We start from the raw sequence: 126,461 nt of genomic DNA on the forward strand, positions 1-126,461 counted from the left end.
AACCAAATAAGCCAGATTGTTTCCATGGGTGAATTTTTAAGGAGCCTTATCTGTTGTCCATCGTATTAAAAGACAATTAAATTACACAAAGTATTTTAAAAGTTATCTTCTATTCGTAGGGGGGCCCTCTAAGGAAAATTTTTATAGGGACTTGTCATGTTATTTTAATGTCCCCTATATAGATCCGAGAGATTGCCCACATATTCTGTATTTCTAATTGTTAATAGGAGAATAACACCCTGTATATGTTTACATCTTAAAAATACACTTTGTTAAAACAAGCAAAATTATTTTTTCGTAAAATGAAAAATAAAAGTTATATTTTCAGTTCCATAGAGGACACTGTACAAGATAATCCAAATTCAACACTTTTGAAGAATTTCTCCTATTTCCTGAAAAGAACTCTTTTAAACAGTTTTGTACATAGTATCCAGCAGTGTACACGACATTTTTCTATAACGTCAGAGTTTTCAGCTATAAACAAACTTCTGCATAACTTGACAACCCCGCACTAAAATGTTACACTGTTTATATTGCTATATATAGAAATTTGGCGCGTCCCGTTTTTACTCATCACCCTGTATGTATCGTATTAATTTTCTAGTTTAGGTTTTTTGATTCTGTACAACTTTTATATAAACTTTTTTTCTGTATTATGAATAACAAGGGAGTTATTTTACTTTCTCACACTAATGGCCCACCCTGTATTTTTCAGTTTTTGAAATCTGCATAAAATTTCTTTTCAAATGAGGTGTATCATACATGATATTTACACAAATTACTTCAAAGAGTAGGCACCAAAAATTATTTTTTTTATTATTGAACTATTTCATAAAAAAATTTGGAAAGAAAATTTTGCACAAATTTTAAATATTCAAAAATATGTTTCATTAAAAAAAATATAAATTCATGTTATAACTGAAAAACCAGAATAGTATCACCTGCGTTACTAGATGCTACGCAAAAAACTGTAAATAAACTGCAAAAATCATATTTTCATAACAGAAAAGTTTATCATTGAAAACAACCAAAAAGAGAAAAATGATCTTTATCTTTTAAAGGAATCAAGAAACTGAAATTCCATTTTTGCCATTTAATTTTTCTCGAAAATCTAGATCAAACTTCTTTACTACATTTTTTCTATTGTTTTTGAAAATAGGGGACAGCCACCAAAATTGTGGAATTTGGCCCATCCTGTACATACACTGACCCTAAAAAATATAATAGATTAATTCCGCGTTATACAAGAATGCTCTTTTTATACAGGGTGTCCCGATATTCATGCAACAAAATATGGTCACAGATTCTTAAGACAAATTTAGGGGAACCTTATTTTTTATTTTTGTCAAGTGGGCCCTTCTTTCGGAGTTACAGCCCCATGAATCCATCCCTAAAAATAGTCTTTTTTTTATATCTCAGAACCCTGTTGTAAGAGAATTATTAAATTTGGTATACAGGGGTTTCATCACATGTGGAATCTGATGTGCTATGCTTTTTGGCGGGAATGGCGGGGAATCCCCTTAAGACAATTTTTTGTGGGTCCTCTTACCTTTGGAGCAAAAATAATTTGGTCGCATATTTTAATTAAAAATTATTAGAAAGCCATGTCAAATGTCAAAATGTGATCGAATGCATATCGTGATTCAACATTTTTCTCAAAAACATTACGTTTTACGAAAGAAATATCAAGCGATGAAAAAGTTTCTAAATGCAATGGTTTTCTTGGGAACAAATAATTTTTAAGAAATTCAAATATACGACCAAATTTTTTTGGTTCCAAAAACAAGGGGGCTCACGAAAAAGTGTCTTATGGGGGTTCCCCACCAAAAAAACGCAGCACTATCAATTCCACGTCATAAAAACACTGTAACAAATTTGGTGTTTCGCGTACAACAGAGTTCTGAGATATAAAAAAAGATTATTCTGAGGGGCGGACTTCAGGGGGCCACTTGGTAACAATAAAAAATACGGGTCCCCTAAATTTGTCTTAAGAATCTATGACCAAATTTTGTTGCATTAATTTTGGGACACCCTGTATTTTAAATAGACACCCTCATAAAATTATTATCAAGTTCCATAAGCATTTCAAGTGTTCCCTTCTCCAAAAGGTAACCATACCCATCTTAAAATAATACCAAGACAAAGAAATTATACTTTATTGACAGCATTTTATTCATATAGGTACATATAGAATGATTCAAAATCTACTCACTTTACAAACATTTTATTTTTCAAACAATTGAAGCCTAACAATTAGATAATTACTGGAATAATTTAATAAACGACATTACTCAACGACAGTAATGTGGCACCTCCACCTTCTGCTTCTTCCGGGCATTCATTCCCTCAAAGAACTCCCTGATGTCCTCCTCCCTCACGATTTTTTTATTCTCAGCGAACTTCTTCAAGTACTCCCCAAGATGCTGTTTCAAATCGTTGTAACCAGCAATGCAATCGACAAGTTGGACGCGGTTCAGAGAATTAATGAAATTCCTGTCGTGGTTTTCAACGATCTCCTTCGCTTTGGCTTTGCCCTTTTCTTCGTACAAATGTACAGGGTCCTCGGGATCCAACAGAAAGGCCACATCTTCATTCTCGTACATCCTTAAACAGTTGTCGCAGGTGCAAAGCTCTTTGCGCCAATTAATCTGAAAATCAAGATAGAATGATTTTTGTCAAACTGAATTAAAAAGTAGGTACCTACATCTGACCAAAATTTGGCACATAACTTCTCCGACTTCTCTTTTGGTTTCTTGCAATAGTTGACGTCTTTTTCACCAGATGCTTCTTCCTGACTGAGAGGATCAATTTCTTCCTCTTGATCTTCCTTCTGGGACTTCATAATAAGCTCATCATAATGTAGCACGAATTGGTGTTTTTTCACACATGCTTCACAGATCATTTCTGAGGAAATTTAAATTTTTATAGAAATGAGCATTTAAATGGGTTTTTTAACATTATTTCACATTAAGCTATTAAAACAAATTAAATGTTCTTTGGTTCAAGGTCTATACAGGGTGTCTCATAATTAGCTGCCAATCCTGAACAGGCCGATTCTATGATTAAAACTAAGTAAAAAAGTTCATATGAACATGGGTCCGGAAATGCTTCCTAAGGGCACAGGGACCCATTGAAGAGGGAGGAATGGAAATCATTTTTTTGCAATATCTCTCAATCGCGTTGTGAAAAATGAATGAAATTTGGTATACACAGCTAGATTTTGATGAGCAATTTGATGGACTAATCCATTTATTTCCACAAGGTCCATTGGGGTGGGTACGGGGGGGCCCTTGGTACTTTGCGTGTGTAACTTTTTCATCTTTGACTTTTTAACAAATTGGACAGCAAATTCCGTTTTCCCGAACTGTTTTACGTTAAAAAGGTACTCTTGTTTCAAATCGTTATCTTTAACGGTTTCTGAGAAAATCGCTCTTGAATTAATCCCACTTTGGTCAATTTCATAGTAATTTAAACAAAAAATAATAATAATAATTTTCCTTTCCTCTCTTTTCCATTTAAAGGATTAATTTTTATTTAATTTAATTTTTTATTATTATTTTTTTATTAAAATTAGATTAAATTTAAACAAAAAAATTTTTTTTGTTTAAATTACTATGAAATTGACCAAAGTGGGATTAATTCAAGAGCGATTTTCTCAGAAACCGTTAAAGATAACGATTTGAAACAAGAGTACCTTTTTAACGTAAAACAGTTCGGGAAAACGGAATTTGCTGTCCAATTTGTTAAAAAGTCAAAGATGAAAAAGTTACACACGCAAAGTACCAAGGGCCCCCCCGTACCCACCCCAATGGACCTTGTGGAAATAAATGGATTAGTCCATCAAATTGCTCATCAAAATTTAGCTGTGTATACCAAATTTCATTCATTTATCACAACGCGATTGAGAGATATTGCAAAAAAATGATTTCCATTCCTCCCTCTTCAGTGGGTCCCTGTGCCCTTAGGAAGCATTTCCGGACCCATGTTCATATGAACTTTTTTACTTAGTTTTGATCATAGAATCGGCCTGTTCAAGGTTGGCAGCTAATTATGAGACACCCTGTATAAAAGATACCTATCTAAGTCCAGACAAGATTCCTAACTGCTGCTATTGTGGGAAACAACTACTCTCTGTGGGCTATGTGCCCCAACTAGCATTGAATTATACCCCTAATAACCACTAAACAGCTAATAATAAATAAAAATGATATGTCTAAGTATAAATAATACAAAAACACATACCTGGTATATTGAAATTGTTAAATAATGTTTCTCTTTTACATTTAGTAACGGTTTTTATAAAATACTTCTTTGAAAGATTACTCAACATTTAAAAATTTCGATATAGACAAGGGAATTCGATCCCGAGCCTTATTTCTAATCCCGGGATTATACTTAGTCAAACCCGGGATCCTGGGCTTGTTTCGGTATTGAGAGTTGCAAATAAAAAAGAAGAAATCAGCTCTTTCATCAACAAATCAAAATTTAGGCAAAAGTCAACTTAATCAAAAGAGTGACCCAAAAAAACCCTATTTTTCGCCCATTTTGTCGACCTCAAGAATTCAATTCAAAATTGGTCTAAATGATAGCTTATAGTGATAGTTTAATGTAGACGAAATTTCAAGTTGAGCATATATTAAATTTTTAGGATATGGCAAGTTAAACTTGCAATTTGATTCATCCACGCCAAGACGAATTCGACATTCTCGGTGACCTCTTGCTTTATCTTAAAATACAATCAGTAACATTTATAACATATTTTCCGTTCTTTTCGAATATCTCATTATATTTTACCAAAAATATAGTACAAGAGCGTTATAAAAGATTTTTGTAAAAAATAATTTGCAAATATCTGATTCAACGATATTTTTATACTGAAAACATCGATCTTGCATAGCAAACACTTAAAGAAGTCACTCGGTTTGGCGAGCAATCAGTTTTGGCGAATTCGGGTACTACTGAGCCGACGTAAGAGACTTCTCTTAAGAAAATAGTTGCGTTATTATTTTACATGATCTGCATGATGAAAATGTAAACTCATTGGTTGCAAAAGGCATAGTCTCTCACAACATGGTGTTTTCTTAAAGAAAATCTAACATTATCCTAACTGTTGTAAGGATACATAATTGTATCACTAGAATCAATTTTAAAATATCGCTAATATACACTTTGATTACTCAATTATTGCCATTCATAATATGTTTAGGTTGTAACGAGCAAAAACGCTCAAAAAATGATAAGTTTTATGGAATAAATCATTTGGAAAATCCATTATTGACAATTAATTTTTTACGACAAACTATGCTAAGAAACGAAACTAGAGGTAATATGTGATAAGCCACAAAATGGTTAGCTTTATAAAAGTTGTTATGAAATATCCAAAAAAAAATTGAAAATAACAAAAAAATTAAAAAATAATAAAAATAACAAAACAAGAAAAAAACACAAACCTCTTCCTGGATTAGTACCGTGACGTGAAGAGGCTTACATATTACTGAAATACATTTCAATAATATAACCAAACCTAATCTTACATCCAAATTATCCTAGTTCAAAGTGCTTCGGATACAAGGTTTACAGTATATATCGAGATTTTGTAAGTCTCCAATATAAAAATACCGATTAATTGAATATTTTCAGCAAAAATCCTGATTTTTTTTGTAAAATCGGCATTACCTCATTAAAACAAAGTTTTTGGTAAAATCTAATGGTAGATTCATAAAGAACGAAAGATTTTATATAGGAAATAGTACACTTTGTATATTTGAGAATCTTGAACACAATGAACGAGTGTGCCGAGAATGTTGGGGTGAATCTTGGGGTGAACAAGTCAACTAACAGGTTAGACTTGTCATATCTCCAAAACAAAAACTATGCTAAACTTAAAATTTTGCCTACTCTAAAGTATCACCACAAGCTATTATTTATACCACTTTTGAATCGAATTCATGAGGTCGACGAAATGGGTAAAATTTTGGGTCACTCTTTAGACAAAAATCAACGTAATCAAAATTTAAACAAGAATCAATATATTTTATGGTATATACCAAGGTAATCTAATCAGTCAGACTTAGAATCAAACTAACCAGACTTAAAATCACCTAGCCCTTATGTTCAAGGTACCTATTCTCTTTCAAGAATCAGTGAGATAGAGCTCTTTTTAACTTACATAAATTGGTCAAACTATGCAAATAAGCTTTGAAAATTAACAAAAATCTGTCTTGACAGCGACTAAATAGACGATTTTCATGTAACAACCTAGTAAGTAGATAGTAAAGTAAGTTTCCTAGCAAAATGTATTTAAAAATAATATTCAAAATTCAAAAATATAAAAATGACCAAGTAACCCAGTGAAAATTGCTTGCCGATCATTTTAGTTTAAAATACAAGTAAGCAGCCCAAGTCCGCTGGGTTAATTTGTGCTGCTTGCTGGGAATAAAACTTTTTGTATTTTATATTAAAATGATAGGCAAGCAATTCTGTTTCGAGCACTGGCACTAAGCATTTCACTTCACGCAGTCTATTTTGCAACTTTTTTAAAATGATGTTGATCTCGAAAATCGCAGTATCAGGAAAACTTAATTCCGAAAATTTCGGGACTGAAAAGCAGTCATGATCCCGGAATCCCGATTGTCGGGATCAAATCCTCTAATATAGACATACCATTTTTAATTCTTATTTTGGGTAATTATTTATACTAAGTAGCTGTTTACTGATTATTGAGGGTATGATTCAATGCTAGCATATAGATATAGAATAATTACTTCCTACAATAACAGCATTTAATTTAGAAATTTCGTATGTGGGGTTAGATATCTTTCGCATACCTAGATTCACTTCACTTGATGAGATTTTTTAGAAAAAATTTTTTAATTTGAATTGGAAGTTTTTTTAATTTAAATTGATTTTAGGAATCGTAAAATATTTCCAAAAAAATAAATGGTGTAAATTTTATATAGAATATATAAAATTATTTTTTCAATATAATTTTTGATCTAATAAAATTTTCACATCTCGTGTTCATGGTACCTATTCTATTGTTACGACAAAAATTATGTTACAATAAATTGACCAATTTATTGGTAATACTTAAGTCTACTACTAAATATGTTAAGTACACATTTGTTAAATTTTAAATTTTGACCCAATAAAATGTTGAAGCAATTGATCAAGAAATTTGGCACAGTTCGTTTGAATTGTGTACTTAAGTAAATATACCAATCTATCAATTTGGGCAAATTTCAAACTACCAAGTTTTAGAGTACAATTATGATATAAAAGCAAACCACAAATCATAAATAGACTTAAAACATCAGACTAACGTAACAGCAATATTTAAATATTTAAAATAAAAAAAAGTACCAAAATTGTAGAAGGTACAGTTGTGCAGCTCTTGAAATTGAAAGTTCAAAATCAATCTTTCCTTACAACTATTTTGTTTTTCTTTAAATTTGGATAATTTTTGGGTAAAAGTTATTATTTGAAGCATGGTAATGTATTCAATTGCAGAAGGTTGTCTACCCCTAGACCTCTAAAATAGTTATCAGCACAGTATACAACAAAGTTATAAGGAAAAATTGATTTTCAACTTTCAACTTCAAGAGCTAAGAACTCTACAGAATGAACCAGGATAAAACAAAATATATAAACTTGTGACATCATTTTTGCAAGATCTACCCAAATCCAAAATATTGCTCATCAGTTCCGGGATATCCTGTAGATACCAATATAATTCGGGCAAGATTCTTGATCAATACTTATATCTTAATAATAAAAATATTTATGATTATGATTTTTGCATCAACTATAAACTTACTTATTTACTTCTTTCCTACCAATAGGTATATTTATCTAATTATCCGTAGAGATAAGATCGTAACAACATTCAAAAGATCTAAGAGACTTACCTCTAAAAACTTGAAGCTTACCAGCAAAATTGTTGGACGGTATTTCTGTTCCCAAATGCCTTGTATGGTACCAATCCTCACAGATAATACACTGAATCATCTCATCAGGAACTGGGTCTTCAGCATCAGGATAAGGACGATGACATACACAGTAGAACCCTGAGAAATTCTGGTTGTAACTATTCAAATCGTTGACTTCATTCTTTTCACTGAATAAATTGCATTCTAGATTGGGGAACTTGCTATTTCCACAATCACATCTGAAATTTCGCTTGGTGTAGAGCTCGACAAGATCATGACCATCATGGCAATGGTAACTGCATGCCAAGCATATTCCAGCACCCTTTTCTGGATCATCTTTGGCTTCTGGTATGCAAGTTAAGCATGAGTATAAAGCTTGCCTTTTTAGGTACCCCTATTCAAGCAAAATAAATTTTGTGAATCATTTTTAACAACTGCAAACACCTATTTTAAAGTGTGTTCTTATAAGAAGTCAGCTCGTACTCTGCTTGTGTTTTATTACAAACAAAATAATTTATATCAAGCTAGGGAAAAAATTTGTTAAATTATAATGTTGTATCAATGTAAATGCACAAAGCATACAACATACAAAAGTTAATAACAGGATATAATGGTGTTTATAAAATATCATTCCATATGGAAAATTAAGACATGATGCAATTTACATATTTAAAATGCAAAATTTTAAAACTTATGGAATATGAAAGTAAAAAGGTAGTCCTCAAGATACAATTTGGAAATCAAAATATCATCATTATTAGCCAATTAAAACAAAAACTAAAGTCGCCTTCACGTCTCAATCTTAAATTTAAAAGTATTTGTATGCAAAAAATATTCTCAATCAATAAAGTAGAATTAGGAACTTACCTCTACATAGGAGCATGTTTTATCATTTGCAGCCCCAAGAACAGCTGCTGTATTTTCTATTAGTTCATCTTCCAATTCCAAAACCTCGTTTAAAGTTAATGTTACCGTATCAGAATCATCTATATTATCCATATTATTTTCCTCTACGTTATTATCTTCAGACATCGTTTTATAGTTTACTGTCTTCAAGGATATCCACTACAATAATTTTAAGAAAATATCACAAAAATTAAAAATATGTCAACCCAAATCTCCGGTTGTCAATGTTGGGGAAACGGAAGATTAATACGAGAACGCAAAACATTACTAAAATGGCGCGAAAATCTAGGAACTTTTTCTGGGCTAAGTTTGTATCCGATAAATTTTCAACAGGGCCGCACTAGGTGCATACTTAAATCATTTTTTTTTAAATAGAGTAATTTTTTTTTAACTAGAGTACATGACTTTGGAAAGTGGAATCGTATTAATTCTCTTAATAGAGTAATTTCTTTCATAAGCTACGCTATGAGGTAGATAGTTATGCATGGTTCGTGAATGTTTCGATTTTTATAATCGAACCATTTCGATTTTCGATTCACATGCCAGGATTTGTTAATGATTATTTTTTATTAATACGAACGAAGCCATTCGCCAATGGAGTGTTTGCATCATAAAAATGTATAGCGTTTTGTCACTCAATACTATGACAAACGAAAGTTAATGCTAACTGGGCAAACAGTTTCGCTAATAACTCATTACATATATTTTTTTATTCTAAAAATTTTTTTTCAAATCCCACGCCATTGTTATCAGCCTTGTGATTTACTAAACTATGAACATGTTATTGCAGAAAACTTCTTATTTAAGTTACTCCTCCCGATTTCTCTGTTGCTAAATAAAATAAAGAGAAAGAAAATGATATGTGATTTTAATTGAACTTTCCATTATAGATTACGCAATTAGAACACAGTCGTTTAATTTCGTATTTTATTTAATTTCCAGTTAAATAATAGCTTTGTTGGAAGAACGATTGGCCACGAAACCATCAGGCGCATACGTGTTTTCGAGTAACAGCAAATTACCAACGCTGACAACAAATTTGATGTTCGTAAAAAGCAAGACTACTTTTCAATTAGTTTTAAATGATCAGAATAATTCCCAACAGTTTTGTACAGTAGAACTTATAACACTTTTTGATCTTGTCAACCTATAATTTTATGGCTATGTTTAGACACTTTAATAACCATGCTATGCATTGTTTTAATTTAATTTAACTTAAATATACATATTGTATTTATATAAATATATAAATATTTCATAAATATTATTAATACCCAATTTCTATTTGTTACGTAAATACCTGAAATAATAAACGATAGAATATAAAATGCAAAAATACAATTTGTTTATTTTTTTATAATGTTCTATAATAATAATAATAATAATTTAAGTATGCGTTCCTAGAAGATTTCATACCAATCTGATTTAAAGTCAGTTATGGACAAAACATGAGCATTTAGTATCAAACTCAAACCGTTGCAAAATTCGTTCGTCGAACAAAAGTAATGATTTAATACAAAAAAAAATACAAGTCATATTTCTGCCACATTACATAATTTTTTGTTAGAATCTGAAAAGGTCTCAAACACCCCAGAAATAAATAAAAGAGTATTTGTGAATTTCACGAAATGGGCGACATCTGTTAGTGTATAGCGGGTAGTTGTGTATTTTGTGTTAATTTCTTTCTCTTTAAAATTGACAATTTTTTTAATACGCCTCTGAAGAACAAATTTTGTTTTATTATTTTGCAATTGGTTGGACTGAAATTGGTGATGTTTCTTCGTTCTCTTATTAATTAGAGGTTAGTGGTGAAGTGTGGAGGTTATGTAACAAATATTTATTTATATCTATGTATGTGGTTAATATAAAGAAATATTATTCACTCCCTTTATGTTTAATATAAGTTTTTTCGTAGTTATTGTTTTTGTAAATGATATTATTTCGGAAAAAGATATCTACGACCTACAAACCGTAATGGTAAGATTCAAATGAATAACTTATTTTAACAGCATTTATTAATTAATGGTAAAAAAGGGACAAAGCATAAAAGGAAGATCCATGCTTTTTTTACCATGACCAAAATATATAAAACCGTGTTTAGGATTGCGCAAATAATGATAAAATATAAATCCTGGCCAGTAGAGAGATTTCAATATAACCATGTCTTCTGCTGGTGTTATCTGTATCATCCAACAGCCTTCTGGAATATCAAGATCTAAGGGATCCAAAAAATCTATTGCATAATTATAATCATGCCTTGTAAGCAGATTAGTATTTATTTTTTGAGTTGGGACTCGCACATGTTGAAATGATTTTATTTCTCTGGCATCTAAAGTTGAAAGGCCCTCAAAACTTATATTGTCTACAATTACACCATCAGGTCTTTTAAATAAAGCTCCTCTTGGTACAACTGAGACTTCGTTCATGATGAAATGAACTGTAGACGCAAGTCGATCCTCTTCTTTTAGTTTTTTAACTTCAGGTTGCTTCCTTTTAGAAGGTATTAAGGTCTCATCTTTTTCTATTAAAATATCTATGACCATAGTCGGGTCACCTATAAAAAAATATTTGTGAGTAAATTTATTTCAAGTTCAAGCTTTTGATGTGTAAGTTGTGATAAATAAATTTAATTATACACTGATAATTAACTAAATGATATATTTCTTTATGATTAATAATTATGCTTTTATATTCTAGTAAATGTTTTATGTTCAAATTTATATAGATGCAATTATACATCTTTTTACCTATAAATTTGGTTGAAGCTAGTGGTGTCAGTTGCATCCCATTTTTTGTCGGTTGTGGTAACAAACCCCAAGTTTTACAATTCATGCTATAATAATATATCCTTCCAAGCATTGCATCTTTCGTGTACCCAAAGGCTATATAATAATCTTTTTCACAGCCGAAGATTTTACCCCAAAAATAGATTTTTCTAAAATGGTTCTCGTTCTGTAGTATCAGTAAAGAGTTATACAGCACTTGACTCTCTTCAATACTTAATATGTGGCCAAAATGACCCGATGTTTCTAAACTACTTAGTAAAGATTCTATCTCCATTTCACGAGTCAAACTGACATTAACGTGACAGTTCTACTATTTTAATAACAGGATCTCAGTTTTTTTTTCATGAGCTAACAATCAACTTTCCAATTAATAAATTGTATACTTTTAAACTCTGTCTTCTTTAATAAAGTAATACATGAAAATAATCATACTCAGAAATATGTAGAGATATGTATGTATGTACATATGTAATCATAGTGAATGTGCTGTTCATTTATATTTATATTTATTGATAAGCCTATGGCTATTCAAAAAATGTCACTGTTTTTCTTCAAATGCATGAAAGTCCTTTTTATACGTTTTTAATTGGATACAGAAATTAACCTCCAAATACTTACAAAATTTTATCTTTGAGCTATTGAATAATACTTAGATCATTTCTAATTTTTACAAATTGGTTGATATTGTACATATTAATAGTATTTTATTCTAATTATATTTGTAATTTAGGTACATTTATTTAAATTTATTGCTTAATATGATATTTTCTAGTCATTCTACGTAGAAATTTTAAGCGTCCCGCGAAGATAATGTCAAAAATAACTTCACGTAAGAGGTCGCTTCACGGGTTCGCTGCGTGAGCGTGACATTTTGCAAAGTGCAAAGCGCAACGTAGGTGAATGTGAAAATATTTTTATCGTTCTTTGTAATTTTGTTGATTTTCTTCAATTATATTATTATATAAAATATATTGAACATTTTAAATATGGATATGTGAAGAGTAGAAACAAGGTGAGGTATTACACAGTGATTAGTGATGTCAAATATCGCCACAAATTTTTCCAGTTATTTGCGTAGAAAAAGTGTGCACAAATTCTTTGTCAGCATGAATGTCATTATTTCCTACATATTAAAATAATTTTTTTGATTCTGTCGTGCATGTTTCGTAGCGTCTTAACAATTTGATGAAAAATCGCGAGTGGGTGGTTATCTCAAATACACCGTTACTATTGATTGAGTTGACGGAAGAAAGAAAAATATGTTAAAAAATAACCATTTGTGTGTAACAACAGTTTTTTTCCAATTATAGGAACTTTGGGGCTGGAAATCGACGGGCATTGCCATCGTGAGCTTGTAAAGGTCACACACAAAGGTAAGTTTTTTTGTTTATTGTTGACCTCAGTAGATTAGCATCTGCCATGTCCCAATTTATACATTTCAGTATTCATCATTTTGTGAAATATACATTTCCGAATCATACACATGATTCTATATTAAACAAAGGTTAATTGGTTTATTATTCCTTATTCTTTGTGTCTATAAGCACTTGTATATCTAAAAGATGGTTACTACACCTATATGAAAGGCAAACATTCCTTACACTCAATTAGCAATAAAAATAGGTTTGTTGATATTGGGTTGGTAACATTTCATTGAAATCCAGATATTTTATTGTAGTTACTGTTAATATTGATTAAAGTAACATGATTCCTAACTGAAGTTTTTCCTTTTTTTAGTTTGGGTTTTTCTGTATAAAAAACGCATGTTTATTTATAAAAGAATAAATGATTGCTTTTAATGAAAATCTGATGTTTGAGAGTATATACCCTCTCTTATCGGAAAACTTTTTTGTCTACATCTGTACCGACTACTTAGTTAGTACTTGATATTTTTTTCACTCGTTTTTACAGTTAACTCTCAAGATGCTCACAACACCACATTATTTTGTCATTAAATCAGTACTGAAGACGAGACAAATAAATAACTTTATTTAAGAATTAATTTAGTTTTATAGTTCAGTACTCTTACCAAATTACCTTCCAAGTTATATTATTTCAAAACTTGCAACTCTCAATTTAAGTACCATACCTAAATGGATTTTGAAAATGAAACTAGCAAGCAAAAGTTTTTTAAAACTCGTTAAATCTATTCATAGGTGCCATGTTAAATAGAATGAACACTGCGTTATTTATTTGCTCATTTTATTGTAAAATGTATTTTTCTATAGTCAATTTTTGCATTGTTAAATGTGTGGGCATAAATCGACAAATTCGTGAAAGTTACACTAATTATTTCCCACGATATTACATAATGTTCAAGCGCATTTCAAGTGCCAATATAATTAGTTGTCTTCTGAATGGTCAAGTGAGTTTTTTTGTTACACTTTACCAGTGCAATGTCACTGTTTTAATATGTGAAAGCTAAAAAAAAATATACGTATGTAGTTATAATTATACACCTGTATATAGTATCAAATTTTATTAAATAGGTATCTATCTTATTTCCAAAATTATGTTTATCTTGCCCTTGCCTATTGTGTGTACTCTATGTTCACTTATTTTCTACTTTAAGTGCCTGTAATGTATTGCACGCTATTTATTATGTTAACGGAAAACAATGAAAATATAACTTTAATATTCGATATTTTAAATGACCGATATGAAACTGTTGACAATTCAGTACATATTATTATTGATTACTAAGCTTGACGTATTTTACAGCGTTTTCTTTTCTTTATTCTGCAAATAAATTTAATATAGAGTACATTATTATTGGGTTATATACAAGGTCGGAAAGTCCCCATGTTTCATCGGCCGTTACGTGAAAGCCATAAAGTAAGTCGTAGAAATCCGTGCGATAGAGAAAGATGGCTATAATGAAGGCGTCTAATAGTCACCGCCCATTTCGCCCTTCCACAAATAAGAAGTGGATCTTATTTGTGGAAGGGCGATATGGGCGGTGACTATTAGACGCCTTCATTATAGCCATCTTTCTCTATCGCACGGATTTCTATGACTTACTTTATCGCTCTCACGTAACGGCCGATGAACCATGGGGACTTTCCGACCCTGTATACTATGTGTCTCAAACTCATGGCGTCTTCTGTAATTTCTTGAGTTGGTGAAAGGGATATTTAGCGAAGATAGAATATCCATCCATACCATTTTTACCCACTTATTGCTTATCAAAATTTGTACAGATAATTTTTTTCCAAACTTTTTTCAATAATTGGGAATGTGAGACAAACGGTATTCACGTTTATATGCTCGTTTGTGTATTATTACGAATATAAAATATGATTCAAATAAGCCATTATACATTTACAGTGAATATTTTTTAGAGTACGTGATTGCGTTTTCAGCGCACTTTATTTACAAAATTTTATTACTTATTTGTAAAGCAATCCGTATTGTATGTATTGAACTATCCATTTTCATTACCATTACCATTCGTCATTCCGGTGGGCAAATGATATATTTACTTATTCAGTTGTACAGAAAATTCTATTTAAAACGCTGTATTGTGAAATTTGAGATGAAGAAACTTGAAACAAATGCTTAATTCTCGGTATGAACATTATGAACATCGAAGTCCGAAATTGACGAAATATGATACCTGGTGATGACTTCAGTTAAAACTAAGAAGTTCGATCTATTTTTAATTGTAAATCAGACATTCGATGTTGCGGAACAATAAATTAATTGATGTTTTTTTTTGCGGTATTTTAACAATGAAACAATTTCGCAAAAAAAATATTGCACGCAATTTTTGATGTGCCTATCTATATTCAAGGGGCCAGTAAATTCAGTTATCAAAGTTTTATGTATTTATATATTATGCATTGTTTTTTACAATTGTTTACTAGCTTTGGTTTCGATATACATATTGTAAACATTACTGTTAGCATTGTTTGTTTAAATTAAACAAGTATAAAACTAAAGCTGTCCGTCTTAATGTTATTTGAATTTATCGCTTTTATTGAAAGCAGTATTAGCTAGCTACAAGAAAATGGATTTTATTTTATGAAATCATTTCTAGTGTGCATTGAAATTTGAATTAAGTGCAGTAAATTGCATAATATGCCCTTGATACATCATTTAGCCAAATTTACTTAACCCAGAAACCTCTACCGTCGAATTCTCATGTTTGTTTTGTAGTGTTAACCTAGTGATACGTTAACAGTTATATTTTATTGCTCATATTCCGATATTCTACTTCTCATCTGCCTCTAAAACTGTGCATAGGTTTGAATTTGGGACAAACGAATAATTTGTAGCGTTGTACGAGTCGTCTCGATTAGCACCATTTTTTGCGCAGACAATATTTTCAGTGTGAGGACAAATTTAATTTATTAAAGAATTCGAAAATGACCACGAAATATAAACCAGAAATGTATTTTTTAAAATAATTCGTTGTAAAATATAACTGTTACTCTTCGTTTTATATATATATTTTTTTGTGGTAGGACAAAAATTATACTCTTCTCTTGAGAGGTGCAGAAGTGTCACATTTTTTATTAAGAAAAAATTACTATTTCCCCGAATTTATTACATCTTTTACAGTATTTATTTTAGTGTCACTTGGACAGAAACTCACTTTCGTTTAGAGCATGGTGAACTACATCACTGCATCAAAAAGAAATTTAAAAATTTCTCCGGGGTATGTCTGTCAAATTAATAAATGTATTAAACCTTCTCCAGATTTACGCTGTGATGGAACAGCAATAAAATATCGTGTTTGTGAAACTTTTTGTTCCTATCAGTGTAAGAACCATATTGAAAGTCATATGCATAAAAGAAATCGGCTCTTACAGCTGCCGAACAGGGTGGTTATATTTTTTTTGTTCGCGGTGTATAACATTCCGATGTACTACGATTTCGATTATTTTGGTAGAAATGTTTACCTAAATGACCATTACTGCAAAGTTGTCAACTGTATAAAATCGGAAAACTAAACGAAACTAGAGATAAGAAAAATATTAAAATATGGCATAAGTACATATTTTCTAACGCCTGATAAAGCAACATATGTTGCATTTCTTCAGTGATACCGCTACAAAAACCATTTTAATGATAGAGATAATGCTAAAGTCTACCTTTCACTTGCAACAAAATGAGAAGCTAGCAAGTTTATTTTAATATGTTTAACACGCAAATTTCGAACTCTTGTTATTATAGGTCACAGAAAAAAAAAGTACATTGTATATATTTGTACACCAAGGAAAGGAAGTTATAGGGGTTATAATGTCCATAAGAAGTAAAAATATGTTTTATTTCCTTATTTTGAATGTATTTTCAGCTTATAAGCTATCTTATATCTTGACGGGAAGTAGTTCAATAGACTGCTATAAATTTACTGAAAATTAATAAAACAGTTTTTATAAAGGGTGTTTTTTGGAAGGTTAAGGGATGATCTTACAAAAATTACCGTGGACGATATAAAAGACCAAGGTAAATGTTTATTAGTTAAAATATGAAGGTAACTACAGAACTAGGTAACTAGCTTCAAAAGAATTCAGATAAAAGATAAAATTTTGAAACTGTTCAGGAAATATATTTCATTGGGACCAAAAGAAATAAAAGATTTTTCTTTACTTTTTTATGAAAAACTTTTCATCAACCCTTTTGGTTGAGGTTAGTTCGAGGAAAATGCATCGGAATAGGAGAAGTACATCTGTGACAGAAATATATACGTTTAGAATAGTGTCCATTATTAATTTAGATTCGATTACATTAGCTGAATCCTCTGGATTGTCAAAGTACTAGTGGTCATGTTCGGAAAATCTCCGATCATATATTTCAGCATTGTGCTTTTAATTTTACTAAAGAATATTAAAAAATTGTGTACCTATGTCCTATAAATTATTTAAATTGAATAACTATTTTTTTTTTCATTCTGACATTTAAAAATTTAAATAATTAGCGGGCTTTATAAGCTATAACACCCGATTATTCTGCCCAAGGGCATTTTGTGTATGTTTATGGTAACCAAGGCGAAACAAACAAATAATAGAGAAGTGAAAATAAGATTTTAGCTCTCGGTATTTATTTTAGTCCCCCTACGCTCATTAACATGGTTTTGTAAATGCTGGAATATTATACTTTGTGAACGCGTTTTTGAAATATTAAAAATGTTTTCTTATTTTTACCTGAAGAACGTTCTCTAAAGTTAACGCTCCTCGAGGTGCACTCCCTAGTGAGGCACTTCGTATTTTGCCACTTTGTAGAGCTGCTAAATATCATTGGTTGTTTATAAAATGTTTCTTCTTCTAATTTTCGTTTGCATATGTCGCAAAACATATTTGCTTTATTTTGGTTCTTAACAATCAATTCTGATTGAGAAGAATAAGTAAATACTCAATTATTTTTAGTTCAATGGGGCTGTTTATTATTAATTAAGAGTTATTTGTGTGTTGTCATGTTTCACAACGTATGTTGTTGTTACATTACTTTGCAATTTTGTGTTATCTAGTAAAGATTCATTATTTTTTTTATACATACGCACAATAGGCTGTCCGGCTTTAGTGACAAATCGCTAAAGCATGTGATGATACCATTAGATAGTACCTATAACTTAATAACTTGCACTCTAGATTTTTTTCTGGAAAGTGCGCATCACCAAAAATGTTTGTTGCTTTCATGTGATTGCCTGATTAAATTAAATTTCGTCTGATGATAACATTAAGTTGGAAAACGAACAAGAGTATTGCTGATAACAAATACACTTCCAAAGATTAGCAGTCTCGTCAAAATAACGGTATCTTATCAGTAAAAATCCTTCACTTGCCGTCGACCTTTTAGGTTAGGCTAAATTTTCAGTGAATTAGGTATTTAGTTATTTTTTACTCTACCGGAGAAGCAACCCGTATCGATTCCCATCAGACACTAAAGAAATATGAATTTTGTACCTTACACAAATAATTAATAAGTCAAGGTCAACCCATTTGGAGCGGGTCCAAAAGTTAAATGAAGATTGATATATCGTCGGGGAGCGCGTTTTGGGTTTTGCAGTTTTATTTTAATTTTTGGCATAGCCGTATCTGCGTCTTGGCAGTGCGCGTATAGCGGCTTAAAAAGATGAAGCAAGAGAATCGAAGCCTTCATGTGGGGTTAACATTTTCACAGTAAAGTAATATAGCCAAAGCGGTATTTCTTGGGATTCTTGTAAAGTGTACAGAGTGAGGCAAAATTACTTGACCACGTTTTAAAATCAGTCGACGGCCAGATTGTCCAAGAAACTAAGAACGCTCAACCAGATTGTTAAATATTTAACCCTCAACTGGTATCAGTATATGTACTTGAAATCACATAACTGATATTGTGGGATATCTTAGTACCCCAAAACAAATATGCATATTTTTCGCTATAGAAAAAAAAAATTAAAAATATAATTTGGCTGATCATATAAGTAACGGAAGATACAAAAAAACTTGTAATATTTATTTATTTAGAAAAAAAAAACATACTATTAAACACAAGCGGAAGCTTGAACATGGAAAATATCAAATTTTTAAAAATCTGAATACTGAAATTGCACTCCAAAAGAAAATTTCAATCAGAAATCTCTTTATTAAGGATTGCCACTAATTCCTGCAACAATAATCATTTATTGGATTGGATGAATACAATTTTTGACAAGCAAATATCTACTTTTCTAAAAATAATTATGCTTTTTTACATAATTTTATTTTTACCTTTCGAAACATTCTTGACAAACTACTTTAACATTAGAATGATCTTTGCAGATGAATTTTTGGCATATGTTATAAAAGATTTTTTTTCCTTGAACAAAAGTGGCATTGACTGTTTTCGGTCTGTTCCCCTGGGCTCAAAGTTCTTTTATCTCCTTGAATAACTCGTCATTTTAAAATTTGGTCTAAAAAATTTGTCCTCTTAACTGATATTGTTCTATTCTAATTTTCTGGTAAAATATTTTACTAAAAAATGTCCACTTTTAACCACTTATTTTACATCAGTCAACGAAAGATTACCTGGAGCAACAGAAAAAAAAATGCATTATTTCTAGGTTTACATAGCAAAACATTTATGCTGGGGCATCGAAACCAGTTCTCATGGTTAAAATCATCAATGTTAATATTCTGGCTGATTTTCAACCATTTTATAAAACATCCAACTTAAGTGCCGCCAGACTATAATAGGTAGAACGTGTTTGAATCATTTGTTGTTTATCTAATTTGATTGATTGAACTGGTTTTATTTACTCGTTTAGCCGTTACCGATTTTAATTATATTGTTTTATAACTGTTTATTCATTGTTTAAATTTAACTTTTCATGAGATCATATTAGGTATGCTTACTTAAAAAAAAACAAGATTTTCGAAAAGAAACGTATTTAATGTTTTTGGACATTTCATCCGTAGGTGCAGTTGTTAGTAATAATATAAGTGGTAAATATGAAATAGTAACTTTTGTTACAATAGATAGATATAGCAAAATAGAAACCAAAATACTAATAATAAAAAAAATACTTGAGGTTAAAATTATTAATGAATAAATTAATGAATTTTGACTTATATTCCAATATGGTGGGTAAGGGAATTAAAAATTTAAAAAAATTCCCTGAAAAACTAAGAAGTTTCTTCGAAAATTAATACCTTTGTAGTAATTGTTCCAAAACATTACTGCACGGAATAATTTCGAGAATAATTTATTTTCTACATTCTCGCAATGAGAGTTTGCATAGTCTTACCTCGGTTACTTTCTCCTGAAATAATCGGACGATTAGCAGCTGTGCATTTGATGACTGAAACCGTCCTCTGCAGTATTTCGTTCGCCTTTAATGCTCTATGCAATTTCATGAAATATGTTTACTATTTCCGTTATTTTTGGCAGGCCGAGGTTCTGGTGAATAATCGGGACCCCGTTAGAGCACTCGGTTCAGGATTCGCAGTGCATGACATGCAAATGTCTCAAAATAATATAATTAGCTAAAAATAGACTTCGAATAAATAGAGAAAATCGAGGATAAAATGTAGGCCCTTGGGTTTGAAAACCGACTAAGTATAAATAGTTCGTTAATCCAAAGGTATTGTACCTATTTACTGGTTAATTTTAACTTAGGTCCATGTTATATATACCTTTTAAAATTACAAGAATTAATTCCTCATTGAAAAAAATAGTATCTTTGCTCTACAGGGTGCTAGTGAATTACACTTTAATGGTGGAATCGGAAATCAATTCCCTAAACAAAATAATGGATTTCGAACTTTAAAAAAAGCGAGATAATTTCTGAACAGTGGATATGCCCCCAAAATAATAATAAGTACCTAACGTATTTGGTAGGTTTTGGACAATACAATATAAGTTTTGTATTATTTTCCTGAACAAATGTAGTAGCTTACTTTTTTAACATATAGCACGCTTCTTTTGCATGACTGGTTAAAATGATGGAACAAAATTCTACCAATTAAAAGACTCCTCTACAGCGTATTAAATTTTAATTTCAAAATTCTGAGTTCGTAAGATATTCTTCACTTCGTTCAAAACTTAAACGTTATGTGCCTTGAAAATGAAGCCTTTTGAGACAAAAGTTTATAGAGTATATTTATTTTTTAAATAACGAATCCATCTCTGCAAGTTCAGAAAATCAAATGAGCATACACTACTTCACATAAAAACTAACGCTCCGTTAATAATTAGCCTCAATTTCAAAGTTGATTTCCTTTTGAACAGCTGATCTGAGCTTAATTTTTAATTTTACATTCATGTATTTCGTTTAATAACGTCAGAAAGAACATGAACTTCGAAATTGAGGTCAGTTTTTAGAGGGGTGCTAATTTTGATGTGCAATGTATTTTTCAATTTATAAGATATACTCTGATAATTTACATAGGAAGTAGTAAAATAATGAGGCAGGTTTAAAAAACAACATCTGTATGTTTCTAGATGTTTTATTTCTTTATAAAAGCGGAGCAAATCGCATTAAAACTTGAATGAATTACAAAGGAAACCTTCAAACGTGTACATTCAAGTAAGTGAGTGATTTAAGCCGTGCGGCCTTATAAGGGATACGGTCAAACACTTTTATTTTTTCTTGACGGTTCAGTGCACCTTTTCGTACGATCGTCACCCACTACCGTCTTTGGTCATGCTTCCAATGACAATTTACCAGTCGATAATTATATTTGTTTTATGCTCCAATCCTAAGCAACAATTAGTAATAGATATTTGCCAAATGGAGTAAGCATCCTGCACTACAGCTCTCTCTTCCGTTTTTTTTAATGGTTATAGTAAAGAGGAACTAAGAGATAAGGTACTTAGTACATCGGTTTTTATACCGTGAAATTCTAAAGTAGATTTTAAAATCTTGTGTCAGTTAATACGGTTTTTGTTGAAAACCATAGTTTTTTAAAATTTAACGAGTCGGTTCTTATGCGGGACACCCTGTATACAGGGTAGTCTCGCGAGAAACTACACAAAATGTATATTTTTTATGTTAATTTAGGGATCAGGACGAACTGTTTCCTATTTTTTTTTGTGTTACATGATCAGTAATGAACAGTTCTGAGATTATCTTTTGATATTTGCATCACTAATTGTAAGTAGATAAAAAATATTTTAATTATATAGAATGTTTTCTAAATCTATTTCATAACTTTCGGCGGGTTTTTCCAGATATAGGGTGTTAAAATTAAAACAACATATAACATTTACTTAAGATGATGAAACGTGAACTAACAAATACCGCATCATACGGATTGTGTTCTGGTAGTAGTTGTAGTCGCTCATGTGCATCCAGTGTACGAAGTGATACGTCAAATACTAACCTGGCGAGCTTGGTCGTAAATCAGAGATCGCCTCCAAGAAACAAGTAAACAACAGTGGCGCGTACAGAGGTAAAATATAGTACATACGTGGAATTTAAAAACAAATTACATTTAAAATAAATAGTTTGAGAATAAAGGAGTTTTTGTAGGAACAAGGGTTCATCCCTTCGTAATGCATAAAAAAATTATTCAATTTCTAAACCCCTTAAAACCGTATTGCACTGAATCGCTTGAGAGGCAATGATTTATTACTTTGCATCAAATATGATCCTACTATAGGCAATAGAGTTACCTGATCTAAAATTAAGGTGAATTTAATTTAAATAGCATATTTTCGGAAAATTGTAACTTATCGGGTTATTAACCCGAAACTATAATAGTGTCATTAACGCAAATCTTTAAAGGTAAAGTAAATACATACCAACATCCAAATATTCATGCTTCAGAACCTATACAGTTGGTGGCAGTTGGTTCAGAAAGTACGGTTAAAGTATAGATTTTTTTGAATAAATCGCAACGCGTCGAATGTGCACATGGATATTTCAATTGAAGAAATCCTTGTAAGTAAAATAACTAAGTTAAATGATGGTGATTTGATTATATACAAAACAAAAACGTGAACATTATTTGGGAGGCTACAATTAAGTATAAAAATGATTTCAATTATGACTTCAGAATCCACATTAGTGTAGAACCAAATAATTACTTCCTTAATTATAAAATGACTTAATTATCCAGAATCACATTGTTTTAATCCAATTAAGTGAATTCTTCGCTCATTGATTTCAACAATAAAAAAACAGGATGAGAAACTTTTTATACGTCAAATCGCCACAGGTAGGTATATATTTATTACAAGTCCATAAAAGGCTAATTGTTCTTTCCGGAGTACTTATATTGTGATTTTCTTCTGATTAAATTAATTGGCAGCAATAAATAATAAACATGTAGGTGCTCATGAATTTGTTTATATTTTCAACTTTTAAGAATCTTTACTCTGGAATTTTTTTTTTAATTAACAGCCGGTTTCACTTTAAATTTTCGCGAGCCGACACTGACTAATGATTTTGCTTATTTATTAACACAAATATTTTCAATGTTCAATCATCGATGTTATTGACCGTTTAAGTGATAAACGAACTTCAAGTTTGTTTTTTTATAACAGGTGGATTTCCGTTTGTATTTCAATAGCTTGATTTAGAGGTATTTGTTTGACAAATATATTGGGTTGATTTAGTTCAGATGGTAATCAGATAAGTTTTGTGTTTGTTGTGAAATAACCAAATGTAATATTAAAGTCACTGGAAAATGTAACGTCAATCAACAATGTGTGCTAAATCAGGGGAATAAGGAGGTTATTGGAATTCCAACTAGTTTTGCATGTTTTGAGCATAACGAGGAAACGTATTATTGTGGATAAGCAAGACCTTTGTCGGTAATAAACTGTCTCCGTCTTGAAAAAATTTAAATCAAGGAAAAGGCCTCTGACTGCCGCGTATTTGCACACGCACTGCATCAAGGATGGTCACAAGTAAATGCTGCTTTGTTACAATAAATATAGATCAAAATGATTTCAGTTATCTGATTAAATTCTCTAATTTTAATCAACCAATATTTAAAGACATAATTTTAAATAACAAAAACAGATTAAAACAGTTACAACTATATTATATTTTTGGAATTTGTTAAAAAGAAATAGTAAGTAAACCTGATTGATCATTGTGGCGAAAAGTCATAGATTTCCGGAAAAATTAGGTGTCGGAACCAAACCGGTTTTTTTTTAGGAAAAAATAAGCTTGTTAAAACGTAGGATATATAAGGTTCTAGACGCAGTTTTTGCTAATACAAATAATATATTATTACTGAAAAAATAACCTTTAGAAATTATTTTATTAACAAAATCACTAGACTATTTCTGCCATTAGAAAAAGTTGATAAATATTCTGAATATGTTCAGAACGACCAAAAGTAAACAGCGTTTTCTTTCAATTTTTACCGTAGCGAGGGTTTTTTCTTTTTTTGTAGTAGTAGTTGTAATTATTGGTATAGGTTTGACAAGTATAGTTGGTATAGTAGGTTTATTTTAATAAAATACGTTTTTGAGACAATAAAAGAGAAACAACTACAAAAATTTATTAGTACAGTAGCCAGATTATTACGTTTTGTTTCTCTTTTATCTGTAGATGGCTGATCCAGATCCAGAGACCCTACTGGAATGGCTGAACAGCGGCCTGGGTGATGAGAGGGACATGCAGCTCATCGCATTGGAGCAGCTCTGCATGCTGCTCCTTATGTCAGACAACGTAGACCGTTGTTTTGAAAGTTGTCCACCCCGCACTTTCCTACCTGCCCTCTGTCGCATATTTCTAGATGAACAGGCACCCGAAAATGTTCTGGAAGTCACTGCACGCGCCATCACCTATTACTTGGACGTGTCCGCAGAGTGCACCAGGAGAATCGTCGCAATAGATGGCGCCGTTAAAGCTATATGTAACCGTCTCGTAGTAGCTGAACTATCGTCTAGGACTAGTAAAGATTTAGCTGAGCAGTGTGTTAAGGTAAGTTGTAAAAACACTAGTTATAAGAAGGCACTCGATATTTTAAAGAAAATAATTAATAAGAATTTATATTCTAAACAACTTACAGTTCATAAGGCGAAGGTGTCTGTGGTTTTCCAAAAAGGATACAAAGTAATTAGTTTATATGTAGTATGTAGTCAATATGCAGATGGAGACACGTTTTATTAATTTAAAAATCAATAGAAAAGCTTCGTATAGTCATAATTAATATGGACTACATGAAGTTGCTAACTTGACTTCCTAATGGGAAATTTCAGAACTACATATGACATTTTATTAGGTTGTTCCACTCTCAAGCATTTTTAGATGGACAATAGTCCATTTGTCATATATTCATAGGAACTGACAACCTTCTACATCATTAATGAAGCAGTAAGTGAATTTAGAGACTCTTATTTTTGCAGGTATTAGAATTAATATGCACTAGAGAAGCGGGCGCCGTTTTCGATGCTGGCGGTCTAAGCTGCATCCTGCCCTTTATCCGGGACAACGGTCAACGTGTACACAAAGACACTCTCCATTCAGCCATGGCGGTCGTGTCCAGGCTATGCACCAAGCTGGAGCCGGCCGACGCCGAGCTACCTACTTGCGTTTCTGCACTTAGCACTCTGTTGCGGCACGAAGACTCCCACGTCGCGGATGGAGCTCTGAGGTGTTTCGCCTCCGTGGCAGATAGGTTCACCAGGAGGGGAGTCGACCCCGCACCTTTAGCACAACATGGTAAATACTTTGTTAGGAATTTTAGTGTGTTTTATAAAATGTGGTCATCTTTCAGGATTAGTTAATGAATTGCTGAGTAGATTATCAAACGCTGCCGGACCGTCAACGGCAAGCGGCACCCAGAACACACCGGGAAAAGCTTCCTCTACCAATAACGCCGCTGCGGCAGCTCCAGATTCCAAAGCCAACGCCGCTTCCGTTTCGACAATTATCAGCCTTTTGTCGACGCTTTGTAGAGGTTCACCTACAATTACACACGTAAGAACTTCAATAATATTCCCTTGACCAACTTTTGACGTTATTGTTTTCAGGATTTATTAAGATCGGAACTGTTGGATGCTATAGAGAAGTCATTGAAGGGAGACGAGCGTTGCGCTCTAGACTCAATGCGATTAGTGGATTTGCTATTGGTGCTATTATTCGAAGGGCGTAGGGCTTTAGGTAAATCGGGGGGATCTTCCGGACAGCTCATGTCTAGGATAAGACGTATGGATTCGGCGGCTGAGAAATCGCACAGGCAACTCATAGACTGCATCAGATCGAAGGACACCGACGCTTTGATAGAGGCTATCGAAAACGGAGGAGTAGAGGTAAGTTCAATGATCAATGAACATGTTTGTTTATAAATTTATATACTGTTTGTTTTCTAAAATAATTTATCTTATTTTTTATGTTTGTCTGGTGCTTATATTTCGATATGTTTATTTTTTTGTTTTCGAACAGTTAAAATATTGACTTGATTTATCAAAATTTTATATTTGATATTACCTTTCTAAAACTTGATAGATTTTTGTATGAGAAAGTGAAATATTAATATTTTTACGTATTCTACTGCATATTTTCCTTTTTCTCAATTGACTTCATACGGACCCTGTATATTAGGTGAATTTCATGGACGACGTAGGCCAAACCCTTCTCAACTGGGCATCGGCCTTTGGCACCCAAGAAATGGTCGAGTATCTGTGCGAAAAAGGCGCAGACGTCAACAAGGGCCAGCGCAGCTCTTCCTTGCATTACGCCGCTTGCTTTGGTCGTCCTGCGATAGCCAAAGTTCTGCTCCGTCACGGTGCTAATCCCGATTTAAGAGATGAGGACGGCAAAACACCTTTAGATAAGGCGAGGGAAAGGGCGGACGAAGGGCACAGAGAAGTCGCCGCGATATTACAATCGCCCGGCGAATGGATGATACCCGTAGATAAAGACAGAGCTAGAAAATCGGAATCTGACAGTGAGGACTCCATCGAACCACGTGGAGACCCTGAGATGGCCCCCGTCTATCTGCAGCGACTCCTGCCCGTATTCTGCACCACGTTTCAGTCGACGATGTTGCCCAGCGTCAGAAAAGCGAGCTTGGGGCTCATCAGGAAGATGATACATTACATCCAGCCGAATCTGCTGGAGGAACTGTGCTCGTTGGAGTCCAGCCCCAATTTCGGCACCCAAGTCGTGGAGGTCATCGCCACGGTGTTGGATAACGAGGTAGGTTACATACTATTGTTGTGAATAAGGGAACAGGAAAAATTTCCTAGTTTGCAAATGAATTTCTCGCCTGCTTTAAACGAATACAGTTTGTCAGTATGTTTTTACTTTTTATTATTGTAATAATGTTTATCATATTGTGCATTATTTGGTGCATACTTTCAGGTTTCAAATTTTATTCTGATTTATCAGCTAAATACCTAACAATTTTAAAAACAAAACATCAATGCCTTCTGTTGTAACCACTTCCTGTTTTAAATTTATTGGTATAAGTACAAAAAATATTTTGCTTATTTGGATAATATTACTAAGATAATATCTATAAACAAGGACAATAGGACCAGTTCCATCACAGCACGTAAATGAGCAGTTTCATCTCTTATACCGCGCTTAGACCTCATTCAGCTGTTTTCAGTGCTCTTGGATGGAGATGCGCTGATCAGGGCCTCAATAAAAAAATTTCACTTGTGCAGGAAGAAGTAACCTAAAATATTTTTTTTTGTGGAAGAAAAGTAAGAGGATGATATTATTCAGACTTTATTAACCATGTTTTTAAGTGTTCAAGAAATATGTTTACTTGTTTCACGAGGTATGTTGAATTTGAGACGATCTTCTGCTTGTAGTGTAATTGACCCAAATTTTAATGTGGAAAAAACTGGAAAATTTTCTCTTAATCTACATGAGTATTAGACCAGGGCGGATCTGTTTCGAGGTGGATGTAAGAGGAGGCAAGCAATTTTTTTCTGGACTACCTTCAATACAACTCACATAATAAATATATAGATCCTTAGAACTGGGCGAGGTCTGGAACATTTTCAAAATTACAAAAATGTTTAAAAATTTTCAAAAATACCTATTTTATCGGAGTTTTTTATTTATATCTTGGAACCTATGCATTTTGGAAGAATTTTGCACAATATTGTAAGTTAAAAATGTTTAAATTTATTACCGATGTTACAAAATAGCAATAATTGATGAAAGAAAAGCAAAATAATCAAGTTTTTTGGATAATTTTTTTAAATATTTTAATTGCTTTGAGGGCATTCTAATTTTGGTAAAAAAAAACTCTAGAGTATAATGTAACAACACACCAAATTTAATTAAAATCAGTTAGATAGTTTTCATAAAATATATTTTTTTAATTTTGAAAAAATTTTTTCGAATTTTCAAAATGTTGCACAGCCTCAAATAAAGCATCTAGATACTTGAAAAATGTTTCACATAGAAAAGACCGCCCCAACCTTTCAAATGGTTTTTGAAAAATTTAAATGGGTTGATTAGCACGGCCACAGTAAATTTTTAAAGTTTACACTTTTTTTAATTTTTAAACAATTAGATTACATTTATCAATTTTCAACTTAGTTTTTTTCAAAAATTATAATTTTAAAGTACTGTTTTTTCTTAATTTTATCTGTATTTAACAAAAAAATTAATTTCCAAATAAAATTTTTTTTCTTAATTTGTTTAAACAAAAATTATTTAAATGATTGTAATAATAAAAACTAATTTGCAAATTGATAAATGTAATCTAATTATTTAAAATTAAAAAAAAGTGTTAACTTTAAAAATTTACTGTGGCCGTCCTAATCAACCAATTTCAATATTTCAAATACCATTTGAAAGGATGAGTGGTCTTTTCTATGTAAAAAAATTTTCAAGTATCTAGATGCTTTATTCGAGTCTTTGCAACATTTTGAAAATTCGAAAATTGTTTTACAAAATTTTTTTTAAGATTATTTTTCCAAACTGTCGCTTTCAATAATTAATTTAAAACATTAAAACGTCTTCGATAAAGGAATGTGCAATGGAATGGAATGGAGTGTGTAACGGGAAAAATTTAAAAAAAATAAAGAACGATTTTATTGTCTTAAGTTTTCTATCGAACAAAAATTAAAAATGTTTTTCAGTAAGTCTAAAAATGATGTTTTTTTTTATTTGTCTATTAGTTGCCAAGAATCATATTTTGCTGAATGTAGACTAATAATTTAAGGTCATATATATTTTTTAAAATATTTGTTTAAAGCAGGCGAGCGTAAGGAGTATTTTTTGCTGTTTTGGGACTTGTTCAGTAGGCCTTTGTAAGACAGCATTGCTTGCCTGATAATGGCAAAATTTTACAGATGAGTTATTGCTGGCCCGTCACTTCTCGTAGCGTCGCCGTCTCACCCTTAAGTTTATTTGTTCGCTCGATACGTGCTTACGTGCATGATAGACGTGTTATTCCATATCACTCTCTGGTCAGTTTAACTGCTTGTCGCTATGCCCTTTTTTAAGTCGTTTCCTCAGCTTAGAAAACTTTTTACATGTTGCATCTCTGTTATTTTAGAATTCCGTAGTATATCTGAAGTGTTCTCAAATTAATTTGCCTTTATAGTTGAATCGTAAAGTACATGTTTGAAGTCATATTATTTTTTGTTGATTTAAAAATCAAATAAATTTTTTATTATTTCGTTATTACAATTTTTTTTATGTACAGATGTACAATCCAGTAATAAAATTCAAGATTCTTTTTTATTTTAAAGGAAAAGTTCCTATGAACATGTGTTAACAGGCTTAGTTTCCGAGAGACAACAAATTGAAAATAGCGCTTAAAAGTATTTGTTCCACAAAAAAAAATAAATAAGAATACAAAAAAAGTGTATTAGTTTATTTGCAAGTACAATTTTGATAAAGATATTTTGTATTAGGAAAAAAACATTTTAGAATAACACCTTAAAAAATAAATCTTTACCAAAAGAAAAGAGGCCGATTTGATATTAATCTAAGACTTGGGAGAATAGGACATCAGTCTACATTTTTTTTAATGTACTATCGGTGACTTCATTAATTTATTTTGCGATTACATGGATTTGCTATGGCACGTCACTGATACCAGTCTGGTTTCATTAATCTCATTTAGGATATTTCGAAATATTTGCCTAAATGCGATGTTTTTCAGAAGTTTTAATATCTTCTATCTCAAAAACTAATTCTTTTAAAACCTCTGTTAATAGAAACTTTTCTCTCTCTCCCACCCCCCCCCCCCCCCAAAAAAAAAAAAAAGTAAGGAATTGCGTATTTTTTTTTATTGCAAGCCGAGACATTTTTTTAACAAATTGCAAAATAATGACGCTGGAAAATTTACCGATATAATTGCTTCTATTATGGTTCTGGTATGTTTACAAAAATCTCATAGAACACCAAAAAATTAGATTTTTCCTATAGACTATGGGCCTGTTGTCTTTTGTTTTTTAGATACAAGGCGACAAATGATATTTCCAAATAAAATTTTAGTTGCTTCTTTAAAAAAAAAAATGGGGACAGTATACAGACAGAACTGCAGATAAGTTTCTGAAAGTGCTAAACTTGACCTAAACCTATTTATTTTCATGCAAGGAAGGTGCCTCTGAAGTATGGCTCATTAGTTTCCAAACAGTTGGAATAGAAACTGGTTTAACATAAGAGTTAATTTCATTTTCTCAAAAAGCGTTTCATCACTCAAAAATTTATCTGCACTAAACTACATTATTAAAACAAAAACAATTGATTTAAAAAATTCATATTTGAACCCTGTCTCAAACACAAAAGACGATGGACCTCTATGGTCCATACAAAAAGATCTTTTTATTTTTTGATGTTCCACCTGAATTTATGCTACTTTTTTCCAAAACACCCTGTATTAGTGATTTTCCATAAATACTCTTTTTCGAGATGTCTCATTAAAAAAAATTAAATCATTCTGTATCATTATTAATTTTTTAAATAATTAATCATATTCATCATCTAGTTTATTTTTTGTTTTTTCTTTTTGTATGTCATACATTTTTATATTACCAAACAAAATTTGAATTAACTTGGGTATAAACTATACCATTTTTGTTTGTACTTATACATAGTTTTATCTTAATAACAGATATGCAATTATTTATTAATTTTGAAATATTTTTTAAAGCTTTGCTGTGGTTTTATTTTTCACAATTCTTTTTTTTTGCAACTTCTAAATTGGTAAAAGATATTTGAAAATTTTAACTATTAAATTTCACTATTTTATAATTCTAAATATACGTTTTGTTTTGGTTTTTTTTTCGCTACTTGAAAGTTTGCAGTACACAGTCACCTTTTTTACGCTTTCATACACTGTCCTAGAGAAGCCTGTTGCTTTTACTTTTCCCAAAGAAGATTATCTTATAACCGTAATGCGTCTATATCCTTGCTCTAGGAGGACGAGGATGGCCATTCTATCGTCTTGTCTATCATACAAGATCTTATGACAAAATCGCAGGACATATTCTTAGATCATTTTGCGAGATTGGGAATTTTCACTAAAGTTCAAGGCTTAGCCGGTCCGCCGGAAGCACAAGACAACGATGAGAACGAGCCAGTCGTAGAAGGTATGTGAAAATTCGTAACAACGTTTCCGAAGTCGTGAAAGTATGCATTAACGTTTTACAGAAACGAGTGAAACAAGTCAAATCGAGGATGCGAAGGAGATCTTGCCCGGCAAGGCCTACCATTGGAGGGACTGGTCGGTGTGCCGCGGCAGGGACTGCCTCTACATCTGGTCGGATGCCGCCGCCCTAGAATTATCAAACGGATCAAACGGCTGGTTCAGATTCATACTGGATGGCAAACTTGCAACGATGTACTCCAGCGGGTCTCCGGAAGGCGGAGCTGACACTTCGGGTAAGTCGCTCGAGTTCACCTGCAGAGATGCATGGTTATTTTTTTTTTGTTTTGCATAGTAAAACGCCTAGTACATATATTTTTTTTGGCTTCCACACTTCTCATCTAAGCAATCTTGATTTGCTTCTGATGTCTATAGATGTTCAATCCATAGGGATTATATGGTAAATTAGCAATTCAGCCCTTTAGTTGTGTAAGTCGTTAGAGTAGGAGAGTTGTGTGTTTTTTTCTTTTCACGTTGTCACATACGTTTTACCATGTAACTTACTATGGAAAAAAGTTAACCCCTAATCCTAGTGGAGTGATTTGCGAGTGATAAGAAATGAATTTGTGCATAATTTAGTTTTTGTATTTTTTTGGTTTTTGTAACTTTAAAATTAGTAAAGTATAAATTTAGGAAATTTTTGTTTTTCCATCAAACGTTTAAAGTAATTTGGAAACTTTTAGACTGGTTTATTTTAACAAATAAATTGTGATTATTTATATATAATTTTTTTTAGTCAAAATTTTGCACAAATTCGTATGATGATATTAATAACTAATATTTCCTTTCATATTTTACTTAGAGAAAGGATAATTGTGTATTTTAATGACTAATCTTTTGCGGTATTCGTAAATAAAACGAATTATTTCACTTGTGCGGAATATATTTGCTACTAGAACTTAATGTACAGTGTGAGCCAATTCCGATATCTTTTGGGGGAATTTCTTTTTTTTCTTGAAATGGACAAAAAGTAGGTGAGATGTCTTGGGCTCAGTGTTCCAGAAAAATTGAATAGTAAAGACCAAATTCTGATATCTTCAGTCGTTTTTCATTTTAGATCTTTTATTCGTGATTTTTTATTTCTGTAAATTTTTTGTAAAATTTTGTGACCTGTAGCATTGTAAGGCTCTGAGATTCCACATGATTGAACATTTCAAAGGATCCTTCTAAAATTTCAGTTTTAGAAACTAAAAACAAAAAAAAATAATTTGAGGAAAAAACTTCATTCATTTTATACGAATTCTTAAAGCTTAAGTGGTTACAAGTGATAATTTCAAATATTTTTGAAATTTTATGCAAAATTTTTTATTTCAACAATATATAAATTTTGTGAAATTTAATAAAATTGGTTACATGTGAGATATTTTTCTGTAACTTATGGATTTTCAGTTATAAGTTAAACTTGTGTTTCTTTAAATGGGACATCATATATACACAGTGTACCTAAAAGTCAAGGTCAAGCTAGCAGGAGATGATAGGCCGTCCAATAACTGGCCAGAATAACTAAATTCAGGCTTAGCAAAGTTATTTGACATAATAGAAGAAAATCAGTAATGTAAAACCCTATATCTCTTAAAGGAATCAAGATATGAAAATGTAATTTTCCGTTATTTTTTTTTTTTTTTTTCGAAAATAGGGATTTTGCCAGCTCGAGAAATTCTAGAAACTTCCAAGAAGTGTTAAAGTTGGCCTACTTTGTACACAATCTAATCACTTACTTATTTTTATCATAGCTTTTAATTAGCTTGACTTTGAACATTTATTTGAAATATTCAATTTACAAATTAAGGAACACAAAATTCTTGTGCTTCGGAAGGATTACATAATGCTGAAGAGTGTTGCGGTTTAACTAATAACTGATCAAATTTTTAATGTAGAATATAAACAGCCTGTTATTTTTTATAAAGTGTAGCTGAAATGTGTTCCATACTCCTGGGGTACTTTGGTTAAACTGTTTCTTGTAAAAGTTATACATTTCAAACCCCATTTTTTTGTGTTGTTTTTTCGTTATGTTTGCTGTGTGCAACCGTCATGTTGATTTGTCTGTCTCGAATTTAGGCAAGAGCCGGGCCGCGGACAGCCTCACCACCGAAGGTAAGACCGCTTTTTGTATTTATTTAAACTATTCCCGCAACACTTAGTCGCTAAACTGCTTCTACCCTTAGTTACTTGGCTTCGGATTTTACCCTTATTTGCCCAATTACGAATGACCCCGGTGCTTCTAATGATCCTGCTTGCAATAGGGGCTCCTTGAATTTTGACGTGTTCGGTGGATACAAATACACAGTTTTCTTAGAATTTTGTGATTTTATGCGATAGAGGATTGGAAATCAGATTGATTCAAATTTAGCAAATGTGTACAACACAACGATCTTTTTCCATTAGAAACCTGTGTATTTTAGGCCTCAGATTTAGTTAAATGAGAAATATTGTAGAAATTACATTTTTTGTTTTAACAATAGTAATTTTAATGTATTTGTTAACAAAAAAATACTACAACTCAATGATTCGGGTTGGCAAAGCCCTGACAACTATATATTCGAACATCAGTAACTTAAAAAAAAATAATATATATATTGTTTCAGGTTTATATTTTTAAACAATACCAGAGCAATAAACTTAATATATATGCTTAAACAGCTCTAAACTTGGAATACCACAATATCAAAAATATACCAGTATTTTGCCAGCAATTAATAGGTATTTGACACTATCATAATATTACCTTTTTCTCTGAAAAATTGCTTAAAGTTTCAGTTTAGTGTGTAAACATGTCAATGTTCTTTGCGGTTTTTTCTAGAATTGGGCAAAGGAAACGTTTTGCTTCTGGAAAATTCCATTTTTGAAAAATTTTTGGGAAGAAATGTTGAAAGCTTTGTGAAACTTTGAATATTCATAGTAACTTTCCCAACAAAGTTTCCGGTATGTAAGTCCAGTAACCAGTACTGGAAGTGATAACTTCGTTGGAGGGTGACAAACCAAGTTTGGGTCACAGAACTATAAAGAATATGGAAAATGTGGCATAGTTATTTTCGAAACAAGAAAATAATCATCCTGCTTAAATTGCTGCTTATTTTCTCGATCCTGTACAATTCCAAAACGGAACATATTTCAATAATGAGATTACCCGTTATTACTAATTACGCTATGGAAAAATATATGGATGACATTTTACTCATTTTAGTCAATTTGTTTTGTCAACAAATATAATAAAATGTAGTGGTTAAAGGCTTGTGTTACCTTTTGACGTGATTATGTCTATAAAATTGTTACATATACAACAGAATGTCGCAAAAAGGTATAAATCCCCCAATAACTTTCCAGGATTGAATCGTATAAAAAAAGTTTCAGATGAAAGTTGTGGGATGAAAAAGAACCAGTATGCTGACCTTGAATTTGAATTTGATCTTAAGTTTTAAAGTCGAGCCATGGTCAACTTGAAAATATCAAAATGGAACACCATATTTTTCCGTTGTGTCCTTGCAGGTCATTTGGAGATCAACCTAATTTTTCTCTGAATTACTCGATAAAAATGTTTCAAGCAAAATTTGTAAAATTTTGAAATGGTGACCTTGGATTTGATCTAACTGATTAGATATCAGCTCCCAAAATAGCTTCTCATCAAAGGACCCCGCAACTATCCTTATGAAAAATTTCTCAATTTCAAGTTGACCTTTGTTTGACCTTGAAACTTAAGGTCAAATACAAGGTTACTAATATTGGTTTCTTGATATCCTACAATTTTTATCTGCAATAGTAGAAGTAAAAGCTGCGTATCTAACTGAAATTGATGGTGTAATTAAACGTTAGTTGGAGCATATAGTAGAGTAGTTTCCTGCAATATAATCACTTTTTTATATAGAATTCAGTCCTGACAAGTTATTAGGGATTCGATTCTTTTTGGCACACCCTATTTATTGAACCAATCTTTCTACTAAAACCTTTTGACCATATAAACTATCTGAGGCTGGCCAAGTACCATGAGGGACTTCAAAAATGACTCAAAGTCAATCCATTAATGATCTTTAGTGACCTATCTTGGTAATAAGAAATAATAGGAGATGAATGAGGCTGCATTAGATGTCTTGAGGAAGCAAATCTGACATATTAAGTCCCAACGTCAAAACAACCAAGATATAGCTTAAAATTTGTAAAAATTTTAGACTCGATTTCGGAAAAGTGGCAATGAATCTAATTTGAGTAGCCCCTCACAAACAATAAGACAAACTTTACAGTAAAAGCTATTTTAAAAACTACATGCATACATCTACGTACATGAGACATGCAGAGGACAGTGAAGTATTATATTAGTGTTTAAATTAAAATGTTTCACAAGAACTTGTTATTACTCAATAATTGAGACGTATCTAGGTCTTTTTCCTCTATCCTCCGCAGTCGTCTTGATGGAACACAACTCGCAAAGTTTTTTTTAAACAAAATAAATCGTATAATATATTGAATAATGTAATTTATTGTTCTTCATATGATACAAAAAAGTAAGCTACCAAAGTCAGACATAATTCACGTTAGTTTAACAAAGTTATAAAATGATTTTATAAAGAAAAACAATTCAAATTTAATTTTTTGTCTAACAAATATGCGCTAGAAATATCTGACTGGTCAGCTTACTTTCTTAAAGCTCTGCTTATTAGACTTATTTAACAGAAAACCGTGGAGAATTCTTGGAAAAACTGCAAAGGGCTCGAGCCGCCGTCCGGTGTACTAACAATTCCATACCAATACTTTCAAAACCGGGCTTGACCCGATTGGTAGTCGGCAACTGGTCCCTGACATCCAGAAAGGAGGCTGAGATTCACATACACAATTGTGATGGCCAACAACAGACAACAATCTTACGGGAGGACTTGCCTGGCTTTATCTTTGAGTCGAATAGGGGCACAAAGCATTCATTTATCGCTGAAACTAGTTTAGGTAAGTGGATACTTAGGGATGTAATAGTAAAATTTTAAAGAGTTGTCTTACTGTGTAATAGTATTATATTAGGGAACTCAATGTTTTGGAATCGAGATTGCATCTCGGGATTTTCGGACAAAAATTTGGGACTCATCCTGAAATGTAACTTAAAAAACCTTAAAATTTATTTGTTGTTTGGCACGTACATTAATTAATAAAAGAATAAATAAATACCGCTATTTTTAGAAAAGAAAAATGTATAATGTGCTTTTTTAGGTCCAGAATTCTCCGCTGGTTGGACGACCAAAAAAGGCAAACGCCTACGCTCCAAGCTGGAAGCTACGAAGATGAAAGTGAAGTATCTCGCACACCAAATCTACGAGCAGTACTTCAGAGCTGCTCAGGCACAACCGAGAGGCATCGTGGCCAAGCTCGGAAACATCGTTGCACAAATAGAACGTGCCTGCCAGAAGCAATGCTCCTACGGCAATAACCGCGAAGGCAACAATTCCTGGAGGGAAATCCTACACAACGCGTTGGACGATTTAACTCAGATACTTAAGGAAGATGGTGTGGTCTCTGCTTATGAGCTGCACAGTTCGGGATTAGTGCAAGCTTTGCTCTCTCTGCTGTCGACCAGCTATTGGGATCAAGGCCTAAAGTCGAGCAAGATGAACAAGTACCAAAAGCAAAGGGTGCAGGTTTTCAAGCAGTGTTTCAAGAATAGGTTAAACGACGATAATAATTCTATATCCATTCTAGTCCATAAACTTATAGCGGTGCTCGAAAGCATCGAAAAATTACCTGTTTACCTTTACGATAACCCGGGATCCGGATATGGTCTGCAGATTTTGACAAGACGCTTGCGGTTCAGACTGGAGAAAGCTTCAGGAGAAAGCACTTTGATTGACCGCACCGGTAGAAGTCTGAAAATGGAGCCGCTCGCGACTGTCGCGCAGTTGGAAAGATATCTCTTGAAAATGGTAGCTAAGCAATGGTATGATTATGATCGCAGCTCGTTTCAGTTTTTAAAGAAGCTGCGAGACCCCAAATATCAGACGTTCAAGCATTCTCATGACTTCGACGAAAATGGATTGATCTACTTCATCGGCACCAACGGAAAGACTAGCTCCGAGTGGGTTAATCCAGGCCAGTATGGCCTGGTTACCGTTTCGAGTTCAGACAGCAGAAATCTGCCTTACGGTCGAGTGGAAGACATTCTGTCTCGGGACCCGTCAGCGCTCAACTGTCACACAAATGACGATAACCGTGCTTGGTTCAGCATCGACCTAGGAGTGTATATCATTCCCAGTGCTTACACCCTACGACATGCACGTGGCTACGGCAGATCCGCCCTTAGGAATTGGCAGTTCCAAATGTCGAGGGATGGCCAGACCTGGACGACACTCTACACTCACATTCATGATATGTCTTTGAACGATCCCGGCAGCACGGCCACCTGGCCTATCGAGGTTTCCCCAGATGAATATCAAGGGTGGAGGCATGTCAGGATACAGCAGGCGGGAAAGAACGCTTCGGGTCAGACACACTACTTGAGTTTGTCTGGTTTCGAGATTTACGGACAGGTAACTGGCGTAAGTGAAGACATGGGCAAAGCACACAAAGAGCAGGAGGCGCATCTTAGGAAACAGAGGAGGCTTGTGAAGTCGCAGCTGTTGAAGCACATGGTGGTCGGTGCGAGGGTCGTAAGGGGAGTCGACTGGAAGTGGAGGGACCAGGATGGGAATCCACCAGGGGAAGGTGAGTTGTAAACCTCATTAACACATATTTTTAGAGACAAAATGATGCGATTTAACGATTTAATTAATAACAATTTCAGCCTTTTGATCTCAAGCAATCTTGAAGATCTTTATTCACAGTGACTGCTGTTATTCGTCCAATAAAATCTCGGGAAACGTGATAATTTTTTCCATGAATATAAATCATAAATTAGCTTAACATGTTTAAGGCGTTCGTATAATCTCATTGGCTATCCGTGTTTTAACAAGCGTGTAAGTTATATAATTTTTTTTTAGACATTAGTTTAATAGAAATTTGGTGTAATTTAATTCAATACAATTTTATATTTTGAGGCAATATAACCTTTAAATTAAATATGGTGGGGAAGTTCTATTATTAACATTAACCAAAAAATTTATACAAAAGAAAAAACTTGAAAGAAGCCCATAATAAAATAAAAATCATTTATAAAAAAAAAACAGTTCGCCAATTGTTACATTCTAACAAGTTAAAAGAAGTAACTTTGGATAGAGCTAAATCAACTCATTCTAATCCCATGAGTCTACGATAGTTTCATCTATACGGAACATTAAGTTGCTTTGTAATTCTCGTGATAGCAAAATTAACAACAGTTTCACCTTCAACCTACTTATTTGTTTCAGGTACAGTAACTGGAGACTTACACAGCGGCTGGATAGACGTAACCTGGGACCACGGTGGTTCCAACTCGTACCGAATGGGTGCCGAAGGCAAGTACGATATCAAACTGGCCCCAGGTTACGACGTGGAAGCTGCCACCACATCGAAATGTTGCTCTAGCAACAAGCAGAAAAGCGAAAAAGACAAACAGAGTGTACTTACGAGCAGAAAAAGCAGCTCGACGCCCAGTCTGCCCGAAGCTACCGATGCCAAGACCTCCGTGGCGTCCACGGAACAAGCAGCCTCTGCGGACAATCTCGCAGCCAAGCAAGCTGCCGAAACAATCGCCGAGAGTGTATTATCGGTGGCTCGTAACGAAGCTCTTATCGCTGTCACAAGCGAATCGCAAGCTGCCAGCAACGACAGTGAATTATCTGTGGTGGTACATCCGTTGCGAGATCCGCACCACGATTTGTCTACCATTAACAATTCAACAGATCTTGCGACGATCGTGGAGAGTTTAGCGTTGTGCGACTCGAAGCCACTACCAACCAACTCTTCGGACTCACAGAAGGCCATGGTTTCCAGCAACTCCAACTCCAACATCAGCAAGTCGAATCGCAATTCAAAAATAAGCAATTCCCAGGCGGCCGCGGCCGCTGCTCAGAGTTTCGTGGAGGCCGTCGAGGCCCTGGATAAGATCCGTGAGGGCTCCGACATGCTAAGGAACAACACCAACAATTTCCTGTCGGCCGAGCTGTTGCAGTCGGCTCTCAACATTGGCCAGAGCAGCCAGATAAACACTTTGTCTAGTTTGAATTCGGTGGGTGTGCGGATATCGGTGTCGAGTAATTCAGAGACTGACGACGAGAAGCCGGTGAGGCGGAAAACGGAATCGGCTAAGGGCGGCAGTTGTAGTAGTGATAAAGATGAGGCTGTGACAAACTCAAATAATGCTAAGAACAGTAGTAATAATACAATTGTCGTGACGAACCCGATGAGTGTCAGTGTTCCTAACCTCACCTCCACGGAGGCCAATAGTCAGATAGAACCCACCACCACAGCAGGTACCCATCTCAATTATCTTTCTTTCTTAATTTTATTTTGTAGCGCTCATACATAAATCCTACTTACAGAAAAATGGGTAATTCATTTGTTTTTTAAGTGTACAGGATGCAACTTTGAAGCTGGTCATATTTATACTGTGACATTTAGAGACACGTAACATATTTTCCCAAATTTCGTCATGAAAACTGATTTTTTTTTTCATAATTTTCAAACCCCGTCACTAGACAGACTAATGTAACCTTAAACTATGCCATAAAAGCCGTGAGCATGTACCTAATGAAACCTACATTTGTATAATATTATACCACAGAAATTTAACAATGAAGACACACAAACACTGTACTGTCACTAAACACTGAAACAACTAACTCACTAAAGAAGACTGAGTACCACTTTAAATTTTCCTATAAAATTGGACTTAATAAAACAACACTGCCCTACAAATTCTACTTTGATTCCAGTAAAGAGTAAAGAATACACAGAAAGTTGCGAAATTAGCTCGATATATTCGGTCAATCCTTTTGCTGAATTATTATTGGCTGTTTTTTGCCCATTTAGCGCCCTGTTGTCATATCACATCAGGTGGATCGATATTATTTACAAGGAGAAGGTAAGGTAATCGGATTTTTGTAATTTTTGATATTTATGGTATGTGTAGTTTGGACCTTGAATAAGAATTTTCCGAAGTAGTTCGACGCAACGTTCATAAATTACCGAGATAATCGATTTTGAAGTTTTACCTGACGGCTAAATTCATTAGATGTGACACATTCTTCAACTAGGAGTGTGGCCTAATTAGTAGCATTCGGGTGTGACAGTCACGAGATCGCTGCTTCGAGTCCATTGCGTGACATTTTTTTTTTTTTTCAAAACGCACCATATGGTTTTTTATTATTTTTCTCATCTCGAAAATTATGAACAAACGAAATATTACAATAACTACTTATGTATATGTAGGAATATTCTTCAAATACATATTTCATTAAAATGCACAATTGGTTGATAAACAATATTTATTATAAATTATTAAGGTTTCATTAAAAAAAAAACGAGGTCAGGTAGGATGTTCTTTTATTTTATATTTATGTTAGTATTTGACATTTTACGCAGTGTGGCATGAGCCAGAATGGTATTTATCATAGAAACATGGGGAGCAGAAATTTTTTAAGCATCTAGCTTTATTTCTTTTTCTTTTTCTTATCTCGAAAATTATGAACAAACGAAATATTTATAAAAACTGTGTGTAGGAATATTCTTCGAGTGTTTGGTTAAAATTTTGGGCTAGGTTGTGTGGGTCGTGCACCGTGTTTAGAAAAACCGCTTACAGAACACCTGCTCGGGCATAAAAAGTTTCGGTAAATTCCACAAAAAAGGGTAGAGTATCATCGAAACTGTGGGATGAAAGAACAATCTTTCAAAATGTTAACGAAATTTGCTTTGACGTCGATATTTTGAAAACAAAATGTGCCTGTAAAAACAACATTTACAAGACGTGCTAGATGCTTAAAAAATTTCTGCTTCCCATGTTTCTACGATAACTATCATTCTGGCTTATGCCACACTGCGTAAAATGTCAAATACTAAAAATAAAATAAAAAAAACATCCTACCTGACCTCATTTATTTTTTTAAAGAAACCTTATTGTTAATTCATAATAAATATTGTTTATCAACCAATTGTGCATTTTAATGAAATATTTGAAATTTGAAACATATACATAAGTCGACATTACAATATTTCGTTTGTTAATAATTTTTGAGATGAGAAAGAGAATAAAAAAAACTATATGGTGCGTTTTAAAAAAAATTACACGACGAGACTCGAACCACCGATCTCGTGACTGTCAGACACGAACGTTACCAACTAGGCCACCCTTCCAGTTGAAGAATCTGTCCCATCTAGTGGATTTAGCTGTCAGGTAAAACTTCAAAATCGATTATCTCGGGAATTTATGAACGTTGCGTCGAACTACTTCAGAAAATTCTTATTCAAGGTCCAAACTACACGTACCATAAATATCAAAAATTACAAAAATCCGGTTACCTTACCTTCTCCTTGTTAGTTCACTTTAACTAGGTCAATTTACAAACTAGTAAAAATGTTGATATTGACATACAGCTTGAATAGAATAATTGTCGTGACATATCTTGAAAATTTCTGAATTCATTTAAAACAGTATTGTTTAAATCTCCAAAATGGGAACATTCCAGGAAGGGAAGAATCCTTTTCAGGGAACATTTCCATATTTTGAATTTCCCGCCAAATCACCTTAGAAATTGTATTGAGATTATCTGTTTCAATTTTTGTATTTTTTTTGCATCAATGCATCATTAATATCTTTTCACGTTATTTGTACATTTTTTAAAAAATCTGTAGTTGGCAAGTTATTTAAAAAATAATAATTACAAATAATTGCTGTAAATACATGTTGAAACAATTTCCGAATTTCAAGATATCAAGTACCTACCTGCAAAGCCAAAAAATAAGTGTATAATATAATTAATTATAATCATTAGAGAGCGGACAATGTGTGTCTTTAACCCGAAGAATAGGTCAAATTGTGGTAGAGATGTGTACGCGTTCAAAAATGTATTGTGTATAAACTATGCAAAATATAATTATTATGTATAGCAAATATATCGTATTATCCTCGCGAAGATTTATACCCTTTATTTAAAATCCATAAATCATGTGTACAGGTTAAATAACGAGAAAATAATTAAGTTAATTTAGTTCAAAGAAATGAAATGACACTCGCGCCCATCTCTAGTCCATCCGTCGACATCGGTTGCGTTTATCGAATTCCTATTGGTCAGAATTCAAACTGCAGCCCTGTTATGAATGGAGCATGAGTTGGACTATTCTATCATGTCCGTCGCCTGAGGATATTCGTTACATTGACTCCTAATTTCCAATTAAAAGAACGACACTATTTTTAACCGAACTTTATTTAATAAATATGTATTATACAATTTCTGATTTTCTAAATATTTTATAACGCCTAAAAATGTATGTACCGTGGAATTTTCGTGAATTATCAAGTAAATTTCCGATGCATACCCGACACGCCACTGCGTCATGGGTAATGTATCTATGTTTATGAATGACATATCTATGTTCAAGGTTAAAGTCACAAATTGTCCGCTCTCTGATAATCATTAATGTTGCCACAACTTACAATAAGTACATACACATGTTCAAGTTAAAAAAAAAAACAAAAAACAGTGCAAGTGGTGGGAAATATTTCTGGGCAACTTCCCTTGGAAATATTTCCATGAAGAGTTTCCAAGAAAATATTCTCTGGGATTATTCACGAGGAACATTTGGCAACATTCCCGAAATATATTTTGGGAATATTTCCAAAAAAATATCTTCCCGGGAATTCCCATCCCTACTTTAGATCATAGCTTTTATAGTATTACTAGCAGTTTACCATTTATTTGTCATAAAGAACAAACTTTCCTATTGGCCAGTTTAAATTCAGTGTAGGTCTACTAAAATTCCGCAAAAAAAAAATAACAATATTCTTCTGCCTAAAATTGTTTAAAGCAAAATACATCTCATAGATATATTAATTGAAATGGTGACTATAAAATTCAGTCAAAATTATGAATTTAATATTGTAATTATCAAAGTCAAAAGTACTTGCAGACAAATTTCACAATTTCAAACATTTTTCTTTCTCTTTAAACAAAAATGTTACTACATAAACCATAGGGATTATTTATATTGCTGGACATACATATCTATACATTACAATGACTATAGATCACATGTTTACTTCAGCATGTTTTTTATAGAGTGACTCGAACTGTCAGAGTAGGATCACATTGTTTTTTACAAGTCTATTTCAAATTAATAACAATTCCCAACTTATTTGAGAAAATGTATAATATTGAATCTGTTTTTATTTACTATGAATTGCTTGTAAAATTGATAGCAACTATTTTTCTTTCAAAGAAATTCACAAAGTTTAGAACGGAGTGAAAACAAAACCTTTATGAATAAACTTCGTTCAACATAAAACAGCTATAACTTATTTATATAATGGATTTCCATTAATAAATTATTCTAATAAATCACCCTGCATAAATATGAATCTGTTCCGTTTACGCCTGTTTAAGCTCAACTTAATTAAAATTCAGTTCTGAACTTCTCAGGTCTGTTAGAGACGTTTGCTGCGTTAGCGCGCCGCCGCACCCTCGCTTCTGTGTCAGCAGCAAATGCTTCCAACACCAACACAAACAACTCGCAGAACACGGGCTCCAATGCCCAGAACAACCAGAATTCTGGTTCCATATTCCCCAGAGCACCCAACTCCGTGTCTAGTCTAGTACGCCTGGCGCTGTCTAGCAACTTCCCCAGCGGATTGCTGAGCACCGCACAGAGCTACCCCAGTTTATCATCGAGCAACAACGCGGCAAACCAGTCGGGTGGTATTTCCACCACTGCCGGGGCAGTTCAGGGCTTAAGCCAAGCTCTGACTATGAGTTTGACGTCAACCAGCAGCGATAGCGAACAGGTGTCTCTGGAGGACTTCTTGGAGTCCTGTAGGGCGCCTACTTTGCTTGCCGAATTGGATGACGATGAGGAAATGGGTGACGATGACGACAATGATGACGATGAGAATGAGGATGATGCTGACTACGAGGAGGTAATGGTGTCTAGGAATCTGTTGTCGTTCATGGAGGAAGAAAGTTTCGAGACGAGACCAAGCAAGCGGAGATCTTGGGATGATGAATATGTTTTGAAGAGGCAGTTCTCTGCTTTGATCCCTGCTTTCGATCCCAGGCCCGGTAGGACCAATGTTAATCAAACTACAGGTGAGTACTTGAGATAAAAATTATTATTGGCGCCATTTTCTTTTTTAACTGAAAAGTGAAGATTAAACACCGCATCATAAATGACAATTTCTTGTTGAAAATGAAGTTTTTTTTCTCAGATCTCGAAGTCCCTCCCCCAGGACAGGAAGAGAGCTGTTCTACATCGGAACATGAGCTCTTACCACAACCTAAGCTGCAGTTGATGTTAAAAGGTCCCAATATGCCTGGAATCTTAGACGTAGAGGTTGAACTGAGCGATCCTTCATGGACCATCTTCAGGGCTGTTCAAGAACTGATGCAACTGGCAGAATTCAGCTCGAAGCAGGAGAAGCTCAGAAGAATCTGGGAGCCCACATATGTGTAAGTAATAAATAATATTTTTTCTTGTGGTGTCTAAAAAAAACATTTTTTACAGGATTGTTTATAAAGAAGTGAAAGATGACGGTACATACGACACAGAAGAAGGTAGGGCAACGCCCGTCGCCACCCAGTACTCCAGAAGCGGCAGCAGCTCCGTAGCGGGAATGACCCTCTCTCCCAGCACTCCTGTACCTGGCACTCCATCTGTTTCGAGCTGCACCGTAGAAGACGTTCTGCAGCTGCTGCGTCACCTTTTCGTCATCATCACGACAAAGGAAATGGACCTGAACACCCTGGATCACCCAGACATATCTCCGGAGGAATTCTCCAGCAAAAAAATCACAAACAAACTGCTACAGCAAATACAAGATCCGCTGGTGTTGTCCAGTTCCAGCCTGCCCACGTGGTGCGAGGAATTGAACCATTCGTGTCCCTTCCTGTTTCCTTTCGAGACGAGGCAGCTATATTTCAACTGTACTGCATTCGGTGCCTCTAGAAGCATCGTCTGGTTGCAGACCCAAAGAGATGTCACAATGGAGAGACAGAGGACGCCCGGTTTGTCCCCGAGAAGGGACGATCCTCACGAATTTAGAGTCGGACGGTTGAAACACGAGAGAGTTAAAGTACCAAGAGGAGAACAGTTGCTCGACTGGGCCATGCAAGTAATGAAAGTGCACGCGGACAGGAAGTCCATCCTCGAGGTGGAATTTGCAGGGGAAGAAGGCACCGGTCTTGGACCCACCCTGGAGTTTTACGCGTTGGTAGCTGCTGAGGTGCAGCGTCGTGACTTGGGCATGTGGATATGCGAGGACGAAGCCATCAACTCTAACAAGCCTGTGGATTTGGGCGAGGGACTGAAACCACCCGGTTACTACGTGCGGAGGGTGTCGGGCCTGTTCCCAGCGCCTCTCCCACAGCACTCTGATATTTGTGATAAGGCCGTAAGGCACTTCTACTTCCTGGGGGTATTCCTCGCAAAGATTCTCCAGGACAACAGACTGGTCGACTTGCCCCTGAGCAAGAGCTTCTTGAAGTTGATGTGTCACGGGGAGATCCAAAACACTGTGAACGAGAGGATCGGTTTCACAGGAGGGAAAAAAGCCGCTGAAGAGGACGTGATGACCTCCAGTTTCATATCCGAGGAGAGCGAGAAAGAGCTGGAATTGGACCCTCCGAAAATCATAATGGAAGAGAAACGACCCTGGTATTGTTCAAATCATTTTTATTTTTAGTTTTAAAAACAACGGCAAAGGTCCAGTCAATTTTGGTCAGTTATTGAAAATTTTTAAATTCAAAAATTATATTTTCTTGAATTGGTGACCTGAATTAATGATGACGGTCATTTAGCAAAAATTAACAGTCAGTGACCATGACTGGGCATATTAAAAAATGACCAACTATTTAAATTACCAATTTTTTCTGGTATTCCTAAAAACTCCTTTAAAAACTTTTCTTTAGTTTAGTGTGGAGTTACTTAGGAGAATGCATTTACCAAAATGCAAAAAATGCGCCATAAAAGCATAAAATCTGATTAGAAATAAAAATTATTCAAACGTTGATAAATATATAAATATGGGAAGCAAAATATTAAACACCAATTCAATAAAAATAATGTCAAATTCAAAAATTGACAAAAAATTACAAAGTGACTGGTCACATTGTTCGGTAAGTTACCGATGTTAAATGACTGGTCAGCTATGGTCACTAATTTTGATCAATTTGGTCATTTTCGAATGTGACCGATCATTTGTTGTGGGCTCTTTAGTCATTACCAATTTTAAATATTTAATGGTTATTTTCACTGTGACGAGCACTTATGGTCACTGCCTGATCATTTTTGCTAAGTGATTGCGTTCACCAGTCACTTTAAATATTCGAAGGTCATTTTTGAATGACCATTTATGGTCACAGACTGGTCATTTTGGTAATTTTTGGTAATTCCATCATTATTCATTATAAATATTTGGTTATTTTTTAATGCCACTGGCCACTGGCCATTTATAGTCACTATCTGGTCATTTATACTAGTCATTTTAAATATTTAACGGTCATTTTTGGTAACTGCCTTAATTCGTCATATTAAATCTTCGATAATCATTTTTGAATGTGACCAGTCATTTGAAGTCACTGCCTGATCATTTTTGCAGAATGATTGCGTTCGCCAGTCCCTTTAAATATTCAAAGGTCATTTTTGAATGACCATTTATGGTCACAGACTGGTCGTTTTTGGTAATTCCATCATTATTCATTATAAATATTTGGTTAACGTGACCACTCGCTTATAGCCATTTTGGTCTTTTTGAGGAGTGACTGCCAGCTGCAATTCTTTTAAATATTTTAGTGCATTTTTTAATGTGACAGTCACTGTCATCAGTCATTGACATTGGTCATTTCGATCATTTTTGATGACTAGTCATTTCAAATTTTCTATTGCAAATGGTCATGTAGATCACTCATCATTTTTTTTAAATAAACATTTTTTTCCTACACAACATTCAACTTTTTTTTTATAAAATTACTTTTATAGACACATAGACAATATAAGTATAGCTCACTATAACAAATACATAGATTGCTTTTCTTACATGAAAATGTATCTGTAACAGGTACAGCAATATCCTGGGGGAGGAGGACCTGTTCGACATCGACCCCATAAGGGNCTGCAATTCTTTTAAATATTTTAGTGCATTTTTTAATGTGACAGTCACTGTCATCAGTCATTGACATTGGTCATTTCGATCATTTTTGATGACTAGTCATTTCAAATTTTCTATTGCAAATGGTCATGTAGATCACTCATCATTTTTTTTAAATAAACATTTTTTTCCTACACAACATTCAACTTTTTTTTTATAAAATTACTTTTATAGACACATAGACAATATAAGTATAGCTCACTATAACAAATACATAGATTGCTTTTCTTACATGAAAATGTATCTGTAACAGGTACAGCAATATCCTGGGGGAGGAGGACCTGTTCGACATCGACCCCATAAGGGCCGGCTTCCTCAAACAAATTAAGGAAATTGTGAAACAGAAGCAGAGAATCATGCAGGACCACTCGGCCTCCCCCGAAACCAAGTCCCACCAGATCCAGAACCTCAGCCTGAACCACTCCTCGGGCCCCGTTCTGCTGGAGGACCTGGCCCTCACGTTCTCCTACTTACCCAGCTCGAGCATTTACGGATTCACGTCTGTCGACCTGGTAAGCAACGGTGCCGACATTGAAGTCAATATAGAGAACGTGGAGGAGTACGCAGAGCTGACCACGCAGTTCTGCTTGGACAGGGGTATAGCAAGGCAGTTGGAGGCATTCTACAAGGGTTTCTCGATGGTGTTTCCGATGGAGAAGTTGGCGGCGTTCAGCCCCGATGAGATGTGTGTGATGCTATGCGGCGATCAGAATCCCGAGTGGACCAAAGAGGATCTCATTAATTATACGGAACCCAAGCTGGGGTACACGAAGGACAGGTGAGTGGTTTTCCTATTGCTTATAAGTGTGAATAAATTGCAAATAATAAAAATTTGTATTGTTGTACCATATAACCCAATCAATAGGTAAGAGAGCTTACAAAAAATACCACGTGGAAACAAAAAATATGGTGATATAGGAAAAAAAATTCTAAGAAAGGTAGTGTATTTTTCCTGTGGCGATAAACGGCGGAATTAACCTAAAAAAAATCATAAAAGTCAAAGAATGGTTTTTTGCTAATAAAAAAAAAACTATCGATTCATATTTTTAAATATATCGATTGCTATATTACTTTTAGAGATACATCGAAAAAACCGTCAAAAATCGACTTTTTTTGTTTTTGCTGTATCTCTTGCAAATTAAGATTTTGAAACTTGTTACTTGCTGTAACTGTAACCCTTGGCAAGCAAAAAAGTAAGTTTTTTTTTAAATAAAAATATTTTCGAGATCGATTTTTCGAAAAAAAAAGTCATCTTGAAAATCGGCTCTTCTTGCTCGCGTAAAAATGTCAGCAATCGATTCCTGTAATAGATATTATCGAGAAATGAAAATCGAAAAAGATATTCAAGAAAAATGCGACCAAAAAATTTTTACTTTTTTCAAAGGCATCTTTGGACACTTGAAATGAATAAAATTGTTATCACTCTTTTTTACCATGAAAGTACAACTCTTAAGGAAAACATGAGCCCTGATTCGTTTCTCTACAACTATTTGTCGAGCAAGAATATTTTTTAAAGCCACTGTGATATTCGTAATCCTGGTAATTTTTCACGAATTTAAAAAAAAATTGTTCTAGGACCATTTTTAGCCGAGATATCGTTTTTTTTTTAAATTCATAACTTTATAAACATTAAAGCTTGAAATTTCGGTAATAAATCAATCAACCCTTAAACTTCATAATAACGGTTAAAGATATCGAAAAAAATCATTTTATAGTAATTTTTAACCCTTTAAAAAACGTCCTCGAATACATTTTTATGCCTGGAATGTGGTGAGGGAAATAAGACGTTCCGAGACGTCAAATCTTAACTGCCCGAAAATTTTGCGATATCTCCGGTAATTGTGAACCAATTTTAAAGTTTTTTTTTTTAATCTGGGGTAGCGCATGAAAATAACAACTGTACTGTCCATTTTGCAATAATTAATTATTAATTTGTTATACACTATTTTGTAAAAAAAAAATGTATAAAGTTTATTTTGAGAATCGAGTGTTTTAATTTACTTACCTGTTTTAAAATGTAATATGTAATTTAATGTTAAACAATAATACTATTATGCATATTACATCCAAAAACTTGATTCTCATTAAAATAAACTTTATACATAAAAAATATGTCATTTCCTGAATTTTTTACATAAAAATATTGTTTTTTAAGAAAATTGTTTATTGGTACCATTGTGAAAAATTATTTCTCGAAAAAATTCGAAAAATTTTTTTTTTACAAAATTAATAGTTTATAACAAATTATCAAATTAATAATTAATTATTGCAAAATGGACCGTGCAGTTGTTATTATTTTCATGTGTTACCCAGACTAAAAAAAAAACCTTAAAATTGATCCACAATTACCGGAGATATCACAAAATTTTCGGGCAGTTAAGATTTGATGTCTCGGAATGTTTCTATCTTATTTCCCCCACCACATTCCAGGTGTAAAAATGTATTCCAGGACGTTATTTAAAGGGTTAAAAATTACTATAAAATGCATTTTTTTACTGTTTTCTTCTATTTATAGCAAATTCAAATTTCGTTGGTTTTTTTGCAAGTATTTAAACAAATTGTTAATGGATTTTAATTTAGCAGGTCTCAGTATAAACAAAAGCAAAAACTCCTATTGGAGAATGCTTTTTAATACAGCCAGAAAACACTATTTTTGGTAATTTTTACATTATAATCATTGTTTAAACAATGATCTTGTTGTTTTAAACCGATACTTTCTGGGAAATATTATTTCTTTTTACCCAAACTAACGATTAAACCAAGTTTCAATCTGAAACGAATTACCTTTTGATTTACATGTATTACAAATTTCTTTTACTAGGCTATTTATTTAAAGCGCTAAATATATGTAAATATAATTATAAATTTAATATTAATGACATTAAAACACTACTGATGTATATATGTTGTTTTCGATTTCTTTTCCAGTCCGGGCTTCTTGAGATTTGTCAACGTTCTCGTTGACATGTCGCCCGAAGAAAGGAAAGCGTTTCTACAGTTCACGACGGGGTGCAGCTCTCTTCCGCCGGGCGGTCTGGCAAACCTGTACCCGCGCCTAACCATAGTCCGCAAGGTGGATGCTGGTGAAGGTTCTTACCCCTCCGTTAATACGTGCGTTCACTACCTGAAACTCCCCGACTATCCCACAGAAGAAATCCTAAGGCAGAGACTATTAGCGGCCACTAAAGAGAAAGGTTTCCACTTGAATTGAACTATTTTAACTGAAGTAATTGTACCGTAACCACGTTGATTTGTCTGTGCATAGATATGACACAATTTTGTGCTTAACGTGTACGGATGGTGCACGTTAGTTTAGCATACATTTTTTACGTTTTTAAGAGTATCATGTTTATTTGAACGGTGCAGCAGTTGCGTTTGTGCTTGTATTTATTCACGACTTGTCAGCGTGTGAATCCACGTTTAATTCTTTGATTAGGATGCTGTAATTATGATTGAAGATGAAACTGTTTTGAGGGCGTACTGAGGATTTTTGTATTATTTGTATTCTAATTACCGTATTTTGAATTCTTAGGCAAATTTTCAAGTATAAATATATATATTTACCTTAAAAAGAATATAAAGTGTTTAAAATAGCTAATAATATTTATATGAATTTAGCGTCTCTTGTTATAAACATCGAGTTTGCCGAGAGATCTTAGTGATAAATAGAGAGTTTAATTATGACCAAATTTCTAAGGATTATGATTATGTAATTTTATTTCCTCAATTATTTACAGTTATATATGAATATATATATGAACACACGAGTAGTGCACATTTCTTTGGGTCTTTTTGGTTTTAGTTTTAATTTTTTGCTTAAAACTACTTTTCTGCTACACTACATAACAATATTATATTGTAGAGAAATGTCTGTATGTATTTGATGTTAAATACGTTATAACAATAAAAACTTCTCTTAAAATTCCCGCTTTTATTATTTCACCTTATCCAAAAAGAAAAAAATTAGTTTTAAAAAGTACGTATTTTATCCTCATTTTTACTTTATTTTAAAGTACTGGTGTTAGAACGCCCCTCTAGGTTGGAAAAAAGGTGTTTTTTCAGGAATTCTCAAGGAAAAATCAATAGTCAGGAACAAAAAGACTTATCTTTTCAGGTAATATTGTCAATTTTCTCAAACAATTTGGTTACAAAACGCAGATTTTCTATAAAATGGAGTTAGTTTGAAATTCCCATTACTCTTTGTTGTTAAGAAAGTAATTTGCCACTTTTGAACAAGCAGCGTCGTAAATTACAAATTTCTTTACACCAAAAAGTTGAGTTTCAAACTAACTCCCATTTTATAGAAAATCTGCGTTAAAATGAGGGAAAGTCTTGTTATTATTGGTTGGGGGGGGGGTATTTTTTTAAATAGGGTTTACGGAACTTTAAAAAAATAGAATAGGGACCTGTGGGCTTTGTATCGCGTTTTTAGATATTTTTTAACCGGTTTAGGGCGCCATCCGCTACTTAAATAACAGAAAAAATGAGATTGGGATGCTGGGAGTACGTTTGGTTAACACTGGATGTAAATGCGTATGAGCTAGATATGAATGTAATTTTGCGACATAAGTTCTGACCCTAAATTTTGTTCCACGATTGATTTTGATGGTTGAGCTGGCTACGACATATCTTTCTTACCCCCGTGAAGTTATAAAAAATTTCTATGAAAAATTAATACTAGAATAACGAAAAATATTCGTACAAATAAACAAACTAGGTGAATATATACTGACATGCAAATACACTAAAATTGTCTGTTGATTTGGGCGTTCAAACTGTAGTGAAAAAATAATGTAATGACTAAGTTCGATTTATGTTTAATTTGAGGTGACTAGACTTTAAGTAATACCTGACTATCGTTGGTGGACAAAACTTACTCTACGGTAACTAACACGACAAGAAGAATACGTTGTACGTTTTTCAGCTAACACTTGGTGAATGAAGTATACTCGAGCTTGCGATGTCTCTGGGTGGCACCTGGCTTCTTGCTACCCTGAAGATTGTGATGTTAATCCTTTGGAAGTCGGCAACACACATACAACACAACACTAGGAAATGGGAGGTAGGTTTTCTTTATAAATGAAAAGACATTGTTAATGGAAATAACACTTTGAACCCAGAGATGGCTTGCGCAGAAAAGAGTGAAGAAAGCGCTTAGGTTAGCTCGAGAGTGTGGTAAGTTGGTTAGCAACTAATTGTAAGTTTATGTATTGGTGAAAAGTTCATAACACAGTCACTGTTTGCTTACAAAGTTTGTTTACTTTGCTGATACTTATAACTTCGATATCGAGAAACGGTTTTGTACACGGCATTCATTGATTTTGTTCTATGTTAAATACTTTGGCAAATAGTTAAACTGTCAAATGATTGTTGGCTTAGGTGAATGTTTGCAAAGTTGTCACTGTGTGAGCGATTGTACGACGATTGAATGTTTGGTGGTTAATTGTGGTTTGCAAAGTATCATGGGTAGTTTGATACTGTTGTTTGATAACTATGATTGGAGAGACTGTGGCGTGCGTTAGCAACTAACTGAATGCTCCACGGATTTTCAACTAACTCGGGCATGACGATGCGCACTTTTATATATTTATCTGAGGTAGACGTAGGCTCTGCCTACTACGTATTCCGCTTTCCTGCGCGTTCATTGGTTTGAGCTTAAATAATAAATTAAAAAATAATTGCTGATTTAGTGAACATTCAAAAAAAAGTATCAAAAAAGGACAAAAAATTTAGCACACGTTCCCTGAGTTTTCAGATCATAGGAAGCTAAAGCTCAAAAAACTATGCCCAATGCTGTAAATCCCATCAAAATCAGTTGATCCGTTCTAGAATATTGTTGATGAAAAGTTTCGAAAAAAGTTTTTTTTTTTCTTTAGAAACAACATTTGAATTCCTAGTGAAATTGAGATTTGGTACAGCTATCTTGAGCATTTTGCAGCGTGTAATTTGAACTAAAATAATTACCCGGGGAAAAAAATTACAGATAATTTTATATACAAGCGTACGTATTGCGTATTTTATATTGTTATATAAATTATATATAGTTACAGATGATTTTATAATCATATATAAATGTATTGTATTTATTTTTATTTGTAAATGCACACTTTTTGAAGTATTTTTGATAGCGCAAAAAAAAATTTTTCTCAAGCCCTGAATTTTGCAACCCCTGGGAATTTGCTACCCCGGGCACTAGCCCCTAGTGTAAATCCAGCGCTGTACATACCTACACACATATTTTTTATGATTTTTAGGCCCGGTACTTTGAGTCTCTGTTAAGCCTTGGTTAAGTTTAAGTAATCACATGATTAGACTGAACATATACTGATTTTTTTATAAAAGTATATTCACAGTCTAATCGCCTGATTAGTTACTCAAGTCTTAACCGAGACTCAAAGTACCGGGCCTTAAAATGTCTATTAAAAATAAAGAATATATTGAAATAATAAAAATTTTTGCAAAATATCTATGTAGGAAATAACAAATTTAAAAAATTCAGCCGAAAAAAAAAATTTAATCTACCGCTGTGTCACGACAGTGACAAGAACTAGATTTCTTGTTACAGTCACTGCTCAGGATTACTCAACACTGAGTCTTCCATCCAGCATTTGTACTTAATTCTTAGGTAATCATTCGATTTTTGAAGTGTCCCTGAACCAAGTATTCGAATAAAAATATTCTGTTTTTCTCGTCACGAAGAGTGAAATTCTCAACTTTTTTATATGAAGAACATATGGAGTTGGGGAAGTGTTTATTCGAACTTTTTTTTGAAATTGAACACATTTTAAATTATTTTGCACAATGAAACAATTTTTGTGATAATGTATGAACATTGTTGATGTTACACAAATTTCGAGCCTCTATAATTTTATAGATATTCGCAAATTGTCACATAAATTTGGTTCATTTTGTAAAATAATTTGAAATACGTCCACTTTGAAGAAAGTTAGTTCGAATAAATACTGACTCATTCGTTTATCACGACTGAGAATTTCAGGAAAGTATAATTTTGAACTGTCAATACCTCGAAAATAGTTAAAAGTATAAAAAAAAATATTTTAAATAGAAAAGGACAATTAAAAATTAATTCCAACATCAAAACTAGAAGAAAAATGAAACAGAGCACCACGTGACACTATTTTCAGTTGTTTAAGTGAAAAACACATTTGGCAATATATTTGACCACTTGTATATTTCTGAGATAAAAAAAATCAGTATATATTTATTTCTAAGACAGCAGTTACTATAATAAATACAAGTTATCTTAAAACATGTGCCCACTATCTTTACCATCTCCGTATTCATCAGGTTTCTGCAAAACATCTGGAGCCATCTTATATTTACAAAAACTGATGCAACGCTGTAGGTGTTCATAGCTCAAACCCGCATCGTTATCTTCCGAGCAAGGTTCGGCATTTTTGGAGACCTCAAACTTAGTCCATTTGTAGTAAATGCATTTCCTGGTTCCCGGGGAACTCTGGAGGAGATGTAAGACTATAGGATGGGTCAAACCAAAGAAATCGTTGCCATGTGGTCGGGTACTGACGACATGCAGAGACAAAGCATCGTTGATTTTTTGCAGGAGTAGGGAATGACATACATCAGGTGTGTCACCGATTATCGGCGGACAGTTGTCATCCGAAGCTATTTCAAATCTGCAATAATAATAGAAGAGAAAGTATAAAACGAAATTGTTTATAATATGGATAACTATTACCTCGGTGAATCATTCACATCTGAAATTTTACAGGTGTACATGCACTTCTGTGTAGGATCTTTCAAACTGCCATAAAATCTTGTAGAAACGTATCCCACAGGGTAAATGGCATCCTCAGAATGAAACTCCATTCTATCAGATACTACTTCACCCAGCGAGTGCACTGTTAAACGTCCTAACTCGATTGGAAAAATGGGTCTTCCATTATTATCAACGGGTATTGGTTGAACAATTTTCTTTTTGTTTTTTGAAGGATTTTTACGAGATTTCATTAAAGATGATCTTCTTTCTAAATAAAATAAATTTTAACATCACATATTCATGTGGCAATCGTCAAACTGTTTCTTCTGTCAAGAAATTACCTATAGACTCTAAATGAAGTTTCTTTTTAGTCTTTTTACTGTCGATATTATTTGTACGAGAAAGGGGCCCATCTTTTGCAGTATTCTGAACTTCCAAAGCTATTTGTGGCTCATATTCACATAATTTTCTCAACAAAAATTTCCTTTCTTCTTTTCTAATAATAATATTTATTTGTACTTCCTCCAATTCATCCACCAATGCTGCATTTTCCTTAAAAGAATATATAAAACCGTAAATATTTATACTATCTAAATATGACGAGGTCATCTCTTTTGCATTAGATATATAAAAATAAAATCAGTCTGTAACTATATGTAAAATTAAAAAAAAATGCCAATAAAACTTACATGCACATATTCCCTAATCATCTGTTTCAACAGTAACAGTTTCTGTTTATATTTTCCGGGTGATTTTTCATTTCTTTGCATTAATCTCATATTGTAGTTGTAAGCCATTTTTTCACACATACAAAACTGTAAATTACACTTATAATAATAATAATTATATAAACACAAACTCTATTCTCTATATCATACACATTTAAATATATATATAACAGACCGATAAATACTGATCCTGATAAATATAAACTGTACTTAAGTCAGTGTTATAACCTAAATAACCTAATTTATGAATATAAACAAAAATAACAAAATTGGTGTCAAGAAACAACTGAACTGAACACTGAACCACAAATTGCACTGGTACTGGCACAAAATATATAATAGGGTACTGGATTAAACAAAAAATCATCCAATTAATTTTTCGATTCGTGAAGTGGAATGTTAACTTATGTTGATTGGTCAATCACGCTGCATTCCAAATTTTCATGGCGCCATCTATCGCTCAAAAACTGCACTAAATTGCGGAAGAGCCCACAGTATACTAAATTGATTAGTATACTGTTTTAATGCATAGATGGCGCTTTCTTAATAACATGAACTGTATATTTTGTTGAATGAGAAATTCTCACTCAAATGAACATTTTTCTTATTTAACGGGTCAGTTGCAGAGAAACCGACTATCCCAGCGTGTTCAGAGGCCCCAGTTGCAGTTGTGTGCGGTACCGCACTGAGATGAGCACTAATTTTTTGACAATTTTCATGACCGATCCATTGATTTTCTAAAAAGTTTTGCGATTCAAAAAAAACTGAAAAAATTCCGGTGCACTTTAATTTTTGGAAAATTTTCGTGCTATTAGAAATCTAATCACTTTTTCGATCAGTCAAGTGGAATGCGTTCACCTTTGTCGATTGACCAATCAATAGTGATGCAATATCATTTATCTAGGTAGTGATGAGAGATCTCGAATGAAAAATCGAGTGATACTCGATTTTTAAAAGTTCTTGTCCTCGAATACGTTCTGAAAGTAGTTCAATACTTTTAGTTCTCGTGTCCACTGAAATATTTCATCAAGAGTTCTCGATAGTTACCAGACTACCTGTATAATAATCATCTTTTGATTTATCATATTGAAATAATCAGAAGAATTTGAATGCTTTTAGTTCTCGGTGGTTAGTTAGCAAATAGCATTCACTAAAATCAAACGGATGACTCGTAAACACAGGGAATTTCAAATATATATATACAGGGTGGCACTAAAGTATGGAAACCCCTGAATAACTCGTCAGGAGTGCATTTTCTTGAAAAATGATATAAACAGAAGTTTTAGGATTTTTCCCTGGCTATTCAATGGCCCCCTTGTGTTCGACCTTGACCTTCGAGGTGATTTCAAGGTCAAAATTATTTTTTCAAATGAGCCCCTATTTTTTATTATGGATTTGGAAAGAGCAGGAAATTTTACGTTCAAGTATGACCTTGACCATATCCTTGACCACGACCTTCAAGGTCACTCAAAGTTGTTTTGTCAACAACTTTACGTTCAAATTGTCCGCCATCTTGAATTAGGAAGTTTCAAAAACCGATTTCCGATTCTTAATCAGCGACCACAAAAACCCCCGTATACCAAATTTGGCGAAAATTGGTTGATTTTTTAAGAATATTGTCCGCCATCTTAGATCCGCCATCATGGATTGCGAATTTTCAAAAACCGATTTACGATTCTTAATCAGCGACAACAAAAAAAAAACCGTATAACGGGCCAGGTAATCTCCTCGCCTTAACTGACTGGAATCACTAGCTACTTTACAGAAGCCGAAATTTTTTTTAATTCTTCAAGGTCAAGGTAAAGGTCGAATACAAAGGCGCCATTGAATAGCCAGGGAAAAATCCTAAAACTTTTGTATTTAACATTTTTCAAGAAAATGCACTCCTAACGGGTTATTCAGGGATTTCCATACTTTTGTGCTACCCTGTATATCTACACATATACAGGGTGATTCAAGTTTAATCTGGATAACTTCAGGAATCCATAGAACAGGTTAAAATAATATTCATTAATGATATAAACTTATTTCCTAAATCGCACCGTTTCGGAGATAGAGGGCATTGAAGTAGGAATTTTGTTCTCATTTTCCCCCCATAAAACAGCTGCACAGCACCTTAGCCTAATTAATTTTGAAACTTTTTCGTCTCTTTTTTTTTCAGTATTTGGCCTTGTTTTTGCGATATTCAATGAAATTAGTGACGGTGTAGTGTCCCAGCCACATAAATTGTATACAGATGATTCAGGTTTAATCTGGATAACTTCAGGAATCGATAGAACAGGTTAAAATATTGTTCATTCATGATATAAACTTATTTCTTAAATAGTACTGTATCGGAGATAGAGCACGTTAAAGTAGGAATATTTTTTCCGTTTTTCCCTCAGAACTTTTGAACGTAATAATAATTTTGATGTTATTCACAAACGTCAGTTTATAGAAATCACAGGTTTTTCATAGGTTGCTATAACGTTAAATGAAATTTACGCGGCTGGGGCGCTACCTCGGTTAGGAGGGAAAAACGGGAAAAAAATTCCTTTTTCAATGCTCTCTATCTCCAAAACGGTACGATTTAGGAAATAAGTTTATATCAGGAATGAACATTATTCACTTCAAATGCCATTATGTCATACCTTGTTCCAAAACTTATGTTTAGTAGATTGTTTTAAATGTTTTTTCAATTCTAAACTATTTTATTCAACTAACAAGGTCTACGTTTATTAATATTTGAGTGCATATCATAAAATATAAAAATAAAATTAAATAAAGAATAATTTTCATATATTAGCAATTCCAGATTTTTCTATTTGTTCAAGTATGCTTTTTAAATTACTATCAAACAATTCACACCTTATAGGCATTTCTAATGAATAGAATGGATTTTTTAAAGCATAATCTGCATAAATTTCATAAATTCGCTTTAAAAACATTTCAACCCCTACTTGCTGAGGATCAGAAACCACCATTATTTTAACACCGGTTAAAGTCTGAAAGCAATTAAGGCGAAATGTGTCTGCTTCTAAAACTTCTATCCCCGACGACTTCGGCTCTGGACTAAGCTGACTTGCGATGGCAAATAAGGGGTAGAACATACTTGCCAAAAAGATTTTCTCATTTGTCGTCATCTTTGGTCTACCAAATTTTAAAGTAACTGGATAATTTTCTTTGTTTTGTAAAAATTTCATGGCATCTTGACCATCATCCATTTGGCAACCAGTTACTGGTACACCATTCACCGCATACAAGACATGACCAACTAAAACAGATAAAAGCTATAAGCCAGTTTTTCTTTTTTACCTATTTACCATTTATTCCATCTCTCTGCCCAAATTCAACAATTATCTTTTTATTTTCTACTTGAAGTTTTATATCGAGTGGATACGGAAATTTTCTTTCATTTTCTATCTTTGGAACATTGTTATCGTAATTGAATATTAATCCTCCTGATTTAGAAACTATGTAAATTCCATAGATAACCATTTCCTTGAAATTTCAACGTCGAAAGATCACTTAATACAATCAATACATAAGTTATTACCTATTTCTAATTTCTATTATTTCCTATGTTTATGTTGCTATTCCAGATTCCTAACTATTTAACCTAACCTAACTTTTATTACGATGATTTCTGACATATGAAATTGAAATGACCACAGATACAGAACACAGAATAGTCATATCATACTAATGTGCATAGAAAATATAGTACTAACGTTAGTACTATATTTTCTATGCTAATGTGTTAACTATAAGGGATTTTTCGCGACTGAACCGACTGAAATCGTGATAGCGTATCTTATACATATAAACAATAATCGTATGTTCTAATGATTCTCTAATGCATTAGAGTACAGGGTCGTCGGTCAGTAAAATTCCAACCTATCCCACAGACAAGACAATAATTGCATGAAACAACTACTCTGTTGTATTTTTGTTTCAGATTTATTTAGATTTATTTTCGTTCCGGAAACTGGGGTTGTTAGGTTCTTCCATTATTCTATGGCTAGAAATTGGCCTCAATGATTTGGGATCGAGGGGGATTATCCCTCTTTATCCTGCCTCATCTCGTGTAGGCCTGCACAGCCTTCGTAGGTGGGCCCCATCCGTCGTCTACCCCGACCGCAAATGCGGCCGGTGTAGGCGCTTTGTGGGACCTCCTTTTGTCCTGGCTGGGCCCCGCCGGCTAGGGCCCTTTCTTCTGACGCTCTTCTCCTTCGAATAGCTTCAAATTGAAGTTAGAATTGTTAGTTCTAATCTTTCTGTATAGATGGCGTGGCGATACTAAAACATTTTTTGTTACCTGTAACGTACAGTGTTGCCAGGTGTGGCGCTTTAGCGCCAAAGTGGCGCATTCAAATCGTAATAAGCGCTTTAATTTGTTCATGAAGCACCTGGCGCTCAAAGGTGGCGCTTGTTATTTATAACCAATAGCTAAACTCCATATTCTGCAGTGACTTTATGTAAGTATATTAAGCTACCGATCCATATAAAACACATGGTGAATTATCTTGAACCGGTACGTTTGGTATATACCAATCATAGAAAATGGAATATTAACATAGAATGAAATCTGATATACAACAACCTATACCATTTGCATACNATACCAATGCAACAGTTGAAAGAATTTTTAGCACAATGAATATCACCAAAAATAAAATGAGAAATCGAATGTCCTTACCATTGTTAAATGCTATAATACGACTGAAAGTATTTTTCTATAATGAAGGTACCTGCTGTAATTCCTACAAAACGCATGTTACAAAAATTTAATAACAATATGTATTTAAATAATGGACCCAATGAAGATGTTTTGTCATTTATTGAATTCATAGAAGAGGATGACAGAATACCCAGTACTATCACTGCCTGACTCGTGTTAAAATAAGTAGATTTTTTTGTATTAAAACAAAGTAGTGAGATAGGAACTAGTAAGACAGAGGTACCTATACTAGCTATAATAGACTTTGAATACTTTGTTGTTTTTAGTTCATAATACAGGTTATATGTACTATACTACTATATAACAATTTTTATAATTTTATTTCTAAAATATTTTATTTTATATACTTTTATTATAACGGATGTCTCCTAAAGAACGCCTCAAGCCATTAGTCCGTTATTTATAACCCGATTTTTATAGGCTTCCTCTACAGGATGTTACACACATCATCATGGGTATGGTATCGCCTGTGGGTATCGCCGAAGAATTTTTATAAAAAATAGTAAATCGTTATTAAAAAATTAGATTTAAATAAAATTTTCAATGCCCTGTACCAAAAAAATTAAGCCGTTGTGGACATATTTTCATATGAACTTTCATTATAAAATGACGAGGAATCACCTTGCACGTCATTAAAGAACACCCTGTATAATCGGCAACCTTTCAAAATCGGACTATAAATAACGAAGTTATATCTTGAATAGTTTTTAGGAGACACACAGTATACGTTTGTATGCTTCCAGTGCAATGATAAATAAGATATGCCAAACATGTAACATACGATATATGTTATATATCGTTACATTGTTTATTTTTATATATTAGTATTAAAAAATTACCTAAGAAAATGTTTCTTTTTTTTGCAAACCTTTAATTTCATTTCAACCATTGTTTTTAGAAAAACAATGTTTCAACTAATAAATTTTACATGAATGCATAGAAAACTCAAAGAAGTTTTTCTATTTCCAAATAGATGGCGCTTGGTGGCGCAATAAAATGTCAAAACTGGCGCAGGAAAATTAGCAACACCTGGCAACACTGGCAACGTAAGGAAATACAGTCCATCTGAAAGATCCTTGAGTAATTTTTGTAATATAAAGTTTTTCCCTATATTTACTTGTTTTCGAGATATGTCGACTTCAATATGCAATGTATGCTATAACAGGAAAATCTAATATTTTATCTAAAGCACACCGAGACAAAATATTCTTTTAAAATATTATAATGACTATTCACACCACATACTAACAAACAATAAATTAAAAAAAAAACAAATGATCAACTACAGAAAAAAAATTGTACAATGGTAAATCGTATAACTATAGTATAGTTAAATTGAAAGACGCAAACTGATAAAACTGTAATTATTGGAAAACTATAATATGTGTCATCCGTCATTTTTATTTTAAACAAACGGCATGACCTATGCCTGCATTTTTTAATAACATTTGATACAATGTGGTTCGTCTCTGATCCTTATATAAGATTTACCATTGTACAATTTTTTTTTCTGTAGTTGATCATTCGTTTTTTTTATAATTTATTGTTTGTTAGTTAGTATATATTGCGAATAAAGCCATTATAACAATATTTTACAAGATTATTTTGTCTCGGTGTGATTTAAATAAAATAATAGATTTTCCTGTTATATCATACCTACATTGCATATTGAAGTCGACATATTATCTCGAAAACAAAAAACAAGTAAATATAGGGAAAAACTTTATATTACAAAAATTACTCAAAATTTAACGATCTTTCAGATAACCCCAATTTCCGAAACTAAAATAAATTTCTTCATTTCGGATATATTGGCAGCGGGAGTGTTAAATGGCACACACTGTTTCTGAACGTTTCTGAAATAAGTGCCTTTCTTGAAAATCGTATAGTGGGCACGAAAATGAGCATGGTCTAACGCCTCTTGCACATGGGCGGTATATTTTAAATTACACATTGTTAAATACATCTTTATACACAAAGTCGTTGCCGGAAAGTTTGACGATCGGCTGCCGATCGGTAAAACAACGCTCGTATGTAATAGCCGTAAATGCTTCTGTTTTCGAGAAAATTAACCATAAATGTATGCAGACCCTATGCATCTTGTGCACGTGCGTTGGATGTTGCAGTATTACTTAGCCAGCGTATAAAATGTTTATTAGTGTGATGCAAATCCTCACATTGTACAGAGATCTCGGTTTCAGCAAGAGTTTTCAGTGAATGTGTGGTGTGGTGTTTTTGGCGACAGAATTTTGACCGTCGGCGTCGTTTGGAAGCATGTTTATTAGTACAAGGAAACAACACTGAATAATTTTTGTAGAACATATTTGGTAATTCGTTTAATTTTTGTGCTACTTTTAAATGAGATTTGAATAAGTTTTCGAACACAAAAAATTTAACCATCAAAACCGCCATCAGCGCTTTCGCACTGCGGCGCGCGGCAGTTTCGTTATCAAAAGTACAGCTGGCTGCCGCATCACGGATGACTTTAAATTTGTTTAAACCTTCATGTGTATTTTTTTTTCAATTTTCAATTTTCAATAAAACGTAATGCTTTAGACCATCAGTTTGTTTAATAAAAGTTGCTTATTTTAATTATAATTTTCTTCTACCTATTATCTTCAAATAAAATTTCATGGTTTTGTTTATTATTAAAAAATGTGTTCTTCAAAAATACATTGTTGAATTTAAAAAAGTAGGTATATTTAAGAATTTTATTCACATCATTAACAAACATCATGCGTTGCCAGCATCTTTCTTAAGAAACGAATTTATCACTTCTGCCGTTGCTTCATTCTCCAAAATGGTGATGTGGTTTCCCTCAAATGTATGGATTTTAACAGGTTTTTCAAAATATGTTGATAATCCATAATCTTCAGGAAGACTCCCTGAACTAACTTGACTTGGCTTGACTAGAGCTATGTCTGCTTTTAGTTTGGTATAAGGAGTGTAGGTCATCAAGGCTTTTGATCTCTCGTAAATTCCATTGGCAACTATTCTTTGATAGTCCACATCATGAACGGTTTTCTGTTTGATTAATTCTAAGGTGAAGTTCAGCCTTTCATTCCAATTTGCACATTTCAAAATGGTCTCCTGCAAACATTTTAAAATATATGGTATTAGTTTTGTTACTACATATGATTGATATTAGTTTAATTTTTTACCTTATGTTTCTCAATTACTTCCAATGGGAAGAAATAGGAAAGCATATGACATAACATTGTCGTTTCATAGTTCTTCTCGATTTCTATGCCAAAACCAGTTAACATCTCTTTCATGAACAACGGCGATCCATCAATACATATTATCGTGCCATTGTATCCTAGAGATTCCAAAATATTGGCCACTTCTATTGCCATTATAGTTCCAAATGAATAGCCCACCAAACTAAATGTTTTCTCAGGAAAATACCGCTGAACAGTCTAAAAAAATCACTATTACCTTTAATTATCTCAAAAACTGTATGACTTACAGGTACCAGGGATTGCGCCATTTCGACAATACTTTTGCAACTGACTTCTAAGTTTAAATTTAGACCAACGGTGTGGGCATTAAGGTATTTTGTGAAACTTTGAAATACGCTGGGCCCTCCTTCAATTCCTGGAAACAGTAGTATCGTGGGTCCCTCCGAATTTTGTGGAATTTTCGATTCCAACTCTAGATAAGGCAAAGGATTACAAGTTGTATCACCAAGCAGTCTAAATAACATGTCAATGTCAACATAACCGTCGGTTTCTTTGGTATCTTTTACTACTTTTTCATCTTGGATACTTCTCAATCTGCAAAAAATAACAGCAACACCAACATTAACAAAAAATACGGTAAGAAATAATTACTTCGATAGCGTTATACTTCTAATATCTCTCGTAGTAAGGAACATCTCAAAATCTCTCTCTAAAGTTTGTTTAATTTCAACAGCTGTCATTGAATCCATACCCAATTCGGCCAAAGTTGAATGCAAGCTTACTGATTTGGAATCAGTTATACCTAAAGAAACAATGTTAATGAATAAAATGTATAAAGTTTTATATATACATTACAACGAATTTCGTATTTTAGATTAATAAGAGTATAAACACAGTGCCTTATAGATGTACGTGATTAGAATGATGAATAAGGAATTATTTATTTTCTTGATTATGGCAAGTCAAATAATAATTTTGTTCGTGCTATCCCAGATTATTATTATTGAATATGTTGCATTTTGAAGACAACATACAGGGTCGGAAAGTCCCCATGGTTCATCGGTCGTTACGTGAGAGCGATAAAGTAAGTCATAGAAATCCGTGCGATAGAGAAAGATGACTATAATGAAGGTGACTAATAGTCACCGCCCATTTCGCCCTTCCACAAATAAGAAGTGGATCTTATTTGTGGAAGGGCGAAATGGGCGGTGACTATTAGACGCATTCATTATAGCCATCTTTCTCTATCGCACGGATTTCTATGACTTTCTTTATCGCTCTCACGTAACGGCCGATGAACCATGGGAACTTTCCGACCCTGTATATTTCAAAACATACGATTAATATTTTTGGAGTTGACAATTTATATATTATACTATATGCAGATGTAAATGAGTTAATCAATTTAGGAATTTACCTAATACATTAAGAACAGCATCGACGACATTGTCTGCAGAACTTAATAATTTTTTTTCGGCCACCACCATACTGGACACGATAACGGCATCTTTCTGTTTCAATAAAGTATCCAACACTTGGAGACAATTGGATATCCTCTGCTGTAACGTACCGCCTATCTCAATTTCCATGTCATTTTCCATCATTTCAGCAACCAATCCCACCTAAAAATTACCTGTTGTATTAGTTGTGACTACTGAAAGAATAGGTAGTCATATAATTTAAATATTTATATCATACAGTGTGTCCCAGAAGTAACGCAAGAAATTCGTATTTTATTTTGTGTTGCGTTTTCACAAAAACGCTAAAACACGTCAATTAGTAAATAAGAATTGTCATCTTGTCACATTGCTTAAACCTTTTTTGCGCCATGTTTCATAAACATATGACGTCATCGACATTTTTTTTTAAATAGCACTACCTAATTTTTTAAGCATAAATGAATAGTCCTTTTGAAGGGAAATACGTCGATATAGGGTTTGGCCTACTTTACTTTGACAGGAGCGAAAAAAAAAGCCAATGACTGGAATGGACATGGTTTAAAATAACAACAAAAGTAGGTATCATAAACTGATGCGAGAACAGTGCCACAGTAAAAAATGGAAATTTGGGGATGTTTTGTGTTTTGGTTGATTGTAGGTACGTTTTTATGTACTGATATGTTGGCGTTTTCGACGATACGACGAATGGCAATGTGTGGATTTTCAGTGACAGCTAAACATAACATTTTGCCTATCATTTTCTATCACTGTCGTTGGCCTTCTAGATCTAGACAGATTTCTAATATGGCCAGCGTCTTCAAATTTGGTTACTAATCTGCATACTGTAGACGGAGGTATTGGTTGTTCTGGATACTTGGCACTGAATAATTGACATACTTCATCATAACTACGGCTCCTATCTCCGTATCCAACCATAATTAGGATTTCAGTTCTTTGTTTCTCATTTAAACACAACACCATCGTAATGTAAAGTTATGGTATTTTTAACTGTCAGAATGATATGAGGCACTATTGCATTCGCTAACTGTCGTCTTCAGAACAATACCTACATAGCCGCTGTGATCGGGTGTACCCACCAAATCTACATAAAAACATGTCCCTACGATCAACCAAAACACATTTTTTGCTATAGCACTGTACGCGCATAAGTTTGTGATACCTACTTTTGTTATTAATTCAAACCATGTTCATTCCAATCGTTGGCTTTTTTTTGCACCTGTCAAACTAAAGTAGGCCAAACCCTATATCGACGTATTTCCCTTCAAAAGGGCTATCCATTTATGCTTAAAAAATTAGGTAGTGCTATTTAAAAAAAATGTCGATGATGTCATAGGTTTATGGAACATAGTGCAAAAAAGGTTTAACCAACGTGACAAAACGACAATTCCTATTTACTAATTGACGTGTTTTAGCGTGTTTGTGAAAACTCAACACAAAATAAAATATGATTTTTTTGTGTTACTTCTGGGACGCACTGTATAATATGATTTAATAAGTATATAAATATATTCGCGAATTGGGGACAAACCTCTCCAACTGCTCCCCATTCGATGGCCATAGCGGGAAAACCTGCATGTCTCCTTTGTTCACATATTCTTTCCATCGCGGAATTGGACATTCCGTAGTTAGTTTGACCGCCGTTTCCTCGCCCACACGATACAGATGAAAATACTACAAATTGGCTGCAAAATAAAAATTAATGTTTATTTATTTATCTAGTGACACCACCCCACAGTACAAGTACAAGACTTATTACGGGATGGGAGTTTACATAAAGAAAACATAAAAGAACAATATATAACAAGACAAAACAGTTATTACATTTTACATATAATTACTTCACAAATAACTTTTTTATATTAGTAATATTAACATCAATTATATCAAGCTGCTCTTGGATATCAGTATAATTTTGACACATATGCTCTACAAAAGGGAGAAAACTTCAAGGCATTAGTTCGTGGAGTAAGTAAATAAAATGTTCTAAAGTTTCGTGTTCCAATGGTAGACACATGAATATTTAACATGTGTAATATATTCGGACAATTGATATTATTATGTATTACTTTATATAAATATTAAGGAACAAAGTTGGCGTCTATCAGATAAACTAAGAAATGAAAATTTATTCAGCAGTTGCTCTTGAGGCATGCCAATAGGTGGGTACACGTCAACTTTAAAGGTTAAAAATTTTAGGTAATGATGCTGGGTCGCTGGATATTTTCTATGCTTATTTATTACGTTTCTATATATTTTATGTTTTATTTCCCATGGGGGAAAATATATCCTCACCTTAAGTCTGGGCACATCTTTCTCGTAAACTCATCAAGATAGTGAGTAGCATATGCTTTGGGCCCAAAAGAAACGACGAAATTTTCAGGGGTTTGGTTTTCGAAAACTCCGTCGGCCAAAACCACAGCTAAATTAAAAACAGCGTCTATCCTACCCAGCTCTAATGATTCTTCTATGAGCTGTTTGCACCCTTCTTTTGTTGTTATAGGAGCTGTTGATATTTTCACTATAACGCCATACGTTTTCCAAATTCTATTGAACAATTGAAAAAATGCCCCTTTACTAAGAAATGTCTACATAAGATAGATTAATTGTAAAATAATACAGAATTAGCCATCATACTTTAAGGCTAACTTTCTAAGAAAAGAATTAGGTTTACTTAAAAAACCTAAACTACCTAAAAAACCTATTTTACTTATTAAAAAACTTATTTTACAAAATTTGAGTACAATATCCCAAAAAATAAATAAATTGTCGTAAAAAAAAATAAAATAAAAAAGTGCTTTCACAGGCCTACAGCATATTAAGAAAGTAAAACTGTTCTAAGGCAAGTTGACTTAAATCACCTTAATTTCGTCCAAGAGAGGTAGTCTTAAAGTTTGATCCATTCAATCAAATAACGTATTTTCTATTAAGATTATCTAAGGCTGTGTTCAGTGTATGGTCGAACTAGTTCGGTCAAACTTCTTTAGTCAAACAATTCGCTGAACGGGCTTATATTAACTGTATTAAACTGACCAATATTCCCATTCCCAATCAGCTAATTGAGCTGACCATCGAAATATTTGTCCGCTGAATGACTTTGACCGGTGCAGTCATTCGCTGAACACAGCTTAAATTTACTTAAATCCACAATGATTTTTATTGTTACCGTAATCTATACTCCTGATATCCATTGGTAATTCCTTTCCTTGACGTTAACACGATTCTTTTGGCTCCTCTAAGGATCAACCAGTCGGCCAATTCCAATCCAAAACCTCCCAATCCACCAGCAATTACGTAAACTTTCTCAGAATTACAAAAATATCTAAAAGGAAAAATAAATACATTTTCAAGTTAATATACAAAAAAATTTAGCACGTGTTTTTTGTAACACGCACTGATGAAGAATGTAGAAAAAACTCTTATTTACTGAGTACCTATGCGAAAAGTAGTTTAATCTATAAACTATAATGAAGTTTTTACCTTGAGATTCCGCGGAATTTTGAAGGAGAAGGGGGCACGATAAGTTCCTTTTCAGGCTCTCGAATTTGGACCAGAATTTTTCCCATGTGCCTTCCTGTAGCCATGAACCTGAAAGCCTGCTCCACTTCACTGTAATTGAACACTGTTCCGTTTAAAGGTGTAATAGCTCCACGCTTGATCAAGTCCGTCATTATTCTGAATAATTCTTGCTTAACCCTGGGTGATTCACTGAACAATTTGTCCAACATGACACCCTGGAAGCTGATGCATTTTTGGAAAAGGAGTAAGCTAAGATGATGATTATTGGCTAAATCGAATTTTCCGATTTCAATGAATCTGCCGCTTTTTGCAAGGCATCTAACGGACGCCACCAGTTTTTCTTCAGCCAAAGAATTCAGCACCATATCGACACCTCGGCCTTTAGTTTCGACGAGAACCAACTGCTCAAAGGATTCGTCATGAGAATTGCCGATATGTTTATCTGAATATTAAGGTAGTTTTTCAGAATAAATCAAAACTTTTTTTATGTATAGAGCTTTCATAAATGTTCACAAGCTACATCACATGACAGTAATTTTGTTTGGAACAGTAATTTTATTTCCTTCACGTTGGCACTGAAATTTCAGTAAAATTAAAACAATAAGATCAAGGTTACATTAAAACACAATAATCTGTTTCACCGGCTGTGATTGACATAATTTTTCTCGAAATTCTATTCAACCAACCAGCGATCGCATTATCTCGAGCGTAGATGTAACGGTAAACCGTTAATATTGGTGATGCCAAGATTTAGGGACTTTTCGTTACCAGTACCAGCCGTGCAATGTTAGGTTCCCTAAGCTCGGCGGTCACGTGACTTGTAGACATTTATGAAGCCTCTGTATCTCCCATTATTTTTTTCACTGACCTTTAAGTTGTGGAAAAGTATTCTTCAGAAAATCACGTTTTTCCTTTGTACCGACTGTCGTGAATACTGTGCATCCATAGTACAAAGCCAGTCTTATAGCCGCTTGCCCGATTCCACCAGTGCCCGAATGTATTAGGATGCTTTCACCTCTTGCCATTTGTCCTCTCTGAAAAATGAATTAAATCAAAACCGACAGTGTTGCAAGAATTATAAAAAACTTTATGCCATTACTAGAAACTTACAATTATTAAAGAATAAATGACAGTAGCGTAAACCACAGGAACTGTAGCTGCTTCTTGCAAACTCCAGCTGTCAGGAATAGGAAACTTCATGTGGACATCGGCTAATACTAGTGTAGAGAGAGCCCCGCAGCTTACCATGCCCATGTAACGCCTTCCTCTGAGACCGAACAGAAGAATTCTTATTAATTGAAATCGTTCGTATAAATAGAAACATTTATCATTTAAATAAAAGAAACTGAACTAAATAAAAACAATCAAGCATTAAGCTTAAAGTATCGATTTGTTCATATTAAAATAATCTACTAGAATGTTATTTACCTACTGTCTCTTCCTGAAAATTCGAATCCTTGAACGCACTCCTGCTGCAGACGGTCCTGGGTTATGACATCTACATTTATTTTTCCCGTAGCGGTCATAATATCTCTAAAGTTTAGAGCGCTATAATATACCTGTGAAAAATGGAGAACTAGTGTTTATACTTCATATTGGTAATGTCTGCTTACAGTGATCAATTCCTCTTCAGTTTGTTCTTTCATGTGGTGATGGAGAGGTCCTTCTCTCCATTTTAGACTGGACAAATCTCCTCTTAGAGTTGAATTTAGGAAGCAGTGATCGCTCTCTATAAAGTTTTCTCTTTCCAATAAGAGATGTCTGTAAGTACCCCATTGGCCATTTTTGCAAATATTAATAGCCATATTTTTTTCCAACTGATCACGATAAAATTCCACCTGAGGCCTAAACACCTCCTGATCATCCATTATGTGCAAACACCTGACATTTTGACTCTGTGGTTCTCTTCTAAGGCAATTGACCAGACCCAAGATGCCACTTTTGTATTCATTTTCTGAATACAATATCAAATCTTGGTTTCTTTCTTTAGTGATTGTGCTCTGCACGTCTCTTAACCAATGGAAGTCTTGTGTGTCGTTCACTTTGACGTATTTAGGTTTATTTATTATACCTCTTCTACGAAGAAGGACGAAGGTTTCGTTTAAGGTTCGGTGCACTGTAAAAACTGATAAATTTTGGTTCAAATTTTTAAGCGTGTCTAACTTTCGAGATTCTCGAGTTAGAATGAAGGCATTTTCTGTTAGCACAGAAAAGGATTTTTCCAAAATCTGAAACAACAATTAATATTTTGGATTTGATGTGGTAAAAATCTATTGGTAAAAATAAATGATTTACTTACATCATTTCTATCTAAAATGTTTGAAGCGATCACGAGCATGCAGTCTGATTCGCTTTCCAATTGTTTATTTTCAACGTCTATATCTGTCTCTGGAAGAGGAGTTTTACTCAATATCTTAAGAGTGGGTTGTATAAGGGGTTGATCTTCTAGGGCTAGCTTCACAATAGGCATCAATGAAATTATATCTGCTTTGGTAAATTCATCGATGAGTTCAATAGCTTTAAGTTTATGAGCTAGACTGTTTTCTAGGATTATTTGCATGTTCACTCTTACGGATTGGTGTACATCCAACTGCGTAAAGTTAGGTACGAATTTGTAGCTTTCTAATACTGGAATAGCCAATAACTTTTTCCTTGGAATTGAGCTAGCTGTTAAACCCCAAATACTTATACCGCCAGATCTGAAAGCAGCAGTTCAAAAGGACTGTAATATTTTGCACTTCCTTAGCATTAACGGGGAATCTTTGACTTGCCTTTGTTGTTCTCAGGCTAAGCTCTGTGTTAACGGATCCGTTATCAGAACCCGCCCTGATATTGATTTTGGTTCTTGTTGTTGATCAATGATCATATCCGATGCTTCCAAATATTTCATCGTATTTTACTGTTGTCATATTTAGTAGTGACTGCAAACGCTTTGCCACGGCTGAGGTTGCCACAGAGCCTAGGGCAGGTCAAAAATTCTTAGCTAAAGCTAAGGAAGTACTGGCGGCGACCAGGTACATAGGTCAAGGCATAACAACCCAAAAGACCATGATGATGCCATAATTTTTATTTGATTTATGTTATTGATAACACCGGCACACAAAAAAGTGATTTGACCCAATAGGCTTTTTGTAATTTGATGTGCTAATATGAATCTGAGTCCATTTAACTCATCCCCAAAATTTTGTGTAATTGGCAAAATATAGTGAAAAATAGCCGAAAATCACGTTAGTGAGTGCAAGGCGCAAGGAAATTTGAAATAATTTGTTCTGAACTTAATCAAATGGGTTTCTTATACATTTTGATGTGCTGAATCCAAATCTGAAGTTTTTTACGCTGCATCCTCTCCAGATTTTGCATAAATCGCAAAATAATAGCGAAAAGTTGGCAAAAAATAGCAAAAAATCACGTTCGTAAACACAAAAAAAAATCTAAAAAATTTATTGGTAAGTCATTTATATCCATAACAATCAGTGGCGGTTTTACCATAAGAGCTGCGGAGCTGCAGAACACATAAAATTTTATGTATTTAATCATATTAAATATCAACAAAATATTTAAAGAATCCAAATATACTCGCGCTAAAATAAATCTAAGAGCTTATATTATTATTTATTACGACGCGAGCTACGCTCCTTAATATATGCAACCTCATATACAAAATGTGTGCACAGCGAACGATTAGATGCGTCCTTTGTTTTGATTGGCTAATCAGGCATGCGACCCAGTACACAAGTATATGGAGTTATGTGGCTGCAGCAACGACAGCCACTGCTGCAGTAAATGCAGTAATATTTCGTACGTGGTATGTGGTGGTTTATTTCTGCGAGCGGCACGTGCGAATATTTTCATTTAGGCGTCTACGGATATTATAGTTATTAAAATGAATAGCGTTTTGTTAAAAAAAAAACTTTATTTGGTTCTCTGCGTTATGAGGATAAACTAAAAATAAAAGAATTAGATGGGCCAAAACCACAATTAAATATTGAAGTTAGTGGAACAAGCCGAAGTAAAAGTTATAAAAGACAATTTAACAATAATGTATACACAAAAGCAGAGTGGGTGTGCGGGTGTGATTTAAAAAATACACTGTTTTGTTTTCCGTGCTTACTTTTCGGTGGGGATAAAGCATGGATATACAGTGTGAAAGATTTAAGTAATTTAAGTCATTAGGTAAAATAAACATAAGAAGTCAGTTAGATTCTGCATATTGGGATAATACAATGAACAGGTAACGAAAAATCGTTATGTATTATCTAAAATCGTAGATTGCATAAAATTTTGGGGAGCTTTCGAAATAGCACTTCGCGGACACGACGAGACAGAAAATTCGGACAACCCTGATGTGTTTCGTGGACTTATAAATTTTAGTGCAGATCTTGACGACATATTAAAAGAACATCTAGCCACATGGGTAGACCGGGATTTTCTGTGATTGTACCGGGAATTAGCTGTATGGTCCCGGATTTCGGATTTGCACGTATAACTTCCGGAATATAATATAATGTACATATATATAAAAAAAGATAGAGAAAAAATCATAACACGGCGAGGAAAATTAAAATTCGTTGAATCGTTGGTAAATTTCACAAACGATTTTTTTGTTTATAAACAATATTCAATAATTTAATAAAATATATTTAGTTTATTCCAATTTATTTATACCGTCAGTAGGTAATTCGTGAATAGATATTTCAAAAATCGTTCTTGTGAAAATCTGAATTTTTATAATTTATAAATGGATTGCTCCTTGAAATTCATGTGCCAGGAAAACGCGTGACCTTGAAAATTTTAAAATTTTTTGCCTGCGGCGCCATTTAGAGGCTCTCCGGGCACTTTATCGCGAAATTCAATTCAACAAATGTAACAACCCTAAGCAGCAGAACACATTCAATCAATGTTCACGCACCGCCACTGATAACAATTATTATTCAAGATTTTTTTATATTCATGGTTTCCATTTCTTGTGATATTTTGCGATTTTTGCAAAATTTTTGGGTACCTAATGAAACTTGATCCAAAATCTGTGGTGGGATACAGCTAATAGACTTCAAATTCGAATTCAGCGTATCAAACTACATAAAAAACATATTTGATCAAGGTCAGAAAAAATTTTTTCGAATTTTTTTGCACTCAAAAACGTGATTTTTGGCGAAATTTTGCTATTTTTTGTGATTTTTCCCTATTATTTAGCGATTTATATAAAATCTGTGGGATGGATTTTAAAAGACTTCAGATTTGGATTCAGTACTTTAAAGTGTATAAGAAACCCACTTGATTAAGTGCAGATCAAATTTTTTCGAATTTTTAACGTGATTTTCGGCTATTTTTCTCTATTTTTTGCTAATTACTCAGAGTTTTGGGGGTGTTTGAGTAAACGGCCTTCAAATTCGGATTCAGCACGTCAAAATACATAAAGCCTATAGGGTCAAATCAAAGATACAGAGCACTTTTTTTGTATGCCGATGTAATTAAATTCGAACAGACGAATACAAGAATAATAAAATAATTGATATTCTCATGAGTTTATATTAATAAATATTTTCTACATCCAAGTTAAAAATGAATGTGTAATCACATCAAAATTATTTATCTATGTAGAATTAAAAGAATAGATATAAATGGAAAAATTGCAGTAAACCGATAAACGAAAAACTTATTTTTATTATTAATTGCCTTATTACCTTATTACTCCAGTTTTCATATCGTTGATTACTGGCAGAACAATAGCATTTTGTTCATTTCGTTCTGCATTGTCCAAAAACTGCAAATGAGTTTTTGTCATTATAGTTAGTTTAGAAATGTAGGTTGGTACATAAAGCAACCTAGTATCGGATTGTAAAATCTTCAGTTGAAGCATGTTATCAATGAAAGTGACCCAATTGTCATCCCATTTTATATAAGCCATCGAGGCGGAACTGTCACATTCCTCTATTGCACGAAAACCTCCCCTAAAAATGTTTTTTATTTAATTCAGAGTTAATTTGAATGATCACCCAAATGTCTGTTAAGAATGGAAATTATTATAATTAATGTGAGAGATGAAGACCACGTATCATTTCTAAATGAAACGTTTTAAATCAATTATCACGATATTGAATATTTGTTCCCTGGTACATACTTATATGTGTATCCTCGTAATCTCAACTCCTTGTAGACGTCTTTGCTTTTTAATTTAAGGCCTGAAGAGCTTTCAATTGGCACACAATTATGTGATAAGTTTTCAGACTTTACTGTCAATAAGAAGATCCTTCCAGTAACCACTATGGAATTCCCTTCTGTAACTTCGAAATTGCCATTGCTCGATTGAATGTTGATCAGTAGGTTGATATAACCTTCTTTGGGCACTGTGGTGGCCCTGATGAATTTACAGTTTTCAAAGCAAACTTGCGAAAAAGTCATTTCTATGTCATTCAAGGTTGTGAAGGTTTTCCATACTAGATGTAAATATCCTGCGGCAGGAAATATATTTCTACCTAAAACCCAAAACATTTATACAATTAATTAAGTTAATTTTAATATAGAAGTAACAGACCGTCAATAACATGTCCTCTGATGTATTTCCATTCGTTTTCCTCAGCATCAATAAGAACTATTCTATTGCCGCACTTCATCTCATTTTTCAAATATTCTATGTGGTATTTTGGTACACTTTTAGATTTTCGATGGTCCCACTTTACATAAGGAGATATCATTGCTGTTCCCCTACTCACAGGAATTGGGACAGGAGGATAAAGCTTACTTATCTGAGGATTGAACCCACGTTCGTACAAGCTGAATTAATAAATTCATTACTTTCATAAAACCGCATAGTTAGAGAGTTTTTACCTTCCAAGTCCTTTCAAAAATTCTGTTAAGTAGCTGCCACTCTCTTTATTAAATAGTGGAATAACAGAAACGTCTTCCAGTTCCTCTGATAGGCTGTCTCCAATTTTGAGTAGGACCGAATCTCGACTCAATGCATCAGTATTTTGGAGTATATTGCTAAATATCGTGTCTACAAAGTGTTCAGTTCTTCTATTGTTTTCGTTACTTTTTGAACATCCTAGTTGATTTTGCACACTTTGCAATACATGATCTTCTACGAAAAATGATTTTGGAAATTTTTCTTTATTAATTATTTATATAAACTTACTAATTGAAGACGAAACTTTAGTTTTAAGAGATACGCCAATGTAGTCACTCGTCGTTGTATTTCCATTCTGGAAACTATGACCATTTATTTTGTGGCTATCTACCGTAACGTTGTTTTCCTGAAATATTTGAAATAAGTAATGTTTCTATTACATCTTAGGATGATGTCAGATATGTATATTGAATAATTTATTCTGTATGTTATAAAGTTTAAGATACTTAAATAAGTTGAAATTCTTAAATTCGATAATTTCTATTTTCTTATATATTTCGATAAAAAATTTTACCTGTTTTAAATTTTTACGTTATTACGTAACCATAAGATGATCAGTTTTAAAGATAATTCTGTTTTATTATTTAATGTAATGAAACAAATCCTAATGGGGATCTTACCAGATTATTGTTGTTGTTGGAGTCTAATATTATATCGTTTAAGGCCTTGTTTATAGAAAACATATAATTGATCGTTTCTTCCAAAGACAGTGTTCCATCACAATACGCAGAGAGTAATTCTGCAAATGGATATCCACGTTTCCCGGTCGGTTTTACTTCCACTAAATTGAATAAATCGATAAGACCCATCTGAACTACAGAGCTTCCAAGCAAAGGGTCTATGTCGTTGTTAGATTTCTTAAGTAAGACATCTAATATATTTACTTTTTGGCACAGAACCTTTTGTATCCTAAAACAAAATTAAATGACATGATGTTGAACGATGATACAAATGAAATAGGAGGATACAGCACAATTTTCATTTATCTTTTTTTTTCTTCAGTCCAATCCGCTGAAAGTAAAAAATGTCTTCAGAACAATCTATTTCTTTGAAGATCACTTAATCTTTTCAACAGTGGTGCAACGGCTGTTTGGGAGTAAACGCAAACTCAATTAATTTGTTTGTTATATATTTAAGGGTGTATCTGGGAAACCTGAAATTATTAGGAAATTTCCTAGATCTGGGAGCGCCAGGGGGAAAATATCATGGAATTTCTTAAATTTTCATGGAATTTTTTAAATTTGTTCTTTATTTAAAAGATGCTGCTACTAGATATCAAGTCACTGAAAAGCCTGGCTAGGGCACTATCTGTACTACCAGTGTCGTATGTTTGTTGATATAGTTTATATAAAAAATTCTCATTTCTATTTTTTTTATTACTGAATCATATTTAACTAACACTACACGACAGGAATCTGTAAGGTATACAGAAAAGCTTAAATATGCAAAGCAATGAACAATTTAAAGGTTATTAAAAAATATTACTACTATTCATTCAATCTTTTTTCCATTCATTCATTTTATTATAAAAAAAATAAAAATTACTTCTTAAAAATTAACTGTAGCTAATTCTGTAACAGCTTTCTGTATATCGTATAATTTGTTTAAAATTGCAATAACAACTTTTTGAAACTTCCAATCTTATGAAAAGATTGTCATTTTCTCGAAACGTTGGCAAAAAAAAGAAATTAGTTGTGCCAGTGAAATAAACACAAAAAGTCACATTAGAATGGTTCAAGAACTTTTTCAGTCGGACTACAAAACGGAGGCATAGCTAAATTTTAAAGAATACATAAAATTCAGAAGAAATGGCAGTTTTTTTCAGTGCACTACTCTGCTCATATATACTTTTCAGTTTGTCTAATAGTTCTTGAAATCTGTAGTGATAATTAAATTTAGTTCACCCTGTACATAAACATAATAATTGCTAAAAGTGGGTACCAAGAGAGAAAATAGTTTTATGCAATTTTAGAAAAAAAAATAAGAGCAATCTAAAATATACTAGCCAATTTTTTTATTTAGAAGATTATTGCATTATTTTGGTCTGCTAAAATCACCAAATAATTATTAGCCAAAGTCTAAAAGCTGCCATTTATTTTCAGTAAATTTAAATTTCCACTTGGAAATAGTCATTATAAAAAAAAATCTAATTAGTGTGTTTTTTAATGGTGATGGTTTTATTTTTAGCTTGAGCTGATTGCATAATATATTTTAATTAGAGTGCTACTTTATCAATATTACTTATTAATGGAATAAATATTAACTGCGTTAATAAAGTTTTTAATAATTTGTGCAAAGAAACAATATTTACTGATGTTGTAGTACTTAGTTAATGCTGCTTTGAATTTAGGTAAAAATTCCCTATATTTTTCCAAATTTATTTTAGTCGATCCAATGTCATTTTTGCCCAAACTAAAAATCTCCTTGTATAACTAAATTGCCCTTATTTGGAACTCGGACAAGCAAAAATTGTTAGTAGATAAGTTTTTTTCTAAAATCATAAGGAAAATTTATTCCTATTTGGCTACCATTGAATAATTTTTGAAATAATATATTTTGTTAAATGTTTGTGTGGGAGATATTGCCAAAAAATTTAGGAAGTAGTGATTATTGGAGTCTGATATACAGCTTATGTATACGCAAATTTAAAATATTTTAAAATCTTGATAAAAGATCTCGAAATATCAGGAAATTTTTTGGTAAAAATTTTATTATAGATATTAACGACGTAAGTTTGATTTTAGGATGATATCGACTATGATATAAGTCCTGTTACTGGAGAACGTTGCAGGGACATGCCAACAGAATATCTTCTGCCTAAACTGCTATATGCTGACATAGACAATGTTTTTTCTTTCAAGAAGATTGTGCGACTTGTCACACATCTCGTAAGATAATTGAATTATTGTAACAATAGTTTCCTGGATGAGTTAGTTCCAGAAATGCTGATGTCAACTGGCCATCAAGATCATGTGATTTCACCCCTTGGACTTTTTCCTATGGTGTTATGTAAAATATCTCTGCTTTACAGGAGAAACAATTTCTGACTTTAATTTGAAAATTCAACTCACCTTTGAAAATATACCAAAATTAATTCAGTCAGACATTTAAAAGATATTATTATTAAAATATTGACTGTATTTCATAATTAAATAAATATTATGAGATTATCATGTACAGTTATTATTATGTCTCACTTTCTGGAAAGTTTTTTAAGTTGATGATCAACTTCTGTCATCTAATATTTCTATTTTTTTTACCTTTGAATACACCTGGAGAATGCAGAGAGTGCCATGAGATCATAGCCGATGTCATACCATTTATTCATCTTCCCAAAGTCAAAATAGAGTGGTACAGAATCGTGAGGAAAATATTTGAGGAATTTGACAGATGATCCATATTCATTATAACGGGATACTATAGTGTAACCTCTAAACATATGGGTTTCTATATTATTCCTACAAAATACATCAAATGATTTTCCTTCACAAGAATACAGCTATTTGAAATATCAAAAGTCGCACCTGAAACTTTCTTGTAATATTTTTATATATTCAGTGTCAAATTTATTAACATCAACAGTACTGAGTAAGCTTCTAACAGCTTCTTCTGTTCTTCCACTCACACATACGAGTCTAGGTAGATTGTCCTTTGGAATACCATGATTATTGACTTTAGTCTTGGGATTCCACCTCAATAATACATGGCCGTTACCACCACCAAACCCAAAACTATTAATACCTAAAAAGCCAAGTTAGAAAAAGAAGTAAATGAAACATAAAATATTACCCATTAATCCTTTGTCGTCCATTAATTTCAGTTTTTCTGTAACCACTTTCATTCTTCCTTCTACTAGTCCTTTTATCTCTGGCCTTGGTTTATTATAATGTATGTTAGGAGGAATAAACCCAGTTTCCATACCAATAATACACTAGAAAGTTATTGTTATTCATATATCATATATAGCGTGTAACAAAAATGAACCAAGAAACTTCAAGGATTCATAAAACATATAAAAATATTTTCGAAACCTCTCAAAAGAAATTGTTCGAAAACATTCTCGAAAAACTACTCAGTGTTAAATAATGTACATAGTTCAGAGAGATTTATGGTGACTATTCGCTTTTTCAGTATAATTTCTACACCACTGGCTCTTAAAAAATTTGATAAAGTAATTTGATAGTTTATTCCATTTGGGAGAAAAATGTATTGGAGACAAAAATTTGATTTTCCAGCAGGACGATGCATCCTCTGTCATACGACCAAACTTACATAAAAAAATATGTTTGCAGATTTAAATGTCATTGTCATACCAAATGTCATGCCAAAGGACAAAGCAGACGTTATGAATTACTAAATCATAAGCAAACTCTTCCGTCCGAGCGTATTCTTGTCACAACATTTTGTTGTAGCTACTTGGCTACTGAATTTAAATAAATAAATAAATAATTTTCATCTTTATTAGTTTTATAATAAATTAGCAAATTTATAAAAAATAGTATTTACAAAGTAAATGGCGGCGTACATTTTAAACATAATTTCAAAGAAGAAACGCTACCGTACAATTGATCAACAAGCTGAAATAATACAAAAAATATTCTATAGTCTCTTAGACATTAAGTAGGTATGTACTTTTTTACACTTACGAAACGAAGTGCAAATACCGGGTGTTTCATGAAGTTTTCCCGGCACTAATAGAGGATGTTCCTTGGGTTATTTCTAGGAAAAAAGTTGGTATAAGTATGTGTCCGATTTGCTTTACTTATTGAGCTACACGAATTTGAAAATAAAATAATGGAAATTAAATTTTCATTTTTATTTTTAGAACATCGGTAATAGTGATACATATACATTCTTAATTTAAAAGGTTTTCGAAAATTCCACCTCCTACTTCAATACATTTGTCAGCACGCCTGTGAATTGCTCGCGTTGCATTTCTAATATTCGCGTGCTTTTCTTTTATTTGCGTTGCAGCATTAACAATTCTTTGGATTAGAGCTTCGCGCTTTCCACATTCTCTTGATAAACCAAATCCTTCATCCAACCCCACATGTTGTAATCTAACGGATTGAAGTCCGGAGACCTAGCTGGCCAAATGTGTGGCCCACCTCGGCCGATCCAGCGACCAGGGTAATGCTCATTTAGGTGAACAGTGACAATTTGGGAAATATGGGTGGAGCTCCATCATGTTGCAAGTACATTCTTAATCGTCTTGCCAGAGGTACATCTTCAAGCAATCGCGGGAGTTCTTCCTCTAAAAATTATAGATACTTTGGTCCATTAAGACGACCTTCAATAATAAATGGCCCTATAAGTTGATCGTATAACATTCCACACCACACATTAATGGTAAATCTACGTTGAAAATTACTTTCTACGGTGGCATGAGGGTTGACGTCCGACTATTGATGCATGTTATGGGTGTTGTTGATACCGTCTCTGGTAAATTGTGACTCGTCCGTAAATAAGATGTAGCGATACAAATTCCTATTATTATTCAACCACTGACAAAATTCTACCCGCCTAGGGAAATCTTCTGGCTCCAGATGTTGAACACGTTGTAGATGGTATGGATACAACAGATTCTTGTTTAATGTTCTCCATACCCTAGTATTGGGAATCACTAAAGGCGTGGATATCCGTCGTGTACTAACACCGGGATTACGCTCAGCCATAGCAAGGATATTCTCTTCTACAACACTCTGCCGACTTACCCGTTCGTAGCGAATGCGAACACTTAGAAGTGGACCAGTTTCTCTGAGTGCATGAAAAGTTGTAGTAAACGTTTTCGGGGATGGAATGCGACGATTTGGGAAACGCCGTTGATATTCCAGTGAAGCTAGAGTAGCATTTCCATCGCAATTACCCAAAACAAACACCATATCGGCATACTCAGCAGTCGTAAACTTAAAAGGCATTGTTCGCGAATTTGCAAAATTGAATCTTCACACTAAACTGCAAGCTTGTCAAAACTGACAGTAACCTAGATAACATTTTACCTTGCAAATGTCGTCAGAGCACACTACTTGACCAATGCGTAGCGCGCCGAGACGTAACGCAACAAATTTGATTATTACTTTTTATATTTAAATTTCAAATTCATGTAGCTCACAAAGTAAAGCAAATCGGACACATGTTTATATAAACTTTTTTTCTAGAAATAACCCAAGGAACATCCTCTATTAGTGCCGGGAGAACTTCATGAAACACCCAGTATAATATGGTGTAGACCTAATGTCCTTTGGAAGTTTATTAAATTATTTAACACAATTGTAAGAAAACGACCTCTGAAATTGAGAACCTCTGAATTTGTGACAATCATTGATTGTCACAAATTGATTGGATTGATATAGTTGAGGTGAATTTGAAAATTTTATTTAAGAATTATATAAAATTTATATACATATTATAATGCATACATAATGTGGCGTCCGAACATTTTTGGGGCTCATAGTTTTCTCAAAATTTTGTGTGGAATTGCAAAATTTCAGAATTTTTGGATTTCTTAATAATATCTCCTAGTGATATCCTTCGATGTTAAAAAAATGGGTATTTTGCTAGGAACAACTTTAAAATTTGTCAAAAAATGTAATCTCTTTATACCATGTGGCTAAAAATGAGTGACATATTAGATTATTTCAGAACCTACTTCAATTTAAATTTTGAAAATTGGCACACTAGGGTTGGGTGTGCTCTTTACAAATCCAATAATTTTGTTCCTCTAACACTTCCGGTTATACCGCAAGTTGACAACAATTTCTTGATGACAAATAATGGTTGATAACTTTGCCATTTGTTTTAAAGTCCCTCCACCCTCGCAGTTAAATACGAATACGTAACAGGTAATAATATTAATCTATTTTAGTAGAGTACCCATCAAATAACTTCAAATAACATAAAAACTAGAAGATATAAGTATAGGGAACCATAGTATAGATAGAAAGAGAATAAAAAGGCATTCAAATTTGAAAAAATGTTTCATTACAAAAAATCATGTTTAGATGGTTTCCATTGGACCAAACTCGGTATTGAATCATCATCACCCTGTATAAGATTCGGCAACTCTAAAGCTATGGTTATGCAGCTTAGGTATTTAGCTCCTGCTCCTGCTTTATCTGTCTAACTGTAGAATGCGTACGGTTTTAAAGTAGGTTCTGATTTTTAATTTTTTTTCCTAAAAAGTTAAATATCTCGAAAACGGATAATTTTAGGAATAAGGAAACTTGATAAAAGTCACCTTAAAATGAAGTGTAGAATCCAAAAATGTAAAAATATACATAGTGTTCCATTTACAGTTGACGTCAACTTCCGTTATAACCGGAAATGTTACAGGAACAAAATTATTAAATTTGAATACCTACAGCACATCCAAAAACCCTAGTGTGAATTTTCTAAATTTAAATCAAAGTAGGTTCTGAAATAATCTAATTGGCCACTCACTTTCAACCATCCGGCATAAAACCGCGAAATATTTTTAAGAGTTTGATGACAAGTAGAAATTTTCATAAAGAAAGATAAATTTACAAGTAAAAAAGTGTTTTCTGTACAGTACACAATTGTGGGAACATTGTATGTATAGAGGCGTTCCCATAACATTCTTATGTATTTCTTTGAGATCGTAAGAAAATTGGTCTTTACAATTATTTCCTAGATAAAAAGGCAAAATATATAAGGAGGACAGAATGGTATGAGAATATCCGTGTACAAAAGGGTCACAGAAGACAAAACTTTTATTCAAATTTTCCTCAATTGTTGTTACTTCACATCAATTGATATTTATTGGAAGAATTAAGAGTCAGTTGTTTACCTTAATAATCGAACAGACACCAGATGTTGGTTCTGAATGTCCGATGTTTGATTTGACGGAACCTATCAGCAAAGGTTCTGTTCTCCGCTTTGCGAGAACGTCATCGATGGCAGAACATTCTTCCGGATCTCCAACGGTAGTACCTTCAAAATAAATTATTTGTATTATTAGTACACAATTTCAACAGATAATCAGTAACAATAATGACATTACCTGTCCCGTGGGCCTCCAAGAAGCTGAGACTGTATCTGTCGACTCCACATTCGTCATAGAATTCAGTCAGCAGCTCCCCTTGCCTTTCTTTGGAGGGAAAAGTGATTCCTTGCTCCTTATATCCGTCGCAATTCGTTTTGGCGTAAACCACCTCAGCATATATTCTTTTGGCATTTTTGGTCCTCTGAAGAAACAGAACCGCCACAGCTTCTGACCTGACATAGCCGTTACCTTCTTCATCGAATGATTTGCAAGTACCGTCCTTACTTAGAACTCCCAATCTGAATGTCATTATAAACATTCTAAATGTCTTAGAAACTCGTAAACGTTTATTCAGAAAAAAAAAGCATTTACAATACGTTGATGAGAACATTGGTGAACGAATGTACAGCTGAATAATTGAAATGGGAAAACGCCAAAAATTTTTGGAATCTTTTGATGAAAAATATGATTTACTCACCTTGCAAACTGCAGCGTTTGTAACGGATGCAAACACAAGTTCACTCCACCGACGATGGCGTTGTCAATCTCTCCTCGTCGAAGGGCTTGGTAAGCATGTTCAAATGCGTACAAAGAACTACTACAAGCTGTGTCGGTTACGTACGACGGCCCTTTCAATTTTAAGAAGTAACTCAGTCGATGTGCTATCATAGACCTTTGCGCTCTGCAACAAAATGAGTTTAAAATAAAAGAAAATGTGATGTAGGTAATTAAAAAAGTTGCAATCCTTTGTTTACATGACAACATTGGATCATTTTACACCCAAAGTTCAAAGTCCTTATAAATGAATGATGAGAAACCTCTGGTTTCCCACATTTAAGTACTTAGGTTCTCAAATTTTAATATTTTATTTTATTTAAGTACTTAGGTACTCAAATATCTCACAAATTGTTTATCTTGCACTTACCCAGTCATAGTGTAGGAATTTGGGATCAGGTTGACGAAGTAGCACATTTTATCATTTTCACAATAACAAGCGCCCATGAATACACCAGTCCTGGTGTTCTCCAGGTCGAGAGGGTTTAAACCTGCATCCAAAATGGCTTCTATTGTTTTCTCTTGAACTAGTGATATTACTGGGTCCAGTGAATCTGATTGTCGTTCGTGAACGCCTTAGTAAATAAAAATAAATAAGTGAATATATAAAAAAGAATAGGGGAAGAATGGACACAAATTAAAACAGTATAATGGAATAGAAACATTACTGAGAGAATAAAGTGATTTAATCAGTAATTTTTAACATGTTAAACGATTTCTTATACAAAAAAAACAAAATATTTTGCAAAATTCGTTTTAGAATTTCGAGTCCAGCAACTTCAGCTAGACTAAAAATTTGTCTTGCTAGCATGTTTCTGTTCTCTGTACAGGCAATAGTACATTTATTTGTTAAAATTTTGTATAATTTTGAATTAAAAATGTTTTAATTAATGTCTTTTATTTTTTGTTATTCATATATTTTTTAATTGAACAGGAACTAAGATAAAGAATCTCGAAGCATAAAAAACATACATTTCTGGAGACGATGTATTTTAATTAATGCTATCTGAATTGCATTATTTGTTGTAGCTCTTGTTTCATATAGTTGTGTAAAATGTATAATCTTGTTTTATTTTTACATCATAAATTGATGAACTGTAATAATACAGGGTGTTTTACAAGCTCTATGACAAACTTTGACCAATGATAGCTGGGTTAATTTCAAATATTTTTTCTTTCAGCTTGTTTTTTGTATTTTTATATGCATCTTTCCAGTTGTCTCTATGAATTATGATAGCTGTATCATCTGCCTAAGAAAACATCTTGCCATTGTTAAATAAATTTGCAATTTCATTAACATACATTAAAAAATATGTAGGTCCAAGGCACTGCCTTGTGGGACACCTATTTCTATTTCTAATAGTTTATCAATAGTGTTATTAATTTTAACTCTTTGAATTCATTTTTTTTATAACATTTAAATAAATCTTATACATGTCCTTTTATTCCAATGCCATACAATTTTTCTAATAAGTGTTGAATGCCTTAGTTAGGTCCATAAATATGTACATTCTTTCGCCGTTATTAATTTGATTAATTACTTCATTAATTCCTGCATCTTCAGTAGTTTCACCCAAATTGATTATTGATATTTTCGACTTCTAAGAAACTCAATCAACCCGTTTATTTTAAGTTATTTATTAGAGATATAGGTCTATAATTTATAGTTTCACTTCTCACATGATTGTTATAAACTGGAGTCACTATAGATGATTTGCACTAGGAATTACAATTCGTACGATATTTGTTGAGATAGAATTCCAAGAAGACCCCTGTGCCACTTCCTTGGAATTAACCGCATTCGACATCCGAGGTAGAAAGACATTGGCGGCGTGGCGTTCATCGTAGTATACTGTATTTTGCAGTTATAGACTACAAGCCCATCGGAAATTTTCAAGGGGTCATTTGACCCAGCATGGATTACTTATAAATCAATACTACCACATATAACAATAACTTTAGAAACTATGCCGTCAATTCTAGTTGGTACAGGTGAGTACACAGGTAAGCTAAACCTGTTCACCAAGGGGAGGTGGTTTTCGGCAAAACATTTTTGTACGGCATTTCTAAAGTATATAGGTTATACAAAAAAAAAATAACCTCGACCTAATGCCATACAAAAATAGCAATACCGGAAGCCAGGAAAATTTTTGATTTTCCGAAAACTTTGGCCCGGGTTTTGGTGATTTATACTGCAAGTTCGGATCGATACATAGATAAATTTTTAACCGACGCCGTACGTACTTGCTGATACAGGGGTTAGGAATACAGGGTGCAACCCTCTATTTGTAAGAAGCGTATGGGGGGTGATTTGAACCAACATCAAATTCACTAATTTTAATTCGATTTTATAAAATAATGACATATTTGGCCATGCCGTACATTTTTCATGAAACATGTGCTGACTATAGGAAAATTAATTTTCATCTGAAAAGTAGGATTTCACGGTGAAAAATTTTTGTACGGCATTAATATATTTTGTTAATACTGACAACAGTAATCAACAAAAACAAAATTCCGAACAAAAAAAATGGTTCTAAATGGCTTGAAATATATATTTGCAAATAAGTATTACTTGCAAGAATTGATTTTATTTTTACTACTATTTTCTCCTTAATACAAATTATTTAGTACTGTACGGCCTTTCTATAATAAGACTTACAATATCATATAGAAATATTTTTCAGTAATGCCGTACATATTTGTCGATACAGAGTGAAAAAACCCGGATGCAAACCCCTATTTTGACCCTTATTGTTTCCGATCATTGAAAAATGATCGGCATTGTTGCTAAAACATTATTTAAGATGTAAAATAATTTTTAAGTAATATGCCGTTAAAAAACCATAGGTCGATATAAAATTATTAGTTTTATAAATTTGAAAAGCTTATATATTAATTTTTTTTTCACACAATCTTATAGTTGTTTTTGTAACAAATGCACTTTTAAATTATTTTTACTAATTTTAAACATATATTGTATGCCAATGGCTTCATCACAATTTTTGCGTAAATAAATTGTTCAAAGAGTTGTAACAGAAGTTGTAAATATGCATGCAAATGCGAGGGTACTTCAAAACATATATTATATCACTGTTTTAAATGTAAGTATTTATATAGGAATTCTCATGAATATTGAGTTAAATTAATTGTTTATTATTATATTTATTTGAAAATAATACTTTCTTGCTCGTGCACAATATTTTCTCGATTCTCTATACACAATTTTGTTTAATCTTAAAGACAACGCCATCATAATTTCTACGGTATAAATTAAATTTCTCTTGAAATTAGGATATAACTCATTTTGGACTTATACAGTTTCGGAGAATTGTTCCAACGAATATATACGGCATTGTAATTTTCATTCTTTATGTTATATTTCTGATGAAAATTTGTAAAGCCGTATAGTTATTATCTAAAAATGTAGTAAACATTTAATAAAAAATATTATCAGCTATGTAAAATCCACTAGTTAAAAATGTACGGCATTGGTTTATTTTTTATTTTTTTACTTATGAAAAGTCAATTACAGCCATAATATTTTGAATATAACATCTTTAGTTTATAACAAGGAATTTTCAAAATATTGTAAATTTTCAAAATTTATTTATTTGTTTATTTTAATTTGTACCATTAATTGTAACCGGCCATGATTTAGTACGATAGTTTTTGGTTATATTTTATCAAAAAAGTGGTTGCCGTACAACTCAATTCCAAAATACAAGTAATTGTTTTATAAACTTTTGCATTAACCATAATTTTCACGGCATAGTTGCTAAGAATTATTTGGAGAGTTAAATAATCATTTGGAATCGATGCCGTACATTTTTCAATGACTTGAAACAAGGGGGGCTAAAATAGAGGGTGGCGCTCTGCATTTCTAACCCCTGTATCAGCAAATACGTACGGCGTCAAAAGTTATCTACGTATCAATCCGAAACTTGCAGTATAAATGCCGTACTGTAGTAAATCACCAAAAACCGGGCCAAAATTTTCGGAACATCAAAAATTTTCCTGGCTTCCGGTATTGCTATTTTTGTACGGCATTAGGTGGAGGTTCATTTTTTTGTATAACCTATATACTTTAGAAATGCCGTACAAAAATGTTTTGCCGAAAACCACCCTCCCTCGGTGAATAGGTTTAGCTTACCTGTGTACTCATCTGTACCGACAAGAATTGACGGCATGGTTTCTAAAGTTATTGTTATATGTGGTAGTATTGATTTATTCATGCTGGGTTAAATGACCCCTTGAAAATTTCCGATTGGCTTGTAGTCTATTACGAATGCGTGTTTCTTTGTAAGTGTATCGTCCTATTCGATGATGAAAATGATTTGAGAAAATTTATCAGATTAGAGGCTGTTACTTCAACACATATTTCTTTCTTTTCCTTTTTTTGTACCAGCATGTTTATAAATAGAGCTGTCATTATTGGACACGTACCAAAGGCGTGCGAATCAACATAAAATAAAGTGAACAATGATTATAAGATTTACGTCATTGTATGATTGTAAAACACGTAAATTGTTTTACGCATCGTTGTCAACGGTTCCACAATCTGGATGGGATCGGTTATAGATCGCATCATCAGGTATGTTTCTACCCTTGTTTCAGCGAAACTTATTCGCGGCGGTGATAAAACATCTTAATCTGTAATATTTGCATCATTAAATGTGGTAATTTCCGCTAGGGGTTGTAATTATTCCAGTAGGAATGAAATGTTTTAGTATTTACTATACCAAATGGTAGGTTACATTATTATCAATATACCTAAAGATTCAATCAAACATAAATTGAGTCTTCTGGTTTTTGCCAGTTTTTTTATACGTGTGTTTAATACTTATTACTTTATGTTTATTAATATTTATTTTAAATGTTTTTATACATACACAAGTAGTATATACCGAATTACATTGTTGTTTACATTTTTTTAGTAAAAGAAAGTGTTGTTCGTTATTCAACTTTCCCTATGACCATGACCACATGCACTTGAAATAACACGTGTTGAGTGCCGCTTTGCTGGAATTTTCCCTACGTCTAAGAGACCTTATTAATCCTAAGATTATACAAGGTTTAATTTTCTTTTGTTGTCATAGATTCTACTTATTTTTTTATAGCAGTGTTAAATGTAAAATAATGAATATGATTCCTCAATACCTCTACTTGGCTGGATACTACTCGTTCTAGCAAACCATTTAAATTCACATAATTTACTGGTTTCAAATTTTAATTTCTTTTTGTCTTTATGATAATTGAGATCTATTGAAAGCGCTATATGATAATGGTATGTAAAATGTGTATGTTTCATGTATTAATCATCTAATTTCTAATCTAGTTATATTATTACTGAATAAATAAGTAAGTGATTGAATGAAGTAAGTTCAAAATTGATAAATGTGAGTTTTCCATAATAACTTAGGCGTCGCCAGCCAATGGGCTGGGGAGGGGGGGCATGAACAGAAGGACGGAAGAAATATAAATTATAGGTAAAAATAGGTAGTGAATTTTTAATATTTTATATTTTATTCTGATTCCTATAGATAAAAATTTAATTTCTTTTATTTAAAATTCCAGAGCAAAATTTTTAAAATATGGAAATGTATTACTTTTTAACATAAAATTTTATATTTTTAAATTCTTTTGTCAACAAATATTTATGCTAATTTATTACAATTGTTTTTTAGAAAAATAAAGTAGGTAGTGTTAATTTTCAAAATTAATGTTTAAATAAATAAAATATTTTATAACAAGATTCCAATCTGATATTTTCTTAGCTTAAGAAAATTTTTGTACTTTTTCGAATTTCTAGAGGGGGGCAGGTGCGACGCCAAGGGGGGCAGGGCACGAGGTCAATTTTTTCACCTCGTCCTCAGGTCCTACAAGACTAAAATATATTGTATACAATATACAGTAGTCTATTGTTAAAAAAAATAAAAGGATTGTGAGATTGTGAAAATAAGTTATGATTTAATGAAGTGTTTAAGTGAAGTTCAACAGAATCAAGAAAATATAATATACAGATATAGATAAGAAGAGAAATTAATAAAGTAAGTAAAAGGAAAAATAAGTATTTATAAATAGGCCAGTCAATAGAGTAAAAAAATCATATCTTAACAAAAATATTAACAGCATACCACCTGTGCCATCATTTAAAAGACAGTCTGTAGATATACTCTGATGTGTTTTCGACTCGCAACTCTCATTAATTAATTTGTTAAAAACAGATTAGTTTTAGTGCAAAAAATGCGTTTTTTTTTAGTTTTTTGCTTATAAAACCAAAAATACTAGAGCAATCTCAATTTCGTAAATGAAAAAGTTGTAGGAAATTAAATTTCGAAGAAAATGAGAGGTGGAGCGATTCGATCGGTTGATAAGAACCGGAGAAAATCCGTAAAAACCGGAAAATTCGGCATTTTTAAAAAAATTCATAACTTTGTCATTTATGAAAATTAAGAGCTGAAATTTGGCACAGAAGTAGACAATTATATCAACTTTAAGTTTGCAGAAGGCAGGCGCTGGCGGACCATTACTTTTTGCGAAATTGCAATTTCAAATTGTTTATGCATTCTTTTGCCGGGGGTCTGCTTGCGTTAATAATGGTCCGATTTTAATTCAAGTATATTTCAAGTTTTCGTTAAAATGCAACGAAATGGATGAGACATGCACTTGAACATCGGTGTAAACGATTACAGTCTAAAACGTCAACAAGGGCTTTATTGATGGCAATCCATATATCTAAATTCGCAACAAAGTTATGAAATAGAAACCTTCGAAGGTTATATTTGAAATGTAACAATCATGTGTTACTTTTCATATTGGCATGAATGAGCAGCTATCGTTTTTCTAGTACCTCAACGTTTTATATATATTTAATTGGATATCAATCACTGACAGTTTTTGCACTTACCAAAGAATCCACGGTCATACTGCTCAATATCTGGAATAGTGCCTGAACAAGGAGGAATTTCTGGGTGAATTAGATCCCACCTTCTATTTGGCAACACCATATTGACCTTATTGTATAAATTATCCCTAAATTCGTGGATATTATTGGAATTAGGGAAAGCTCCGGACATACCTAAAAAAAATATTTAAGTAAGATAAGAATAATTAAAAAACCTGCACGGAAAACTAAAAAAATATCTTTTTAGTATAAAAAAAGAAAATTACCTGAAATAACTATCTCCTCCCCTGCTTTAACACTTGCCATTGCCTTTCCACCTTGAAAGTTATAATTTGGCCCTTCTTTTTTCTTAACATCATCTTCTAGATTTTGCGTAATCTCCATTTTATTTAAGGATATAAATAAGTATAAATAAAAATGAAATTATCTAGTTGACCACCTTAACTCTAAAATATATTTATTTCTGATACCTACTAATTTTTAAAATAAATATGAAATAAATATACAATAAATATGCAATAAAATCTCACTGCAATAACATAAGGCTTCCCTAAACTTAGCATTACTGAGAATTTTGTACGTTAGTACTCTTTATATATGAGGAAAACGAAAGTATTTTAATATAATTTATGCCCATGTGATATGTGACCTCTTCATACCCATGCCAAAAAAAGCAATAAATTAATAAACAAAAGCCGATTTGAGAATTAACTAGCAAACTAATTTGTTATTTATTTAGTATTTACAGTTGAGTCCTAACACGGTAACCAGAGAGATTCATCCTTAAGACATAGATCTCTACGACAGGTAAGACGTGCGAGGAATAGTATTTCATGGACGTAATATTTTCCAAAGATTATTAAATATAGATCAACAAATATGTCGATTTCTGTAAAAACTAGATTATCCTTGTAAATTTATACTCACCTTGGTATATTCAAATATACCTACGACACTTTATTCTCTTCACTGTACTACAATTCCGTTGTTTTCTATTTGCTACTCTTTCGATTCACTTTTAAGCAAACAAAATTCATTTCATTTGTAGTAGATACGCTATAAAAATTTTGGAGGAAATCTAGACAAATATCCCTCTTCTGAGATTGCAGTTTCAATTTTGATGTTGGAAGTTTATTATGAAAATAAAATCCGTAAACCATCCTACATATCGCAGATTTAACATCACAGGCAATTTTTTTTACCACGTTTCCATTTTTGTTTTTCTTTTTTACACTTAAAACATTGTCTTATTCTCTTTTTGCGGATTTTTTGGCGTAACCGTTGTAAAATGTCTTGATAGTACACACGGTTCACTGTTTCACCTTGAGGTAAGAATTAAAAATGCACATTTCCATATCCGGGAAAGAAACTTTCAAAATAAATTTAGTAATAATGTTTTTTGTCTAATTAAAGACAACCAAATTTCTTACCATATTTACGAAGAAAATTTAAATGTCGACAGATATCTCAATATTTTGCAGTTGTGGCAGATTTTCTAGATGATATCACTTTAGACTAATTAAGGAAGTATTGGTATCAATTTGACGGGGCTCCACCTCACTGTCACAATCAAATCGATCAACAGCTGACTTAAATGTTTAAACATAGATAGATGAGACGCCTAGGACCGTGGAATTGGCCAGTGAGGTCTCCCGACCTCACTCCATTAGATTTTTATATTTGGGGAGTAATAAAGCAAAAAGTTTATTCTACACCCGTTGCTTCAAAAGAGGATTTGATTGCTCGAATACGACGAGCGTTCCATGAATTGCTTGCAGCTGAAATAGTAAAAGCGGTGACTGATGGTGTTATCTCTAGAATCCACAAGTGCTTAGCTGTTGATGGGGGTCATATTGAACACTTATGACTTTTTTAAGTCATTTTTTTTTTATCTTAGCGCATTATTATTATCAACATACATAATTAAAATTGTGTATTACTATGTATGAAGTTGATATTTTAGAATTCTTCTTAACTTTATTCTGCTCATTGGTGGAACATTGGGATATGTCTCATTAAAAACTGTAAATGTTCTGCTTAGAATTCCATTGCAACGTCTGTGAATAAATAATAATAAATAACTGGTGACAGTTTAGTTGTTTGTTTTGAAGTTTTGCTAAAAATTCCATAGCTATCCTCGCAAGAAATTACATGATTTTAGGTGATTACACAAAAAATAGTAGATAACTTAAAAACTAGAAGAGATAGGTATATATACTCTGATACCGTTCGAAAGAGAATAAAATTGTGTATCAGAATATAGAGAAACATACAGGGTGTTCCATTTAAAGAAATCGACTTATGAAGTCCTAGGTGCACTACAGAAGAACAAATGCTGCTGTCTAGAATTACCACGTGGTATACAGGGTGTCCGGTAAGTACCTCCTAATCTCTCGGGAGTGTATAGGGGAGGTCAAAATAAAACTAGTTCTTCCTATAATTTTTTTTCCTAATGTGTCCCCTAACGGAGTTATGGGGGGTCAAAGGGGTACCTAGAAATTAACGTTTAGGGTTATAACTTCGAAACCATCCTGTATATTTTAATAAAATTTTCGTACGTTGTATTACACATGGAGCTCTACGATTTGATGCTAAAATCAACTTTTTGCTATTATCAGGTGTCCAGAAACGGACTGGCCCTATCACAATTTTTCTCAAAATTTTGACAGAAGTAATTTTATCAAACTGAAAATATTATTATTAGATACTCTGAAGGTTTTTCTTTAAAAATGGTACTCTTTATTTATTTCGAAAAAATGAACGGTTTGCGAGATAAATCGGTTTTGAAAAAAATTGGTAACAAATACAACAACAATTAAAATTTATTTTTTTACAATAAAATCATTCCCGCTAGTGCCAGCCTACAGATTCACCATAAACATTTACTGGTGGTGAATTAAGGGAATGAATAATGCCGTTTCTTGTAAAATCAACATCTATGACCAAAATACATCTACAAATTATTATTGCTCTTGTCTCCATGGAGTTCTTTTCTATTGTTTTCGTTGTTAGACCCTGTTGATTTTAAAGTACTTGTCAAAGGCGCGTGACAGAATAAAAATTCAATTTTATTGTGGTATTCGTTTTAAGCCGTTAGAAATAACATTTAAAAATGGAAGAATATTCCTGTGCAGAATATGCTGATATGCACCTAATTTATGGGGAAGCATTATGCAACTCCGTGGAGGCAAGAAGACTTTATGAGGAAAGGTTTCCGGGTCGACATTTGCCGAGTCCAAAAACTTTTGAAAGAGTTGATCGTAGTTTAAGAGAAACAGGTAAAAAAAAAAAGTGAAAAACGTTAGTGAAACTAATTTCTTCCGAATCCTTTATTTAGGAAGCTTTTTGCCACGCCGTGGTGGAGCAGGAGCCCCGAGGAGAGTACGAGACCCTCATGTAGAGGAACAAATATTGGAAGACGTTGCTAATAATCCTTCAAATAGCATAAGGAAGCTTGCGGCGCAAAACAATGTTACAAAATGGGCTGTACATGAAACTCTGAAAGAACAATTGCTTTACCCGTACCACATCCAAAAAGTACATGCTATGTCTCCAGATGATTATCCAAAAAGACTTCAATACGCCAATTGGTTTTTACAGCATCATATTCGGAATCATAATTTTGGTACATCTATTTTGTTCACCGATGAAGCAGGTTTTACAAGAGACGGCATAATTAATTCGCATAATCTACATGTCTGGGATGAAGAAAACCCTCACGCTTTAGTTCAAACTCGCTACCAACAAAGGTTTATGGTGAATGTGTGGGCTGGCATTATCGGGAATCATTTGATTGGTCCATTTATTCTGGAGCAAAGACTTAATGGTGCTCTTTATTTGCAATTTTTAGAGGAAAATCTAAATATTTTGTTAGAAGAAGTGCCCCTTCAAATAAGAACTGAAATGTGGTACATGCATGACGGTGCACCACCCCACTTTGATCGTTTAGTACGTCAACATCTGACGAATGTTTTTGGTGATCGATGGATAGGTCGAGGCGGACCTGTATTATGGCCACCTAGGTCGCCCGACCTAAACCCATTAGACTTTTTTCTGTGGGGTCATTTAAAAAATAACGTTTATTCAACACCCGTAAATAGTAGAGAGGAACTTCTGCTGAGGCTAACACAGAACTGTGACCATCTCCGCAATAATCACGGAATATTATTTCAAGTGCACCGGGAAAACATTCGTAGGATTAGAAAGTGCATTGAAGTACGGGGTGCTCATTTTGAACATCTACCGAAGTAACATTTAGGTACCTTTGTTCATTGTTGAATGTTCTTTGTTGCATGTCTTGTAAGTAAGTTATTTTTCAAATGTTATTTTTAATTGGTCACTACTTGCTCATAAAGTATAGCCAACCCGTTCAAAGATTTCTGGACTTGATAAAGTTAAAGAAATTAAATGCATGAAATAATATGTAAAAAAAATAAATTTTAATTGTTGTTGTATTTGTTACCAATTTTTTTCAAAACCGATTTATCTCGCAAACCGTTCATTTTTTCGAAATAAATAAAGAGTACCATTTTTAAAGAAAAACCTTCAGAGTATCTAATAATAATATTTTCAGTTTGATAAAATTACTTCTGTCAAAATTTTGAGAAAAATTGTGATAGGGCCAGTCCGTTTCTGGACACCTGATAATAGCAAAAAGTTGATTTTAGCATCAAATCGTAGAGCTCCATGTGTAATACAACGTACGAAAATTTTATTAAAATATACAGGGTGGTTTCAAAGTTATAACCCTAAACGTTAATTTCTAGGTACCCCTTTGACCCCCCATAACTCCGTTAGGGGGCACATTAGGAAAAAAAATTATAGGAAGGACTAGTTTTATTTTGACCTCCCCTATACACTCCCGAGAGATTAGGAGGTACTTACCGGACACCCTGTATACGCGGAAGTAAGTTTTGCTTAATAGAACAGAGCAATGAATTATGTTATTTAGAAGATTAAATAAGTATCGCATGAGTAAAATATTGCGATGCGTTTCCAGTGATTCTTGCCCAAAACGATTCAAGAGATCTATATGATTAAAACCTTGTGGTGGATAGACACCATCTTGCGTAAATGCCAGAAATTTTAAAAATCGCATTTGAACTGACTCCATCAACCTTTGCCGATGTATGTTGTATATTGGATATCATATTATGGAACCATACTCCATTTTAGATCTGACGAGGGAATAAAATAAGATTTTGAATGCACGGATATCTGTAAAATCTCTACAATTGCGGTAAATAAAACTATAAGTCCGAAACGCACTCGATGCAACATTATTAATGTAATCGATGAAAGTCAATCTGCTGTCAAAAGTTATGCCTAGATTCTTAAACAGTTCAACACAGCTAAGGATGTACCCATCAATGTTATAGTCGTAGACAACGAATTAGTTTTTACGACATTACCTTACATTTAGAGTTGTTAAGAGACAAACAATTTAATTCACACCATGACGACATACGATTCTTACAGAGCTGTAGACTGACGCAGTCTGTAAGGGAATCCATTACAGATAATAGCGGTCTTAAATTAGAGCATTGGGGCACCCCTGGAGAAAAATTTTGAGCAGTGTTTTGGGATAAAACTTGGAATACCATCCACACCCATTGTGAAGGAGTTTTTAGATCTTCTCAGACCTCGTAAAACATTTTCCTCCTTGATAGACGAAATGACAATAGGTACTGAAAGTTTTGCAGGAAAAGATGAGTGTTGGATGGGAATGAATAAAGACACTGTTGAAATAATCAGCAAAGACATTTACATTATCAGTAGGACAGTAGGGTTATACAGCTCAATTATGGTAGTTGGTGAGAAATTTGTCTCGTGGAAAGTGTTGGCTTTTCCTCAACAGCATTTAAAATGATTTTTTTTTAATTAGAAGACACCTGTTTATGTCAGGTGATTATGAACAAAATAAATTAAAATAAGTTGCACATACACGTGCAACTCTTTTCAAAATTTGTGGGGAGGTTACCCTGATTTTTGGAATAAATATTTGTACGCAATTAGGATAAATTAATAGTTTTTTTTTTAATAGAATTGTATGGGGTGTAAATCGTAAATTAGATTTAAGTAATCTCGATTATTAACTTCTATTTTACACTGTATTATGTTAGTCAATAAGACCGGAAGTACTTTATTGGGTACATACGTATATTTCTCGAAATACGTAACCATCTAAATAAAATCAATTGTAAACAAAACTCATTGTTATAAGTTAAACAATTGATAGGAAATATTCTGTTACTGTTGTACAAGGAACCATTGAATTTTAGTTTATAATGTCAGCTTGATTAGAATTTATAGCAAGGTTATGTTTAAATTCGATTGCTACTTATTGTTAGTTGTAGAAAGCATAAGTTTTTATGTATAGAAATCTAAATACAGGGTGGCCAAGTGAAAACGAAACAGAGCTATTTTCAGGAACTGCGTCAAGATTGTAGAAAAACGCTCAGACCCGGCGATTTTTTGCTGGAATTTTTGACTCCGCCACTTTCACCCCCAAACAAGGGTAAGCATCACCCCAAAATATTTAAATAGCATTGGGGGTTGAGTAATATTTCTTAAAATTATAAACCCCTAGTGAGCCTGTTATAATAAAATTCATGCAGTTATTTTAGCTGCTGCAGCAGTATGTCCGGCTCCGTCTTATTGAAGAAACCCATGTTTGCGTGTATGTATTAGGTAATTCCAGGGCTTACTGTAAAATATTTCGGTATTGTTCTCAGAAAAAATTGGGCATATTATCTATCTCTTTGGAGTTGCTATCTAGATAGGTACATTTCTTCTGAAGATATAACAATGTTCCAATAAAATTTTACGGATTTGCCGCAGCCCAAGTTTTATAATTCTAAATATCTACATAATCAGATAAATGTCGGGTTTAATAAATTATCGTCGTTTAAATATTCATTAATAGAACAATATTGTACTTACTCCTTAGTTGTGATCAGGTAGTTGTAACCCCTGTGCAACAGTAATGTTGTAATTAAATGTGCAGCTACTTCTTTAGTGCCTTGTGACCAGGGACCCGGACCGTACCGTTTTTGGACAGAAAACCGGACCAGAACCGTAATTTTTTTGTGGACCGGAACCGAAACTGAACACATATGTCATGTTATAATTTATTCCAAGTGCCGGACCCGAATATACGTAAGAAACTCTGACATATTACGAGACTTACAATACACAAACGCTACACAGACAATAAGACAAAACGCGGAGAAACGGTTTGAAGTAGCCGCTAGACATGACAATCCCCTCCTCAGGCAAGCCGTTGACTACGTACCCGACGTGACCGACAAACACAAAAGACCTAGACACCAACTTTTTGACCCTGGGTGACCACCCCAATGACCCCCCCCCCTCCCGCTAACCTTTTCTGTTTCAGAGACAGCCAGGATCAAGAAACGAAGACAACGACACACACACACACACACACACCCCCCATACCCTCCTTACCCCTCCCCTCCCGCGCTAGCCTAAGGGCCACCTTAGCAAAGCGCATCCCAGGCTGCATAGCCGCACTACCCTACCCAACCATAAACATGACACCACCCCTGGGATTTACACAGACGAGCCGGCGAAGCAAGAAGAGCGCCAGAAGAAAGGGCCCTAGCCGACGAGACCCAGCCAGGACAAAAGGAGGTCCCACAAAGCGCCTACACCGGCCGCATTTGCGGTCGGGGTAGACGACGGATAGGGCCTACCTACGAAGGTTGTCCAGGCCTACACGAGATGAGGCAGGATAAAGAGGGATAATCCCCCTCGATCCCAAATCATTGAGGCCAATTTCTAGCCATGAAATAATGGCGCGCGTACCCGAATCGAAAAAAATTTTAACGGTTTTTTGGGTTAATTTCGGTACTCTTAAAGCTTCCGTTTTGGTTGTGTTTCTGTGGATTTATCTGCTGACGTTTGCTTGGAGAAGTCATTATTCTTTATAAATCTGTGGGCTTGGAGTTATGGAGTTATAAAGGCCGTGTTCTGTGGTACGGATTAAATTGAGGAAGTTTTAAAAATTCGGTTCATAATCTGCCAACGGTAGACATTACCATGTGCAAAGACTTGAATCAAGCTGAATCCGGTAGTGTACAAGTGAAAGTGTACTTTTATCTAAATAAACAGTAAGTACGATACGATCCAGTGCAAAACCTTTAACAGTTTATTTTAAATGTAATAATTGTAAGATAGATATGAACCGAAGTTTCACAAATGTTGCTCCATTTATTTAGTCCATTTATATAAATGCAGTTAAGAAAAGTTTTTTAAATATAATTAATTTCTAAGAAGAAACTCGTTTTTCCTCTAACTTTAAACATACAATATAAAATTAAAAAGCTTATGTCAGACACACTCGTGTTTTATCTGAAAATTTTTCGATCTTCGAGGTAGCAAATAACATTATTTAAAACGTAGGTACTAAAATGTTGTAAGTATATTTTGATTTTTTATTTAGAAATTTATTTGAAATTCATTCTTTTAATTTTATTTTTTATCAATTGATTTTATAGCAGTAGATTGCTTTATTGGCATCATTAGAATTCAGTGGAAATTGCAACCACTAGAAAAATTGTATGTCAATTTTGCCAAAAAAAATATGAGGATTCAGCCATTGGTTATATTATTATTCAAGTTAAGAGATTTCTTCTTTGCAAATTTACAAAAAACTTTCACGTTTTTATATTGATACCCGTTCCGCAAAGTGACGCACGCTAATCCCATTGCAGGTACCGGTTTGATAGTCTCTCTCGTAGTTCCGTGTTTTTATTTTTAGATTATTTTTAAGAATAAAACTGTTTAGGCATTTTGATGCTTAGCTCTCTGAGCCTTAAATTATCATTGTATTTATAAAAAATAGTGAACAGACGTCTCTGGATTGACAGTTGTTTAGGATCCCAGTTGATGATTTCTGAAGCATCAACTTGAAATCAAATTTACTTGGCGCCAAAACAAGTCTGATTACGTGGGACTGAAACTGAAGACGTTTGACGCAGGCTAATTATTTATTTAATGAAAGGTAAGAATTCACATAATTTCGATACAAATATGTGTACCAGTGGTGGAGATACAGTGATTCATATTCACTAAAAATGTTCTTAATTTAAGTTAATTTGTTTCGTAATACAATTAAAACAATACAAATTGGTTAACCAAATATTTTCAAAATTAAGTGAGGTATAGTTAAGAAAATTTTATCAGTTATTTATTCATGTAAAAGTCCATAACATATCTAGTTTCTGTGTTTCTTTAAAACATTGTTCGGATTTTAAAATGAATAGTTAATAAATTGTTAAAATCGTTAAAAATTTGCCTTCATTCATTGCTTCCTACTCAAATCCATAGTGATAATAAGTATGAATAATATTGAACCGCTTCTCTGAAATAAGAACTCATGCTAGTATTCTGAATAAGTGTTTTGAGGGACAGTGTATCATTGATTACTAAACATTTCTATCTACACTGTAATAAAGTGTACACTGTAAATATTATTTATGCAAGATAAAGCTGCCGGAGGAGAGATAAGCAAAACCAAGGTAAGAAAAGTATAATTCGATGAAATTTGTCATTGTTATTGTTTAACTTTATCCTGAGAACATGCATTCAATAAAAATTAGTTTCAACACACACAAATTATATTCTACACAACAAAAGGCGCCCAAACGAATACTTAATCATTAAACATACATCAAATCATTACACATGAACACAAATTATTCATTCCACTATTTGGAGCAAACCACAACAACAACATTACAAAAATTATATACTATACTACATAACAAATACTAATACACACAATAAAGTACAAAAATAATAATATATAATATCCCCTTTCTTCTAACGGAGGATTTGCTATCACCAACAGGTGGATAAACATTAGCCATGTAGCCTAATAATAACTACTATTCAAAATTTGTATTCTATTCAATACAAATAAGTATTAATCTTTTAATGCTAAATTTTCATGAAATTCAAGTTTTCTGGTCACAAATCTATATATTTTGTTTTCATTTTTATAATAATATTTACGCTAATTCAAATTTTATGCTAATTTATTTTACGACATTTTATTATTTACAAAATACTTAATTAATTCTTAAGTGGGAAATTTTAAAAACAAATACAGCATTATCGAAAATAATACTATTTTCGAAAACAATTGATAGACATACCCAATGTGAATATTTGTCATATTTTAATAAATAATTCTATTAGTATATTAATAATCACCTTGAAATTAATGGTCAAGATGGAATTAATGGAAAAAGTAGGACGTCAGACTACTGATTAGAAAGAAAAACGAAGACAATTCAATTATACAGACAAATTAAGACTTTTTTTTAATAAAAGTTAGTAAATGTTTTTACTACATATTTTCGAAGCAAAAAATATTTGCATTTTACTAGAGGTAATATATGTATATAGGTAACTCAAAAATACACCAAATTTCTACGTCAGTGATATTTTCTGGAAATGTTATGAATACACGAAATTCATGGAAAAATTCAATTATTTTTCAATAGAAGCTGTGGAAAACGCCCGAACTGAATTATAATGGGAGACTTAAATTTTGAAGTTCTGCCACAGCTGTCCGGTTAATTATTTTATTGTTAGCTTTATCAGCATTGTTTATTTCTGTCAATATTTGTCGCAAAAGTGGTAGTTTTTGTGGTCAGTTGTGACAAGATGAGTGTTACAAATCAACTAAAATAGCTTTAAATCACTTTAATCTTAGTGTGACAATGTATGTTATTATTAGGACGCTAAACAATTCAATCAATTGAATAACGACAACCGGAGGCTGTGGCGTTTCCACACAGAATCGGATTTACTTTCGGCGATTTGCAAGAACTGCAACTAACATTTGTTTTTTTTACTTATTTATTTGAATTTAACACATTCTAATTCAAGAGAATATGTTTTAACAAACAAAATTTTCAAAATTATACTTTATACTCGTAATATCCTGAAGTTTTGTAGATGTTTTAAATGTTAGTAAATTGATTATTTTTTTAGGTTTCCAGCATTTGTTATATTACCCGTTTCTCAATTTTGCCATTATTTAGAAAACTAGTTTTAATTTAAACGTATCTTATGCAAATTTTGTTCGACTGAAAACTAACAACAAATAATGGTATTGAGGATAAGACAAACACGATATACTTTGTGTTTCGTTCAATCAAATTGCAATGTAACCAAATTACCAAGGCGGTAAAATCCTAAATATTATTATAACTTTTGTTAAGTAGGTATTTTATGAATTCTTTTTTTACAGAGAAAGTATGTCTAGTACACAAGTAATAATAGAACTAATTAAATTATTTTTTAGAATTGCTAAAAAATAATGTTATACCTACTTAGTTGTTTTTAAAACGTCATTGTTTGCTTTGTCTTTATAAAAAAGTGTGTGCTTTTTAAAAGTTGAATAAATTTAATATTCACGACGATACGACGAAATAAATTTGACCTTAGATGGGAAATTGAAATTATAAAAACAATGTCAGCAAAACAACCCGATATTTGAAAACAATCGATTACCGCTTTCCTCATTGTAGGTATGTGTTTCTGTTAATAATAAATATATTTGTTAGCAAATTTGATCAAAGACCTTGAAATTTGTTACCGAGACTATTGGAGAATATAGAAGCTGAGCAAATGTTTTTGAGTTAATTCAAACTGTGCGTTAAAAAGTGGATGAAAAGCAGACGGAGCGAAATGTAAGTAAACCGAAGTAATTAAATATTTACGTGACAACTTTCTATTAAAGTATATACATTGTGGTAGTGTAAACAAAAAGGAAATTATTAACTTAGCGATTAAAATAAAAATTTATCAAGGGCATCAAGAAACCAGCCTACAAGTCAGGAGCGTGTATGTGGTGATATTTATTAATACTGCTCTGTTCATCACAAATGAATGAGCGTATTTTATATTCAATTGAGAGTCGGATTGCAACTTGAAAAGTAAGTTTGTTCCCCCTTCCGCAGTGGCGTGCAGTACCAAAAAAATAAAATAAATCCAAAATAGTAAAAAATACCCTTTTCCCCTTTATAGTCTAAATAATAAAATCGTGACTTTATGTTCTTTAACAAATTGTAAATCTTGAGAATTAAACAAATATAAACGATCTTAGATATTGTTACTGTTTATAATGCATCTGCAATATTTAGCAGAAATCAGAATTACAAAATACCTAATTTTGTAGCTGTGGTTTCTAAAATATTCGTCTAGGTTAGTGATATTCACTTCGAAAAGTGTATATGCTTTGAAAATGACTTACTAAAGTCGAATTAAATCGCCATGGGTTGGCCCCTCCAGCTTGACGTTAATTTTTGGAACATCCTGTACATTTTGCTCTTGCACAAAAAGAGAGTTGACTATAAAGTTAAAGTTCATGTAAAAATGACTTGATATTTCAGTGAATAGGTAATATTACTACCTTTAATTTTCAGTTGTAATTTATTAAAGTAAAATATACTTTTATATTACTTGGTGACAGGCAAATCAATCTATTTTAAAATTATACAGAATGAAATGTATAATTGAAAAGTTTTTCTTACTGCTGCTACTAATAAATAATAAATTTAAAATACCACTTTATAAGTTTTAAAAACGAATCCATAAAATAATTGAACTCAAATAGATTGCCACAGACCAACAAAATTTAACTTTTTTTTGGAAGCAGAAACTTGAATATATATTTGCGAAGGATTTAGGTGCGCTGAATCTGAATCTGGCAGCAGAATTGCTCTATCATATTCGTCATATTTGAGGTTATGTGGTAATGCCTTCTATTCTTTTTCAAAAAACTAATACATTGAATCTAAAAGTACAAGGCTCCCTCCTTCGAATGCCGTTGAGTTTGCTCAAATATCTTTTTTTTTTCGTTGAGATATCACATGTTGAAATTTTTAAGTTTTTCAGTTTTTCAGTTTCTTAATATGCGAAAATCTACTAAGGATCCCTTAGACATCAAGCAGTCGATTGCAATTCAGAAACTTCATACCCATACGGTTTGTGGGTTTAGAGTTGGTAGGCTTGGGGTTTGTGGGTTTAGGGATTGTGGGTTTGGGGTTTCTGGGTTTGTGGATTTGGAGTTTGTGAGTTTGAGTTCGTATGTATTGAAGGTTTCTGAGTATGAAGTTTCTGAACTGCAATCAACTGTTTGACGTCTAAGGGATCCTTAGTAGATTTTCGCATATTAAGAAACTGATAAACTTAGAAATTTCAACATGTGATATCACAACGAAAAAAAAAAAGATATTTGTGCAAACTCAACGGCATTCGAAAGAGGGAGCCTTGTACTTTTAAATTATATGTATTTTGAAAAAGAATAGATGGCATTACTACATGACCTCAAATATGACGAAAAACAGTGTTTTTTGCACTTTTAGGTTAGAATATCTCAAAAACTTGACGTGATAGAGCAATTCTGCGGCCAGATTCGGATTCAGCGCACCAAAATCCTTCGGGAATGCATATTAGTGTGTCTGCTTCTTGACCCTTGTTGACCTGTGTATCGTTTAAATTTTCAAAATTCATCAAATGTTGTATTCAACAAAACTATATAAGGAAACCATAGATTGAGATTGCATTAGAAAGAGTGAAAAATTTTCAGTAGCTCATAAATTTTATTAAAAGGAACCTATTATTTGATAGTCTCTTTTATAAATTCAGTTAACTTTTTTGTTATTTGAGTGTCTACATGTTACATCTAATTATTTTAACAATTTAGTTATTATCATCAATCATTAATGATGTTATTATCTACTTATTTATAATGGCAAATAGCATTTAATGCTTAGTCATTGTACATAGTTAACAAGGATGATACATTTACAAAAACTATTGAAATTATAAACATTTTTCAAATGAATGCATAAAAAGGGTACAGTAAGAAATAACCATTAGAGAATAAAAACAGACGAATGTTCATCAGGAACAATATGCAAGGTTTCAAAATTCAAAGACGTTTATAATGTTAAATTATTGCAGTACCATATAAAAATTAGCACGAGTGTATTATTTAATAAAATACAGCCCGTTGGTAAGCATTTTTGAGCATACTGCTTTGAAAATAAAATGATTTGTTTTATTAGTCAGAATTCAGATTTTTTCTGTGCAAACATATTCCTGAATATATTTGAATAAGAAATATATCTAATATGGATACCCCAACAAAAATAAAAAATAAAATATTATATATATGTTTATGACTGAAAAACAAAGGACAATCTGAATTCGTGATCAGTACGAATAAATTCTTCTTGAAAATTGTACTGTGAATAGTTTTACCATTTTCTCAAAAACTGGAGTTGGGCGAATTCATCTCACGACAGCTTTAAATAGAAGATAAAAACATACAAAATGTGTCTTTTTTTCAACATTGTGAAAAACTTTAAGGAGCTGTTCCTTTCCAAAAGTAAGGGGGATTTTCTTTACAGTCATTGCTAAAAATCTGTTGTAACACACCCCTATAAAAGGATAAGTTAAAAATCAGTTTATATTTTATTTGACACAGTTAGAGAAACGTAGAAGAACAGAATTAAATGTGCGACCCTCGAAAGGAGTTGAAAAAGGCACCCTTTAACGGTCATTATATCGTTTTGCACAAAGTTGAAAATTTGAAATTTAAATAATTTATTTAGAAACTTGGCTCACTTAGAAACCTTCTGTTTCTTTCAGTTTTTTACTAAAATGTTCCTATTTTCAAAAATGAATAAATTAATAAATGAGCTTTACAAAAAAAAATAACATTGGAAATAGCTAGTCTACAAAATAGTTTTTATTTTAGACTGATAAGAACTTCACTATCTTTTTTTACCATATTATTTTTCATTATTTTCATTATGCATTTATCAAGTCACTTAATATAACAATTTTCGTATCAGTGGCGTAACCAGAATGTAAAGTTGGAGGGGGATAACAAAAATTCTTAAAATTTGCAGCAAAACGGTTTTAAAATGAAAATATTAGTTTATTAGTTATACAAGTTGTTTATATTTATAATATATTGTTTTTTTATAGTATACAAATGGTTTTATATTTGGTAACTTAAAATAAAAGTATAAATATAAAAAAAACTTTGTATCACATAAAAAAGGAACTAAACATTTTCAGACTATCACAAAAAATATCTCAAAAATAACAACAGAAAATAGCGAAAATCAAAATGCATAACCACAAAACATGTACAGCACAGACTACCATGTACAGACTCTCAGCTCAACACACATTATGACAGACCGCGATGCCATGTATCATGCATTTATCAAGTACGCGATGCGATCGGCATACCCAGTGACGTAGAAAGTCAGGCAACCTGTCCCTTTAGGAATCTTGGGGGGGGCGGGGGGCTAAAGCTAAAAGTATTCAATCAAAAAAACATTAAGGGTGTGTGTTTCTCCAACTGTGAGAAATAAAATAAAATCTGAATTTTAACTTATCCATTTAACTGTAGCATCGAAAAAGATGTTTTTTGAAAGTTCCCAGTTACGTTTTAACAAATAATCGTTCATTTTTTCGCTATATTAAAGAAACACCCTATATTTCAAGAACGTTAAAAATTTCTCAGGAAGGGTACTATCATTTTTTCTCGACTAGAAAAGTAGTCTCAGCTAAGCAAGAAAATGAAAAGCGTAATTGCACTAATTTCACCTTTCCCAAGATATCTCAAAACATATAAAAGGCAGTAGAAATTGCAAATATATTTAAAACGTTCATAAAATTTTCTAATACTTTTTTAATATCTCTTATAATCAAGATACCGATGCTGCTGTATCGAATTTTTGACGAACGGTACCATGGGCGTCCGCAGAAAATTTATCAAGAGGCCTTTGGAAAATATACAATTTAATCGAAGATAATAAAATTCCTGATTAAAACGCCACACTGATTCAGGTCTGTTTTACGTTAATTTTGCAACGATTTTAGCTATAGAAATGTCATCCGGAGCCGCTACTGGCTGTTGCTGTGCGATAACACCACATGCACCCGTTTATTTTTACAGTCGTCTGTCTGAAACCGACAGTGAACAGCTAGCTGTATTCGCGGCAGAGATAAAATTAGCAGCACCAACAGCTCGCATCCGGAGTCATGTTCGTCGTGAGTAGGCTAGTGAAGAGAAGCGCGAACCGAGTAGCGGCGGTAATTTTGAACAGAGGCGGAAGGCGGGCCACACATTCCAAAATCACCTCCGAACTACCAGATATCGAGATTCCTAGGCTGCCCCTCAACGAGTATGTCCTCGAATTTGCATCGGAGTGGGAGGATAGGACCGCCGCTGTAAGTAGAATTTAAAATAATGAATAAAGTTTTCAATTAATCGCATACATAATAAAATTTGCTATCTAATGACATTGTTTGCTAAATAAATTCAAATTACTCCACGTCTGCATTGACGCGAATAATATTGACTAAAACTGTGTTCTACAATAATATTAGCAAAGTTTAAATTTGCACCAACAATCGTACTGGGTTTACTATCTGCAAGGTAAGCTTCTGAATGTTATTTCAATTTTTGTTTGGAAATTTTTTGGATTTATCTTGTACAATAAAATAGTACATTGGTACATTGCACAATGCAATATAAAATAATAGAACTAAACTAATTAAATTATTTGTAAAATACGACTGCCTATGGAATGTTTAATAAAAAATCGTTCAAATACGATAAACAAATAAGATGTTTGGTATGATAAAGTATGAATTCAAAAGGAAACGATGAAAAGCTGAGAACAAAATTATTGTTGGTCTCAAATCCTACAAGCATTTAAGGCACAAAACAAACTCTAAAAAAGTACATATAATGCTCTACAAATTTCTTATTGTTTTAAAATTATTTTAAAAATTAATTACAAATTTTTGCAATTTTTTGGAATGTTTACAAATTTTATTATTAATAGGGCAGAATTAGATTTTTTGTTTTTGGAATTCTTGTTATTTATTACACAATTCAGTATGTACCATACATCAAAATTTTAGAAAATCAACTTATATTACTAAGACAAGTAAATATATTAATAATAAAAGCCTTTTATATGTAACTAGTGACTGTGACAGAAAAGACTGAAACAATATTATATTTTTACAAGCTTTTATGTAACTTGCCTTGTTAGTAGGTACGGGTCAAATCTTGCAACTGAATTTTAAAACAGTTATCGCCAACCGATTGAGCTGAAATTCTTCATACACGTTTAGTTTGGATGACAATGCATGGTTAGCTAAGTGACGTCATTCTAGATCCAATACGGCGGAGTCCCAAAGATTGCAGACCAGTTATTTTTTATGCACCCCCATGATATGGGTATCAAATGAAAGGGTTTTGCTGAGACGAATACGAAAATAAAATGACGTCACTAAAAGATTGTTTAAAAAAAATTATACATGAACTTAATAGTTACGTTATAACTTGAAAGATAACACCGCCCAACAAAAAAAAAGTTATGTGAACTTTACATGCGGCATATGATTTCCTGTGTATTTTTGTCTCCTGAGCACAAATCCATAGTCTGTTTTGCTCCATCACCCTTCAGTTTTTCGTAAATCGCTAACTACCTTCAGAAAATCGCTAAAAATCTTCAGTAAAATGGAGAAATTTAGGAAGTAACGAGATCTTGACATGCCACACATATTTTTCGACGTAATTTTCCATCCTAAATCCGATTCCGATGTAAGAATTACGCCATAACCGTATAGTCTTAAAAAAATTACTGAAGATCTTCAGAAAAAAGGCGAATTTTGAGGAGTGACGAGATCTTGACATGCGGCATATGTTTTCCCGTGTATTTTTGTCTCCTGAACACGAATCCATAGTCTGTTTTGCTCCATCACCCTTAAGTTTTCCGTACGTCGCTGAATACCTTCAGAAAATCGCTAAAAATCTTCATAAAATGTAGAAATTTAGGAAGAGACTAGATATTAACACATGGACATGACACATGTTTTTCGACGTGATTATACCTCCTGGATCCGAATCTGTTGTCAGAATTACTCCATAACCCTATAGTCTTCAAAAAATCGCTGAAGATCTTCAGAAACAGGACGTAATTTGAGAAGTGACGAGATCTTGACATGCGGCATTGTTTTCGGACGTATTGTTACCTTCCGAATCCAATGTCAGATTTGCTCCATCACTGTCTAGTCTTCAAAAAATCTATGAAGATCTGAAAAATGGAAAATTTGTAGTAGTAACGAGATGTTCATATATGACTCATGGTTTTCGATGATGAATACGTCCGAAAACATATGCCGCATATCAAGATCTCGTCACTTCTCAATTTTTGCCCTTTTTCTGTAGATCTTCAGCGAGTTTTTGAAGACTAGAGGGTTATGGAATAATTCTGATAACGGATTCGGATCCAGGAGGTAAAATTACGTCGATAAACATGTGTCACGTGTTAAGATCTCGTCACTTCCTAAATTTCTTCATTTTACTGAAGATTTTTAGCGATTTTCTGAAGGTATTCAGCTATTTACGGAAAACTTAAGGGTGATGGAGCAGAACAAACTATGGATTCGTGCTCAAGAGATAAAAATACACAGGAAATCATATGCCGCATGTAAAGTTCACATAACTTTTTTTTTGTTGGCCGGTGTAATCGAACCTTTAGGAATCGTTTTATTAGAAATCATTACTTACTCTTATACCAATAAATGTTTGTTTGTTTGTTTTCAGTAGACCCAGTAGGTTCAAAGTCGAATTTTCCTATAAGTTAAATAATTCATCACCTTTTTCTGTAGGGACTAATTGTAAGATATAAAATAACCTGAATTCGGCACTGAACATATTTCTAACATAATGCTAAATTTAAAGAAAGACGTAAATATATTTCATTCTGCCCAGTTTTATTTAGAAAGAATGATACATATCTTTTAAATATAACATTGGTATGTTGAAAAAGCAACATCAAAATAACACATTTCGTTGAAAATACGTTATTTTTTTGAATGCTCAGTTTTTGGAAAATCTCTTGCACATGTCAAGTAAGTACATACAATTTTCTACAGGAATACATAAGACATTTTTTTCGTATCTTGTACAATAAAGGGAGAAAAACGATGGAGACAATTTTGACGCATGACGAACTGGGGAAACGATTCAGGTACATTCATTCTGCAGCCGCAGCATTTTGTCTCCATCCACTGTGTATGTATCCAACAATTAATAAAGTAATAAAACTAAGCAGTAACACTCCATTATAAAAATTTACTCGCACTCACTAGACTAATACCGAAACACAAGAGATTTTTAAACAGGTAAAAGGAGATAGTTAAGAAACAACCAATTTTGACGCGGCAGTAGATGTATTGCTGAAAGAAACAATAGTCAACAAAACATTAATTCTATTATTAACGGTGGTATTCGGTGGTATTAGCTAATTTACAAAGATCAGTCAGTTCGATTAGACTTTGCTCTATTTTTTACTAAGGTAAATTTTTAACAATCGGCTTCTTTTGCCAAAACTTCTATTAAAAATAAATTACTTAAAATTAATTTAGCATTTTTCATACCCTTATTCATAAAAAATTAAATTGGTATTTCTAAAAATGCGTACAAAAAATTACGTTACTGAAAAACTGTTACTGAAAAACTAGAAAAACTATTCCCAATTTACGTACACGATATATAAAAAAATAATGAATATAACTTACGATAAATAAATATAAAAATTATGTTCCTATCTACCAATACTAATGGTTTCTATAATTAATGTAAGTACGCCAATAGGTACATTGTTAAAAAAAACATTTACATCAAATAATGATAAAAGTGTACCTTATTAAAAAAAAAACAAATTAAAAAAGGGATGTTAAAGCATATAGTGTAAACTATAAAACTTAATAAAGAATTTCTGTTAAATAGTAAATACTTTTTAAACCTTGAAATATATTTATCATTAAAAAAAAAGAAAGTGGGAGTTCCCAAAAACAAGACTATGGTCTCTATATGTTTTTGGGGTCGCTGAATTCGAATCTGGTATCCGTTTGACCCGATTAGCTCTGGGTTAAAGTCAGTTCAAGGTCAAATATGGAGTATCAATTGCCAACAAAGTAAACCTACATATCTATATAAGCTTTTGGGATTGCTGAATCCGAATCCGAGATCATGTTGACTCGATCAGGTCTGCTAAATACTCTCAAGTTCTAAACTCAAAACACTCAAGTTAAGCATTTATGCGAATTTATTAAAATTTGAGTAACAAATGAGATTAAAGAAAGCTCTCGAGTTAATTGTTTTGATATGCTAAAATTCTAGTATCAATAAGCCCAATTAAGTAAGCTTTAAACCATTGTGTCCGTTAATGTTTTATGGACATTAATTTACACAGTTTTCAAGATAAATTTTTTGCCTTGATGAATCCCATAAAATCATAATCTCACTATCATAGTATTGAGACTCTCCGAAGTAATATTTATAAATGTCAAAGAAATTTAACAGGATAGATACCATAAAAAAATATTTCGGTTCAAAAGTGCATAATGTTGTCAGACTAATAAACGTAAGCGATTCTCAATGTCTGACATGCATAATTAATTATTATCGCACAAAATTATAGATAGAATAGACAATACTAACTGAATATTGAAATATTATACCTATATTGAATAAAGTTTGTTTTATGCAATCTATATTAAACATCACACAAGAAAACAAACCAATTTAAATTTTGTGAAGAATAGTGAATAATAATTAGTAACATAACAAATTACTGTTATATATTATTTTTTTTACTATATGTATCTAGTTCTAAAGGCATCTTAATTGGCACTAAACTATTTTACCGATATATATTTTTAAGTAAATTCACAAACTCGTTTAGAGAAAATTTGTAATTAGAATTGGTTGGATGAAACATATTGAAATATGTACATATGCAGGGTGTCCCATATAAATCTTTCCACCTGAACATTTCGTTTAATATGAAATTTTGAAATTTCAAAAACACATCGATTTTTAATTTGAGGGGGACATCGACATACATCATTACTTATTTTGCAGTTACCACCCCTTCCTAGATCGAGGCATCAACTTTGAAATTTCAAATGGCACTACAGGGCGTGTGAAAGCTCTTTTGATACTGACCGTAAAAAGAAATAAAAAAATCATTATGCGTTTTCAAGAAAAAAATTAAATTTTTGGAATTTTGTATTTTTACATTTAAAATTGTTTATAATAGATGCTCAAATTGTGGAGCCAGTTGTTCTTGGCAAATATGGAGTCTATCTACGAAACATCTCCTTACATTTGCAAAAACCTCTGGAGTTAAATTCCGCCATTCGTTTACAAGACGTTGTCTTAAATCTTCAAAATTTTCGGGTTGACTTGCAAAAACCACTAATTTGAGATGTCCCCAGAGAAAATAGTCGTTTGGACTCAAATCGGGAGATTGAGCTGGCTATTCTATAACCCCACGCCTACCTATCCATCGTCCTGGAAAATTCTGATCCAAATAAGGCCGAACTCGTCGCTGAAAATGGGGTGAAGGTCCATCTTGTTCAAACATCACAAGATTTCCAGTCAAAGTGCCATCTAAAAAAAATTGACCAACTGTGTCATTACGCAATATTCCAGCCCAGACGTTCAGCTTTTCTTTATACTGACTGTGCGATTCCCTAACACAATGAGGGTTTTCACCCGATCAATAACGAATATTATACCTATTCACAGTACCATTGAGAAAAAACATACACTTATCACTGAAGCAGATATGTAAAATATATTTTGATTTTCTGTAATTTTGTTTAGACATGATATCACAAAATTCTATTCTTCGATCCGGATCATCCTCGTTCAAACAATGCACAAGATGTATTTTGTACGGATCCCTGTAATACGCTCTAACGATCGCATGGATTAGTGTGGATTCATTGTTCTCCCAAAATTCCTACTTCCATTAATTTGTTAAGAGGATTAGTTTTCTTAAGATTTGCTACGGTTTCTCGAATTTTTTTAACAATCTGGCTCACATTTTGTTTTCCATAAAGAAAAATTATTTCAACTTTTTCAGCTAACGAATAAACCATAATAAAAAATTGACAAATGTAAAAGTTACACTTTGATTGTAAGCCAAATATGAGATTTGATACAATTTAAAATGGTTTCAACGATAACACATTTCCGATAACATGATATCAAACAAAAAGGTAAAATGGAACGGAATGCAATGAAATTCATAAAAAAATATGATGAGAACTTCAATCTTTTTTACGTTTCGTTTATTATTGTTTTTATCATCTGAAGTAGAAACCTTTTTGCAGTGTAATAATTAATGTTTTGATGTATGATAATCTTTTCAGTGGTTAACACATGCTATAAATTAAAAATTTTATTTCAATGTTTTTTTCTTGAAAACGAATAATGATTTTTTATTTTTTACGGATTCAAAGTCAGTATCAAAAGAGTTTTCAAACGATGTATCACACGCCCTGTAGTGCCATTTGAAGTTGATACCTCGATCTGCGAAGAGGTGACAACTACAAAATAAGTAATAATGTAAGTCAATATCCCTCTCAAATTAAAAATCGACGTGTTTTTGGAATTTTTTCAAAACTTCATATTAAACGAAATGTTCAGGTGGAAAGTTTTATATGGGACACCCTGTATATAGGTAGGTACCCACACCTACCAAAAATAAATTTAAAGATTTTAATCGTTAACGATTAAAATTTATCAAAAATGTCTGTTAGAAACAATAAACGAAAATTGTATCGGTACCTAATTTGTGGTGAGATTATTAAGCAACATTCTGTCAACAAACAACTATCTAATTTTATCAGAAACCTTAGCAAAGTCCGTACAATATAAATAAGTTGTTTGTCAACAAGAATTACATAGAAAATTATTTTTCATCAATCTCTGTTTCAAGGAAATTTACTTGTTACCACGAAATTACAGCAATAAAGCTCACGATAGGAGATCGTAATAAATTAAATTTCAAACACAGTACTTACATACAATCATAGATAGCCTTGCATGAAGTAATTTGTTTGCTGTAATTTGTCACCCATTTATCTTTGCATTTTAACACGTAAAGTTTTCGGTTTGCCACATATTACATTACTCATATCCTAGTTGAAAGTTAAATATAACTGCATTCTCTTAATATTTAATGCTAATATGATTGCTATAAGGAATCTAGAAAAAACTAATTTGAAAATAATTTGTTCGAAAATTTTGAAAAAAATTATTATGTACTTTGTTGCTTTGTGTCTATAGTAATTTCTAAATAATCAGCCAAAATCTAGAATAACCTTTAAACTAAAAAGTCAATCAAAGAAAAACTACATAGCATATAGCGACACAAATTAAATCGATCAAGTTAAATATTTCAAAAATATTTTCCTAAAAAAAAGTCGTACAATATTCATTGATAACAAAGGTCCAGAAATGCAAAAGATATCTAACCTTACAAACAAGATTCCTAATTGTTGATATTGCAGGAAACAACTACTCTACTCTATGGACTACATGCCCCAACTGTCTGTGGAGTCTGTCTTTTGGATACCTAGATTTCAGATATTTAAAAACATTGTTTCAGTTTACTTAATAAGCATATTTTGGGCAGAAATAGTTAAGGTAAAATTACTGAATATTATGTTAAAAAAATTAAACCAGTAACCAATAATGAACGCGAAAACAAAGCAATAATTAAATATCACTTATTTATTCAAACCTTTATCTTTAAAATGTTAACAGTTTAATCGAATGTGGAAAATACTATAAAAGCTCATATTTTCGAAACAAATACTTAATACAGTACTTTAACATTTCTGTATATTTTCTGGTGCTTAACATTTTAAATATTTTAAATGTTTTTTTACAGGTTAAAATAATTTCATTGTTATAAAACGTGCTACAAATGCAGTAAAAATAGGTCATATTTTCCACCAATTTAGTGATAATTTTGTATTGTAAGCATGAGCGTTCACAGAAAATTCGCCAAGGGGGCAAGGCAAAGTGCGTTACAATAATATATCTCTCATCTTATACACTAGTATAACGAAAATTTGATACACTGTACGCAGATCGTACGTGATCAACAGTAAAACATTTTCTAACTTTTAAAGAAAAACCTTCTTTCTTCATTTGTGCATTAGATGCAACTTTCCTGTTCTTTCCGGGCGCCCGTGATTGTAACTTGTAAGTGTTTAAATTATATGGAATTTCCTTTAGCATTAAATTTTTCAAACGATTGTGGTAGGTACGATTATTCAACACTCAGAGGATGTTTACTGATTCATCTGAGAATCAACACTATTTTTATTTATTGCATCCCACACCAATACAAAGCTGCACTACTGGTACTCAGATAACTCAGATAAACCAGTAGATGAGAAGTACCTACAAAAATCCAAGTTCTACCAAATTACTTTCATTAGAGATAATTATTTTTATTATTTATGTAAGTTTATACAGTTCTTGATTTCATATTAACTAAAATATAACAGATATGAATGAACATAGCAGAATTTAAGAAATTTCAATTATTTTTACGTAATTGGGTATTTTTGCCACATCAAGAAGAAAATTTTATATAAATAACCTCTCCGTCAAAGATAAGCAGTGAATGTATTAATTTATAAATTTAACATTATTTAAAATTTATTTTTATATTCAATGTGGCAGAAGTACCAAATTAAGTAAAGAAAGTATTACAAAATGTAATAAATAAATAATGACGAACAAAACTAAGACAATCTCAATGTTTTAAACTTTAAAAGTTAATAATATAATATAATCATTGCCACGAGTACGAATTAACGCCCTATACGTTACAAAGTACGCATATATTTTTCAATAAGGAATCAATATTTAATGTGAAATCACCATTTAAAGTGAAATCACCCTGTATATTTAGTATTCAATCGTTTATAATATATTTATCAAGGTTAATTTTTAGGAATGTGGTCTTACAGGAAGAAAATATACTTACAAGGAGCTGAGAACGAAAGTTAAAAACTTTGCCGGAGCTTTGAGGAAAAAACTGAAACTAGAGAAAGGTGATGTGATTGCCGTTCTATTACCAAACATTCCGGAATATCCAGTTGTGATACTAGGTGCTAACCGAGCTGGAATAATATGCACCACAGTAAACCCTATTTATACTCCAGGTAAGCCAAGTTATCTCCATGCAGAGGCGTGTGCGAGTATAAAATTTAATATAGTTACTTTTACCTAAAAATGTTTAAATATTTACTAAGTAAAGCGCTACGAATACGAAACTGGTTCTAGCAAGAACATGGCAAGAACTATTTAAAATTGGAACATAGCCAATTTTAAGATTCTATATAACGACGAAATGAATATTTATAATAGAGATAGAGTGAAGAGTGCCCCAAACTTTAGTCGCAAAAATTCAGAAATCAGTAGAGTAAATGCTATACAAATAAATCTGTTTTCGAAACCGTCATTTTCGAAAATATAATAATAAAAATTAAGTGTAAACTCAAACTAGTGGCTCAGAGAGAGAGGAACTTGTGAAGCGTCCTTTGCAGAAAAGAACGGATGAATTTGCTGAGCTTGAATAATAATCTTTAGTTTTTTGCATAAAGATGATACTTTTAATAAATATAGAATTTATGTAAATGATTTTACTCCTTTGAAGATTCCATGTATTCTGATGAATTTGCTGATACTCTATTTTTTAATAATTATTCGCCCTGCATCTCAGACCTGGTCATAAAGACCAATAATAAACCAAAAATAAATAAAGAAAAAAAATAAAATAAGAAAAAAAATTAAATTTGGATGAAATAATTCATTTTTTAACACGTTATTTGTGGAACTCCCTGTATAAATTTTAATTTATCTAATCGTAACATCTTTGAAAATTACTAATTTGTGCAAAAACAGTAACAGATATACAAAAAAGACAAGAAATTTTCAATCAAAATAAAATTTGCATCCAAAAAATAATTCCAGTGGCGCGCCATAATTTTTAAATATAACCAGCATACGTAGCATATAGCATAGTTACAAACACATTGTACAGCTATGGACAAAAACAGTTTCCAAAATTCAAATTGCCAAGAATGAATTTAGATGAATTACCTACAACCCCTATTATTGTTATAAAATACCTACTTCATTATATTTGTTGTGAAACAATTTATTACACCTAATTTCAATTCTAAATTATTATAATTGTTTTATCAATCACACGAAATTTAAATGAAAAACTATGGAAACCTATGGAAAGTAATTAATTAGAGGTCATAGTCAGTCTATAATTTGTCTATAAATCTTTGTCCGAGTAGATAATTTAAGATTAAGCCAAACTGTTTTGTTAAATTATTTTAATGTTTTAAAATACTGACGTAAACAATAATGAATAACTAATGTAAAGATGTTTTGTCACTTACCAAATTATATTTATAGATTTTATTATTATAATATGAATTTAACGATTAGGCATAATTTTAGCTGAAATATCAAAACAACTCTTGGATTCCTCTACAAAAGTCATAGTTACTTTAAATGAATTATGGGCTTTGGCTAGTGCATCTAAAGGGTTAATTAACAAAGACATTCCAATAGTAACCATTAATTCGCAGGTAAGCAAAGCAAGAATATAACAAACGTGATTCACCAGCTGTAAAGACACAGCGCGTTCTCAAAAAAATAACCTTAACAATGTGCAATTGTTAGTCTTTATTCAGAATCTGCATTTCCTTCCTTGCTATAGTACCTACATATTCTTGCAGTTATGTTTATGTTTCATAAATGAAAATTTAATTCGAACTTATACCTACTTAAACACTTAACATACAATAAATCCCAATAAGTAAATAAAAGCAATATTAAAAAAAAGGTATATTAATCATCTTCTTTTAAGTAACATTATTGTATCTTAATTTATAGTCTGCATTTTTAGGCGGGACAAACAACTCCTGCTGGAGCCATAAATTTTTCGGAGCTTACAGACAATTCTGTAGACTTTCCTGAAGATGGTACAATCTGTTCAGATGAAGTAGCGGTGTTACCATATTCAAGTGGTACAACAGGTCTACCTAAAGGTGTCCAACTTACACATTTCAACATTGTTTCAAATTTGTGCCAACTTGAACATCCACTCATAGGCTGTAATTGGAGAACCACAGGTAATAATACAATTGGCGTTTTTGAGAAAGAACATTTGCTACACTGTTCCCTTCATTTTTCAGCTGATCACCAAGACACAACTCAAGCAGTTTTACCACTCTTCCATATATATGGGTTGACCATACTCTGCATGTACCAGCTCAGACTTGGGTGCAAAATTATTACTTTACCAAAGTTTACCCCTGACTTGTATATTGGTACTTTAAAAAAACACAAACCAGAACTTCTTTACCTAGCACCTCCCATAGGTAAGTACTTTTTTTCTAAGAGGAAATGACGGTTCTTTCAAAAATTAGTAAAAATTTGTGGATGTAGAGTGATTCATGAATTAATTAATTTTTATGTTTATATTACCTATTCCTCGTATCTACGCACCTGTATCATAAAAATTTCCTTTGGTCTAAATTGGTTTATACATAACAAAGATACTGATACAGAGATCGGACATGGTACATTAGTAAAATCTCAATACTTTTTTGAGTTCTGTTTGTGGTTAAAGATTCATTCTCGCAAGCTGAAACATCCTGTACAATTAATTGGATTGTTGCAGCAATTTTTTTGGCAAATCATCCAACTGTAAAAGAAGAAGACTTCAGCAATGTTCGAACTATAATCAATGGTGCTGCACCACTCGGGATTTTAGATGAAGAAAAACTCTTAAAGAAAGCGAACAAAAATATTCCTTTCTTGCAAGGTAATACAAGAATTAGTGTCAATATTATTTAAATAAAACTGTTTTAATTTTTTTTTATAGGATATGGACTGACTGAAACATCTCCAGCAGTAATTACAACTAGATTATCTCATTTAAGCAACAAGAGTATCATTGGTTCCTTAGGCAAACCAGTACCAAATACGGAAGTAAAAATAATAGGAATCGATGACATGACCGCCACCCATCTTGGCCCTAATCAGATGGGAGAGTTGGTTGTAAAAGGTCCTCAAGTTATGAAAGGATACCACAACAGACCAGAAGAGAACATATTTATAGACGGTTGGATGAGGACAGGGGATATGATGTATTATAATGAGGATGGATTTTTGTTTATTACAGACAGATTGAAAGAGCTGATAAAAGTCAAAGGATTTCAGGTAAAGACCACCAATTATAAATAGATTACTAATTTTGTAGGATAGAAGATAGAACAACTATTGGACTCTAGACCAGGACCGGATAAAAGAAACGTAACAGTGATTCTGTTATCAATACATGTAATACAAACTAAAAGTAACAGCATTTCAACTTATTTGCACTTTTATACACTATTTGGCACTATTATACACACAACGATCTAAAAAAATGTTTTTTGTGTCTGTGACTGCATGATATTTACATACGTACATGACATCTACAGGGAGTATATCAAATTTTAATAAAAAAAAATTCCGATACTTATTTGAAAAAAATCCCAAATACATATTAGGGTGGCCCAAAAAAAAACGAATATTTTTTTCGTGTCTCTTGTGAAAATATGTTAATTTATCATGTTTTAAGAGCCCCCTCAAAAAATCTACTTATAAAGAATTTTTTTAGAGGACGCTCAAGATTTTTAAAAATGTCCAAAATCGTCAAAAATTTAATTTTAATTATTTTTTTAATTTTTTAAAATTTAAGTGTCATGATTTTTTCTATTTCTTTTGTTAAAATAATTGTGTGACCTTTAGAAGTTAAAATATCGATTTGAAATTTTCAGATTCGAGATTTTTTCAACTTCAAATAACGAGAAAAAAATTTTTAGAAAAATTCAATTTTTGACGATTTTGGAAATTTTTAAAAATCTTGAGCGACCTCTAAAAAAATTTTTTTCAGCTTATTTTTTGAGGGAGCTCTTAAAACATGATAAATTAACATATTTTCACAACAGACACGAAAAAAAATATTCGTTTTTTTTTTGGGCCGCCCTAATACATATATTACATTCATTTGTTTTTCTTATTATACGGAATGGTATTTTTCAATGTTATTGATTTGATCAAATTGCCATAAATTCCAACATTCAGTATTGACTAAAATGCTGTAATTTTCAATCAACACATCCAGTGTTCAGTGGCGCCATCTTGTAAATATGTAATAGACATTCCGATTTGTGAGAAAAAAATTTTCACATTTGTTAAATTATCTGAAAATTCCCGGTTTTCCAAATTACTAACCACTATGATACTTAGTACGGCCTCTTTTGCTATTACATCACATTCCTTGTTTTGTGTCTAGGTGCCACCTGCAGAACTAGAAGAGATAATACGAGACTTCCCAGACATCGTAGATGCAGCAGTTGTAGGTGTTCCGCATGAAAACTATGGTGAAGCGCCTAGAGCTTATGTTGTTCCTCGACAAGGCACAAAGATTAATCCAGAAAAGCTAATAGAATTTGTGAAAAGTAAGGTGGCACCTTACAAACAGTTAAGGGGAGGAGTATCGATCATTGATAACATTCCGAAAAATGCCTCTGGGAAGATACTGAGGCGAGAACTGAAACAGTTGTACGAAAAGGCAAACAAATGATAAATATTTATAACGCTGACCTTATATGGAGCCTCCATTTTTCATAAATCAGTAACACGCTTAACTTTAACATACATTTGAAGTGGAAGAGCTAAAAGTAAATTTAAGATCATGGTAGGGAAATAGGGGCTATATATATTTTTTAAAAAGTTTTTCATATAATCTGATTCGGAGAAATACGTAAATATTTTAAATCTTTTACCTCATGCTATTTCAAATGACGACTCATTTCTCTAGCTTTTTTAATGTTATCTAGCAAAAAATTGCTTATAAGGCAACCGAGCACCCGACAAAAGTTTTAAAAGTCGGCGCCTATGCAAAATATTTTCCACCGAAAATTTATGGAATTAATTTTTTAAATGTTTTATAACTGAACATGTTTTTTATATTTGATTTGTAAATTAATATTTTAAATGATGTATAACGAAAGTAAAATATTTATTTTTAATGTAAATAAAAAATAATTTTAAATAAAAAACGAAAGATATATTTGTTGCATTGTTATAGTATCATACAGGGTGATTCACAACTTATCCAAAAAAAATTGGGAACAGATGCGGCATGAGAAATGGAGTCAATATCCAAGAGTCAGTCAGTTTGTCAGTTTCCAAGAAAAAAATTATTGAAGTTGCGGTACATTCAACCATTACATAGCTGGACAACTGTAGTTTCTAGCGTCATTCCCAATACGCGTAGAGAGCCACTTGGCCTCAGCGACTCCGAATATTGAAATACCATTTTAAAATTGTCCTTGCGATAGTGTTTACCTGTTATCTGTGCTGTTTACAATAGTTTTTTAGTAGTTAGTGTCAAAAATTGGTTTGTGTGTATAGCAACTTGAAGTTGATTTAATTTATGGTGAAGCAAGACAACATTTGTGTTAGTTCGTAGAAACCGAGTAAGATGGACCCAAATGTGTTTACACGTTGGTGGATAAAATTTTGAACAGTTGTTGTAACAGCGGGTATGTCAAATTATTTTATTATTTAAAACCACAAATTAAGTTTATTAATTAATAATAACAATAACTGCAAAAGCAGTTGAATATTCTAATATAAAATAGGTGCCATAAAATTCTATTTATTTCTTTCCTTGTGAAAGTTTTTGTCCGTTTTTATCACACTTTGCCATGTCGGTCACATTGGACAAGGTCAAGTTTTGCAGTGGACCAGTTTCCAGTGCTTTACAGAAGTGTATTTTTAAATCATTTTCGAAATGCCCTTTTTGATTTTTTTATTTACAAAATTGTATTTGTAAGAGCCCTGTACATCCAAAATTTTTTTTGGATAAGTTCTGAATCATCCTGTATATGATAGTTACGAGAGCTTAACATTTGTGTGCGAAGTCAGTGGTGTTACTAAGCAATTTAAAAATAATTTACTTACCAAGCATTGAAGTGCGAAAAGTAGAGCCTAACATAAATCTGTGTTAAGTATTAAAATAGCTCCCCCTCAAATGAACATGCATTGTTTTATTATTTCTCCTGTCTGTAGTTTCATCTACAGTTACTAACAATTTTATTCCGCTTACGTCTGACACTATATTACTTTTACTTTCTATTTTTATACAATGCATGTGATGATACAATCGAAGGCTTTGGAGTAATAGTCACCTAGGTGCTGCCAAAATAATTGAAATTGTTTATTATTGAATATAAAAATTCGGTCGTGTAATAATAATAATACCCAGTATGGCAGCTGTAACAGCTAATTTCTTTCGTACTGTCAACTTACAATGTATCTTCTACACTGACAAGAACTCCAGCTCAGTAAAATCGTTTCACATAAATACATTTCCATCAGAGTGTGAAGCAGAAAAATGTTGAATATATTTATTAATTTGAAAGACATAGCTTGAACCAAAAAATTTTTAGATTCAGTGAACAGTACGCTGCAAGTTCTGTTATCGTGCATTATTTCCAAATCGAACTAACAAATCTTTTATTTTATTTTGAGCCAATAGAATAATAGAGGAAAAAAATTAGTGTTTTTTTAAAAACATTTATTGCATCTAGTAAAATTACACTACATATTATATAATACATACAAATTCCTAGGCGAAAAACTTATACAATATAAAAAATATAGCATACTAATCATCGATTGAGGAATGTGTACAAGTTAAAAAATACTGTTTAGGAATGAAATTTAAATAAAATTTAATTAAGTATTTTTTTGTTTATGAGTATAAGTGAATAATATTTTATACTGCGGGAATATCTAGCACAAGATTCGAATATATCAATCAAAATATCACACTTATAATTATCGACAACTGATGAATTTTTATAAAACTATACAAGCCTTTTTCCAAGTCTCTTAAACTTCACTTTTGATTGCCAAGTTCATAAAGGTTTCATAAAAATTCAGCAATTTGTAAATAATTATTCACAATTCAAGTCTGCTTGTAAAGGCAGAATGAATAAATACATAAATTCATGGTCTACATAACATATTATGTAAGGAACTGTTACTATTTTTTTTTAATTGAAGTAATAGAAATCTCAGATAAAGCTTTGATAAAAGGCAATGACTATTTTACAACAACGATGAAAAAAGATAAAGCTAGAATTTCTTTCAAATCATTTTAGACCAAAATGTTTTGATGAAGTTTTTTTGATTGTTGAAGTTTAAAGAATCACATTTCTTCAAATATCTCTGAGGATGTCTGACTTAGGTTGGTGAAATTTAAAATACCTCTTAATGTATTCCTTCCATAAAAAAAGTGATTTGTCCTTAATTAGGTAAATCGTTGGTTCAAGTTTCATCTACCTGCACAAAAATTCTCACAGAGAGCTATAAAGCATACGTCTATGTCTAGTCATTTTACTGACGAAAGATCTTAGCTGTTTATTAGATATTGTGGGTGTAATTCAATGCTGAACGGTTAATGTAACTCACAGAGTTGTTGTTTCCCACAATATTAATGGTGAAAAGCAACAGTGGCAGCTCGTGACATTGAGAATAGGTGAAGAATATTCATTGATTAACTAAAAAGAAAAAAAAAGTGACGCAGGTGAAAATTTTCAGTCAAACAGCTTTAAATGAATCTGGAAATTTTTAGTTGCATTTGCAATATTACCGACAAACTGACATTCGTGAGAAGGATTTTCATTTGGATTTTATAAAAAATACAAACATTAGTTCGGCTTGTGGACTTCTGCGAACATTAATGCACACCGTACAATTATGTATGTTCCAAAGAAGCTTTGTGGTTATGACAGCCTCGTGCGATGTTTCCAAAATTGTAAAATCCCTCCTTATTCCACATGCCCGATTTTACACCCACAATTAAACACAGCATACACAAAAGTTTTTTTAAAATAAACACTTCCACACAACCACTTATAATATCGAATACCATTCATTCCGAAACTTCCGAACGTACACATTGTTTTTTGACTTCCCCTTTTTTCCATATCGAGAGAATAAGGCACAGGTCTCTGGCAATTGAAAAAATCCACTGGGCCACACATATCGTATAAACTGTTTAAAAAATTAAAGGCAGGAGGCAGGCGATGGGCGATGACAATGCTGCTGCAATATCTGCATCACTCGTTCTCCCACACCGTAGTTTACTCCAGTGTTGGTTGCCTCGTTGCCATGACAACCGCCTTAAACAGCGCTTCAAAGAGAAGCGGAATACAGATTGATTCGATCTGCGTCACTTGCATATACTATACGTTGTATGGTACGAGGTTGATGTTCGCGCTCAACGAAGCCAATGTTTTTTTAGAATGATAACTAATTAGTTCTAAACACTGGTCATTTTGTTGACTAACGCTCTTAGCTGTTTATTATGCTTGTCAGGACATGTAGCTTGCAGAGTAGTTGTTTCCCACATTATCATTAGATGAAAATCTTCACAGATGTTTGAAATATAATATATTCTTTTAAACTTCAACACCCTACATCTCAGAAACCAGTTGTTTTATCCCTTAATTATAAATTACAGTTAATATGTATTAAGGTTCACAAATAGTTTAGGATTGCTCTTATTTTTTTAAATTCATTTCTATTATGTGCTGGTACCTATTATTGGAAAATTAGTACATTACTTCAAAATATAAAATATATAAAATTTAAAGATTTTCGCTAGAAGTATTTAAAAAACACTAATCAATTTTTAAAAATGGACAGTTATTTGTACAGCTGTGGACCATAAAAAAGTTTTCAACCTAAACTGCTTTTGGCCTTTGATTACACAAGGCTTTAATTAGTTTGACACCTCTTTTATCTACAGTTGTACCAAGTCAATAGATAAAATGCGTGAAATAAAAAAAATCCAAAAAACAATGAAACTACTTCAAAAACTCCAAGTGAATAGTGAAGAGTACATTTTTTTTCAAGAATTGAATTGATTTTAGACAAATTTTATAAATTTATCCTAAAATACTGATGTATAGTGAAAAAATACTCTAATTTGGTTCATATAATAATAGGCCAACCAATAGAGCGAAAAAAGAGGCTGTTTTCACACTTAAATATTATTCATGTATTTCCTTTTGCAAAATACTTAGTAAATGAAAACCCAAGTGATATCCCCAGCAAAGCCGTGAACAATTTTTTTTAAACAAAAACTGCAAAAAAATTACATTTTTTTGTTTATTTTTATAATATCTCAAAAAATAATGATGGAACCGTCTTACTCTCATTAGGACTTTTGTAGAGAATATAAAAAGCTATACAATGGTTTTTTGTGCGATCCGATCGGTTCATATTGTACAGAGAAAATCTGGAAAAACCTTTAATAGATCTTTTTTCAAAAATTCATAACTGTCAAAGAAGCTGGAAAAACAATCTTGCGGAAAATGACAGATAATAATATGTAGTTTAATCGTGCACAAGACGGTTTCTGTCCGATGTATAGTTTTTGCACAATTGCATTATAAACAAATTAGGGTCTTTTTTTGTACAGCGTGGCAATTTATCAAAAATGGTCCGATTTAAATTCTGGAAACGGCATCTGAAAGTAGACGACAAAATCTCCAATTTGTGTATCTCGGATTCTCGCCTATGCTAAGAATGCCCTTGAAAGTCGCCCGAAACGATCGAAAGTACACTCGAGTCGGAATCATCCACTCGCTGCTTCCCGCACTACCACTACCCGACTTTGGCTCGAGCTTACTTTCGATCATTTCAGGTGCATTTTTAGCATATTTGTCGTCTACTTTCAGATGCCGTTTTGAGAATTTAAATCGGACCATAAATCGCCACGCTGTGCAAAAAAAGACCCTAATTTGTTTATAATGCAATTATGCAAAAACTATGCTGCGGACAC

General features: G+C 32.7%; 8 protein-coding genes across 18 annotated transcripts; 2 read left to right on the forward strand and 6 right to left on the reverse strand.

Moving 5' to 3' along the window:
- Positions 1-2,142: 2,142 nt before the first annotated feature.
- Positions 2,143-9,084, reverse strand: LOC108917189 (putative E3 ubiquitin-protein ligase UBR7). Its single transcript, XM_018723677.1, has 4 exons — positions 8,796-9,084; positions 7,929-8,322; positions 2,705-2,904; positions 2,143-2,648 (listed from the first exon to the last, which is right to left on the reverse strand). Exons 1-4 carry the CDS (start codon positions 8,958-8,960, stop codon positions 2,292-2,294), a joined length of 1,116 nt encoding a protein of 371 aa, XP_018579193.1. The 5' UTR covers positions 8,961-9,084; the 3' UTR covers positions 2,143-2,291.
- Positions 9,085-10,640: 1,556 nt separating this feature from the next.
- On the forward strand, positions 10,641-51,773 carry LOC108917494 (E3 ubiquitin-protein ligase Ufd4). 7 transcript variants are annotated; one of them, XM_018724134.1, is made up of 19 exons: positions 10,641-10,685; positions 12,931-12,993; positions 24,591-24,965; positions 25,391-25,706; positions 25,762-25,964; positions 26,018-26,296; positions 26,589-27,185; positions 29,306-29,422; positions 31,384-31,555; positions 31,617-31,847; positions 33,670-33,705; positions 36,277-36,543; positions 36,802-38,286; positions 38,928-39,971; positions 44,118-44,795; positions 44,915-45,155; positions 45,211-46,359; positions 48,105-48,629; positions 50,780-51,773. In XM_018724134.1, exons 3-19 carry the CDS (start codon positions 24,591-24,593, stop codon positions 51,060-51,062), a joined length of 7,998 nt encoding a protein of 2,665 aa, XP_018579650.1. In that variant the 5' UTR covers positions 10,641-10,685; positions 12,931-12,993; the 3' UTR covers positions 51,063-51,773. The 7 variants fall into 7 exon arrangements, with proteins under 7 accessions (XP_018579650.1, XP_018579658.1, XP_018579644.1 ...); XM_018724142.1 differs by lacking the exon at positions 10,641-10,685 and adding an exon at positions 10,698-10,811; XM_018724128.1 differs by lacking the exon at positions 10,641-10,685 and adding an exon at positions 12,483-12,632.
- Positions 10,850-11,894, reverse strand: LOC108916990 (radial spoke head protein 9 homolog). The gene is made up of 2 exons (XM_018723391.1): positions 11,582-11,894; positions 10,850-11,388 (listed from the first exon to the last, which is right to left on the reverse strand). Exons 1-2 carry the CDS (start codon positions 11,892-11,894, stop codon positions 10,850-10,852), a joined length of 852 nt encoding a protein of 283 aa, XP_018578907.1.
- A 3,253-nt stretch (positions 51,774-55,026) lies between the features above and the next one.
- On the reverse strand, positions 55,027-56,710 carry LOC108917343 (transforming growth factor beta regulator 1). Of its 4 annotated transcripts, none has more exons than XM_018723919.1 (5): positions 56,546-56,710; positions 56,279-56,404; positions 55,931-56,141; positions 55,569-55,857; positions 55,027-55,506 (listed from the first exon to the last, which is right to left on the reverse strand). In XM_018723919.1, exons 2-5 carry the CDS (start codon positions 56,396-56,398, stop codon positions 55,116-55,118), a joined length of 1,011 nt encoding a protein of 336 aa, XP_018579435.1. In that variant the 5' UTR covers positions 56,399-56,404; positions 56,546-56,710; the 3' UTR covers positions 55,027-55,115. The 4 variants fall into 4 exon arrangements, with proteins under 4 accessions (XP_018579435.1, XP_018579419.1, XP_018579411.1 ...); XM_018723903.1 differs by having other exon boundaries at positions 56,493-56,710; XM_018723895.1 differs by having other exon boundaries at positions 56,279-56,416; positions 56,493-56,710.
- A 2,363-nt stretch (positions 56,711-59,073) lies between these two features.
- Positions 59,074-59,822, reverse strand: LOC108917332 (trafficking protein particle complex subunit 4). Its single transcript, XM_018723884.1, has 2 exons — positions 59,620-59,822; positions 59,074-59,570 (listed from the first exon to the last, which is right to left on the reverse strand). The coding sequence occupies exons 1-2, from the start codon at positions 59,792-59,794 to the stop codon at positions 59,092-59,094; spliced, it is 654 nt and encodes a 217-aa protein (XP_018579400.1). The 5' UTR covers positions 59,795-59,822; the 3' UTR covers positions 59,074-59,091.
- Positions 59,823-63,733: 3,911 nt separating this feature from the next.
- LOC108916994 (fatty acid synthase) lies at positions 63,734-70,894 on the reverse strand. The gene is made up of 13 exons (XM_023454684.1): positions 70,809-70,894; positions 70,624-70,754; positions 70,302-70,462; positions 70,064-70,225; positions 69,157-69,637; positions 68,843-68,998; positions 67,972-68,223; positions 67,208-67,361; positions 65,637-65,841; positions 64,871-65,021; positions 64,507-64,813; positions 64,199-64,456; positions 63,734-64,127 (listed from the first exon to the last, which is right to left on the reverse strand). Exons 1-13 carry the CDS (start codon positions 70,839-70,841, stop codon positions 63,771-63,773), a joined length of 2,808 nt encoding a protein of 935 aa, XP_023310452.1. The 5' UTR covers positions 70,842-70,894; the 3' UTR covers positions 63,734-63,770.
- Positions 70,895-83,897: 13,003 nt separating this feature from the next.
- Positions 83,898-91,950, reverse strand: LOC111691607 (fatty acid synthase-like). Its single transcript, XM_023454696.1, has 6 exons — positions 91,833-91,950; positions 91,570-91,740; positions 85,030-85,234; positions 84,583-84,786; positions 84,123-84,403; positions 83,898-84,052 (listed from the first exon to the last, which is right to left on the reverse strand). The coding sequence occupies exons 1-6, from the start codon at positions 91,948-91,950 to the stop codon at positions 83,898-83,900; spliced, it is 1,134 nt and encodes a 377-aa protein (XP_023310464.1).
- An 11,169-nt stretch (positions 91,951-103,119) lies between these two features.
- Positions 103,120-121,550, forward strand: LOC108917879 (4-coumarate--CoA ligase 1). Of its 2 annotated transcripts, none has more exons than XM_018724676.1 (9): positions 103,120-103,292; positions 107,585-107,859; positions 116,478-116,688; positions 118,001-118,131; positions 118,452-118,677; positions 118,741-118,926; positions 119,229-119,372; positions 119,433-119,770; positions 120,891-121,550. In XM_018724676.1, exons 2-9 carry the CDS (start codon positions 107,671-107,673, stop codon positions 121,179-121,181), a joined length of 1,716 nt encoding a protein of 571 aa, XP_018580192.1. In that variant the 5' UTR covers positions 103,120-103,292; positions 107,585-107,670; the 3' UTR covers positions 121,182-121,550. The 2 variants fall into 2 exon arrangements, with proteins under 2 accessions (XP_018580192.1, XP_018580201.1); XM_018724685.1 differs by lacking the exons at positions 103,120-103,292; positions 107,585-107,859 and adding exons at positions 107,943-108,067; positions 115,018-115,153.
- The last annotated feature ends 4,911 nt before the right edge of the window (positions 121,551-126,461 follow it).

This window comes from Anoplophora glabripennis, unplaced genomic scaffold (genome assembly GCF_000390285.2).
Source record: "Anoplophora glabripennis isolate ALB-LARVAE unplaced genomic scaffold, Agla_2.0 scaffold3, whole genome shotgun sequence".
NCBI lineage: Eukaryota > Metazoa > Arthropoda > Insecta > Coleoptera > Cerambycidae > Anoplophora > Anoplophora glabripennis.

What these genes read in the sequence shown, in the direction of transcription:
- LOC108917189 (XM_018723677.1), bottom strand. Translation starts at nt 8,960, where the DNA reads ATGTCTGAAGATAATAACGTAGAGGAAAATAATATGGATAATATAGAT. An exon ending in AAACATGCTCCTATGTAGAG is followed by an intron (nt 8,323 to 8,795) that starts GTAAGTTCCTAA and finishes TTGCTTGAATAG; the next exon opens with GGGTACCTAAAAAGGCAAGC. An exon ending in ACCGTCCAACAATTTTGCTG is followed by an intron (nt 2,905 to 7,928) that starts GTAAGCTTCAAG and finishes AAATTTCCTCAG; the next exon opens with AAATGATCTGTGAAGCATGT.
- LOC108916990 (XM_018723391.1), bottom strand. Translation starts at nt 11,894, where the DNA reads ATGGAGATAGAATCTTTACTAAGTAGTTTAGAAACATCGGGTCATTTT. An exon ending in AGCTTCAACCAAATTTATAG is followed by an intron (nt 11,389 to 11,581) that starts GTAAAAAGATGT and finishes ATTTTTTTATAG; the next exon opens with GTGACCCGACTATGGTCATA.
- LOC108917494 (XM_018724134.1), top strand. Translation starts at nt 24,591, where the DNA reads ATGGCTGATCCAGATCCAGAGACCCTACTGGAATGGCTGAACAGCGGC. An exon ending in CCACGGTGTTGGATAACGAG is followed by an intron (nt 27,186 to 29,305) that starts GTAGGTTACATA and finishes AAAATTTTACAG; the next exon opens with ATGAGTTATTGCTGGCCCGT. An exon ending in CTGGGGTACACGAAGGACAG is followed by an intron (nt 48,630 to 50,779) that starts GTGAGTGGTTTT and finishes TTTCTTTTCCAG; the next exon opens with TCCGGGCTTCTTGAGATTTG.
- LOC108917343 (XM_018723895.1), bottom strand. Translation starts at nt 56,684, where the DNA reads ATGATTTTTTGTTTAATCCAGTACCCTATTATATATTTTGTGCCAGTA. An exon ending in ATCAGGATCAGTATTTATCG is followed by an intron (nt 56,417 to 56,492) that starts GTCTGTTATATA and finishes TATTATTATAAG; the next exon opens with TGTAATTTACAGTTTTGTAT. An exon ending in GATGTGAATGATTCACCGAG is followed by an intron (nt 55,507 to 55,568) that starts GTAATAGTTATC and finishes TTATTATTGCAG; the next exon opens with ATTTGAAATAGCTTCGGATG.
- LOC108917332 (XM_018723884.1), bottom strand. Translation starts at nt 59,794, where the DNA reads ATGGTTATCTATGGAATTTACATAGTTTCTAAATCAGGAGGATTAATA. An exon ending in GCAGAGAGATGGAATAAATG is followed by an intron (nt 59,571 to 59,619) that starts GTAAATAGGTAA and finishes TATCTGTTTTAG; the next exon opens with TTGGTCATGTCTTGTATGCG.
- LOC108916994 (XM_023454684.1), bottom strand. Translation starts at nt 70,841, where the DNA reads ATGAAAGAACAAACTGAAGAGGAATTGATCACT. An exon ending in TATCAGGAGTATAGATTACG is followed by an intron (nt 68,224 to 68,842) that starts GTAACAATAAAA and finishes ATTGTTCAATAG; the next exon opens with AATTTGGAAAACGTATGGCG. An exon ending in AATGGGGAGCAGTTGGAGAG is followed by an intron (nt 65,842 to 67,207) that starts GTTTGTCCCCAA and finishes GGTAATTTTTAG; the next exon opens with GTGGGATTGGTTGCTGAAAT.
- LOC111691607 (XM_023454696.1), bottom strand. Translation starts at nt 91,950, where the DNA reads ATGGAGATTACGCAAAATCTAGAAGATGATGTTAAGAAAAAAGAAGGG. An exon ending in GGAGGAGATAGTTATTTCAG is followed by an intron (nt 91,741 to 91,832) that starts GTAATTTTCTTT and finishes TATTTTTTTTAG; the next exon opens with GTATGTCCGGAGCTTTCCCT. An exon ending in AATTCCTACACTATGACTGG is followed by an intron (nt 84,787 to 85,029) that starts GTAAGTGCAAGA and finishes ATTTTGTTGCAG; the next exon opens with AGCGCAAAGGTCTATGATAG.
- LOC108917879 (XM_018724676.1), top strand. Translation starts at nt 107,671, where the DNA reads ATGTTCGTCGTGAGTAGGCTAGTGAAGAGAAGCGCGAACCGAGTAGCG. An exon ending in CTGTAATTGGAGAACCACAG is followed by an intron (nt 118,678 to 118,740) that starts GTAATAATACAA and finishes TTCATTTTTCAG; the next exon opens with CTGATCACCAAGACACAACT. An exon ending in AAATATTCCTTTCTTGCAAG is followed by an intron (nt 119,373 to 119,432) that starts GTAATACAAGAA and finishes TTTTTTTTATAG; the next exon opens with GATATGGACTGACTGAAACA.